Here is a 144179-nt window from a genome sequence, read left to right on the forward strand (position 1 = left end):
AACCATATGGTTACATCTGTTAAACTTACAGTAACTAGTTAGTAAGAAGTTCAATTCTCACACACAAATATTACACAGTTCAAAGTCCTTTGCCATATCATTAGTAAATGCACATTTAGATGCCCTCAGAGCCTCTAGCTTTAGTTTGAGATGTTCGTTGCATTTCTGCAATGATTTTTCAATGATCCCATGCCCAAAGAATTCTTACAAGAGGGTGTTTTTTTCCCCCTTTTCTGTCTTGAAATGTGTTATTCATTCATTCAGTCATTTGCATGATCAGACTGGGTGTTTACTCTGGCAGTTTTAGTTCTCTGTCATATTTATGCAGGCATCTAGCTGACATGTTTATGAGCTTTTTCTTTTTAGTTTGGCTATATTTCCAATGTTGTTTACAACGTATGACTAAGATGTGGTGATTGAAAAATCGGTATTGCCAATTCATGGAAGTAATGCATATTTTTGGTGTGGCCAAGCTCAAATATTCATCCATTGCTTTCATGTATGCAAGGACATCTAAAAGATATAAACTGCTACTGATGGAAAACTGAATTTCTTTTAACAAGATTCATACCCTAATGATAAATACTTATTAGGAATCCTGAAATAGCTTGATGCATTGGCTGCTAATGGCACAGCTTAGTTCTGCATGTACAATGAATCATATACCAAAATGAGCCACACTTCTAGGAGGAATGACATCTTGTTGTTTTAATTTTTTTATTATTGCCAGACAAATTACATTTAGTTATTTGCATTTGAATATTTGAATTTGGTGAAACTTTAATAACTGTGTTGTGTTCAGTGCTGTTCAGCCTTTTATTGTTTAGGCAATATTGTTTGGTGTTCACTGCTTGTGCCTTTCTTCCAAACCAACGTTCCTACCTTGACAGGATCCATGGCTATCCAATTATGCGAAACGTTGAGTTGTAAGAGGACTTGATGTACAACAAGGTTACTGCAGACAGGCAATAGGGATCCATCGTTAATACATCGCTTTACCTCTGGTCTTTGTACAGACAGATTGTGTGCTGTATTGCTGTTTGGAGTCTTGCTCTTTGTCAAGGCTAAGCACTCCCATGCAATAATAAATGAAACTTTGGACAGTTTTAAAGGGATAGTTCATCCAAAAATGTAAATTCAATCACCATTTATTCACGTTCATGTTGACTTTCTTATGTAAATTCACTTTTATTTTAAAGAAAAGACAAAAAGTTAGTGGTGACAGACTAACGTATTGCCTAACATTTCATTTTTTATTATTTTTGTTCCACAGAAGAAAGTCATACGGGTTTGGAATGACATGAGAGTTAGTAAATGATGCCTGAATTTTCATTTTTGTGAGAACTATCCCTTTTATATCAATAAGGGCAAACACTAAGCTGAATATTGGGTGTCGGTGCAGACATGGAGACTTTCCACACAGACGTACATGCACTCTCATGCCTCCACCTCTCTAAAACAGCCCAGTTCTACTCCATTAACCAGTGTCACTTCCCATTTCTGTGCTCTTGCTCCCCCGTTCCATATTCCATTATCTTACTCGCATGCTCTGCCTCCCTCCCCTCATGAGGAAATCGATAGCCTCACTAAATAGATTTCACAATCAATTTTTCTATTATCGTTCCACAAAGATGCTTCCTGGTTTTAATATTGGGAACACTTTAAAGGAAAGGAAAAATAGAGCACAGGATATTGAACGTGTGGAAATTCCTGCTGGCCTGGTCTCAAAAGGTTGAATAAGGTTTAGGTTAGGGTGTATTTTCACTGTATACTATATAATAATGTATACTATATAATACAATTATTATTTAATTATTTAATTTCTATACACATTTTACAATATTTTTTATACAAACTACACAATGATCACTGTTAGACATTATAGATATTAATTTCATTATCATTATTATTATTTTTTTTAAATGCATGAAAAAAAAAATAGAGATTCACAAGGCTAAATTACCCTTAGCAGGTAAATGATGTGTGAAACAGTCCTGAGCTTTAGTCCCATACTAACCCCATTATTTTAATTTGCGTGAGGTGTAGAATTATCTGGCAGAAATCATGGTGTGAACCATGCCATCTTTTGCTGGGCTCCCTGTTCTTTTATTTGCAAAATAAAAGTTTGGGAGTCAAATTTTAATTTAAATTTTTCCTATTGACACACTAAAGCTTAAAATATAAATAACCATCTTAAGACAAATGTTTTTGTGAAGCACCTTATGTGCCGAAGACGTTTGCACAGTACTGTGTATGTGTATATATATATATATGATATTGTCTTAATTTTAATGTGAGGAGGTCATGATTTCCTACTAATATTGCAAAATTTTACAATTCTTGTCTTGTTAAACTTTTTAATGAGGAAAAAATTACTGAGTGCACCTTTAATTTACATAATCGCAGTGCTTCATGGGATTGTAGTTCGTGCGCGGTAAGAATACAGTCTTGTACCTTTGTCGTTTTGTCCGAATTTCAAATATTTTTTGCTTCAAATCTAAGTTTTTTAATGTTGTTATTCACCTCAGAGCTGGTTGGAACTCTTTTATTAAGGATTTTATAAAAAAAACATTGGAAAAAATGAATGGGAAAAATACTTCTGGAACCCAGACGGCTGCTGAAAAAGTGGGTGACTCTGTTGCACTCTATTGACCTGGTGCCAACTGCTATTAATCATGGAGGAGTTGGGGAATAATGTGAAGGATGCCTCATGCAGCAGTAAACACCTGGATACCCGCACCTGACTTTTCGCAATGAAGATGAAGAAGGGTAATTGTGTTATCGTATCATGTCAGCTTTCCCTGCCTGAGCCAGTCGAGATGTCAGCATTCAAGAATTCTACCTCTAGAATTCTACCTCTGTACTTTTTAAGAAACATATCAAACTTCAGATATCTGCTTTCTAGATCATGAGTATCTCTAATGTAGCCTCTGATTTAGCTACACTGCCTGGCCAAAAAAAAGTTGCATATTTTGTTGGACCTTTAGCTTTGATTATTGTGCTTGTTAGTATTGTTTTGACAACCTTATGCAACAACCTTTTTTTCTGTCCAGAGTTGGATTCATTTTTGGCTGAGATCTTGTATTGATGACGGGAGAGTCAAGCCACTCTTTAAAGTATTCTCCAGCACATCCCAAAGACTTTCAATGGGGTTAAGGTCAGGACTCTGTGGTGACCAATTCATATGTGAAAATGATTCCGCATGCTCCCTGAACCACTATTTTACAATTTGTGCCCAACAAATTTTGGTATTGTTGTCCTGTAATATGCCCGAGCAATCAGGGAGGAAAAAATCCATTTGGATGGGATGACCTGTTCATTCAGTACATTCAGCTGACTTCAGTTTATTGCCGCCATAACGTTGACCAATTGAAGCAACCCCAGATCATAACACTGCCTCCAGAAACTTGTTCAGTTGGCATTATACGTTATGGGTGCATCGCTTCAAGCACTTCCCTTCTTACCCTGACGTGCCCATCACTTTGGAATAAGGTAAATCTGGACTCATTAGACCACATGACCCATTTTCATTGCTTCACAGTCCAATCTTTATGCTCCCTAGCAAATTGAAGTATTTTTTTCTGATTAGCCTCGCTAACAAGTGGCTTTCTTGTGGCCACACATCTGTTTAGTCCCAATCCTGTAAGTTCTCGTCGCATTGTGCGTGTGGAAAGGCTCTTACTTTCATTATTAAACACAGCCGTGAGTTCTACTGTCAAATTGTTTTCTTAAAGCATTTTAGTTATCTCTGATCATGATAATTTTACATTTTTTTTCCGACCACATTTCTTCTGCGAAGCTGACAGTTCACCACTATCCTTCCAGGTTTTAATGATGCGTTGGACAGTTCTTAACCCAATTCCAGTTATTTCAGCACTCCTTTGTTGTTTAATTTACTTGCAGGCCAACACTTTTCTCCTGAAACACAGTAACGTCTTTTCCAAGACCACGGGATACATATTTCGACATGGTTGTTTAAGAAATGAGAAGGTACACACTGCATCAGTTAGGGTTAAAAGAATTGTTGCCAGTTGAAACATTTTAATCACTGCAATAATGATCTAATCAAAGACACTTTAGTATCTGCTTATTTAAATCCAAACGGCAAATGTTTTTTTTGGCCAGGCAGTGTATATCTGATAATTTTAGGATGCTGTGTTAGATAGGTGACGTTTGCTATCTATATTATGGAACTGCAATATAACTAGCTTTAGCTCACTATGACTGCCTGCATCAGCACACCTCCATCAAAATTAAAGCAATTTAATGAATACATATTGAAAAGAAAGAGCTTCAAGGACAAAAATGCAAAAAGGGCCTTTGTATTTAAAAATTTGGCAGTGAAAAATAAAACTGTATTTTCATTCTTTCTGACAAACATTTGAAATATTACAGTGTTTATTAAAAGGGGGCATGGTATTTGCAACTCACTACTCTTGAGAACTTTTAAAAGAGCTACTTTTTTAGCACTTTCTTAAATAGTTTTTAGGACAGGTACTTTTAATTTTGGACCATCTGCTGCTGAGGGGCAGAGCATCACAAGCCCGAGGCTCTTCACTCAAAAGATTTTAAGAAGCCGAGGGCTGTTTTGCAAGTATCCAGAAACTGGAGAAACTCCTTGCTGTGGTAATTCCATTTCAATGGAATGAATGACTATTTGTTCTCATTATAATTGGAGGAAATGTTGCTCCAATTACCTCTAAGGCAGATCTGTGAAATTATGCCCCTTGTGCACCCACGGAAAATGGGCTCCATGAAACATAATAGCAGGAAAAAGCAACCCAAGGCCCTGATCATGAATAAGCTTGAATTTTAGAGTAGATGAAATGAGGGTGAAATATGATGTCTCAATCAGTGTCCTGCAATTGACCAAACGTTGAAATCAGTCTAAAATGTTTTAATAATAGCTCAAAATAGAATTTAACACAAAGTAATCTAAATTATTTCAGAAAGTGGTAAGTTGAATAGGAAATTCCGATTGATTTATGTACAGTGTTTGAGGTGGGAAAAGACCAATGGTCAACAAATTAAATTTAACAAAAGGAAATACATATGAGAGGACAAGACAGTCAAGTTAGATAGATGGGTAGAGAGAGAGAGAGAGCGAGAGAGCGCGAGTGTACCACTGAAACAGTAGGACACATCAATATTTGTGGTTGCAAATAATAATAAAAAATAATTAAACCAAAGTTTCCATAAAATGACAGACTTTTAAATAATGGACTTCCACATGTTTGAGAAATGTAATAGAACAGTTCACAATTCCCAATGCTGCTGTCGTTCCCTCACAGACAAAAGAGCAGCATATCTGTGGCCTCTGACCCCTACTTCACTGGGTATATCTCTCATTAATGTAGCTGTCCAATAGTCAGAGCTTTGTACATTGAAGTCACCCAGAAAAACTGTTTAAGAAAAAGCCCATTTTTAATTATTATAATTTTTTTTTTTTACACAAAGAATAAGACTATCTTTCCTTGAACGTATCCTATTAGTGGCCTGTCCGGACCAGTCATTTCCATCAGTACTGCAAGAGATGGAATCTCAAATATAAACATGCCTGCTTTGTGCAAAACATAATGTGCATGTAGAAGTGAATGTCATCATATGTTTGCCTTCTGCTGGTAGAGATGGAGGATAGAGCCAGTGCCCCAAAGACCATAAATGGGCTGCTCCATGCGATTTCTCCATTAACCTTCTCTTCTTCTTGACATGTTAAACAAAGAGGCAGACACATGTCATGTCTGTATGTCCATCAACATTGGAACATCTATTCACTTGGGGTTGTTTTCCTTTGCACAGGTCTGTGATTTTTCAGGATCGAGGGGACCGAAATAGGCAAATATCCAACACTGAGCAGAGTGGGTCATAGGTTTATGGCCCCTGTCAGATGTAGAGATTATTCAATTTCTGAAAAAAAAAAAAAAAGTTTTTTCTCTTTTGTGCAATAAAAAACTTCTCAGATTTCTATAGCTTTGGAGTGATCTCTGGGGCTCAAGAGAACAACACATTGTTAAAGAGAGTACATACAACATTAGTTTCACAACATTTAAGACTCTGTCCTCTTCAGAAGATGTGAATTGTGTCTTCTTAAGTTTAACATTAATAGGTGTGAATGTTTTGCTGAGATTTTTTGCCGTTTGTGTTCCTTGCTTTCCTGTGTCAGATCAGTCTCTTCAGTATAAAAAATATATAAGTGCTTCTTATCTTTCTAAAACCACTTGGCCTGTTGTGACAGACTCATAAAATTGGAAGGGTGCATATTAACAGACTGTATATGAACTGTTATTTATGATTGGGAGCACAGCTTTTGTGTCCTTTGCAGATATACTATATGTGAATACATGAACAAATGCTTTTAATATACATATATGTACTTGTATCTTCATTACAAAATAAATACAAATATTTTTTTCTTCGTTCTTTTTCACGTTTTACACTATACTTAAAACTCGTCGCTTTTTATGTGGCGCAGATCTGCCACAAATTTCTAGTATTGTTTGTTTCAGAAGATCAGTAGTTATGACTGTCAGAGCGGTAAAGTTAGTAGCTTTATGAAGCTTGTACTCTGGAGATATTTGTACATTCTTCTTGAACACACTATTCTGCTCAGCATCCCCTTTTTGTTTGCCCCCGAACGTCTTGCCCCAGCATAGTATTTCTGAGGTATTTGCCTCTGCCGTCTGATAGGGCTTGATCTGGGCCCTGCTGATTCAGGTCCTTTGCTGGTATTGGAGGAACCATGAAAGCCTTGGCCTCCTGGGTCAGAATTGTGGTGTGGGGCTTTTCAAACTCTGGCATATGGTCTTTCCAACTAAAAGGACCTCCCCCATGACATGCTCTGGCTGCCAATAAAAGAAGCAGAGCTGAAACCGCCAGTAGGACTGCTGGGGTCAGGTCTGGTAATGGATCTGGCATGGACACCTCCTTGGTCTTTAGCTGGACACAGGAGGTGTCATTTGGCCCCATATGGAGGCAAACTTTGTAGTGAGTCCCTGGTTGGAGATGGGTTAGGTTGAATCTTCTTGTGCCAGCTAGAATTCGAGTGCTGTGCCTGTGATGATTTTTCAGACTGCCATTGGTCACCCAAGAGAGATGTGCTGCAGGGACATTACGGCTGGCTTGCCAGGTCAATAGGGCATACCTTTCTTTGACATCCTGCACTCCAAAGCTATCCTCTGTCTTTTGGCTACTCGTATGAACCTTTCCACCTCCCTCTATCTGTAGAGTCAAGCTTCTAGTGTCAGCTCCCACTAGGTTCTGTGCAACACAAGTGTAAAAGCCAGCTTCTTTGGCAGTGACTCCAGAAATCTCTAATGTGCCCTCTGTTAGAACCCGATAACGCCCAAAGCTGCTGGATGGAGTCAATGTCATGCCCTGGGGAATGACCCAGTAGATGCTTGGCACTGGCTCTGCCAGTGCTCGGCAGTGCAAGGCTACATTGTCTCCGTGTTTGACTTCGATGTAAGAGGGGAATGTGCTTGGTGCAATCAAGGGCAGGCAGCTGTCTGCCATCTCTCTGAATGAGACTTCTTTAACTCTCCTAGCTTTAAGCTCAGGAGGCTCAGAGCAAAATGTGGATTGAGGCTCAATGAAACGAACTGGCTTTTCATTGTCGGCTCCCACCCAGCGGATCAGGCAGTCACAGTGAATGGGATTGCTGTGCAAGCTAATTTCTTGAAGGCTGGGAAGTGACCTGACTGTCTGTTGATGCAGGGCACTCAATGCATTACTGTTGAGCATTAGACTTTCCATGCTTGACAACATTTGGAAGGCTTGAGGGTGAATATATGACAGCCGAGGATTGTTTGTGATCTCCAGTTTGGTCAGTTCAGGCAGGTTTTCCATTGCAGAATGCTCAATAGAGATCAGCTCCTCCATGTTGTTTAAGCCAAGTTCCTTCAAATGTAGCATATTTTTGAAGTCTCCCCTCTGCAGTAGCTGAATGGGGTTCTTGTTTAAGTCGAGGAACTTAAGACCTGGCAGTTTTTGCAATGCCTCTTTTGGGACTTTTATTAGGTGGTTATCATAAAAGCTGATGCTCTCTAGGTTTTGAAGCCCCTCCAGCGCTCGCTCTGAGATCTCACGTAAGCCCATGCCTGCTAGGACCAGACTGCGCAAGGAGCCCAGCGGTTTAAAATTTAGGTCCTGGATAGTGTCCACAGGGTTTCCACCAATCATGAGCACTTCCAGTTGTGGCAAAGCATGGAACCAACGCCTATCAATTACAACCAGGCGGTTAGAGTTGAGATGAAGCCTTAACAGTTTATCCAGGCCCTTGAAAGCCCCAGGGGAGATGCTCCGTAGCCTGTTGTGATTGAGGTACAACTCCTGCAGGCTAGAAAGACCAAAGAACGCTGCTTCAGGAAGGTGCCTCAGCTGGTTTTCCTCCATGTGTAGGCTGAGAAGATCTGGCATGTCAGTTATCCGCAGGTTTCGGGTACTGGTAAAGCTGTTATGTGAGAGATCCAACTCTGTCAGATTGACAAGGCCCTGGAGTTCACTCTGGTCCACAGAACTGATGAGGTTACTTTGCATCCGGAGGGTTTGTGTCTCAGGAGGGAGGGAAGTAGGCAGCTGGATAAGTAGGAGGTCATTGCAGTCTACTGTAGGAGCCTCTCTGTACACAGATTGGGGAGAGTACCAAGGCTTGATTTGGCAGACACACTGGAGGGGGCAGGGTACCCTCCAAGGCATGGATTGAATAACCAGAGAGCTTGCAACTCCAAGCAGCAGATGCGCGTGCAAAAGAAACATTGTAATATGTCCCATTTTCATAATCAAACTGATTTAATTTGATGTAGATTCACTGTGAGCTGGACCCTTCAGTCTTTTTTAATACAAGCCCCTCTCACTTTTATCTCAAGTTTATGTGATAGGAGAACCCAGGGTTTGTTAAATTTAGCAAAATAAAGTTGTTTAAAGATGAAGTGCACTTTGTTCGTTTATTTCCAGTCTTGTGAAGTAGTCACATAAGTGTTTCAAAATCATCCTGTCTCTTTTGTGGTGTGACTGCAGTGTTTCAGATGGCGCTCCAGTCTCAGTCCATTGATCTTACATCCTAGCACGATTAGAGTAGGTTTTAGGATCGGTTCAGGGGCACACCTGGAAAAGACAAAAAAAGGACACTTAATCATGAGCTGTAATTACACTGGAATTATATGATGAGATTTTAATAATTCCATGTGTCAGAGCAGCACTTTTCATTTCATGAGGCAATTGTTCTATAATTGGTTGGGGTTCCTGTAGTTCAACTGGTAGAGCATGACGCTAGCAATGCCAAGATCATGGGTTAGATTCCCAGGGTACACACAAACTGATAAAATGTATATCTTGTATGCACTGCAAGTCACTTTTGATAAAACTGTTTGCCAAATGTTCAGTTATCCACTTATATAAAATTGGTATATGAGGTAGGTGTTTTTTCATTGTTGTGAAATTGTAATTGGAGAAACCATGCTATATCAGCTCAAATTTAATGTAAAATTATTTGTTGGTATGAACACATTTGGCATGCCTTGGCTTGTATATGTCTCTGTTAAAATGTCCTCTAAAGTAGTTCTGGGAAATTCCAGCTAAATTCCACTGCACGTCTTGTAGCTGCTAGAAAATGACTACTGTGAAAATATGAGAAAAATGCTGGCTGAAATTTTGTAAGCTAATTCATGGCTTAGGATTTAGCTCCACAAGGCCCTGGTGTAACTCATATAATGGAGGCTTGTTAGGAATAGGGAAAATGTGACATGCTTTTGTTAAAATGTACAAGATGCAAATCATCAGGTTCCTAAGAGGCACGAGGAGTTAAACTCCCCCAGGCTGCGCCTAGTTCCCTCATCCCATGTGTTATCAGGTGACTCAAACAGTTAAGTTCGGGTCAGCTGGCCGGGTGTATCACTTGTGCATAGCACCTTTCCCCTCCCTTGAGGCGAAGATGTGTGCTCTTCTCCAGTTGCGTTCGTAAGAAGTGTGAACCCTGGACATTCTTCCTCCCTAGCCTAGCGGCCGTCGAGTCTTCGGAGAGGCTTGCTGCCGCCCAAGTACGGGCGCCACCCAGACCCCCGTACTGTGGTAAATGCTCCACATAGGCTTGTTGTCCCCAAGGCAACCCCGTGTGATGTATATTCCGCAAAATGGTTTCCCTTCTGGTAAACCGTGTCTTCCTTGGGCAGAGGGCCCTCTGTCCTTGGTCGCCATGTTTGTAGTAACTCCTCCCCATTGGGTAGGACCTACCACAACGCTGCTCCACACAATGTGTTTCCACTCCTAACCAGTAAGACCATGTGTTGTATTCCACCTAAAATCCCCCACCCCCCTCTCGGGGCCGGGTGTGGTCTCTGCGGTGTCCTCCTCTTTGGAGGGACACTCCCCAGCTTGGACCATATATTTGGCCCCCAGCCGAACATATTTAGTTCCTTTTTGAGGAGAACAATAGAGAGAAGGCCACAGCTGGGCTAGCCAGTCCTTATACTTCTGAGCAGTTAGTCGTTCCCCTAGGTGCAGGGGACCACTTCATGCCTGCCAGTGTGTTGGGGTAGTTATGCGATGGCTTGCTGCGCTGGCTGACACAGAGGTCTGCCCATCTCGCACCGCCTGTCTGCGTAACTCGGTTCAGCTCTTGTGGCGTTTTCCATTGGGACCCCTAGTGTCAACTCATCGACACAACGTTGAGTGAGTGACAGATAGGGAACGTCTCGTTTACGTGTCTCTCCTGCCACAACACTGAACCAACCGCTGAAATGGCCGGGTCTTTGGCTCGGCTCCTCAGTGAGATACCTGATGTGTGTTTGCAGTGTCACTCCTTTTATACCCGTATGTCCGGGGGAGTGGCATGCAAATTCCACGCGGCAATTTCCATTGGCCTTTTCTCAAGATTAGAGATGTCTGGGCTCCGCAGGAGCGACTCCTAGTGTCATCTCATCGAAGCAACGTCTCGTTCCTTCCATCAGGGAACGGAGGTTACATCAGTAACCGAGACGTTTCTCTACATTTGGAGAGGAATTCACTTTTTTCATAGTTTATTTCAATAATATATATTTTTTAATTCACTCATAAAACCGTAATGGGAGTTAATTGCAATTTTTAAGGTTAACTGCAATAAGTTAATTACTTCAAGGTTTGATTAAGGTAAGGTAGATATAAGAGATTGTAGTTGTATGTTCTCACCTAAATATCCTCTAAATTAACCATAATGTATCTTTGACACAAAACACTCCATTGAGTTTCATTTAGACATTTCAGCTACATGGCAGAATGACAGAGGTCCTTTGCTTGCTCTGATTATAGCATCCACCCTTCTTCCTTTCTCAAAGCTCTGCCACAGTAATGCATTCTTCTCCTGAGTGCCCAATTAGTCCTAATGTTCTCTCTGTCTCTCTTGTACCCCAGGGATCTACCTGCCAGTTCGGAGACTATTTGTGCCTCCTCTTCCCTCTCTCTCATATATGCACAGCACGGAGGGATAGAGGGACTATCCATAGCTATCAACGGGCCAATGCAAGTAAAGCCCCAAATTCTCCCCGCCAGCTATCAGCATGCACACTTAACCTTAAAGCTAATTTACAAAGTGTCAACTTCACAGGCAGAAACATGGCCTTCAATGATGCACCCTGGCCCAGCTGGTCTTGGGACGTGTTGCATACCGTTGATTCCCAGCCTGCATCTCAATGAGTTGTCTTAAGCGCCCCTAATGTGAGGTGAATGGAGATGTTTGCATGTGGGCTTCTTGCCTGTGCATATTGAATAATGCATCTTCCGAGTTCGCCCACTAATCTTCTTTCTCACTGCTTTTTGCTCTCGCTTTGGCCATGATGAAACACACAAAACAAGACAAAGTAAGTGCAGGAGGCCAATGAGGAGTGCCTCCCTTTGTACTCATGAAGGAAATAGCTGTTGCCAACAATGATTCTATGCAACAGGTGGTCTATCTTTATAATTGCTAAATTAATTTTTTCACCCTTTACCTGCTATAATGCCATTAAGAAACAACTAAACCCAAAGTCAGTATGGTTGCATCACAGCAGCATAATATGGTTGTCAATCACATTTGTAGTGCAGTAAAATTCAGTGCATTAACATCTCCATATAATCAGATAACCAACCATAGTCTATAACCAAAGTGACTCACTTACATTTTCAAAACTGATATGTGCTGTTTGAACAGAACCACAGTAAAACTCTGTCTTGTTTTTAGAGAAATGTGACAAATAGGTTAGATTTCTGTTGTAAATTTTTTTATTTGTTTCCTCTTTGAATTAAGTTTATTTTTCTTAACCCATTGGGATACTTTTTTTCTTGTTTTAAGTATAAACTTTTCCAAATATCTTATGTATTTTTCTTCAAGTAAATGAATCTTGCTTCAAGGATCTTTAGATATCTTACTGGAGAACAAGACAAAAATATTGAGTAAGAAAACTAATTTTTGCAATGCATGTGTATGGCCAGAGGAATGTTATTCACACATTATTCTTTGCTGTCAATCACTAATGTTAGACCCGTCAACCTCTCTCAGTGTTAGGGTTCCCACACCTCAAAAATCCCAGTTTAACCCCTGGTTACAGGTATCATGTTAACATGTGTAATATTTACGTCTTTTAGCTATACTTTTGAAACTGTGTATATTTTAAGGTTCTATTAAAAACAAACAAACAAACAAAAACTCTCTCACACACACACATTGATTTGCTCCAGTTTAATCACAGTTTATGTAACATGTCAATCACATGTTAATGAGTCGCTTTTCAGATAGCAGAGATTAGAAGAATTTCCCGCCATCAGTTTCCTTAAAAGCCTAATGTTCATTCATGGCATGATCGCTGATCAGAAAGGTGGGTGCACCACCTCTGGCTGCATGCTGATGCCTGGATCTCTATGCCAAAGCTCCACCTCTCCTCTCTTTCAGCGACTAATTTCAGAGCTTAACAGTGAGTGGGGAAGAAAACAGGTCTGTTTGCACTCTGACAGTAATGCAGATTTTCCTTGCTCTATGAATAATTCTTTGTGGTCGCACACTTCTGGAAATGATTGCCTAGTCCTCAAGGTTAGGGTTGCACATTGTATTAAATACTTTTGGGTCTGACTGCATTTATGTTTGTTTATGCTGTGCCAAAGTGATAACTTTCAACCAGCTTTATTTATTTCCTTCGGTTTTGCTTTTTTAAATTTATTTAATAAAACACAGTACATAATCAATGTCATAATCACAAAATGAAAACTCTATAATGTCTTCACATTTTCATAGTTTTCTTCAACAAAATCTTTTTTCCTGTGTAAAATTGTGAATGCTAATCAACGTTTTATCAATGAGCTGAACTGACTAGTATTCATCATTCATGTAGTGTGCTTCAGTTTATGAAATAAAAAGGAATATCTAAATCAATGTAGAATACATAAATTGTTATGGGTTTGGAATGAAAGCATCTGAATGGTGCTCCTCTCTTTCTACTGAATACACAACACTCTACACTTAGTAATGACGTCAAGTAAAAGAACCAATGTGGAAGTGGCTTTAACTGTTATAGGTAATAGTGAACACATTTCTGTTTGATATGCCATTTTATGTCGTTGTCACCTGAAGCACTTGTTGTTAATCATGTTGCAAGAACATATAGAAGTGAATTAATGTTATCAACAACAAAACCGTTTGCGGGCTATGAGTGTTGACATAGAAACAAATAACTTCCGAGGTCAGAGAGCGTGAACAACTCTGAGAATCTCTGACTTGCCATCTTGTAATTACAGTAATTCCGACCTCACGTGAATGCATGAATGTGAATAGTCCCTAGAGCATTTTTTTTTTCATATGCCCTTGGAAAGACAATAACTAGCAATAGTAGCAGGAATCACCCTTTCACTTGCATTAGCAGCACTTTTATTTCGTAGATATCTTAAGGTGCCGATATACTTCCGTAGAAGTTCTTCTTTGTTCTTCAAACGTAGTTTGAAACAGCCAAGCAAAAGTATACTGTTTGAGAACATTCAGACATCCGCCACACTTTTATGGGAGGTGTTTAAATGTACATTGAAATATTAGGACACTGAGTCAAAGCTTAAATTATGTGACATTAAAATATGTTATCAATGACTTTATGCATCATTCAGTGAGTACAATTCACACGATATCAGTAAAAGATGCTTTTTTTAACCACTAGATGATGATTTTTAAAGTAATATACAGGTGAAACTCGAAAAATTAGAATATCGTGCAAAAGTTCATTAATTTCAGTAATTCAACTTAAAAGGTGAAACTAATATATTATATAGACTCATTACAAGCAAAGTAAGATATTTCAAGCCTTTATTTGATATAATTGTGATGATTATGCTTACAGCTTATGAAAACCCCAAATTCAGAATCTCAGAAAATTTGAATATTACATGAAATCAATAAAAAAAAGGATTTTAAATACAGAAATGTCGGCCCTCTGAAAAGTATAATCATGCATATGTACTCAGTACTTGGTTTGGGCCCCTTTTGCATTAATTACTGCCTCAATGCGGCGTGGCATGGATGCTATCAGCCTGTGGCACTGCTGAGGTGTTATGGAAGACCAAGATGCTTCAATAGCGGCCTTCAGCTCTTCTGCATTGTTTGGTCTCATGTCTCTCATCTTTCTCTTGGCAATGCCCCATAGATTCACTATGGGGTTCAGGTCAGGCGAGTTTGCTGGCCAATCAAGCACAGCAATACCATGGTCACTGAACCAGGTTTTGGTACTTTTGGCAGTGTGGACAGGTGCCAAGTCCTGCTGGAAAATGAAGTCAGCATCTCCATAAAGCTTGTCTGCTGAAGGAAGCATGAAGTGCTCTAAAATGTCCCGGTAGACGGCTGCGTTGACTCTGGACTTAATAAAGCACAGTGGACCAACACCAGCCGATGACATGGCTCCCCAAACCAACACAGACTGTGGAAACTTCACACTGGACTTCAAGCATCTTGGATTGTGTGCCTCTCCATTCTTCCTCCAGACTCTGGGACCTTGGTTTCCAAATGAGATGCAAAATTTGCTCTCATCAGAAAAGAGGACTTTGGACAACTGAGCAACAGACCAGTTCTTTTTTTCTTTAGCCCAGGTAAGACGTTTGACATTTGAAGCCCATGTCCAGGACCCGTCTGTGTGTGGTGGCTCTTGATGCAGTAACTACAGCCTCAGTCCACTCCTTGTGAAGCTCCCCACACATTTGAATGGCCTTTTCCTGACAATCCTCTCCAGGCTACGGTCATCCCTGCTGCTTGTGCACCTTTTTCTTCCACACTTTTCCCTTCCACTTAACTTTCTATTAATGTGCTTTGATACAGCACTTTGAGAACATCCAACTTCTTTTGCAATTACCTTTTGAGGCTTTCCCTCCTTGTGGAGGGTGTCAATGATGGTTTTCTGCACAACTGTCAGGTCAGCAGTCTTCCCCATGATTGTGAATTCAACTGAACCAGACTGAGAGACCATTTAAAGGCTCAGGAACCCTTTGCAGGTGTTTAGCTGATTAGAGTGTGACACTTTGAGCCTACAATACTGAACCTTTTCACAATATTCTAATTTTCTTGAGATTCTGAATTTGGGGTTTTCATAAGCTGTAAGCCATAATCATCAAAATTATATCAAATAAAGGCTTGAAATATCTTAATTTGCTTGTAATGAGTCTATATAATATATTAGTTTCACCTTTTAAGTTGAATTACTGAAATTAATGAACTTTTGCACGATATTCTAATTTTTCGAGTTTCACCTGTACATGCAGTAGAAAATGCACAATTTGTCATGTTTACATTCTGTATTCATATTGCTAATGCCTTAACATGCTATACAGCCATAATATACACCGATTACTCTCTGTTATTTCAATTTATGATTGCACTGATACTAACTCCAAAGATTGGTGTGTAAAAGAGTGTTAATGAGGACGCAAGAATGATGATGAGAGGCATATCTTACTTTGGGCAGATGTGTGAATGGTTTTCACTGCAAAGGTCACATGAGTGAAGCAGCATATAAAACAGACTGAATGGGCACTTAAGAATATTTAAGTATAATTGATTTAGCTCTAGGTCACACCTACCGATGACGTGGACCAATGGCAGTAAGAAGGTGTTTAGCAGCCCTGAGAATTTTTCCTAAATGTTTCGAACCATTGAAACACAAATGCAAAAAAGATTTTGTTCTAAATTACATCACACCTGTTTGTTCTTCAATTTTGTAAGAAGTACATTGGGGCCTTTAGCCTGTCTTCTTGTCTCTTTCTCCCTCCGTGTGTGTGTGTGTGTGTGTGTGTGTGTGTGTGTGTGTGTGTGTGTATAAAACATTGGAATTCAATGAATGGACTAACTGTCCATCTCCCTTTTGCATTCACCGTCACTGACCATGCCAAACTGTTTTCTGCCAACCCCAATATCAAGCTCCGATAGCACAACCTGACACTACTGCCACTCATACAGTCTTTCAAAAACTTTTATTTGACCCCCCTTACTTGTATTAATGTGGGTGCAACCTTTTTGAAAAGACCAGCCTAAGCCAGCTTGCTGATTCATAATGCTGTTTAGTGCTGATTTGTTGCTGGTCTAGCTGGTGCACCAGCACAGCCATTGCAAAACTTAGCTGGTGAAGCATGAACCAGCATCCAAAATACAACATAAGCTGGTAACCATCTATGCTTGTGTTTTTCAACTTGAAAGTAAACCTGATTTGTCCCAGTCTTTGCCAACTTTTGCACACACACATAACTTCTGCATATGCAAGCTTACTTTATGCCAAAAGTGAGATTCACACCTGGCTTCACGAACCCTTGAGACAAAGAAGAAAGCTTTTGGATTATAAGGAGAACAACACCTGAAGCTGCAACTGAACATGTAAATTGAATATTCCACTTTCTTTTTAAAAGAAGAACATTTGAAACATGGAGAAGATCCTTAAGCGTGCCAGTATTAGAGATTTACCCAAGGCTATGCAATGTTGGACGCTGACTCGTAAACACCAACATGGCGTCATGGTGACTCAAAGTCAGTCTAGTCCATCGAATCCCAACTTGGGGGTATGTAAGCAGGTTCCAGGGGGTACATGAAAATAATTGGATTGTGCTATGTTGAACCTAACAAAATTTATGGCTTTAAATAAAACTAATAAGGATTGGGTATAAATATCGATTTCAATTATTTGCAATCTTTATTTGAACTATATCAATATCTATCTTTTACTCTGTGAACTTTTTTCACATAGTAAGAAACATTTTTACTGTGTTGAGAGTAAAAGTTTGGTTTGACATGTTCTGTGTAACGTATCCAAAGATGAGATCCATGCAATCCAATAATTGAATAATGTCTCTTTTAATACACTTTCTGTACTTTACTGTCAGTTGATCAAAAACAACAAAAAAAAATATGAATTCGAATCACACATAGCGCGGTTACGCTAAAGAAACCGTACACATCCTTTCTTGTTTATATGTGCTCACTGGCCGACCTGCCGGTAGGCTTAAAGAGACAATACTGTTTTAGCTCTTGTATTACATGTCAATCTAAATACTTGTAAATATTGCAAATTAAACTTGTAAACAATAAACATGTATGTAACAGGGTGTAGTGTGGATCCGGGTCGTGATTCTACACACCCGGTCCCTTATCAGGCTAATCAAGCCTCCAAGAGGGATAAAGGCCGACTGCAGATGGTGGTGCGACAGAGAGAGAGAGAGAGAGCGTTTACGGGCAGCTGCCCCATATGTTTGTGTCTTTTTATTTAATTAAATGTTGTTTATATTGTCAAGCCGGTTCTTGGCTCCTCCTTTCCATTGAACTGCTTTACAATGTAAAAAATCAAACAGATGCAATCTATGCAATTTCAAAACATCATATTTAATGATGGAATACATGGAATTTGTACTTTTTTTATCCCCTTTTCTCCCAGTTTGGAATACCCAATTCCCACTACTTAGTCGGTCCTCATGGTTGCGCGGTTACTCGCCTCAATCCGAGTGGTGGAGGACAAGTCTCAGTTTCCTCCACTTCTGAGACAATCCATGCATCTTATCACGTGGCTCATTGTGCATGACACCGCGGAGACTCACAGTATGGGAGGCTCATGCTACTCTCCGCGATTCACGCACAACTTAACAGGTGCCCCATTGAGCGCGAGACCCACTAATCGCGACCACAAGGAGGTTACCCCATGCGACTCTACCTTCTCTAGCAACCAGGCCAATTTGGTTGCTTAGGAGACCTGGCTGGAGTCACTCAGCACACCCTGGATTTGAACTCGAGACACACCTGTACATTTTTAATGTGTGACCACGATTATGAAAAACTAAATAAAATTACATTGGTAAAATCAGTATTTCATAATGTATAAAGTTAAAAAGTCCCCTGTATAAAAAAAAACAGCATTAGTTAAGAGAGAATTTATTTCATATGTAATCAAATTGGCCATTATAACTGAAATATACCCAAATGAATCAGATTTGGATTGGAATCGAATTGAATCTGGAAATATTTACCGAGTCCTAATGGTATTGATAAAGTGACAGATCAATACTGATAGATAAGTTGATCAAACCAATGCATATTGATCAATACTAATCAACATTAATGAAAATGTTAAATTATATTTAGTATTTGGTATACGTCTTTGGTTTTATTTCGATCAAGGGGTACTTCAGCCTTACTGATGGAGCTGTGGGGGCATTTTCTACAGCACCTACTGTAATCCACCTTGGGCTCATATGGAACCTGATTTGGGATTTTTGTCTTGTTATCTTTGCCTTCATTTGAGTGAGTCTGCCTTATCAAGGCTCTGGGCAATTCCTCCAGGGGATGGAGCGGTGAACACTGTTGTATTATCATGACTTCAAAGAATCCCAGGTTCCTCTCTGCCTCCATTTCTAAAAACCCACTGATTAGACACATGGCTTGGGATGAGGCCCACGTTTGGTGCGCTCACGTGCATTTGAAAAAGAATGCAAGCAGGAAATATGCATAATGGTATTTCATAAGCCTCTTCGTGTAATTATGATACACTTTATGGAATGTGATTGAGTCATTTAGAGGGTGAATTAGAATTTCATGCTTAAAAGCTGGAAAGAATATTACACATTTTGCAGATAATAAGGATCTGCAGGATTTGCTCCTCTGTCCATCTTCAAACCATGGTGATGTAAATGTCAGAGTCATTACATGGTGATAAGTTATTTAGAATTGTTGTCTTCAAATAATTATCATCAAGGCGCCAATGCACCTCTTAACACTAACGTCAAGTGCTGCTTTACTCCACATGAGTAAAGATAGCAGCACATAGGGGCAATTTAATGAGTTTGCCAGGCAAGAAAGCAGGAGATGTGAACAGTAAACATTGAAAGTATTTATTCGGAGACAAGGAAATAGTCCTGTTAATTGCTTTGATAGATTCATTACAGAAAGTTATTGGAGGCCACTTTTACGTTAAGGTCTCTGGTTGTTCTTGGTGAATTAAAATGTGCTCATTAACTGCAGTATCTGGATGCGCTGAAACAAAGTAAATATTAATGAATACAAAGCATTAAATATCTCTTCATAATGTTTGACACTTTTTAAACATTACTTGTTGCTTTGTAATCTGAAACACCATTAATGAGGTAAAAAAAACATGTGTGAAAATCCAGTGTTACTTTATAAATGTAGTGGCAAAGATGGCGTGGATTTGGCTTGAACATTGGGGGGATTTCAGTGAGTGTATGCAAATTGTCTAGTTAAATACCTTAAAGTCCATCACGTAACTCTTTATTTGTTTTGAAAAGCACATTAGAAGTCTTATATGCTGGGGAGATGCAAACTAGGGAATGAAAAATAATTATTCCATTCTGACTGCAGCAACCCCACCCCCACCTTCCTGCATCTCAGGAGAGTGCTGTATATCCTCATTCACCTTCCAGAAGAATATTGACCTTTGTAATAATTAGATGAGTGCTGCGGCAGGAGTACAGTACACAGCAGGTTGATAGCAGCTTTTTTCAGAGTGGGAAAAGAGGCTGTTGATTACCTCCACCCTTTACACAGAGCAAATGAAAGTAGAATCCAGACCATGAAAAGTTTGCCTTTTGTGTATGTTTTGAATGCATTTTTTGTCCTTTTGCTTTTAAAAAGTTGAAATATTTCTTTTTCTCCCTCTCTCTGCCTGTTGTTACCCTTTGTAGGGCCACCATCATTTATTCCTTGGAAGGAGCTATTGCAGTGCTCGCTGCAGAGTTGCCATGGAGATCTGCCTCTGTGTTTCACAAGGTCAGAGTGAAAGTTGAAGGAGCTCTGCATAATAGGTTTGCTCTTCACATGCTGGCGGCTAACTTAAATCACAAATCATTTGAATTCCTGCTTGTGTGTGGTTTTATATATATATATATATATTGCACAATTGTTTTTGATTTATATCAAATCTATTTAAACTAGGGCTGTCAATCGATTACAATTTTTTATCAAATTAATTACATGGTGTCCCGATTAATTAATCGCGAATAATCGCATATACAAATATTTGCTGAGAAATACCCTCATATAAATATTAGGGCTTTTAATCGATTACATTTTTTAATCAAATTAATTACATGATGTCCCAATTAATTAATCACGATTAATCGCATATACAAATATTTGCTGAGAAAGCCCCTCAAATAACAATAATGCAATACATAATGATTAAATAATTATACATAGTTATCTTTAAATATACAAAAATGATATATATATAAAATAAAAATTATTCAGTTAATTAAAATGCATTACATTCTTGTGGCAGAAGAGTTAATCATTGATAAGACAATACAAAAAGTGGCTTTAGAATACAATGTATTGTTTACTACCCATATTATTGATCATAAGTCAATCATTGGCACACAGTTCACAGCAATCCATTTCACAAGTGAATTTGTCAGTCAGTTCAATATTTATTATGAGGGCTTGTTTAAGGACCCGTCAATTTACATCTGCATCAGACATGCTTGTGTAGTGTCTCGGGTGCGTTGTGTCATAAAAATAAAATGTTTAGGTCACTGTGTCAAGTTAAATATAGTTTAATACTTAGAACACATATTGAGATCCCTTAGTTTGGATTTGCGCTCCATCAAGTGTTTTGAACACAAGAACGTAACGCATGTTTGTGTTGTTCTGCTGCTCAAGGGGGTTTTTCTTCACTGTATAAACTGTGCATTGCCACACAGCTGAAATTTCACTAACTGCCCTCTGGAGTAAACAGGTGGTACTACAAGCTTGCATTTCTCAAGAATCTTCCATATTACGGTCCAGGGGCATGCGATTAATGGCGTTAATTATTTTAACAAGTTATTTTTAGTCAAATTAATCGCACTGAATTAACGCGTTAAATCGACAGCCCTAATTTAAACATAATCATATTTGCCTTTATTTTTTATTTTTTATTAGGTAAAGCTAACTTGCAGATAAGAATTAGTCAGATGTTTGCATCTCCATTGTAACTAAACAATAAAGCAGTTATTATAGTGGTTATCAAACAGCACATTTTAACTAAACTCAATATTCCATTAGCAACCCATTTTAATTCAATAATTAAAAAAAAAAAATGTTTTATTTGATTTTATCCATCAGGAGTTGTTTGGATTGTGAAATACCAGATACCAGAATGGAGCCAGATTAAGAAGTAAGAGGATTCGTGAAATCAGTCGAAAAGTAAAGTTGTTTTAGAAGAGGAGCAAGTTATTGCATTTTTATTTTAAGGCAGATTAAAGGCAAACAGTAACTCTATCCTTATGTAATCTTCTACGACGTTGAAACATTTAGGTCTTCTGTGTAGTCCAATGTGGATTTTATGCTCTGTTACATGGCTAAGAATATATAATAACAGAGAACTGACAACTGAAACTGGCATTTTTCATCAGAGTTACCACTAGTATCTAAGCATGAAAGAGGTAGAATCCTGGATGGAAATACAGAATGACAGCAGGGCCTATCAAACAGTTTCTCTCATCTATTGCCCATTCAAACTCCAGCCTCTTTGACTTATGAAGAATTTAAGGAGATATATTTTGACTTGGTTTTGCTGTTGCTCTTTCAGTAAAAAAAAAAAAGATTGCAAGCCAAAAAAATGGACATTTGATCTTTAAAAGAACTTGATATTGAAATTGATCATTAAAGAACTGTCAGTTAGAGTAGTAAAGCTAAAAATGTTCTTTCATTTTCTAATTGATGACCCATGGGTTTGATCTCTTCACAGCTCTTCGAGTTCATCGAGTCTTCTAAGTCTTTGTTTCAGTTACAAAAAAACTCTAGCCTGAGGTTTTTCATTAATGGCCAAGACTTTCACACTCAGCATAAACATCAGCACTTAAAGCATATCTCTTATTTCATCTTTTATATATTCCAGGAAAGCCCTGGAGTGATTCTTGAATCCTGTAGCTCTATATGTGTTCCTAATCAGCGTTTTCTTTTATAAATGTATTCATTTTTTATGCTGATTACTATATATTCCGCTGTTCGCCAAATCTAAATCCACAGTTGCCGCCTGATGCACTGTATCGTTGTTTTGCCTCTGGTAGTTTACAGCTGATCACACAGAGACAAGAATCACTCTTCGCATCTTTCCTCAGATGCATGCAACATTAAGATCTTAACCATCCCATTTTCATCAACTGTGATGTCTGTTTAGAGCTGCACTGTTACTGAGAGACAAATCGAGATGACACAAAAAAAGAGAAGGGATTCACAAAGAAAATAGCACAGAGATTTGTGAATAAAGCAGAATTTATAATGAGCCTAATTTACATAGAAAGGAAGCGCATTTGCTCAGAAAGGAATGACAATTAATTAATTCAAATACTCAAGACGCATCGCTATTTCAGCGCTGACTGCGTCTACTTAAACTAGATTGCAGGTGATTAGTGAATAAGACGCATGTTTTTGTGGTACAATACCGCACATAAACATAGTGCAACTGAATTAAATTGACTTAAATTACAGGTTGTTTCTACCTAAAACCTATGTATGCCTTTAAAATACTTGGAATATAATACTAGAATCGCATGTACTTATATGATACTTTTTAATTCTTTATTCAGCTTTTAAATTAATATTCAGGGTTCAAAACAAGTTAAGCTCAATCGACAGCATTTGTGGCATAATATTGATTACCACAAAAATGTATTTTGACTTGTCCCTCCTTTTCTTAAAAAAAAAAGCAAAAATCTGGGTTACAGTGAGACACTTACAAGTGAATAGGCCAATCTGTAAATGTTAAAATACTCACAGTATAGCCACAAGATAGGGGTATAACGATTCGCTCTGACATTGATTCGATTAGATTATGATTCTCTACTTAACAATTACGATACATTATATATCTATTTGTAGCATGTAAAGGCGGTATCACGGGATGTGGTAACCGTGAGTTCCCTATTCATTTTGGGATAGGGAAATAGGCTCCAGGCGGCTATATGGAGGTGCCTCCGATGTCAAGCTCATTCACGAGAATTCAATTCGGATTTCCATGCAGGACAGTTTGCGTCACACAGTGCAAAAGATAAATGTTTTCATCTTTTTACGGCTACCTTGTGTCATTTACCAATCACAGGTGACTGTAATCAAAAGTTTAGTTCCCATCAGAACAGTCTGAAATCGCCCTCTATTCTGTGACATTCACTATGAAAAGAATGCGTGGTGGGTGGCGCCAACATTGATTTTGCATACCCCTCAACCAATGTGTAGTTGTGCCCCTTATTTGCTCAATTCTCTTCCATTGTAAGTGCCTCACTTTAACATCGATTTTTGCTTTTTTAAAGAAAAGGAGTGAGGAGTTGAAATACATTTTTGTCGTAATCAAATATGCCACAAATGAACTTGTATTGGACCTTGAATATTCCTTTAAGTGACGCTGTCATTGTAATGGAAAGACCCAAAACATTTGCTTTTATGTTTCACATAAGAAAGAAAGTCATACGGTTTGGAACGATATGTAGGTAAGTAAAAAATGACAAACTTTTTAGGTGAACTGTTCATTTGTAAAGAATGGTTCAATTCATCTCTAGTGGAAAGAAGAAAATAATAATTAAATGTAAAACCCAAGAAAAACATTTTAATATAATAAGACTTGTTGTCAGATCATCTTATATTACGGTGACCATACGTCCTCTTTTTTTCCGGACATGTCCTCTTTTTCGGACCTTAAAAAAGCATCCAGCCAGTATTTCTAAATTTGCAAAAAATATCCGGGATTCGGCTTTAGTTGCATTATGATGTGCATCTGGTCTAAATACTTCTTTGTATTTTCACACATATTTGCATTGCTTTAACCCCTCATGGTAAGTGCTGCCTTCTCGCACAGCAATTAGTCGATTATAAGAGGCTTGCAGCAACTATTGGCCAAATTCCTGCCTGTCAATCTCTCCACGAGAAGGCAGTACTCTCCACGTGTTCGGCATCAAGCAGTTGATTGACAGTAGCAGCAAATGAAACAATGCCCATCAAAAGTGCAAATTTACAGAAGATTTGCACAAAAAATTCCCATGCTTTCGTCCAGGTCGAGATCCGTGGGAAGCAGAATGTATAACATGTAATGCTGGCACTTATGTGTCAGTTGCTAATAAAGGTGCAAGTTATTTAGAAGCACACATTAGCTCAGTGAAGCATAAAGGGTCAGCAAAAGGTGAAAGTTCATCTGGTAAATTTACGGACTACTTTTTTGCAAACAGGTAAAATTGTATAACGTTGCTTCATTTTCCATGGCAATTCAAAATAATAGTAATAGTAAATGAAGTTACACTCATGGCATCAAATATTTTATTTTAGGACATTCAAAAGAATGTCTATTATTTATTTATATATATTTATGTTTTGCTAATATAGTGTCTTTGTATCCACTGTATGAAAGTTTGCATTCATAGTAACACTGTTTTGAGTGTTTACCCCCCTCCCCCCCACCAGTGAAAAAAAAAGGTGTCCTCTTTTTGGATAACCAGAATATGGTCACCCTATCTTATAACCCATTGTCAATTTTTGCTTCTGAAGTAAAATGATCCTATGTTGTGTTTTTACTGAAAAAAAGACAAAAATTCAAGAAAAACAAAAAATTAAGAAAATGATATTTGGCATGTGACTGATATGGTCCAATATGCAGCCTTGATGGCCTTGCTAAAAACTGCCATTACCAAACCACACCAGTTGCAGACACTTTCTTTGCTTTAGAGGAAAAGATGGAAGGGGTGTCAGCTTGGGTTGCTTGCAGACTATTCATTACAGAGGGGAAGAGAGAAGAAAGAAAGGAGGCAAGAAGTAAGCGAGAGCATATCCAGCTGCCTGCTCAGCTCACATTAGCTCAAGCATCCTCTGAAGCTAGCTATGGTGGTTAAGTCTTCCATGCTGGTCCCCTGCTGGTGGGAGGATGACTCATGCTCAGAGTGACCTTCTGTCATACCACCCTCAATAATAGTGACAGGGGCTTGCCTGTGGTCCTTACATTCATCTTCATTAGCACTTGGCTTTAAGCATCAATGTCAGTATCTGCTCCTGGGAAGGCTCACTGCTATCTCTGCTTCTGTCTGCCTCTGTCGTTCCAATCTTTCATCTTCTGCCTGCCATTCCTCTTTGGCTTAGAGGAAGCTCAGTCAGACTATCATCCTTGTCAGATGTGCCTGAAATCTGGGTGTCCTTTATACTTGAGGAAACAAGGTCAAAGTGTAGGACAACACTGAAGGAAATCTATCAGGATGATTGCTTATGAGCAGTAAAGCTGTGCGGTATGGTGTACATATCATTGCAGATTCCAGGTGAAATTTACATTTACATTTATGCATTTGGCAGACGCTTTTATCAAAAGCGACTTACAGTGCACTTATTACAGGGACAATCCCCCGGAGCAATCTGGAGTTAAGAGCCTTGCTCAAGGACACAATGGTGGCGGTCGTGGGGATCGAACCAGCGACCTTCTGATTAACAGTTTAGTGCTTTAGCCCACTACACCACCACCACTTCAATTTAAACACTAGATGCGCTACAATAAGGACTTCACACAGATCCAGAGGAAAACAGCTGATTATCAGTTCATAAATATTTACTTTTTGCGCTCTTCCTAGCACAATGCTGTCTTATGACATCTAAATACTTACTCTTGTACATGAATTGTAAGTCAACACATTTTAACTAGCACTGTGAACCGATAAAAAAAGTTAGCGGTTTTTACCTTAATTTATCGTGGCGCATGGTACATTAAAATATAATCAGAAATATATTTACTTTATATTTTCTCAAAGAACCTGCAAGAAATTGGTTAGTCATTTATTTAAATTGTTAGATTAATCATTAATTTAAATTGTTTAAATATAAACCGTTTTGCACATTAAGTTAATATGACAAATTTTTACAGGTATTAATCTTTGATTCAAGTAGGCTATATGTATAGATACCATATAATTAGTTGACATGCTGTAATTAAAAGTTGGGCAAAATCTTCTGCCATTTTCCTGTGGATTCAATTCATATCAAGCCTTATTGGCAAGCTAAACGTAAGTGATACATTTACAATGCATTATTAGACACTATATATACAGATACAAAACAAATTGAATGCTGAAGTTGAATTTGATGGTTTAAATCTCAAAACTGTTATTTTCTCTGGCTGCCATTCAGTCTCTATTGCACACATGCTGGATCTCTGTCGCCCGGTTTCACTTTTGACACTGGTTTAGATGGAAGTGAGTGAGCGTTTTCAAGCGATGCGAAGAGATAAAGCAGCTTGACCGTATCGCTTCCACACGTGGTTCACCATTTGCAGGTCATACAGTGAACCTGCTCCCGTGTTTTTTATATCCAGGACAGGAGTTGTGCATAGTGAATAAAGTGCACTGTTCCACACAACACATTTCTGTGCTAGGCTGTGCAGTCGAGTCAAGCTCTTACCTCTTAGAAATGTATTCATGCCAATTTTAGTTACAGGAAGTGGGGAAAAAAACATTATTGAAGTTTTAGGAATTAAAAAAAAAAGGATACCACATTAATTGTGTTAATTATTTTTAACAATTTAAACAGTAAACTATTAATTAAAAAATGAACACGTTAAATTTCCCAGCCCTAATTTGAATGTTTACATAACGTTAACAATCAATTACATTTACAAGCTTTTTCCAGTGTGAAAAAATCATACGGTAGCTCAACTGATAGAGCAATGCACTTGCGATGCAAAGGCACAGCATGTGAGTCAACGCGTGAGACAAAAGTGTCAGAAGTAGTGTTCGACCAATATATCGCAGATACTATTTAATTATCGGCATCTGCGTAATTTTCCCAGTTTGGCTGATTCATTTCTTAAGGCCACATGGGTGCCTAGAATCACCTGCTTGCATGTGAGTGAGCCGTCTGAGACATGTAAATGACCAATCACGGTTCGCTTTGTTGTTATATACCATCATGATACTACAAAAATAGACCGGTGTGCAACACAGTCTCATTTAATCTGTCCACATATCAGAGCCGCGATAGACACTATTGAGCTTGAAATGTTAAAGTGCTCACCTGTTTCATTCTACCTCTCTCTCCTCAACAGTTCCCTGTTTGTCCCAACGGTACTGTCTAATGATTAAAAAGGCACATATCAATAAAACTGATGTTTTATACTGTCTGCGGATACCTCATTTAAATAGATGTAATACACAAACCGCACAAAAATGTAGCAAATCCAGCTTCCCGTGGAGCGTTCATATTTCTTCCTCTAAAGTGTATTTGATCAGCTTCTCCTCAGCAGTTCCCTGAAACTTTTAACTTTCATGATAAAAAGGCAAATATCAATAAAACTTCTATCATATACTGTCTGCAAATATGTGGATATCTCGATATAATTCACGAACCTCACGAAAATTCAGTGTTTTCTTGTCGAGCACTCATCATACTCTGAAGCGCAAATTCCATCATCCAGAACCAAACTTCTGGATCAGGATAATAAGTTCCTCTTGTAATTCACAAATCATGACCATAACAATCCAAGCAGGCGAACCACTGCATTTAAACTCGGGCTGTATGCGCATAAGCACGTGAGTAAATGTCATATTCACTGTGTACTGTATGTACAATTGGTTTGATTCCGTCTTATATGAGGAAATGCGTTTACTCATGGAGTGGTGGTGGCGTAGTGGGCTAAAGCACATAACTGGTTATCAGAAGGTCGCTGGTTCGATCCCCATAGCCACCACCATTGTGTCCTTGAGCAAGATACTTAACTCCAGGTTGCTCCAGGGGGATTGTCCCTGTAATAAGTGCACTGTAAGTCGCACTGTAAGTCGCGTCTGCCAAATGCATAAATGTGAATGTAAATGTTCTGCACATATGCCATCCGTGGTGGCTGCTGGACTACTGTGTGTTCTGTTATTTCCTTCTTCCTAATATATTAACAATTTCTTCATGCAGAAATAAATGACTAAAAGACAAAAAGAAGAAAATGCTATAATTTAAAATAATTTCTTTTTTTTTTACAAAGTTAATGTTTTCTGTGAGATTGAGTAAATATTGTGCTAAGTAAGAGTTTATAATTTTTAGGTTTACAGTATTTACTATATTAAATTGTGTGATATATTGGCATTTTATTGGCCACCTGCTTTCTTGATATCGGATTCGGCCATTAAAAAAACCCATATCGGTCAACCACTACATAAAAGCACCACAAAATCACTGTTGCTTCAGCAACTATGCTTTTCAAGTCACATTGGCTTTTTATGACACTTTCAGTTGGGTTTAGGGTTGAGGGTAGGGAGAAGGTTTTGTTGATTTAAAACTCGATAGAGCATTAATCTTCAAAACTTTTGGGAGAACATTTAACACAGCCACATAATTTTCATGAGATAAGGCTGCATGTATATTGTGATATATACCAGAGTTGATAGTTGCCGATAGTTTTTAGTTGCCTTTAAGAATATATTATTTTTTAAAGGAAAGCCAGGGCATTCAAAGAAAAATTTAACTATATGGAAACGTCCCTCGTCAGAAAACATTTTGTGACCAACTTCTTATATTATGAATAAAAATAATAATATATATGCTATAAAAATCTTAATTCGGTAAATATTAAATATAGTGCATTGTAATGGAACCAAGTCTCTGTCATTTCAAAATAAGAGTCCCTGATGTGCTTCAAGCTTGTTTAGTGTTAAAAATTCCACAAGAAAATGTTGTACTATTCTATTAATCGATTTTAAAACTATCGGCTGATTAATCGGTTATCAGCCTTTTCCACAACCTTTGTTATCGGTCGCCAAATCCACTATCGGTCGACCTCTAATATATACTGCCATCGTTAAAAAATATTGTGTAATATATTACTCCTTATGTGTAACAACTGTGCACTGTTGGTTAACAAGAACATTTTTCACAGTATTCCTTCCAATTTCATATTAGATTATAGCTCCATTTGCATGTGTGTTTACATGTTTCCTGTGTACTTGGTTTATAGCAGTTGCTATATCAGAGTCCTACTCTGTGTACATGCACATGCGATTTGTGATTGTTTACCGCACAGAAAGAATCATCCATCTCCTGCATTCAGTATGGTGACTAGAGTGACTAGCAGGGCACTGCAACACATCTGTGTATCCCTATCAGCTTCAGCAAGGTCAGAACGGAAAGGAGCGGGGTACGGATTATCTTTACTCCATGCTGGTAGACTTCTCTTCCTCTTTACCTGTGATCTCCTTCCCACTGCTGCTGTCAGACCCAAGAGGACGAGACAGAAGCGCTCTCCTCTGGTACTTTAAATGAGAGCTGTGTGTACAGCCGGGAAATGTGCACACTACCACTTGCCGTGGTAACATCACCCTGCTGTGAGTTTAAACGCAGCTTTCTGATGGCTGCTGGCCTTCACAGTGAAGGCGCCTTCAACTATATCTGTCTTCCCAGCTTGATAACCTTTTTTTATCCTGCGTCTACAAGTTGCCAGTTTTTCATTGATACTTCTTCATGATTTTGTTAGTATGTCCAGCTGCGAAGTTTTATAAATATCTTTACCACAAATAGCCAAAACATTCCACAAACAATGTTATTTGGTCTGGTACGACTTTGGCAAAACAAACCAAACAAACAAACAAACAAAAAAAGTATCTATAAACAAAAGTACATTTAAATGTACAAATTATGTTATCTATTATATTTCCACAAATGCTGCAGTTTGTTGTGGTTTTGTTTTCATTTTTAAGATAATATCAATGCTTATTATTAAAATGGTAACACATTACAACAAGTTTCCATTCGTTAACGTTATTTCATGCCTTAGGTGTCATGTACAAACAAAGTAACAATATATTGTTTACAGCATTTATTAATCTTTGTTAATGTTTGTTAATAAAAATACAACTGTTCATTGTTAGCTCATTGTGCATTATTGTTAACAAACACAACTTTTGATTTAAATAAAATGTACAAGTATACAATATATTGAAATTAACATTAACTAAAGTTAATAAATGCTGTAAAAGTATTGTTCATTGTTAGTTCGTGATAACTAATGTTGTTAACTAATGTTAACAAATGGTACCATATTTTATTTACTCTAAATTCAAAGGGAGATGTTAGGCATTATGTTTGTCTCAGTCACCATTTACTTTCTTTGCATCTTTTTTCCATACAATGAAAGTGAATGGTGACTGAGTCTATTTTGCCTAGCATCTCCTTTTGTGTTCCTGAAAAATTAGAAAGTCGTTAAGGATTGGACCAACATCAGGGTGAGTAAATGGTGACAACATTTTCATGTTTAGGCGCACATTTTTCTCTCAGACAAAACATCCTTTCATTTTGGTCAAGCTCACAAGCAACTGTTTAAGTCAAAAACAGAAAGATCGGACATTTTCTAATATTCAAGTTCAGCAGTTTTTGCCTGTGTTTTCTTATTCTCTGTTTCTACTGCATTAAGGTTGAGTTCTTGCCAGATCTCAAAGTGTTTTTTTCCTCCCTCTCCAATAAAGTAAACTCTTGATCTGCCTTCCTGTCTGACGTTATTAAATCAGAAAAATCAGTGTCATTGTACCAGAGGCAATACATAGATCAAATATGCAGAATAATATTAACATGCTGGAGTGTGAGGGTCAGCAGTAAGTGAGACTGATCGATGTTTTGTCTAAGTTGCCTGGTAAGTATTTATTTTGCCTTTCAAGCAAAGCAGCATTTTAGACAGATTCATTTTAAGAGTGTTTCACTTCCATGTTTTTGTTTTGTTTGTTTTTGCAGCATTTTAAAACTTGACAGATTTATTGCTTTAGGGTCTCACCTTTATCACCTCCTATTTTGTGGGACAGATTTCGGAAAATGAGATTTACTGACAACTATGCAGTGATGAATATCCCTATGCCATACTCATCCCTCCATCCTCTCTCACTTGGCAGGGTTACCACTATCCCACTTTGCACTTTTTGTTTCCGTATTTATTTTCATTTTCGTAATAAGATCCGATGGTGCTTCCAAAAGTCAGGTCCATCGATTGGGGCTGGCACTGATGGATGACCCGATTTTCCATTGTGCTGATGAATTCACTAAAGCTCCTTATGGAGTTCAGTCTCAGCCCACCAAAACCAATGGTGTCGGTGCAGGGGTTTAAGTTTGATTAACTAAAACCTCCTGCAGGCCACAGTGAGCCAACCTTCCCCATTGCTAAACTGTTTAAGTCAGTCAGCAATTTACTGTCCTACAACGTTTCAAATCCCTCAAGATATGTATGAGATTGCAAGTGTGTATGTACTAGTATACTGTATGTGTTTGTATGCAACCATTACTAAAAAAGCACTGTAAAAATGTATATCATACAAAAGTAATCCTTCAAAAGAAACATTGAAATGTATCATAATTACTATTATTATATGTTTACCATAGCCAGTAATTCAGAGCAGAAAACACCCTGTGGTCAGCACAGTCCATGTTTATCCTTGTATGTGAACTAGGGCTGCCCCCTAATAGTCGATTAAAGGTTAGTTGATGAGAAGAGTTTTGGTCGACCAAGTTTTGATTGGTCGGTTGGTCGCAGAAAAAACTCCACATAAAAACTACAAACACCGGTATTACTGCTGGTTGGATGCTAGGTGGTACTATGGAGTAATTTTCATTGAGCAGGGTTAGGGGTTATCCTACACAATAAAGCAAGACACTTTGATTTCAAACGTAGAAGTTTATTTTTTATTTATTTTAACAAAAATTTCTAATGAAACTGGAAAAGAATTAAGTGCAATTAAAATGTGTGTTGTTCACAACAGTTGCAAAGGACAACATCTCTCTGGCAAAGAACCCAGTTCATCTGTTCATTAAAAAAGCAATTAAAATAATTAAAAGTGATAAAATAATATATATACATACACCTTTCCATTTACCGTCAGGCAAAAATCCGTCTTAACATGCAAGCAGAAAATTACTTACACAAATTAAGACATAAAAACAATTATAAATATACAAATAATAATTATAATGATGATAATAATCACTGAAATATAAATCATGGTTTGAGGTGAACGTGTTGTATTTGTATTATTTTATGTTTTAATCACATATGGATATGCGTATATTGTGGTCACAATGAACTGTTCTGTGGAAATAAAGCAAACTGAACTCGAATCTCCAGCACTCATAGATGATACTGTTCTTGCAAAAAAAAGAAATACAAAAAATCAGAAGACAGAAACAAAGAGTAAGAACCATTTACATGCTTATGTTCCACGAGACTGCACGCCTCGTATCAGCGTGTCATACACACGCATATACGGCTTTTCTGTCATCTGTTCTTAATAATATAATACAGTGTTTCTTCAAGCGCGTGTCTGTGTGCCGCGGGTCAAATTCTTTGTAATATTAATGATAATAATAGCATAATAATAATAATTTAATACATGGGAAAAATTAGCCAAATATCATCTTGACATCATTAAAGGCATCAGCTATTGGCGATCACTCTGACCATCATCGATCCCCAAGATCATCGGCTGTCGGCACAACCCTAATGTGTATTACTCTCTATAAATTAACAAAATGTCAGGCAGTCTCCTTGCTGGTTTTTCTGACACATTCAGGATCATTACCGCTTTTGCCAGTGTCGCTGCAGCTGCTTTGTGTGTGCGCTTGTAAATTTTGTATTTTAAAGGCTCATTATTACGGTTTAGTATTTCCCTGTAATGGTAGAACAGTGTAGGCAATGTTACTTATAACATCCTTTCTTAGTCCTGGAACACTGATGCCCCCCCAAAAATATATTCAAGTAATTAAATTAATATCATAAACGTGCGACTAGTCGACTAATGGCTTAAATTAACTCCTACTAGTCGACTAGGAAAATCTTTGGTTGGGGCAGCCCTAATGTGAACCCGTATTGAATATAGTTTGGGTCATCTATTCTGTTACCTTGTGTAGTTTTATACATGGTTTTCAAGGCAACATGATCGCTTGAGAAATTGGCATCTTGCTTCCGAAAGTTGTACCCTGAAATCGAGCCCATTCACTGGAATTACTGACAAGCACCATGCCCCGTCAGACATTTTTCATCAGTTTAAGTGTGAACACATTTCCCTCTAACGCTCTTGTGAACACATTTCCTCAACCTCCAAGACATGGATTTTGGTCCTGTAGGAATCAGGAACTAATCATGCTCACATAGGTAATGGTGAGCATCGTTCAGAGGTTATGTTCACTCTAAAATGAACTTTTTACTCCACTGATGGATAGATTTTTAAGGTTGGGGATTGGGTTAGGGGTTAGGATTAGGGTTAATAAAATATGCTTACCTGTTTTGAATTGCATGATGTATTATATAATTTATGTCTAAAATAACAACTCACTTTTGAGGCCACTCTGTGGACGTTTCACCCAGAAACTTCTTAAACGTGTCATTACATTCAACAACACTTACAGCTCTGGCCACTGGGGGCAGGGATTTTAATTTCAGTAAGCACAGACCAATTTAATCAGCAGAACTTTCAACCTACTGTCACTAAATTCACTGAGCTATAGTGTCATTGAATAAACTTTACTAAATTTTTGCAAATTGAGGTTTACGTGTCACATTCTACATTTCACTGGAGCTTCCTGGAGATTTTAACACTAGAGGTGCTACAACAACTGTGAGTACAACGGCTAATTATGACTTTGTAAACACATATTTTTCCGCTCTGTTACTCGCTCATTGTTTTGTTATCGAAACAGTTTTACTCAAATGCATCATTTAAAAAACTATAAATTTTATGGCTTCCTTGACAGACACACTACATTTAGACACTTCTTGAAGTGTGGTTCACTTCCGAGGTAGCTCACCTACCTCATTGTTGAACTTTGGTTTCGAAACCAGTCAAGCACGACAGCTGACACGTGAGGTGCAAGTATTAAGCGACATGTAATGGTGTGGTTGCTTCAGTAAATGTGCCTTTTTATGATGGATTTGCAAAAAGAACACTATCGGTTAGGTTTAAGTGCTGATTTAGGGTAAGGATGTCCATTTTGTTTATCTGTTAGGACACTATTGGTTAGGTTTAACGTTTTAGGTTAGGGAGGTGTGTTTTAATCAGTAATAAAACTTACAATTATTTCATAAATCCTCTAAAATTAATCTTAAAAACGTTATTTCACTAGCTTTTGGTGCCCCCTGCTGGACATTTCACTAGGAAACTGCAGGTCATTTTGGTTTGCAGTTTTGGTTTCCATTGATTGATTGTAGATCCACTGCAACCAGCGTTATCTGTATTTGTAGTGTTATAAAATATTCTGTGAGCTAGTTTACAAGTTAGAGCGCGCGCTGGGAGGTTGTCACTGACCTTCTGGCCCCACTTGCCGGCTGACTTTTCCCCACCTATTCCCTTGCTCCCTATTTAGTGAATACTGTAACTTAACCTCCAGCGTGTTGTCTGTCTGCACTTTTCTCAGAATATTGTGAAATTCACCTTATTTTCATCCTAAATCCATTTAAAGCCTCTGAAAGCAACATTTTCCAGTTTATGGATGCATTCATTAATTCTCAATGTGATAATGCACTGTGAATATAGGATATTTTAACTGAAGCTTAGCATATAGTCCACAAATTGTGTTTAACAGCATGCCATTTCATGATAAATCGCTCAAATAAAAAAAGACATATCGGATGAAACTAGAGAGTCTATTCTTTTGACTCAAACATGTTTCAATGTGAACACTTTATAAGGTTTCTTTCCAGATGTAGTTTTGTTGGGGTTTCAACCAAGCAAACTCCTCTGCCATTGCTGCCATGTTGTTTTGACACATGACTCTGTGCGTTGAAAGTTTAACACTTTACTGCTATACTAGAGTCTCCTGAACTGAGAACAGTCAGTTTAAATGAAATTAAAGGATGCATTATGTATAGCAAAGCAAAAACAGAACGTCCATGTATGTGGACAAGGAGTCGCATGAGTCTTCATACTGCCATTGTATCTAAAAATGCAAAATGTGACATTAATTAAAACGTCTCCTTTTGTGTTCTGCATGATATAGAAAGTCACAAGGGTTTGGAAGAACTTTGGGGGTGAGTTAATTATGACAGAATTTAATTTTTTCATTGAACAATCCATTTTAAGCAACCTATGTATGCCTGTAGAATACCCTGTTTCGAGATGAAATGTTTCTCTTGCTAAGAGGCTGGTGACCCCCTCCTAACCCTCTGTACTTTCCCTCCAGTAAATGGCACCCTTTCCATTCCAGTTCCCAACTGAGTAATACTATGCAGTGTTCTAGCAAATATTCTTGCATGCAATATGGTCCTACCTCTGGGCAATGAAGCATGGCAGACAACTGCTAACACAAATACACTTTAAATTTGTTTCAGAGGAGACGATTTCATTTACAACAAGGGATAGAATGAAATCTCTGAGGTTATTGTGAGATGAGCATTGCGACTCTTCTCAAATTCCCATTCATTTATCGCTCTTTATTTTCTCTGAATATATAGTACTTGTTTCAATAGAGCTTTAAGCAGAGATCCCCTATTAAGTTGCTCACTTTCATACTATTAGGCTGGCAATCTATTACTCCGGCATCCATCAACGGCAATTGGCACTTGTCTTCTGCTCTTGGCCTAATTAAAGAAAAATTTACCACAATGTAGTTTCCTGAAAGATATCACATATTTACAAACCTTTTTTCCCCACATAAACATATTATTGAGCAACAGTTTCATATTTAATGTGGTGTTGTATTTGAGTTCTCCTTTATGCACAAATATTAAATATGCCGAGAACCCTTACATATGTTGTCTTCTATAATTGAATAGTTAGTGCTCTGTTTCTGTTGGCCAGGGTTGAGTTTTTCTCTCGCATCAATGTGAAATCACTGTGAACTGAAAAACGATTCTTCCTTGTGTCTTGGAGAAAAAAAAAACTTTTCAAGAGCTGCTTTTCTAGCCCCTGTCTTTGCTTGCTGCCCTTCTGACATTTGGTTTCAATGCCTCCTCTGAGACCAGGGGTGTGTGTTATCCCATCACCTAAGATAATTGCAACAAAGCCATCTATCAGCCTTCTTCAGTAATGCTTAAAGACTCCATTCTCTCTGGGCTAACCTGATGGGAAAACACCGCTAGATTGAAGAATCGACTCACATTTAAGACAGGGAACCATATTGTCATTTGTCAAGCAGTTGATATATGATCATTGACTATAACAAAATAATGCTGTTCAAATAGCTATTTTGAATAAGTCCCAATTTGCATACTTTCCATCCTATATAGAGTAGAATTTGTGATTAGGATTATTACATCCCAAATGCTGACTGTCAAAGTGAACATTGTGTTTTTTCTGTGTGCAATTTACTATGGAAAAACATCCAGAAAATGTCCCTACTGTCTGCCTACTCGCAATAATAGGTATCCTGAGGCATCTCTGTGATAGCCGTAGGCTCTGTAAACAGCAAAATGTTCTACACTATCAGCATTTGGACATTAAATTTGTCCAGATGCCCCCCCCTACCAACTCAGGTGACATACTCACATAGGGGCGTCGGACTGCGGCTAATGATGGACCTGAGTAACATTGGCCCTCACTGGTAGGGGCAACACAGAAAGGCTTGTATGTGTGTGTATATATATATATATATATATAAATTATAATAACCTTCTGTTATTTGGAATAAAATGTCGTAAGACTCCACCAATAAAAATGGCGAGTTCCCCTATAATCTGCCTTGTCTCCTCCCATCCATGTTAGTGACCTCCAACCCCCTAAACAGAAATGAAAGTGTGTGGACGAGTCTGGTCCATCAATGGCATGCGGTCCAAATTGAGTACACATCATGATGTAATTTGCTTAGTCTGTTAATGTATCTACAGAAATGAATCCAAAATTGGACATTCAAAAGAAAAAGGAGCGGAGAAAGAGCGGGAGGTAGCAGACAATTTATTAGTTTTTTACAGAAGAAAAGTAAGCCATACATGTCAATGTAGCTACTTAGGTTAATATTTGTTTGGTATTCATGTTAACCTGGTTCAAAATCAGTGATGGGCAGTAGCTTTGCTACAAATAGCGAAGCAGTTAGCTTAACTACATTTCTGAGTACCGAGATGGTAGTTTCACAAGTTTTTAAATCAAGTAGCTTTTCAGTAGCGAAGCTATATTTTTGACAATGTAGCGGCATAGTGTTGAAAATAGCTACAGCGCTACATCATGCCTTGTACCCGGTATTTACTAATGCCAGTTTTGAATCAGAACTAAAGATGTCCAATCACAAATGAATTGCTCATTTGAGTCAGTTCTTTACAATGATTTGTCAAACGTGATAGGAAAGCGGTCTGAATCGGTTAATGATTCAATCTGATTGAATCTGAAAGTTTACGCTCAAACTGCTGAATCATTTGGTGTACGCTCTCCCTTGTCAACAAGCTCACAGAATATTTTATAACATGGCAAATACAGATAATGCTGGTTGCAGGGACAACATTCATAACAGTATTGAAACATATAAACGTATATAGGCACAGCAGCCCCTCAGTACACTAGGGCAGAACGGAAAGAAGCATTTACTTTTTATGCGCTGAAACTTCACTTGGTGCAGAACAATCTGGAATAATATGAAACACTGCAACAGTCCCCTCTATGCAGCCTGAACTTGTTTGAATCTAATGGATCTTTCAATGATGAATCTTTGTGACAACTGCTCTGAAAGCAATCTAGATGCAGCGCAAAGAATGAAACAGAGAGCAGGTGTCACAACATGTGTAAAAGGTCCTGCACGAGACGCTGAAGAAAAAGTGAGACGTGGTGCAAATGTCAAAGACATTTGTTCTGCATGGTTTAGACAATGGGAAAACAGAACAGACGCATGTAAAAAAACGTTCGGTGTAAATGGCCCCTAGCTCGTCCGTGCATATGTGCACGAAACAAGTTCGGTAAGCCTATTTATTTTTTCATTAATTACAAACCCGAACTTGAAGTCTTGAAATTACCTGGACCCGGCCCGAAACCCATTTCTCAGGTCTTGTCAGGCCCGGGTCGGATTGCAGACCTCTAGTTCAGATGATGTCTATATAAAGAAACAGTACCAATTTAGCATGTGTTCTGAGTATCAGTGTAAATAATTGTAAATGGAACAGTTTATGCATGTAAACAATAACAAATATATATGCAAAATCATAAATGCAGTTTCAATTTATTGTTGAAATATAAGAAATTTGACATTTTTTCAAAAGCTAAAATGCAACAAATATGAAGAAAAACGGGCAAAATATTATTTTGTACAAGTAATATTTTCAAATTGCACCTGGAAGGGTTACCTAGAAGGTTAGAAGGTCCCTTCATAATTAACAGCATGAGTTGAGAAAAAAATTATTTTATATTTAAGTTAAATGGAAATTGCAACCAAATATATACCTAGAATCTGGAAAGCTGCAACCATACCCAGGCCAGCCCTAATTTTAAGTTAATTTTGGAACCTGTGTAAATATCAGTTAGCACGTTAAAACATTCTAAATCTTACTGAGAGCAGAAATATCTCAGGATAGACCGAACAACCTGGCACTCTTCTCATTTCAGAAATGTTATTGTGACTTTGCCAACAAGAAAACCCATAATTTATACATGTATAATTTATTTTGTTAGAAGGCTTTTTTTATTATTATATTTTGCTTGATTCAAACAACATTTGCATTTGAAAATAAAAAGTTTTGAATTAGCACGGTTAAATTTTCATTTAAAATGTTTATACTGGATATTATCCCCACCACAAACCCAGATTGTTAAGGGGGCCCTAAAATTGTTTGGCCCAGGGCCAAATATTTGGTGTTACGCCCCTGCACTAACACACCCATCCATGCACTTTTACATTTTCCCTTATATCTTGGCAATCATATGGGATAGAATTAAATAATTTTTTTCATCTGATTCCTAGAGTCAAGCAAACAAAACCTTAAATTTTATCTTCAATTTTATCTGTTTATTAAATCCTTCCACCAATTTGAGTTTTTTGAAAACCATACTTTTTCAGGCTCCCCCTTGATCACTGGTCTGATTCACACCAAATTTTGCACATATCGAAATATATTTCGAAAATATATTAAAAGCATTTTAATTTGTAAAATCATTCAGAAGGTATAGGCTGTAAATGAATTGGCCAAAAATGTATCTACTTAATAATTCAGAATATTTTTTATTAATGTTTTTCATGAGGGTCTATTTATGATGTATGCAAAATTAGGTGTGAATCGGACAAACGTCTAAACGTTTTTTTTTTTTGGAAACTCAAAATGGCTAACTGAATACTAGTGTACTTTGTAATGACAAAATCATTTTCTCCACTTTTTCAAACTGCTTGGACCCAAAAATGCACAGTATAGCTGCAAGCGACACGGTACCTACATACTAAGCATGTTCACTTAGTATGCATTAAGAATGCAAATCAGGATTTAGACTGTAAGATTCATTCTTTGAGGCTGTAGATATAAAGGATTCAGCATAAAGATAGGGGAAAAGGCTAGACTTAATGACTTTAATGCTTTTGTCTGTCTGTTGTATTTCCTGTTTGCCAGCAGTGGAGATGTGCCTTTGTTAATTAGATTGGCTTTTGGAGCTCTCCAGTAAATAACCTTCGCTTAGCTCACACTGCAGAGTGATCTGCAAATTGGTCATCGAATGAGAAGCCTGACAGATAGCAGGCCAAACCCCCTGGCAGAGACCAGGGGGGTCAGTGAGGAAGCAGAAGATCTGACAACCCTTTTCCCCAGCCAGGGATTAATTAAGTTAGTGTGCTGAAGCTACTCTTTTAGTCCACGGCTCTCATGTTAGTAGCCTATGTGCTATAATGTTAATTAGAGTTAGCATATAAAAGCAGTGTCAACCCAGGTGGGTCGATCTGTTAACAGATTGTTTGAAAATCAGTGGTATTACTGGAGTGTGGGACCAGGTTTTTTTACTTTTTCTGTTTTTTCTGTTTTTAGCTGGTATTTGTGCAGTAGCGGTGCTAGCGAAACATGCTTCGGAAACCCCCCATACTTGTTGACAAGACAGGCTGCCCTTGTTACCATACCTAAATCTACCACTGTATTTGTGTGTAGAAGGCTAACAATGCACCTTGGTCAATTGAACAGTTTGAAGTAAAACACAGTGGTGATTTTTAGACACAATGTAATAGAAAATGCATTTTGTCTTATAAAACATAAAAACAAAACACAACGTGCATGGAACACTTCTTTAATATGTTTGGAGCTTAACAGAACCAGTCTTCCTTCATTTTCACACGCTCCGCATGTAATTCAGAAACTCTCCTTTTGTGTTCCTTAGAGGAAATAATGTCATACAGCTTTGGAACAATATGAGGGCAAGTAAATGATGATATAATCTAATTTTGTGTGAATTATATCTTTAATGTATTCTGCATTGTGTATACTAACAAAAGTATGCTCATTATAACAAGAAGTGTGACTTCTGAGTGTAAGCACATATATTTAATTTTAAACCATTGGTTGATTTTCATTATGCATAAGGTGTTTGTGATTCTGATGTTTTTGAAAATGTTTGGTATTTCAAGGTGTCTGCTTTAAGTAACTTAATTTCAGCGACTTGCAGCTAAAAGGTGACAAATGCCTAAGCTAGCCTTGAGGTGGCTAACGTTGATAAACAAGTGCATTAACTACTCATGTTGCTAATGAGCAGTTTTCTATTCTTTGTTCTTAGTATTCTGTGGTGTAGATGATAATGGCTCATAAAAGGTCTCAAACAATATTCTGTTCTTTGAAAATCTCCTTGTTCTGTCCTCTTTTATTTGAGTGTTGTTTAATTAAATACATAAAAAGTAAAAACACAAAAACAACAGAATCTAAGCTGTAAATCCAGAATGTTCATTTGTATTGCTTTTGTTGTATTTATCAAGCTATGTTCCAATATCATAAATAATTAAAACAAATGCTCACTCAGAAACCTTCATAAATGACTTGCCATCATTCCATGAGCTTGTTGACAAGTGAGAGCGTGCGCCAAATGATGCAAGCTTTCTGAGACATACAGATTGAATCGCAAACCGATTCAGACCGCTTCCCTATCTCGTGTGCCCAAATCATTGTAAAGATCCAACTCAAATGAGCGATTCATTTGTGATCGGACATCTTTAGTTCTGATTCGAAACTGGCATTAGTAAACACACATGACTTTCTATCTTATAATTTCATGACTATACTTGTCTTTTTTCAATGCAATTGCAGTTGATAGTGACTCACTTTACCGTTTAAAAAAGGACCCAAAATCATAAAAGTTGTATGTTGGGCATTCATGAGCAGTATGAGAGAAGCTCGTTCACAATGGCTTGTGTGTTTTCATGAGCTTTGCACGCAACTTACATCTAACTTTGGCTGAATAATGACTTTCATATTTTCATATGCCTTCAGAAGACTTGTAATATGATGTATGAGCCACATGAACTACTTTTATGATGCTTTGGTCCTTTTTAACCTCCTCAGACCTGATTTTTTTTTTTAAATAAAATTATTTATTATGTTTTCAGGAGTGTTGGTTATTAATGTTTTTCAGACATTACAGCTGTTTTCTGTGAAGCATCTTTGGAACAATGTGTATTGGGAAAAGCACAATAACTATACAAAATAAAAATGTATTGACTTGATTTGACTTTTATGTTACAATTTTTTTTTCTAATTTAGCAACAAAATCATCTTGGTTACTATTGTAACCTCCGTTCCCTGATGGAGGGAACGAGACGTTGTGTCGATGTAGTGACACTAGCAGAGGTGGGTAGAGTAGCCAAAAACTGTACTTAAGTAAAAGTACAATTACTTCAAAAACATAATTACTCAAGTAGAAGTAAAAGTACTAACATAAATAATTACTTGAGTAAGAAAGTATCAAATTAAAAGAGTACTCAAATAACTCGTTACTTTCACAAATTACATAATAGACATTTACTCTCCTAATTTCCATTACATAATACACATTTAACATGTACTACAGAATTATTATTATTAATGGAAATTCTGTCATCATTCACCATCATGTTGTTCCAAACCTGTATGACTTTCTTTCTTCCATGAAACACAATAAGGAGATATTAGACAGAATGTTTGCCTGAATCACTATTTACTTCAAGTGAATTTAAAAAATAAATAAATATATATATATATATATATATATATATATATATATATATATATATATATATATATATATATATTAGGGCTGTCGATTTAATGTGTTAATTCAGTGTGATTAATTTTACAAATAATAATGCGTTAAAAAAATTAACGCAATTAATTGCATGCCCCCAGACCATAATAAGGAAGATTCCAGAGAAATGCAAGCTTGTAGTACCGCCTGTTTTCTCAGAGGGCAGTAAGTGAAATTTCAGCTGTATGAAAACGCACAGTTTATACAGTGAAGAAAACAAACTTCAGCAGCAACAACATAGACATGCGTTACGTTCTTGCGTTCAAAACACTTGAAGGAGTACAAATCCGATCAAAGGGATCTCAAGATGTGTTTAAAGATTGAGTATTAAACTATATTTAACTTGACACAGTGACCTAAACATTTTATTTTTATGACACAACGCAAAAAAAGCATGTCTGACATAGGTTTAAATTGACCTTAAACAAGCCCTCATAATAAATATCGAACTGACTGACAAATTCACTTGTGAAATGGATTGCTGTGAACTGTGTGCCAATGATTGACTTATGATCAATAATATGGTAGTAAACAATACATTGTATTCTAAAACCACTTTTTGTATTGTCTTATCAATGATTAACTCTTCTGCCACAAGAATGTATTGCATTTTAATTATCTGAATATTTTTTTATTATATATATATATATATATATATATATATATATATATATATATATATATATATATATATATATATATATATATAATTTTTAAATAGTTAAAGATAACTATGTATAATTATATATTGATATAAATATGTATAATTATTATATATAAAATAATTGTTATATGATGGGCTTTCTCAGCAAATATTTGTATATGCGATTAATTAATCGGACACCATGTAATTAATTTGATTAAAAACTGTAATCGATTGACAGCCCTAATATATATATATATATATATATATATATATATATATATATATATATATATATATATATATATTTATATATTGAAAGTGAATGTTGACTGAGACTGTCAGTCCCTAACATTCTGTCTAACATATTTTGTGTTCCACATAGTACAAAACCTAACACTGGTTTGGAACATCATGAGGGTAGAGAAAAGATGACAGAATATTAAATAATGGCTGAGCTATCACTTTAAAGAGATAGTTTACCCAAAAATGAAAATTCTCTCATCATTTACTCACCTTCATGCCATCCTAGATGTGACTTCCTTTCTGCTGCAGAACACAAATTCATATTATTCAAATATTATTTTTAGCTCTGTAGGCCAAATTTGTGATGCTCCAAAAAGCACATAAAGGCAGTATAAAAGTAATCCATAAGACTCCAGTGGTTTAATCTGTGTCTTCAGAAGTGATATGATAGGTGTGGGTGAGAAACAGATCAATATTTGTAATTTTTTGCTAGACAGCAGTGGGCAATATGCAGAGAAATATGTGAATCACCAAAAACATAAGAAGAATGTGAAAGTAATCTGTTTCTATGTTGCTCGTCCACCTATCACATCACTTCTGAAGATACTGATTTAACCACTGGAGTATTATGGATTATTTTTATGCTGATTTATGTTTGTTTGTTTAGCTTTAAAATGTTGCCACCCATTCACTTGCATTGTCTGGACCTACAGAGCTGAGAAATTCTTCTAAATATCTTCATTTTACTTCAGCAAAAGAAAGAAAGTCATACACATCTGGGGTTGCATGAGGGTGAGTAAATAATGAGAATTGTAATTCTTGGGTGAACTATCCCTTTAAGGGCTCTTGTCAGCGAACTTACAATTGGAATAGGCCACACCAGCTGTTTTGACATTTTCCTTTTTTAATTTTTTTTTTTTAATTCACTTAGCAGGGACCAAGCATTCACTCTGGGGAAAGTGTTCTTTTCCATGGAGAAAAGACACCACGGAGACCACATCATCCCATGTTAACATCACATGGACTTACCAAACAGGAAGTACTACATATGGAAGGGAGTTCCTGCGGTAGGTCCTATCTGGAAGGGAGGAGCTCTACAGACTGGTGGCAGATCAGAACTCTGCCCAAGGAAAGATTTACCATCAGGGAAACCGTACCGTGGAATACAACTCATATGGGGTTACCGACAGGGAACCACCACATATGGAGCACCTATCCCAAGTACAAGGGCTGACCTAACATGGCATACTTCACGAGTACTGGGCCTGGCATTGAATTCCTCCACAGAATTAATCTGCTGCAGGGTACTGGGGTAGGAAGGACATCCAGAGTTCGCTGACCCAGGGAACTCATGTGGATGAAAAAAAAGTGCACATTATCCCCTCGGGGAGGGGAAAGGCACTAAGTGCAAGCTGTACACCCGGCCAGCTGCCCGCATACTTACCTCAGTCATCCATACCTGTCCGTACCCGCTAACACATGGGATTAAACTGGCTCAACCTGGAGATTGTAAAATCATGCAAAGGTATTGGGTGTCGCCCAGCCTGCTGCTTTACAGATATCTGTTAGAGAGGTGCTGTTCGCCAGATCCCAGGAGGATGCCACATACTCCCAGGGGGGACGGTGCGCCCTGGGCCTTTTATGCCAAAGCGATGGCATCCACAATCCAGTGGGCAATCCTCTGTTTGGAGACCGCCTTCCCCTTCTGCTGTTCCCCAAAACAGACAAAGTCAAGTCATTTTAATTTTTTTATAGCGTATATCTATGTCTTGTGTATTTTGACGAAAAACAATTGTGAATTGTGTTTAAAATAAGTAATTAAATAATTATTGTAATTGTATAAATAGTAATTGTACAAAGAGCTGCTCAGAGTATCTAAAGCTCTCTGTGCGGTCCAAGTAAACACGCAAAGCGCAAACTGGACACAGCAACGACAAGGCTGGGTCTGCCTCCTCCCGGGGCAGCGCTTGCAAATTCACTACTTGATCCCTGAAAGGTGGTAGTGGGAACCTTTGGCACATAGCCTGGCCGGGGTCTCTAGATCACGTGAGAGTATGCCGGACAGAACTCTATTCACGTATCGCAAGACTACAGAGAGGTCCCACAAGGGAACAAGGCGCCCCCAAGGAAGCTGATGCTGATGTTGTGCTTCCCCAAGGACATACCGTCTACCACGTAAAAACCTGTTCTGAGATGTTCTGAAAGATCGTGAAATTGATTAATTAAACTGGAAATGAGGGCAAGCAAATTGAAATATCAAGCAAATTGATGTGCTTTTTGCAATATTATAACAACATCAGGAGTTTCCTAAGTGTAAATTAGGCTGCTTGAGCATTCAGTGTCAGATAACATTTTAAAAAGTAACTGTGTACCCTGATGAAATTTGTTTTTATTGCAAGCAGAATTTAAATGGCAAATATTATTAGAGAGATTTTCTTGGTATTAGACCTCCTTGGTTCTGGCTTTCATGTGTGGATGTGTTTTTAAAATGTCAATTGGTATTATTAGTTTACTGCCACGTAATGTATGATAGGCATACGCTGTCTTTTTCATTGTGAAACTTTAGTACTTACTTTTCTACTTTTTTTACTTACTTTTTTAGTACTTTTCACTCCACTTTTTACTGACGTTTAACCCAAACAACAAAGATTCTCACTGTTATGTGTATAGCTACAATATAGAGCAATGTCTTTGTTGCCAATGTCTTTGCAGCATTCACACATAGATAAGTGTGTTAAGTTCTATGCCTCAGTAATACTGCATCTAGGACTTGATATCTATGTTTTTGTGCAGACACCTTACAAGTGAAATAGAGGTGCAGTTTTCTCCTTCACACACCTTCTTCCCTGACATCTGCATGACAAATGGTTTTTGTTTAGATCTTTTTTTGTTGTTATACACTATGCCTCCAAAAATCTGCTGAGGACAGCATAATTAGAACCTCTCTTTGTTACTTTTGCTGCGTTTTTGTTGCTGTTGGCCGTTTCTGTAAATTTCAGGAATGCTTATGAATTCATGTTCTTCTCTTCACTGTACATTGTTTGCTATGTGGTGAAGTGATGAACAGTATATTCTCTGAAATAGTGATGACTCTGCCTAAAGACGCTGACTGGCAGGTACATTGTGGCCGAAATTACTTTGCAATAAATCACACCATCAAAACCATTAATCTTAGGCTATGCTCTGAACACCCTGAGACGGGATTCCTGAGAAATGCTTGTCACAATCACAACAAGACATGCATTTACTTATATTTGGGGCTTTTAAATAGCTTGGCAGTACTTGGTAATTGCATTTAATCAATAAAATGATTTATAGGCCCCATTAGCTGCTGAATAAACACACCCTCTTTGTGTGTGAAACTAAAGCTATGGAACAGTGAACTAAGCAGAACTGAGAGGAACATTTATCTCCCAAAATATGAATGTATAGATGCCAGGCAGACATGAATACTGTTTTTTCCTCTCTCCCTCACACACACCCTTTCAAAAAAAATCTAAACTAGCCACAAAATTGCTGCAAATTTGCAGCTCATTATTTTCAAATTAGCTTTTGATTTGGCGCAAATGTTTGCCAGAAGTTTGCATCTCTTCGCCGGTCGTGGTGAGCCTCCGGTAAGCCTTTGGCAACAATGGGCAATTTGCTGCATGTTTGCCACAAAGCTCATTTGCATGTGAAAATTATCAGTGCTGTATTTGCAGCAGGTTTGTGACAAATTTGCCATGAACTTTCAATTTTCGTAAGAACACACACATACATTTTAAGTATAAAAGTATTTAAGTACAGTATAAGGAGGAGCTGGTATTCTGCAATATTTGTTTTAAATGGCTGAAAGGTGTTGTTTTGTGCATTCTATTAGGTGCCTGATTGGAAATACAACAATACTGTTGGAAGATTTATGAAGTCTTAAGCAGGAAAATATGGTGAAATGAAATTGATGGTAACACTTTAGAATACTGTTTCTTCATTAATGTGAAACTACACAGGAACAAATGAGTAACACAACATTAATATTTTAGTTACTACTATTAACTAACAAGAAACTGTGATTAAATAATTAGTAAGTTATAGCACACAGATGAATTCAGTAGTTCACTATTAGATAATCAATAATTACTATTTTTTTCATACCTCCTGAGAACTACTAATTAACTATACTGTTCAAGAACTAATGCAGGACAAATTACTAGTGCTACATTAACATCTTAATCACTGCTCTTAACAAATACATAAGATTGTTTACATAATCAGTAGTTAATAGCAGACTTATGATTGGGGTTAGCTATTAATAACTAGTAAATGTTGTTGAGCCTCCTATAGAGAACTATTTACTAAAGCGTAATTTTATATAAATGGCCTTCTTAACGCAAGTTTGGGAGGTAACCTCACTCATGTGTCAAGTCTTTCATACCTCCACTGAAGTTTACATTATTTCTATACTGGACCAAAAGGACTCATCGGACAACATTACCACAAATGCCATATAAAGCAGGACAGTGTCCCTCTTGTGCTCTTTAAACAGAAATTAACCTAAAGAAATAACCCCCAAATTACTATATTGACTGGTAGAATATCATTACTTGCCAACTTACCTCACAGAAATATATGGTTCTTCTGGATATCTCTCTTAACAATTACAAATGAGTATGCTTTTTCTGTGATTTGGGGTTATAGGTTTCTATTAATAGCTACTTTGAAAATCATGGTAACCCCATAGTAATGACTGAAATGTTACCACATCCTTCTGAAGGAATTACTAAATATCTTGAACAGTATTCTAAAGTGAAAACGCATTATAAACTATTAAAAGTAACTAAGGTGTTACTTGTCAGTTAATACTGAACACTCAAGTATTCAGTTCTACAATTTATTAATTTAATCAGATACATAAATCAGTTACATAAACATGTAAAAACATTCAAAACATCTTTCTATGACATTAAATAAATATAAAATGCATAATAAACACTTTACTGCTTTACAACATCTTTTGTCAAACCTATAGACAGATATAATACTTTAAAGGTTCTCACAGTTGCAGCCTACTACACAGGCTGTGAACAAATGCTGCAGGCCTACCACAAGTTTAAAACACGACGTGTAAACAGTAACTCCACAATCAGCTTTCAAAACATATAAAATAAAAAATCTAGATGAATATAAATATATAGTGTATAGTGGTGTAATGGTTCGAATTTCTCGCGGTTTGGTTTTTGTCACAGTTTTGGTACAGTTATGCTTTACAATATGCTTTTTTCAGAAACATATATTACTGCCAAATCCAAGAAATACTCTATTTGGTTAACATTTCAACAGATTTTCCCTTAATAGTTTTACAACTGTAACCATAGTTTAACCATGTTATTTGCAGTAAAATCATAGTAACCATAAAATCAACATGGTTTCTGTCATGGTTACAATATATAGTAAAATCATGTTTACAATATGGAAATAACATATATCACACAAGCAAGAGTGCGATATGGACCTACATCAGCACTGCTGTGATTACTTATGGAACTCGGCCTGCTGCCTCATGCCTGTGGCCGAATCACAGCAGTACAGATGTGGGCCATATCGCACTCTTGCTCGTGTAATATTGCTTAAATAACAAACCAAAAAATCCAGATATATTTGTGATAGCCTAGGACTGTGTCACTTATTAGAAAGTTCATATTCTTATTCTGCTGTTGAAAGTAATCGAGAGCATGTAATTGTATAATTCCTAAGCAATTTAAAAACAGCTGCACCCTGTTTGATTGACAGGCGCAGTATGTGTGAGTGCTGAAAATGATTGCGCTAATGCTCACCTGAACGGTCAAATACATTTCAAAATGCCAAAATGACTGTCTTGGTGAGGTATCCATTATTATTGTTATTTTATTACTGAGTACTAGTCTTGAATAATTAATAAGAGATAAAATTCCTCCATAACATAAAAGTTAGTGTTATTATTTTTATGGTTTTGAAGCTGGTATTAAGAATCATCAAATTCCACAACTGACTACTGATATTTTGGTATTGTGATAAGATTCTGTAACCATGACAAATTCCTTGTGTGTGGAAGCAAACTTGGCAATAAAGCTCATCCTGATACTGATAAGTTGATCCAGTGCTGTCCTGAAAAAACAGAGGCACAATCATGTTTCTCTGAAGATTCATTATAAATTTGAGAATAAAAATATAATACTTCACTGTATTTTAAAGAGTTGGTGTAGTGATGCGTAATCAATTAGTAGTTATTTTAATTTAGCCATAATTATTAGTTCTCAAAGATGCAAATCAAATTCAGTAATTAGCTAATAGTAAACTACCAGTCATCAGTTTGTAATTACTTACTGATTAGTTAATAGTGTTTTCATATTAGTTAATAGTAGTGACTGGAGTGTTTAATGAAGTACTACTCATTTGTCCTACATTAATTCCTGCATAGTTACCTGTTAATGAAGGAACGGTATTCAAAAAATGTTACAAAATGTATATTTGTTTTTAGTTAGCATGCCAACTGATTAGCATGCTAAGCTAACATTCCATCATGCATTCCCTACAGTTTGCAAGCTAATACATTATCATATGAAGCTAACATATTCAGCACAATTACTTCATGTAATTACATCAAAATGTTTCATTTTGGGCTATATGGTAAATATATTTGGAAATACTATATCAATTGACTGCATGATCAGCATGTAAAAAAGGTCTGTTGACTATATGATCAGCTACAATACGAAATAGTAACTGACACTTCAGATCAGGCATAACAAACAACTACCCAAGGGACACAGGATTACAGACTGAATATTACTTGTGGAATTATGAATGGGATAAATCATAACGCTCAATATGATGGCTTTAGGAATGGAAGTCCTGCCTTATAAAAAGGCTTATGGACTACACACTGTTGAAAATACCTGCCAGGGGTAGATGGACGAAGAGTGAGCTGACTTTGCTTAAAGGGACTTTGGTTTTATGTGCATATATAGTGTAGCTGATTTCTCATTTCCCGTTGTCTTCCCTACATTTTTTGCACAGGTTTTAAACCTTTGATGATGTCGACACAAATGGGTAGACATTTAACATTTAAATATATTCCTATAATTCCAAATAATTTAGAGACAGATGCTCATGGACACGAGACTTCGAAAGCCTCAGGGGTAGTGGAGGAGATGAATTAGCAAAGGTGTCGTTTCCTGTCTGTGCCGTTGCCAAGGCTGCAAGATCGCTCTCACTGTTAAGAGAAGGACTGCTGGCTGGAAGTAATGCCTCGTCTGCCTAACTGGACCAAAATTGAATTGGCATCAACTTGAAAGTCCAATGCTGGGCTTAGAGAGATGTCATCCCTCAAGGTGAAGAAGAGGTGAAGTGGGAAGGGAGGGTATGGGAAGCTGAAAGAGATGGCACCAAGCCACCGCTATCACCCTGTGGGTCACTCTGAGGTGTGTTTACAGCTCTTTTTGGACATAGATCCTCAGTGTGCGCGTGCATGTCCACTCGAAATTGGAATGGCATGAGGGTGAATTAATCATTAATTTGGGGTGAACTAACTCTTTGCAGCCTAGTTTCATAGAGTGAACGTTACTATAAGAAAGTTTTTCAACACTGACGACTGAACAAATTCTATAGAGGTGCTACAACAACTCTTCGTTTTATTTATTTTCACACAAATCTTGACTACAGTGGCTAATTATGATTTTATAAACATGTTTTCTTTGCTCTTTTACTCACTCACTGCTATGTTATGATATTGGAATACCATTACTTTGAAAAACGTAAAATTTTAATGCTTGTATAACAGACCCACCTACATTTGCAAACTTATTTTCAATATAATTAGCTTGCGCGGTAGCTCACCTGATGGAGTGTTGGACTTTTGACTCAGAAGACCGAGGCTCGAGACCAGTCAAGTATGCAAGCTGACATGTGAGACAAGCGTGCCATAGATGTGACACGAGATGAAGTTTATGCTTCAAAAATGTGCTTTTTATGTCGCATTTCATTTTACAACACTGTCGGTTAGGTTTAGGTGTTGGTTAAAGGTAAGTATGTCTGTTTTGTTCAACTCTCATTTGCTTTTTTAAAACACTATTGGTTAGGTACAGGATAAAGTTTATGGTTAGTGAGGTACGTTTACTCATTAAAACCCATGACTAATATTAACCTGAAAAACCTTGTATGATTACAACACCATTTCACTTGCTGTTTGCACCCCCTGCTGGACATTTCACTAGTAAACTGCAGCTAAACGTGAAATGAAGCACATAATTTGGTTTTGCAAAACTGTCGCAACAGTCACACAATGTTCATGAGACCAGGCTGCTCTTTAAGGTCAATATGTTACATTTTACAGTATGTGCAGTGTCGATACTCAGCCTGTTTATAGACTTAGACACGTACAAACGTGAGAGTGAAAGTAATCGCATGCAGTTAAGAAGGTGTGGTGGTGGTGGTGTAGTGGTCTAAACCACATAACTGGTAAACTTGTAATCAGAAGGTCACTGGTTCGATCCCCACAGCAAGGCACTTAACTCCAGGTTGCTCCGGGGGGATTGTCCCTGTAATAAGTGCACTGTAAGTCGCTTTGGATAAAAGCGTCTGCCAAATGCATAAATGCATAAATGTAAATGTAAGAAAGAAGAGAAAGAGAAGAGTGCAGCAGTAAAACCCACTGCTCAGCTGCAGTCATCTATCTACACAAGGACGAGGCTATTAGGGAGATGACAGAGCCATGGACTTGGGTGTAACCACTCACTCACTCTCAGTCTCAAGAAGTCTCTTCTGTAATGCTTATTCCTAACAGTAAACACTGTATAGGCTTGATATATTGATTTAAGATATCATTGAATAAGAACAGACGGCGACTGCAGTAATGCCAGCAGTCTATTCATTACCGCCGTCTCATCAAAATGCATCTGCTTCATCAGGAATGAGATGTCTTTGCTTATCATGTAACATCCATTAATCAGAGCTGAAACAGTAAATGAGATGACTTGCGCTCCATTTGTAAGTATGACCTTAGCATGCACAACCATATGAGTGTTGCACATTGTCATCTGGATCCCCTCTGACAAGCATGCAAAAATCTAACATGCAAGCCAACTATTGCCAACTGACCGCACAGCCCAATTAAGCTTGGAGTAACTAGAATTAACAGAGCACATGGACCCACTAGTCTTGCCCCAGAATTGGTGACTGTACTTTAACAAATCCCCTGCAGAAATGTTGTTATGATGATGCAGAGCTGATGCATAGCAACATGTGTGTAGTACTCATGTCAAGACCAGTTGTGATTCAGACACTTGAGCACTAACATAGACACATTTCTGTAGAACATGTCCAACATACAAACCAGCGTGTGCTGTAATTACATTTAATGATGTCTAAAGTGGTCTGTTACATCTTTGAATGAGCTTATCGTATTAGCAACCAATTGCTTTTCAGGAGATGGAATTGGTTTTCTGTTGCGCAAAATGTCTGAAGCAAACCTTCGGAAAGTTTGTGTTTTCTTAGAGGTTGTAATATTGATAAGTCTCTAAGGAATGCTGGCTAATATATTTGAATTAATGACGATGATTGAATTAATCTTTGAATGAAGTGCATTAATTCAATTTCATAAGAAGAAGATAGGGGTTGAGCGTATTTGGCAGCATTATGATTGGTTCTAGGGAGAAGAGCACATGTACTGCACTTCATTGATGTCCGGCATTGGTGCTTGTGTGATGTCAGCTATGGCTTTGTCTATGTGGAGGTAAAAGGGTGTAAGTGTTGATTTAAAAGCCTAAATCCAGCACTGACGTGCGGTCTGGGTAGGCAAACTAGGCACTGCCTACCCTGCCAAAATTCAAAAATAAAATGTTTATTAAATAATAAACTTGTATTTGTATTTTTACTTTTTATTCTTGTGATTTATATATGCAATATGTGTGTTATTCCAATTGTTTAGACGTTATGATGACAAATGTAGCAGTTACACATAATCAACTAAAAACAAATGGTAGCATAAGCAGTGCTTTTACGGTCCATTCATTGCAGAGGACAAGCGGAAAACCCATGTTGCGCATGCGCACTTCGATCCTGTATTCTTTAACATGTACGGCAAAAAGCACAAATCTGCTGTGCCTTTTGACGTAAATATGTTATGCCCGTAATCATCTCCGTTACGTATCAGACATGGACCAATTAAAATCGAGATATTCCTGGACATTTGCGTAGCTAACGTCATTACACCACAGCTAGCGTACATGCCTAATCCCGCCAAATTCAAAATCAAAATGACAGCACCGGCCGTAATCACGGAATTAAGAATTTTTTCCAAGCTCGATTTTAATTCCAAATATGAGTTAATTGCAAGAGGGAGGTCTACGCCAGCCTTAGATTGACTAGTACAGCAAAAGGGCACAAAAATTATCCGATCATTTCAAACTGATTGGTATGTAAGAAAAGATTGGCTATGTGGCTGTGCTAACAATCAGCGGCTTTACTGCTATCCCTGCCTGCTTTTTTCAACCAGCCAGACTGTTTGGACTTCAGCGGGATATTGTGATTTGAACAACCTGCCCGCAGCTTTAACCAAGCATGAAAAGTCGTCAGCTCACATCCAGTGTCAAATTACACTGAAAACCTTTGGAAAATCTCGGATCGACCTTGCACTTGACGAGCAAAGGAAGCTGTATATAACCTACCACAATGAAAAGGTAAAGGATTGTTGTATTGTATCTTCTGTTATAAAGATGAAGATTGCACATAAAAAATAAGCACATAATGTTGTAAAAAATAAACAACTTATGTTCTGTTATATGTTCTGTGTTTTGACTACTGAATTTTGTATAATAATATCTAATGAAGATATATTAACAAAATCGTATATATTATAACACATATATAAAATACATACATTTCTTGATATGCCAGCTATGTGCGTAACGTTCACTGTGTGTGTGTGTGTGTGTGTGTGTGTGTGTGTGTCTGTGATAGAGAGAGAGAGAGAGAGAGAGAGAGAGAGTACACGATATACATCCTGATTTTTTTTATTGACAAATAATTCATCCTGATTTTTACATTTCTTGATATGCCGCGCTTGTGCATAACGTTCACTGTTATTACGTATTATTAGCTTAAACAATAAATCAGGTAATCTGGCTTTCATAACTCAGTGCCTAGCCTCTTTAAGACATCACCGCACGTCACTGAAATCCAGCCTCTGCAGACACGGACATGAATAAGAAAGGCCTTGTTCATGCTGACGTACTTCTGACGTGCTGCAGAAACAAAATATATTATTCTGTTGAATAAAGGTCATCTTATTTGGATTGCAAAATGCCTATGTAGCATGTAATTTAAAGGGATAGTATGCAACTCATGCCTTGTTCTGAAGGCATACAATAAGGTTTGGTGAATAACCAACTAAAATATAATTCATTATTTAGTGAAAATCTTGACTGACTGTTGCTCTCCTGCGCACGTTCATGAGAATGCACGAGAGCAGCAGAAAACACAGGGGTGAGTAAGCAATGACTGAATTTTCATTTGTGGGACAACTATCCCTTCAAAGCTGCATTACGGCATGTAATTGGCCAAAAGACTTTAGTATTTTAAAACAGAACAAGAGTTAGCTGGAAGTTTCTGAAATGTTTTCTTTAATCAAATGTACTGTATTCTGGTGATCGCCAGCAGTTGGTCCACCAACTAGACCATCACCAAATCAGTGTTTACCAGCATGGAAATTCATGCTGGCCTAAGCTGGTCTTCTTAGCAGGGTTAAAGATGCTGCAAAATGTCTCGACAGATCTCAATAAAATAGTGTAGACAAACCAAACTTATCTCTGTGACAGTGCTAAGCTTTTTAACAACAAACAAATCAGTCATGTGAGCGTACAGCTCTTTTGTTTTTAGCCAATCAGAAAACTAGCCAGTCAGAAATGATCTTTGTACTAAAACAGTGAAATTTCCTAATGAAAATAATTTACTAAGTTCATAATTGTTTTTTGCAACAAAATAGGCAAAATATCAGATTATGAAATCTGCAGTGCTTATTATTTAGTGTGGGGGACAAACAATCACTTAATCAATTATTTGACCGATCTTTGAATCATTGACAAATAATTCCAAATTCTGTCACAGATGTGCTTCTCATGTTACACTATATGTTCACATCAGGGACTATGAAGTTCTGTGAACTTGTGCAATTGTGTAAGCGCTTAAACCGGCACAGTTTTAAATTCTCATTATAGAACATTTGATTGATTGAGGTAGACGTTTCACACCAGAACTCATTGGTTTCACTGGATTCAAACAAGGGGAGTCAAAAAAATCTATCATAAAAGCCTATCTACTGTCATTTATGTAGTTAGTGAAGACTTTTTTCTAGCACAACCTCTGAACATGATGCCACACAAACATTCATTATGATTTAATCTCAGCACAAAACACCACTAGGATATACACATCCACATCAAAAAGCTCAAGTAAACGTGAAAGTAATCCACAAATAGGCAAATTGTCAAAGGGTGTGCATATTAATTCACTAACTTGAATGAACAGCATAAAAAAACGAATCAAAACGACGCAGTCATTGTAATCTAATACATCCCAATGCATCAACAACACAGCACCTCAAGGCAGTGGTATACAATTCATTTAAATAATTCAACCAGCAGCACATTATAATAAAATTAGCTTTTAAAACTTACAAAGCAAAGTAAACACACGTTTACATTGCAGCCAGGAACTTCTGATGCTCATGTCAACACCTTGACATAAATATGATCTAAGCTTTTGATTGGCTCAGGGGCAAATGCAAACTATCCCCTCAGACCTTCGTTGAACGCTCGTTGCACATGCGCATGACATTCACCAGATCTCCGTTGATTAACATTGAGGATGAAGGGCTAGCCCCACACATGGCAAATGAGAATGATAAAATGGCTTTTACAGAACTTACCTTTATAATAATAGAAATTCTCAAAATATATATACCTTTTTCTTGTATAATGGACATAAAACACGTTTAAGTTGCAGAAAAAATATTATTTCTTAAAATAAATGGATGACGATGCCATGCAATTTGCACAACAGCGCCACCTCTGGTGGGGCTTAGCTCCACTTGCCCATAATGTATAGACGTGGCTGGAAAGCTGAAATAAATGTGTTATGTGAGATTTTAAATTATTGTGCGTATCTCTCCGAGCTTCCAATCACTGTGCTAGAGAGCAGTGCTTTTATATTTCAACCGCTGTCAATCACACACATAGCCATTTTAAATATTGGCCATTTCTTGCAAAGAGCTGCCAGTTTCAAACAATCATCATATAGAGAAGCTGGGCTACCAGTCAGTACAAAAATACATTGATTAAATACCCAATATCCAATTGGCAATCAGATGCTGATCCAATTCAAATAATGCTCACAAAGCTCCCATATACTCCCAGAAAAGTGTTTTCCAGGCATTATCCAGAATTATGTATTTAGAGCCTCTTGTCTAACAAACATCGATCTTTACTCCACTGAAATCTTGTGGTACAGGTATCTGCCATAGACAACCATTGAAGCACAGCTTCTATAGTGCTTTTTGGGCACTGACTTCTATGGACATATAAATGTAGAAAAAAACGGATTGAATTTATCAATCTGAGTTGAGTTTATAATAATCAGGGTTGGGGAGTAACAGAATACATTTAAGTATTTAAAATACAAAATATAAGTAACTGTATTCCACTACAGTTACAATTTAAATAATTGGTAATTAGAATACAGTTACATTCAAAAAGTATTTTGATTACTGAATAGATTATTTTGCATTCTATTGTCATTTGTTTCATTTAATATTTAGTCCTTTCAGATGGAAAAATGTATACATATAAATGATGCGATCCAAAGTGCATTTGAACAGCGGTGAAAAACTTTCTTATGATGTGTTACATTCATACGAGCAGTGAAGTAATTTTGAAGTATGTTTGAAGCACATTTGAAGCAGATATAAAAAATAATAGAAATAAATCTTGTGTAAATTGTCAGTTCCCCTTCTGTCGCTCTCTCCACATTGTGTCGGAGAAGCGACACTAGGGGTCTCTCTTGAGCGCCGATATCCACCTCTGATCTATGAAAAAAGGCCAATGAGAGTTGGCAGCCAGTATTTGCATGTCCCACCCCTGGACATACGGGTATTTAAGCAGCGCAAATACGGGAGTTCATTCAGAAAATTTCTTCGGAGCCGATGGTCTGTCTGCAGTTTGCTGCGAGTTTACACACCACTATTACGTTCCTGTTTCCTCTGACGATCTGCATGCTGTTGGATTTGACGGTGCACAACAGCGGCTTTCTCCTACTTTGCACGGCGTGCATTGTTGCCCCTGAGCGCTTCGACAGCGCAGACACACACACATACTGTGTATTAAAAGAGTTATTTCCCTTAAAAGAGTGAATTTCTCTAAATTTCTCTTTTCAGGACGCGTCTTTTTCAAGATGCCCTTCTGCCCCTGTGTTGTTCCTGGATGCGGTAGATTGCTCTCCGCTTCAGACGGCCACAGGCGCTGTCTCATGTGTTTGGGCCGCGATCACACCAAGGCGGCGTTTGTGGATGGCTCATGTTCTCACTGCGAGAACATGACCATGACCACGTTGCAGTCGCAGCTTTCAACAGAGAGCAAGCCACCCCAGCTGCACCCCGCATTGCTCCTTCTTCCCACGGGATTGAGGACGATGCGGTTGGCGCTGGGGGCGATTTGGGGGCAGCAGCGGGTGCAGTTCCGCCGGGTAGCCCCCCGCGAACCTCCCGTTCCCCGACACACTCGCTGGTCCCCGTCCACGCTCGCAGCGATAGCGGCTCGCCTCACGGCCTGGCTGTCTATCCTCCCGAGCCCGAAGCAGATGAGCTCGCCGCTGCATCGGAGAGTGTGATGTCTGATGCCGAGGACTCCCCTGGACTGCCGCCTTCGGACCAGCAGGCCCAGGCTGAGGCCGACGCTCAGATGTCTGACATGCTTTCCCGGGCCGCTGTGAGCGTGGGGTTGGATTGGAACCCGCCATCCTCCCCACAGCCTTCACGGTTGGACGACTGGTTCATGGGGGCAGCGCGCCGTTCGCGGCCACGCATCCCCCCGGTCCCGTTTTTCCCGGAGGTGCATGACGAGCTGACGTCTACGTGGAGAGCCCCGCTCTCCGCTCGTCTAGGTGCCACCCGCTCCACTCTCACCACCCTCGACGGTGGAGAGCACCACGGATACGGGGCGATTCCCCAGGTCGATAGGGCAGTTGCGTACCATCTATGCCCCGGTAGCCCTACCTCCTGGCGTGGCCGCCCCGTACTCCCATCCAAGCCCTATAGGACAACATCCTCGCTCAACGCGAAGGCCTACAGTGCGGCTGGACGCGCTGCCTCCACCTTGCATGCGATGGCCCTCCTGCAAGTCCACCAGGCCAAAGCACACAGAAACATGCACGGGGGTGGACCTGATCCTGATGTGCTGCAGGAACTGCGCTCAGTGACCAACCTTGCCCTGAGAGCGACAAAGGCCACAGCGCAGGCACTCGGACAGGCGATGGCCACCCTAGTGGTCCAGGAACGCCATCTCTGGCTCAACCTGGTCGAGATGCGTGAGGCCGACAAGAACCACTTCCTGGATGCACCTGTCTCCCAGATTGGCCTTTTCGGCGACACCGTCGAGGACTTCGCCCAACAGTTCTCCGCGGTGAAGAAGCAGACGGAGGCCATATCTCACATCATGCCCCGCCGCACACCTGCCGCTACGGGCCCTGCCCCGTCTGCTCGCCGAGGGCGTCCCCTTGTGGCGAAGAAACCAGCTCCTGCTCCGCCTCAACCCGGGCCCAGCTCTCAGCCCCAGTGTCGAGCACCCCGCAGGCGGCGCACGCCCCCTGTCTCACGAACCCCCACTAGGACCCGGAAGGCTCCCAAGTGTTCCTGAGACAGTCGACCCAGAGCCGAAGACGTTAGCTCCGGAGGTGGTAAGACCGCTCCGTCCCCCGGTGGAAGGCCGGGAGGAGAATCCTTTGTTTTTTCATTTGCCACACCCCCTGACGGGGGCTGTGGTACCCACATTCTCAATAAAAGAGCTATTTCCTTTGCCTCTGGGTCACCTGGCCCGCAAATGCCGTTCTCACGGCAATCTGCTTTCAGATTACGACAGTCCCGGTACACCGGATGCGTCGATCCCGCCTTCCGCCTGCCCACGACTGTCCCCCGGCCGGCCGGTTCAGACGAGTCTAGAGGACGCCAACATCAGACCTCCTCCTCAGTCATGAACCCGCCCCCTGCCGGGCGCGCGGAGCAAGGTAAGTGCTTTGAGTTTATTCTCAGCACCTCAGCCTCAGGCCGCAACGAAGCCGCCCGAAGCTGCATTACCGGTTCTGCCCCGCTGCGAGGCCCCGCCGGGTACGTCCAAAATACTCATCCCTTTGTTGCCCCTAGTGCAGAGCTGGGAAGCGTGGTTTTCGCTTCCCAATGCATCACGCTGGCTGCACCGGGCCATTCGACTCGGTTACGCAATTCAGTTTGCCCGGCTCCCGCCCCCCTTCAGGGGCGTCCGCTTTTCCGCAGTACACGGCGAGCATGCCAGTTCCCTGCGCATGGAAATCGCGACCCTCTTAGCCAAGGGCGCGGTAGAGCCCGTCCCTCCAACCGAAATGAGGAAGAGTTTCTACAGCCCTTACTTCATTGTACCCAAGAAAGGTGGCGGCTTACGACCAATCATGGACCTGCGAGTTTTCAATCGGGCCTTGTTAAAACTCCCGTTCAGAATGCTCACGCAGAGAAATATTCTGACTGGTGTTCAGCATCTAGATTGGTTCGCAGCGGTAGACCTGAAGGACGCGTACTTCCACGTCTCAATTCTGCCGCGACACCGACCCTTCTTACGGTTCGTGTTCGCCGGCCAGGCGTTTCAGTACAAAGTCCTCCCCTTCGGCCTGTCTCTGTCCCCTCGCGCCTTCACGAAGTTCGCAGAGGCGGCCCTTGCCCCGCTACGAGTAGCCGGCATCCGCATTCTCAACTACCTCGACGACTGGCTCATCCTAGCACACTCTCGAGAGTTACTATGCACACACAGAGACCAGGTGCTCCGGCACCTCAGCTGCTTGGGGCTTCAGGTCAACTGGGAAAAGAGCAAGCTCACTCCGGTTCAGAGCATCTCTTTTCTCGGGTTGGAGTTAGACTCAGTCTCAATGACAGCACGTCTCATGAGCGAGCGTGCTCAGTCGGTGCTGTACTGCCTAGCTTCCTTCAAGCCAGGCACAGTGGTCCCTCTAAAACTTTTCCAGAGGCTCCTGGGGCATATGGCATCCTCCGCGGCAGTCGCGCCGCTGGGGTTGATGCATATGAGACCACTCCAGCACTAGCTCCAGACTCGAGTCCCGAGACAAGCATGGCACCACGGCATGCATCGGGTAAGGATCACCCCCGCCTGCCTCAAAACACTCCGACCCTGGACAGACCTCTGCTTTTTACGGGCAGGAGTGCCCCTGCAGCAGGTGTCCTGACGCGTTTTGGTCACAACCGACGCCTCCCGGTCCGGGTGGGGTGCCGTGTGCAGCGGGCATGCAGCGGGCATGCAGCAGCGGGCCGTTGGAAAGGGGCCCCGCTGCGTTGGCACATCAACTGCCTGGAGTTGCTGACCGTCCTTCTTGCCCTCAAGTCACTGCGTGCCACTCACATCCCCGCAAGCTCAACGTTGTAGCGGACGCGCTATCACGACAACGCCTGCCCGGCGGGGAGTGGAGGCTTCACCCCCAGTCGGTCCAGCTGATTTGGGAACGGTTTGGAAAGGCCCAGGTAGACCTGTTTGCCTCCCAGGAAACCTCCCACTGCCCGCTCTGGTACGCCCTAACAGAGGCTCCCCTCGGGACAGACGCGCTGGCACACAGCTGGCCCTCGGGACTGCGCAAGTACGCATTTCCCCCAGTGAGCCTTCTTGCACCGGTGCTGTGCAAGGTCAGGGAGGATGAGGAGCAAGTCACGTTAGTGGCCCCCTACTGGCCCACTCGGTTCTCGGAACTCAGACTTCTCGCGACAGCTCCTCCCTGGAAAATTCCCCTGAGAAAGGACCTCCTCTCTCAGGGATGGGGCACGCTCTGGCGCCCGCGCCCAGACCTCTGGAACCTCCAGGTCTGGTCCCTGGATGGGATGCGGAAGAGCTAGCCGGCTTACCGGCGACTGTTGTGAACACAATCAACCAAGCCAGAGCCCCCTCCACCAGGCACCTTTACACCCTAAAGTGGCGCTCGTTCGCAGATTGGTGTTCTTCCCGAACCGAAGACCCGCAGAGATGCGCGATCAAGTCAGTGCTCCTGTTCCTATAGGAGAGGCTGGACAGGAGGCTGTCCCCGTCCACCCTCAAGTTGTATGTTGCCGCCATTGCCGCCCACCACGATCCTGTAGATGGCATGTCTTTGGGTAAGCACGACCTAATCCTCAGGTTCCTGAGAGGCGCCCGGAGGTTGAATCCCTCCCGGCCAGGCCTAGTTCCCTCCTGGGATCTCTCGGTAGTCTTGGCAGGACTCCAGAGACCCCCCTTCGAGCCGCTTGAATCAATTTGACTCAGGGCCCTCTCTCTTAAGACGGCCCTGCTGATTGCGCTCGCCTCTATCAAGAGGGTCAGGGACCTGCAAGCGTTCTCTGTCAGCGACACTTGCCTGGAGTTTGGTCTGGCGGATACGTCTGTGATCCTAAGGCCGCGACCGGGCTATGTGCCCAAGGTTCCTACCACACCCTTCCGAGATCAGGTAGTGAACCTGCAAGCGCTGCCCCGGGAGGAGGCAGACCCAGCCCTTTCGTTGCTATGTCCAGTGCGCGCCCTGCGCATTTACCTGGACTGCACACAGAGCACCAGACGCTCTGAGCAGCTCTTTGTCTGCTTTGGGGGACGGCAGAAAGGGAATGCCATCTCCAAACAGAGGCTCACCCACTGGGTTGTCGATGCCATCACACTGGCTTATCACACCCAGGCCGTGCCCCTACCCTTGTGGGTCCGAGCTCACTCAACAAGGGGTGTTGCGTCCTCGTGGGCACTGGCCAAGGGCACCTCCCTAGCAGACATCTGTAGAGCCGCGGGTAGGGCAACACCCAACACCTTCGCGAGGTTTTACAACCTCCGCGTTGAGTCGGTTGCGTCTCGTGTTTTCTCAGGTCCGAGCCCGTAGAACTCGGTAACACGTAGACCGACCGGCTGGGTGGATCGCTTGCGCCCAGCGCCCTTTTCCTGACGTCAAGGTAAAGTAGTGCGCCTTTTTTCCCAAGGCGCCCCACTCCGAGTCGGGACCCTGGTCGATTCCTCCCCAGCCCTCCGGGTCCGCGGTTCAGCAGAGGAACTCGCCAACCCAAGCCACTGCGGGTACCCTGTTGGCTACCCTGTACTGGTATAGGTGCTCCACAGGTAAGGCCTCCTGCTCGGACTCCCCCTGTGTGAAATTCCACGGTTCTGTCCCCTTACGAGCGGACCCCCGTGTCTCCCTTAGGCAGTTACAGCTGCCCCGGTCGCCGTGCTGTAGAAACTCCCCCCTTTCGAGGCTGGATCTACCACCGCACCATACTTTCCACACGAGCCCTAAGACGGCTGTGTGATGTGTCTACCACTTTTCCTCCCCAAGAAAAAGGGCAGGTGTGTTCTCCGCAGGGTCTGGGTAAGACCCCCTTCCCTATATGCATGTAAGGGCCCCGGCTGTGATTGCTCTATGCGAGAAACATAGAGAGAAAAGAGGCCCAGCCAGGCTGGCCCGTTCCCATGTTGGCAAACATCACCTTGTTCCCCTCCCAGGGTAACTAGAAGGATATCGATGTTCTTATGGGGCATTGGGGAAGGGTACGTGCAGCCAGGTACAGATGATGCGCGGCACTGGATGAAATCCCTGCCCGCCTCTGTATCGGCGGTTCACATACACGGTTCAGCGCATGGCAAGATTGGAATGGGTCCCCTAGTGTCGCTTCTCTGACACAACGTGGAGAGAGCGACAGAAGGGGAACGTTTGGTTACGTATGTAACCTCCGTTCCCCGAGGGAGGGAATGACACGTTGTGTCTTTCCTCCGCCACGTCTCTGAACCGAGCCACTGTTGTGGCCAGACCATTTCCGGCTCCTCAGAAAAATCCTGAATGAACTCCCGTATTTGCGCCGTTTAAATACCCGTATGTCCAGGGGCGGGACATGCAAATACTGGCTGCCAACTCTCATTGGCCTTTTTTCATAGATCAGAGGTGGATATCGGCGCTCAAGAGAGACCCCTAGTGTCGCTTCTCCGACACAACGTGTCGTTCCCTCCCTCGGGGAACGGAGGTTACATACGTAACCAAACGTTTTATGCTAAGCTAAAATGCTATTTCAATGCTATGACACGATCATATTTTTTTTATCAAGAAAATTAATTTACGATTATAATTTTTTTTACTAGTAAGTCCTTTGATATTAGGGCAAAAATCGTATTCTTGATAATAATTTCTTTATTTTTTTCCTGTAAAATTTTATTTATCTTGTTTAAGAAACAACACAGCATACGATATTTAGGTTTTTCAGAGAATGTATTTTTAACATGTGTATTTTGTCATAGTCAAAACAAGTGAAAAAATCTACAAGTGCTGAAGAAGTCATTCAAAGTATTTAGAAAACTTTACTGACCTTGAGTACATACAAATTACATTTTACAGCATGTGTTCTGTAATCTGTAGTGGAATACATTTCAAAACTAACCCTCCCAACCCTGGTAATAATAATCTGTGATATTTTACACTTTTATTCACTGAAGTATTGAAATGCACAAAGAGTAAAAATAAATTATGCTGATTATTTGTATATACTGTATATTAAACTTGTCAATGGCACTTTTCTAATGAAATTTAGGGGAAACTGTGCTTCCCTTGTAGTCTTAAAGCAATCACCACTGCTTCACGGACAATGTTGCAAGCATATTAATATGGTAACTCATTGCTCTTTAATCAAGGATGACAGGAATAATGTGAAGGTGAATGTCAAGGTGTTTGGAACTATTGCTTAAGTAAATGGGAGTAAAGCAGCTTTCTGGCATGGTAGTAGGCCACATACGATGTCATAACACAAGGTTTTGAAAATGTCATATATAAAAAAAGACTGATATTTTATGACATCAATGAGCTCATGTTTTGCATGACAGGCTTCAATCCTTTGGACATACAGTATGATGTTGACATTTACACTGTGTTTACATTTACATTTAAGAGAGAGAAAAATAAAACTTAAGCAGCTCTTCAGCATGAAACCGATCTAACTGTGTCACCAAATGCCAAGTTTCAACATATTCAAAATATATATATAGAATATTAAAATGAATAAATGGCTATTTTTTACAACCCCTTATTTATTTTAGATACAGTTCATATATAATGTTATTTACACAGGGCAAATATACTATTTATCAAATGTACTTTTATTACATATTGTATTTTAATGGGGATATAATTTATTACTGCTGACTTTTACATGAGCGAACGAGGTTAGAACATCAGCCGTAACAAGATCAAATTGAAATTCATGGCTTTTCAACACTTCTGTGCACAAATTTGAAGGCAGTTATTTGGATCAGTACAGGTAAGTTATATTATGCGACTATGTATTACATTTCGGAGAGCTTACAACCTACTTAAGTCTTGCCTTAAGAACAAGTGGTGCAACCAAATTAAGCACTTAGTTACAAACTAACTAGTAGTTACTAAGCCCTTAGTGTGAACTTTACGTCCCAATTTATGTGAGACCTTATGTAAAGCTGGTGCAACCCTAACCTGATCTCATCTTCAGTTCCTGTCTGCTCTGTTCAACAGTTTGTTTATGGACATTTGACTCTGTCACTTGTTTTGTGTATTTTCATCAACCTCATCACTTCAACCTCTGCAACTTGGGTCCTCGTCTAATTGCCTGACATAACGCTTATTAAACAATAATTAATCATTAGTGTATGTCGTTCATTGCGGCAGCAACTGCAGCAAAGGTTGACCTCAACAGGATGTATCTTATCCTCTGCAAAGTATGGAACAACATCCCTGATAAAAAGGCCAGCATTGCTGGTCTCAAGCAGTCTATTTATTTTACACCGTTTTTTGTTTTAGTCAGTTTTAGATGGAATTGTCCTTTAATTTTAAGTCAATATTTTGTCATGTCAAACTGATTCATTTTAGTCAGTTTTACTCTGACTGAAATGGCATATCATTTTAGTCAATGAAAAATATTATTTGATGTGCAAAATGACATAAATGTGTCAAATAGTAACAGACCAAACTTTAATCAAAATATTGAAACATTTTGAAAAACGTGTTTTTTAATTTACCATGTATAAAAGATACATACAAAATACAACTGTCCTTCTTATTAAAACCTGAGCTCCTGAAATAAAATCAGACAATTAATATAATGAATGATTTGCTACTAATATTAGATGTTATTGTATTCTGAATTATTCATGCTTTAGAGATGGTTATTGATTTTCTGTGTTTTAGCAAGTTTTTGATATAAAATATTTACCGGAACTTGGCATATTCACAATGCAAGTTACACATTCTGACTAACATGTAGACTAACTTGGTTCAAGTTCACCTGTTAATTTGCGTTATTGTCTTTGCATATGTAAATTGTACTATAACGTTTGTTATGGATATTCTGATGTATCTCATGTGTCAATAGGATTTGTTTGAGAGTTAATTAACCCGTTTGTAAAGCGGCCCATTTTGCCGGTGTTTAGCTCTTTCTGTTCATGCAAATCAAACAGGGAAATACCTAATATACTGGATTATTGGACAATTCTTTCTAGATATTTCTTCTAAAAACAGATATATCAATTAAAATGAAATTCATCATGATGCATCTTTTTCATCTTGAATTTTTTTTTTTATCATTGACAAAAAAAAACTTTTGTCAACGAACATTTTAGTCAGTAATTTTATTAACAAGATTAACACTGCACCAGCATATGTTGTGTTTTGGATGCTGGTGTCCGACATAGGTTTCTTAACTTGCTTAAAGAGGTCATTACATTTTATTATCTTCCCTTAGGCCCACTGATAATGTTTTTTCTTTTCTTCTTTTTTTGGCACCAAAATAGTTATTTAATAATATATTATAATTTTCCACCCTGTCTCTGGCCCTCTGTCTGAAACGCTTGGTTGTGCCTCCTTAAAACTTCAATGTAAACGGCCATTGTTATAATTGGCTTACATCATGCAGCCCTTCAAATACAGCCATATTTGAAACTCGGTTAGAAGAGTATGAACAAGCTCCAGATTATTATAAAACAAAATGGCATGGTTTACAAATAACACACATCCAACACATTGCATCTGAAGATATTACATTGTTCATCTCAAGCACAACTGACAAGCACCATCAGACAGTCATAACATGTGAAATATTCATTAATGTAACGGTTTATTAAAATTTTTGATTGGGTCAAAGTGTTTTTAAGTACCCCATCCTTCAATAACAGTTCCTTTGCTAATCTTGAATCGAATTATGAATGTTCTTTCATCTCAGCAGCTTATGAACCATACTATCCACACTTATATGAGTCGAAAAAAGGCACATACATGGCCCAATGCACGATGAATAGTGCGCACAAATACAGTATCACATAGCTGGAAATGCATTAAAATGGTCAAAGACGTCCATCTAGTGCATGTTTACATACACCAACCATTAAAAATAGCACAGATGAACAAAAGAACGTGTCCAAGACATGTTTGTGCTCAAAACAGCAAGACTCAGAGCAGCTGATGAAACGAATGTGCTCTCCTTTTCAGAATTTAACTTGACACCGCGTCTTTTAAAAGCCATGCCAGATACATGACGGCAGTAAAAGACTAGTGCATGTTTATATACAAAAAAATTAAAAATAAAAAAATTGTACCGATGGGCCCCCTTTGGTTTTCAGGAATAGTTAGGCCACAGCTCTCTCTATCTTTATAAACAAACTGAATGCCAGTGGGTGGGGCCAAGGATGCGATAACCCAAAGTAGGTGTTGATGCTTTTTCGCTGCAAAGGTGGCCATTCATTTTATGGGTATTTTATTCATGGAATAAGTCGCAGAAGTAGAGAACGTGTTTTTGCAGCTTGGTTTCAACAAATGCTTTTATTGCATTGGGGATTACATTTTGAGTTCTGAAATTCACAGTATGTTTTTAAAGTAGACCGCTTATATGTCAAAATATCAAGTAAAAATTGATTCCTCATGACATGACCCCTTTAACCAGCAAGATGTCCTTGGTCAACCAGCTTCACCAGAAAGACCAGTCTGATCCACCAGCTGGATCAGCCCAAAACTAGCCATAACATCATACTGGTCCTATTGAAACAGATTAGTATTTTAGGTATGGGACGCTAGACCTAGATCTGTGCAACAAGGTGAAAAAAGCACATATTTACAAGCTAAAAGGAACTGTGGATAACAAGGAAGATCTAATTGCAATTAGGCTGGTATCCCACCTGCAGATGTCTCACTTACGACTGACCTGCTGTCCAAACTCATGCTGGGTTATCTAGCTCAGTTCTTTTCCGCACATTGTAAAAGCTGTCAGGATCTGGGTCTCCATTTCCACACATACGCTTTCATTCAACAATGTGACTCGCTATGGCTAAGTTAATCAGACCTTGCTACAAGCCAGCCTCTAGTGAGTCAGCTTGCCTGTCCCCTCTCATCAGCTGTAAACCCTTCTATTGGATGGAAAAAGAAAAAACCAGTAGAGAAAAATCGATACCCATACAGAAGGGCCATCTTCATGACTTGTGCCTCAAAAGAGCCACAAGGATCAAAGGCAGTTGTGTAATTGGCTGGCCAATGGGCAAAGAAACTCCTCACAATGTAATTTATGTTCTATATTTTTTATTTTATCTTGGTCCAATTGTCACAGTGTCAGAATTCACCAGACAGATGGGTGCAATAGATGACACTTTGCTTTCAATGTGCTTCAGTCCTGTAATGCCTTCATTCTACACAGATGCTGATATTTGTAAGGTGGTGGTTTTAAAGAATGGGGCTCACACTATGATTTTTTATTTTTTTTTACTGGACTCTGCCTTCTGTGGATTCACCATCGATTAAAGCATGATTGCCGGCTCTCAGTAAAAATGACATGTTCCAGCTGGGGACATGTTTAACAGCAGCATCAAATTGGTCACGATGGCGAAATGTTTATAGATCGCATTTTATAAACCGGTTGGGCACATGAAATGGTTTTTACAGGTTTTCACGGCTTGACTGCATGTTTTCATAGTTTATACTGTAGAAATAATTGTAGCGTCACAGCTGTGGCTTAGTGATTAGTGCATATGCTTAGACAAATTAAGCTGATGGACTCGGAACTTGGAATCCACCTTGCAACATTTGAAGCAAAAGCTAAAATGAACGTAATCTAACCCAGTAACCCAGATTTGTGATACCTAACCAAGCAAAATTGGTTTCTGGGTCATTAAACCTTCTTTATCGCAATTTTGATTGCTGTCATTTGGTGCCAGTGCCCATGGAAATGTTAGCTCAACCCCAGGCCCCACACTCACCTTCAGTCAAAATGATCATCTGTTGTGCTAAGACACTCGTGCTTATAGCTTTCAATGCCACCTGCACGCGTTAACCAATGGAAATTTTTATGCAGTGTAAATTGAGTGAGACTCCACATAGAAATGTAGATAGCAAGGAAAAATGGGGAGGTGAATTATGGTGAGGCCACTGTACGTCTGTAGCATTCAATTAAATGCAAATGTTTCTCTCAAGTGCTCAGAGAGAGGGGGCACCTGAGGGCTCTCTCTCTCAGTCAATCGGCATCACTTTCGCTCTCAGCGCTCTGTTGACATGTCAGTGCTGTCACTCAGATGCTTTTTCATCCTCTGATCAGCTATTATGAGAAGGGATATTAGACTACTTTTCATTGACTTTAGTACAAAACATGCCAAAGGGATGGTTTATGGCAGTGTTTCCCAACCACTGTGCCAGACAGAATATCAGGTGTGCAGTGGAAAATTATTAAATTCCACAAAATAAATGATTGAATAAGTAAAAAATATTATTTCAAGGATGCAAACCTTGAAACCATAATCGGTCACTTTTGTGATTGAGAAGAGCTATGATTATTGTGCAAAATTGACTGATATTTATTCATGTTAAGGGGCTTTCACATGACTTATGTCAGCACTGCAAAATACATTAAAGTCTATGAAGTGATGCCAATTTACACAAGTGTTTTTACACACGTCTTTGCTTCACAAATAATGTGAGTACAAAGCAACAAGAAATATTTAAAAACTGTCCAAATTTGTGAAGAGACATTGGATGCCTCATTACTTTTAATTACATATTACCTTAATTACATATTACCTTATCATTTCCGAGTCTAAGGGAGAAACCCCAGTTATTGAACTAATTTAAATTCACCAAGAAAATGACCTAAACATCCACAAGTCCTTTAATTACTTTCTGCTTTCAGAACAAATGCCAGTTTTTTCTCTCTCTTCCAAATACATGTTTTCAATGTTTATTGTGCACACCTCCCACTTTCTTGCATGGCAAACTCATAAAATCTCCAACACAGACTCACGTTGAAATCGTCAGGACTCGTACGGACGTTTCAAAAATTTGCTAATTTGTATAATATCAAATTCTAAATTGGGAGAAAAGGGATAAACAAATAAAAAGGTTATAATGTTAATGTAAAAATGAAAAAATCAGAGCGTATTGTTTTCTGTGCCTACTGCTTCCTCCACATATGTTGTAGTACATTACTGATAAAGAGCACTTCTGGTATTCTGACCTTGTGCAAACTTTATCTGACACCGAGATTCAACTCACTAACTCAGATAAGTATTTCAGCCTCATGGGAATTCTTAATTAGGTGAAGCTTTTGACAGTGGCTTTCTTTTTTGGAATTTTTGATCTGTGCTAAATTAGAGACATGGATTTATTCAATACATGACATAAAAAGTAACCCAGAGTGTGTGTTCTCACATTAGAAAATGTTTAATGTTAAAAACCATTTAGGGTGTGGAAAAAGTCAAATAAATTGTCCAAAAAAATAAATAAAATGAGATAGTGGCTCTTTCTTATAGGACTGCAGTGTTATGAAAATACATAGGAGCATCCCTGTATGAAGTTCTCTTCACTTTTGCGACTGGTTTAATTCTTAAAACCACTTCTGTAAATAAGAGCCAAACTACAGAGAAAGGTGTTGAAATAGCACATGCTAAGTGGGAAAGAAAAATGCATGCGATGCAGGAGTTGCTTTTTCATTGTGTTTGCTTACAGAGCTATGTATGTGTGTGCACTGCCAGACTCCGGGTAAAGAAGGCAATAGCAGACCAAAATACCCATTCATGTGTTAAACTTGAGGAAGCTGCTTGTAAATATGCGGTGAGAAAAAGCCTCATACAGCACAAAACACAAATGACGGAGACCATTGGCATCACCAAGGAGACAGGTTTTGTGACCATATTTCAAATTTATACAATACTGGCAGCAATTTTTAGCTAGCCTCATAATCCAACAAATTATGGGATAATATACATTTTTGGGTGAACTTAGCCTTTAAGGAAAACTTCTTACCAGCTGCTAAACACCTTATTATTTTCAATATATATATATAGTCAGCAAATTTGCCAATAGTTATTTTCACAAGCAAGTTTGCAGCTCTTCTTCGGAAGTCGAGATCCTCGGGTAAACCTTTGGCAACAATAGACAATTTGCTGCAAAGCTCATTTGCATGTGAAAATTATCAGTGACGAATTTGAGGCAAATTTGCCATGAACTCTCAATTTTCGTATGGGTGAATGAGGCATGAAGTCATTGATAACACATTTGAATATCCCATTAGTAAATGTTTTACATGTAGTCCACATATTTAAATGCCTCCCCCAGCGATGTGGCCGGTGTATTGTTTGCAATCAGTATGTTGTCGCTCAGTTGTTTCGAACATATTTTTACCTCTGAACTAAGAACTAAGAAGAAATTCTCCATAAGTCAGGTGGGTCCGTTAGTATTTCTACCGTTACAGCAGTAGGATGGTAATATACCATTTCGAATTTTTCCATAGTCCAAGATGGCGACTATCAGGACACATTCCTGCGAGGCTGCATGTGCCAGCCCAGCAACTGTAATTGAGATCTTGGTTTAAATAATGTCTGTTTTTGTGTTTTTATTTTTCCACTTAGGTGTCACATTTCAAAAGACTACCCGTGAGTATGTCTTTTATTTTACACAACAGCTGCTTGTCTTGTACACGACAGGTCATGCAAGTGGACTTCTCACTCCTTTTACATGTCTGGATTTAAAGAGGGCAGTAACATGCTCTGGCCCTGACCCTACTTGTATTTGTATTCACACAATAATAAGAGCTGGGTAGACCCCTGCCTACAGCCACATGGTACTAGTATTCAGTGATATTTGTGAGCCATGCTCCCTGCACATAAATCGTTGACCCATAGGCTTACTGCACAAGCTTGCATGCAGAGTCCTTCCTTTCTTCAATCTGACTGTTTATCACTTTCACTAATTGCAGAAAGGTGTTTGGGAAAATATCTTGGCACAATCCCCAAATGACAAATTAGTTTGCATTAGTGTGTGGATCCATCCCGATCCTACCAATTATTTCCTGTATGTAATAAGACTTATTAAAGAAACCGGCTGTGTTTTGAGGGGTTTCTCTATCATCAAAACATTCATGGAGAATATTAAGGTTTTGTAAACTGAGGGAAGATGCTTTTTTACTTTTTATTGGCTATTGGTCTCTTTAAATCAGAGTAAGTTTAAGAAGGCAGCTGTCTGCTTTTAATAAATGGTCTGGCCATTATTAAAAGTAAATAATAATGGCCAGACCATAATAATTTATTATTTATTTATTATAATAAATAATAATTTATTATTTATTTATTGAAGAATATAATTTAATTTCTCGTTTAAATGGCTCAATGAATCAGATAAGGATAGCACGCTCGCAGGCAAAGGATGGCACATTAAATTAAATGGAAGCGAAGGAAGGTGGGAGTGTAAAATGTGAGGACGTCAGCATCAGGCGTGTCTTTTAAATAGATGTGTTACCTATCAGCACAACTAAGCCTGTGATGTATGACCGTTTTTAGTGTAAGACTGCTCGTTTTTCAATTTTGGAGAATTGCAGAAAGAATGCAATTTAATTAAAAGTTCAGCCAACAACCTGAACAGGTGTTATTTTAGTGTTCTTACGTTTCATATTCTTATTTAGACACTATACTTTGACAATTAATTGACACAAACGTCTGTTCAACATGTCAGAATTCAAACTGTTGCCTACCTAGGTGTTGACAAAGTCCCTTTAAAGCAAATTAAATCTCAATAATGCTCCTGGACAGCTATTTCCTGTATAGGCAATAGGCATACAAATACAGCTCTTATGCTTAAATGGGGAAAGTCTGAAATCGGAGCACAGCACATCGAATGTTGGAACGTTATTTCCCGTCATATATGGTGCTGTTGAAGTCGGCGATATAGCAATACTTTGGGTATTTAAAAATAATAATTATTGTTACCCAGTTTGCAAATTGTGATGGACAAACGTGCTGTCATATGCAGGAAACACTCCAAGCCTGATGGAGGGGAGAGCTGTGTCTATATGTAGGCTATTCATTGCCATGTGTAAAACTGACTGATATATTATACATATTATATTATTTGTCATGTATATTATATTATACATGACAAATTTAGTAAATTACTTTTATTGACAAAATATTTTTAGTTTATCTTCTATTTATTTTAATTAGATAAGATACAGTTGTTGGATGGGGATTTACGTTGTGTGGTCATGTTACAATGTGCCCCGTATCGGTTTCAAAGGGGAACGTAGCTGGATCACTTTGTAACAATTTACTTTCTTTTTTCCAGGTAGACAGTGAAAAAAGTACAAGCTGTATTCATAAAACAAGACCACATATTTGTACCAGACATGTGTAAAATGATTGTGAAAATAGAAAATTCTTTGAACCCTAAGTGCATTTACACAAACTTAAGAAAACCAATAAGTGTTAGTTTGTGTCCCACTCTCCCCAACAAAGATTGATTTGTGAAGATGAATGTAGGCTATGAGAAAATATGTTACATAGGCTTCCTTACATAAGAAAAACAACCAGATACAGTGCACTTTTACGAGTTTTGTAATGACTCAATACAGCTTTTTAGGTGACTAGTTTGCCACAGTGCTTGCAGCCTTATGACAGGCCAACTGTTCATACATTTATTGTCTTAACCCTATAAAGGGCAAGAACATAATTATACAGAAAATACATTTATTGCTATTTTCCTACACATTAGGTTCCAAATAATACATTTCTGTTTTTCTCCAAATATAGCTTTTAATTTAAATTTTACAGCTTGTAGAAATCATGATCAAAAAGATAACATTTGCCTCGATGCTTCTCAATGCTTAATCGCAGTGCAATGCATACAATGTATATATTACTTACATGTTTTATTTTAAAAAGTGCTTGAGGCACACTGAAAAAAATGGCAGTGCTAGTCCCAAAAAAAGAAAAGAAACACCAACAACTAAACGCAAATGAATAGCCATTTTGATTGTAATGTTAATATCTGAAGAAAAAAAGGATAGTTTTACCTTGTCTTTATTTTTAGCCTGTTTATAATCAAACTAAATTACAAACGCTATGAGTGAATCGACTGCACAATTAACTCTTGCATTGAAAATGTATCTTTTTCTTTTTTTATATAATGTTTCTATTATTTAATATTAATAATATTGCAGTGCACCGTAATACCATGAAATTAGTTTTTACAGTAAGTAAGCACTTTCAATTTAAATCTTTATTGTCCTTGGGAACAAGGGATTAGCCAGTAAATTACTTTTGGGTGGGCCTCAATAAAAATGGATGGGACAAATTGTCATTTTTTTTTTTAAACAAAATGTTCTTAACAACAGAAAGGCGGAGAATTCAAACCGCTCTTACAGAAATCAGAATTTATGCATTTTTAAACTATTTAAGAAATATAGATTTGAAGTAAAAAAGAATATCTTTAATATTTTGGGAGGGCCTGGCCCACCCTTGGCTATGCCACTGCTTGGGAGGCATTTCAGTTGGTAGACAGCAGCCAATAACACAAAAACAATTAACATAAATAAAACAAAAATGATCTTATGAGCCATTTATAAATATAGGCCTAAATGCCGGAATATAATCAATCTCCCCACAAGGGAGCTACTCGATATCCATGCAGACTATTAAATCAACCGTAGTTTCACTGTACGCAATGTATTTGTTTACAAGAGGATGAAAGAGCGGGCTTCTCGAGAGAAAAGATGCAGTTATCAGCAAGGCCGTAAACATGTCTTGAACATTGGAAGGGACAAAACCATTTTGGAGGTGGGGGGTCTTGGGTGTCCTTGGTCCTTTAAAATAGTAAATTTTGGGCCAGGGTGGGCCAGGCCCTCCCAAAATATTAAAGATATTCTTTTTTACTTCAAATCTATATTTCTTAAATAATAAATGGAATAATTTCCTGAATAAAGGCTTTAAATGCATTTAAAGTTTTTTAAATGTGACCAAAATATTATAATTTCTAAATTACATGTTAGTTTCAAGTTCACACAGTACAAGACAAACACTGTGTCTGCATTGCTAGCAATTTGCCTGTTTCAGTCATCTTTCTTTTTTGTGCTTTCTCATAGAAAAGGCGAATATACTTTGAATTTCTTGTATCTGTAAAATGACATGACATCAGCTGGCTAGCAAAAAGAAAATACACAAAATAATTTAATGTCCTCAAGTTGTCCTTCACTGTCCTTGTCACAACCTAAAAACTCAATTGAAGCCACAAGTCACAGGTCTAATGTTCTAATTCTAATCTGTGGGTGAAAACGCTATACTTTGTGTTTTATTGATAATATTTTTATGAGATTGACGAGCAGTTTAAGATTTTTTTTTTTTTTAAACCTTTATATTATTCCTGAAACAACTTAATAACAATTATACAGCAGCACATTATGGACTGCAGCAGAACAGCAAAAAAAAAGTGGCCATATCAAATTATTTGACTTCTCCCCCTCAAAGTATTTTGTGGTCACAATGTGAATGAGGAAATTTTTCCCGGGATTAATGATGGAATCTCTGTGTGAAAGGGGCATTATACCCTTTACCACTTGACTTGACTTGACTTATATTCCAAGGTAAGATGTCTAGTTGAAGGAGAAAATTGTCCAAGGTGAGTGCTAAATCAAACTGGGCTGGATAGAATGTTAGCATCACTTAAAAAACCTTTGTAAATTAACGAGAGCTTTGAACATCTCTTTAAGTTGACTAAGTGAAACTTAAACATATCTTTCTGGCATCTTTCACAGTTTAGACAATGGTACATTTATTTAATTGTATTGATATATTTTCATCATGTGAAAGCCACTGTAAACTTTTTCAGTTATATTATATATATTAACGTTATATTAGCCTTCATTGATAAACATAATTGTAATTGCAATAGATAGACGACATGTTCTTATTAAACAAATTATTTAAGACATATGTGAGTAATGTGACCACACAGTTTAAAACTTAAATATGCCTTAATAAATAATACAAATATGGTTAACAGGATATTAGAATTCCTGTAGAGATTCACGCTCTTTCTCTTCATCCTCCTCCTCCTCTTCTTTCGTCCTCCAATGGCTGGTTCAAATCAGTTCACCTATAGTCTTTTTACAAGGCAGTTACAAATTGCATGATGTATAACGGCTGTAAGGCTACACGTACACAGACCTTGAACTCTAACCAGATGATCAATTAATATTTAGATAGGTCTATGAGTAGTTCAATACTGTCATTTTAATCCTGTTCTGTGTATTTTATCAGTTTCTAGCCAAAACAATTTAGGTGAGAGCCCCTTATGATTTACATATACATTCACGTTGCATGCATTTATTGCACTTTCATTAATCTCTATGATTGAGCTTCAATACATCTGAAACTCCATCTTACTAAAGCAATAATTATTTCTTTAATTAAATTAAAGTAATACATTTCGGCGCCTCAACAAGGTTCCATGTTTGTCAGTATTTCCACCTTATTTTCATTTTGAGAAGACAAACACCTGGGCATACTGGCCTAGTGATCTTGGACTGGACAGCTCCCGTAACTAAGCACTTCATTTTATAAATGGCTTTGTGCTGGCTTGGAAAACAGTATTAGTTAAGATGATCGTTAAAGCTTAAGTTGCAATGTTATCGGGATACCCAGCCATGTTCTCGTCTTTGGAGCAATCTTAAAAGACAGATAATTATATTAAAGTTGGTTCATTCACCTAAATATTTGATGAAAAATGAATTGCAGATGTTTGCATCTCCTTTTCCTTGTAAAGCACATATCTGCATTTGTTCAATCATGCAAAAACAGGGTTACGTAAGTTTGTTTACACATTTGGCCCAGATACTTAATGGACGTGTGTTTGATGGTCTGTTGGGACATAAACATGCATTCGGATAACAAGCAAGTGCTACTGCTCTTTCAGTGTGCAAGGGCACATTCTTTCAATTTTGTCCATGGTCTTTGGCAACAGGGGGATTGGGGGTTGTATGAGTGCATGAGCGTAGGCATGCAATGATGCTGATGATCATGATTAAAGGTATCCATTCCTTTGGGAGATAGAGAAGAGGAGGAAGGGGTGCAACTTAGTCTCTCACTGGGTGCAGATGGCCCATGGCAGGCTAGATCAAGTCACATGGTGCCCGGCAAAACAGAAGCAAGGTGTCCCCTCCCTACTCTTCTCCACTCGCCATGCGACCTGTCACCATCCATCGATGTCAGGTGTCGCTGCGGGAAATGGACTGCTCATTAGGTTTGCCTCAATTGCCTCCACCTTCCCGGGCTGAGAGGAACAACATTCAATTTGTGTCACTCATTAAGCTTTTTATTCACACTGACACTCTGCAGAGGGTCACACTGTGCTCTTGCTCAAAATAATGGGAATTACTCATCTTTATAAGAAAGATTTGTATTGCTCTCAGAAAGAAATGTCATCCTCTACCCAAAGCAAAAGGAAGGCATGAATGTATGCAAAGGTGACCGTGCGCATGTGAGATAATTTGAGCATGTGTCCTGAACGTCATGGTTACTGTTGTAACCTCCATTCCCCAAGGGAGGGAACGAGATGTTGTGTCGAATGAAGTGACACAAGGGGTCCCATCTAAAAAGGCCACGCAATGACCGTGTTACGTGAACTGTCGAGACGGGTGCAAGCAGGCTACTGAGTGCTAGAGGCAACTGTGTTGGCTGCACATAGCCCTCCCCAACACCCCAAAGAGATGTCACATACAGACCTTAGGTTCCCCACACCCCTGAGGGGGGGAACAGGCGCTACATGACTTGCATGGGAGCAAGCCCGTAGATCCAACAGCAGTGCTTATCGCCAGTAGAGGTGAGTGAATCAGTGGGGAACTCAGCTTGCTGTTGCACAACCGTTCGGCACCGAAGAAAAATTCTGACTGGCACTTGCTGCCCCGTTTTCCTTTATACCCGTATGTCCGGGGTGGGGCATGCAAATTATGTCTGCCAACTTGACATTGGCCTTTTCTCAGGTTCAGTGCTACGTTTGGCGTCCCAAGAAGACCCCTTGTGTCACTTCATTCGACACAATATTGAGTGAGTGATAGAAGGGGAACATGTTAATATTGTGTTTATTAAAGTTGCCAGTGTCCACTTGGTTATAATATTAGTGTGAACATTTTTGCAGCATATAAATTTAGCAGGCTGGCTGCCTTGGGGCCGTCTATGCAGCTACAATCCTCTCACACTGTATTCATGCATCTTAAATATGTCCTTTGGCAAACCTCTGTTTTCTAATTAGTATGCAGTTACGCCTTGATTGGGTACATAGGGCTGATGTTTTATGGCTCTATAGCAATAGATGCTGGTGTTGTGCTTTTAATACATTTTCAGGCACTGTGGGATATGATTTTAAAGATGTGTTTATGTATACACTGGAAAAAATAGTTTTTCTATGTACATTTAATGGTATAACATTTTATAAAATTTACTTGACTTCATGAAATAATATTGATTCAAGTGAATAGATTTACTGTAAAAATTTCAGTTAATACATTTGAGTAACTTTTACTTACAAATCTGATGTACATGTTACTTAAATGTATCGGAATATTTTACTTTTAAAGTTTTCTTATAAACACGTTTAATCATGTACCACATGACATATGGAAGCCTTCCACAGGCAAGCCTACTGCATTTTTGATAACATCACCTTGCATTACTGGCAACAGAAACAAGATAGAGGGTTGTGTACACATAACTCAACACTTGTTGCGTGAAACACTATGACGGTAACAATAAAAAGGTAGATTTTTTGATCATGAACAAGTAATTTTGAGTAGAAAATGAACTTCAGACTTCACAAAATATGAAGTTACCAAATGCTACAACAAAATCAACAATAAATATGATGTAAATAAACTTGCAAATAATGAAACCCTGCAAGTTTGTTAATTATTCAAGCCCAGTGCATGCTGGGAACCCCAGCTTTGAAAAGTTAAGTCAAATGTACTTATTTTATGTACCTGTGAAATGTAATCAAATTAGGGAATAAATATAACAAAGTGTTCTACTTCATGATTTATAAATGATAATGCATTTTAAACAATCATGATAACAATCATGAATAATGTTTTCTTATAAGCTAGAGCATTCATTTTTTTCATGTTTGAATTTAAGTACACATGTTTAATTTAATTAATATTTTAAAGTTCATGCTTAAACTAACATATTTCATCTAGAAAGTACTTTCTAGATGAAATATGAAAAAAATAAAAATTATAATAATTTTGTTAATATGTACACTTCGCATTTTACTTTGTGGGTTTACCTCTCCTGTTCCAATCATTATGAAATATCCAGTTTTGTAGTATTTTGCAATTATTTTTCCTATGGACAAATCTTTCTCCTGCTGAATGTTGCCCAGAAAGCTCTTATTATGGAGGAACTCTTATTAAATGCTAATATTATGTTGCTTATCAGGAAATTAGGAGGAGCAATGGTTCACAAAGGAAAAAATGCATATATCATAATAAGGATGGCAACCTTGAAATGTGACTAACAGGGTAATGGAAATTGTGCCGAAGTGGGACTGGCCATCCAATTTATGGATATCAGTGTGACCATTATAACTTAAACGGCCTTGGCTTGTGGGAATAATTGCATTTCAATGGCTGGGCAGGGGCACATCTGAATGAGGTAATAAACATGCATGCTTTCCTCTTTGACTTTAAAATGGGAGGAGATGTGAACGTTCCGCTTGAGTAAGACGTGGACTAAATGCGCAGCTCAGAAAATTCTTGCACATGGCAGAATGCCATGTAAGAATACTGTAAATAATATGCACTTTACATATATAAGCAGGTAGAAGAATTTTCCAGTATGTAACATTTCATACTTTCACATTTTACTATACCTATAAGATTCTCAGTGCTGAAATATTTTGGAGATGCAACTAAATGGGTAGTTCACATGTCCTGAAATATAATATGCGAATGTCCATCTAAAAGCATTTAGCTAATTCTTATATAATTATATTATGCATAACTTATATGAGCTAATTTTGTGGGACTACATTCAATATTTGTAGCTTTAAAAATTCCTTTGTCATACCATGGGACATAAAATGCAAAGAAGGCAACCCTTTCTTGGTGTTGCTTATCTTTTGGACCTATTTAATACAACCAACACCACAGAAGGGTTAAATTGTGATTTTTTAAAAAAAAATAAAAACATTGGCATTCTCTCTTATAGAAGTTTATTAAATATGCTTTCCATGGAGGCCTTCACTGCCTTGATGAAAAAGCCTTGATCTGCTACGGAATCGTGTCGACCCTTGTTTATGAGTCACTTCCTTCTAATTGATTGTACTGGGGTTCCTTATAAATATTTCAGCTGTGTACCATCTGATATTACATAAAGGCTTTGATTTTGCAGCAGCCAGTCTGTTTCACTCTTCCCTGTTTGGCCATTCTACAAAGAAAACTGTTCATGATGTGGTCTGTTTCTGGAACTGGCACTTTAAATTTAAAATTTTTGAAAGTTGAAGACCAAAAAGTAGTGCTATTACAACATTCTGAATCAGGTTACCATAAACTCTCAGAGTCCCACTTCGCTCTTTCCTTTGTTAATGGATTTCTAAGATGATCAGTTGCACTGACAGTGCAATCTTCTGGCCCAGCCAGTATGATAGTGTGATTAGTATTAATTGGAATGAGTTGAAAATGCAGAGATGACCCCGGTTAAGCTGATTGTGTGAGCAATTAATGAGAAGAGATGGCTTAGTATTCATAACCAAGCTCGCTTGATAAGACAGGGATGAGAGTTTACAAGGCAAGGCCAGCTATTTTTTGTAGTTTCTAGTGGCAGGGCTCTTTTACGCTTTAATGAACTGTTCTCAATTTCTGTAGGCCATAGTACAAAGGATACTGTACATTCAAGATTACAGGGAAATGTACTGTGTATAGTGTGGTCATTAAAATTCTTTTGATTACTCTGTCAAAAAAACGTGCGTTTTAAGATATAAGATTTAAGATTTTGATTGCATCCCAAAATGATCTGCAGCTTTCTACTTTTTTCGTAACCAGTAAAATATGTTCACTCAAGTTATGGCAAAATTATTGATTTCTTTTTTTTTTACAGGGAAATGTTCAAATGCGTTCAGATGTAATGCTCACAAGTAACAGAGTGACTCAGACAATAAGCATTGTTGAAAAAACAGGAGTCATAAAGATTTGATTCAAAAACTGTCATCCAACCCCATGTGCCAATGGCAAACAAATCATATTTGGCTTGATGCTGTAGCAAAATATTTAGGCTTATTAGCAATGCTAATCTCTGACATTATCAAAACACACAGATTAAGATTAAAAACTAATTTAAGTTTTTTTTAAACTAGAGTGAAGTCTTATAAAAACAATTACAAAAAATGTCATTTTGTCACTTTTGCTCCCTGCTCCACATCCATGTCTTTTTAGTCAATGGGATGCAGTAGAAATTTAGGGGGTCTCGAGGACAAAATGCGACCAAAAGGACATGTGAACAGGCTTTGCTCATAAACGGAGGAGAGCTGGGCACAAGTGAAGATTTAAATAAGGACTGAATTTTTGCTTTGTTTATCATCCATATCTATTATATCACTTAAGAAGATATGAAATTAACCGCTCGAGTCGTAAGGGGGAATTTAGGGGGGCTCTGGGAAGAAATGCCACCAAAAATTATATCTATAAAAAAAATACCCTTGCAATGAATTCTTCTGTTTTTGTTTGTAACACCTGATATTTTTCTTAACATTCTATTATAGTACTAGTTATACATATTATAGCATAAAATATGAATTCATGTTGATTTAATTCTTAGGGTAAGAGGCAATAAATTCTCAATCTTGAGAATTTGAATTAAAGGTTCAATACAAGATAAGTTCAATCATCAGCATTTTTGGCATAATGTTGATTACCACAAAAATTATTTTGACTCTTTCCCCCTTTATTAAAAAGAAAGGTGTTTACAGTGTGGGCTACAGTCAGGCATTTACAATGGAAGTGAATGGGGCCTATATTTGGAGGGTTTATTGCTTTAAAGAATCAATAAAATTGAAGTATTTGACATAAACGGATGAGAAATATGTTATAAATTGTTAGAAATACATATCCCCACACAAAAGTAAAAAAATGCCCCTAATAATCTGCAAATACTGTCCCTTAATTTAAAAGTTAATTTCTGACACTGGTGGCATGGGTCTGTTAACATATTTTGGTGCCAACAATTAAAAAATTCCTCCCATTTCTCCCAATTTGGAATGCCCAATTCCCATTACTTAGTAGGTCCTCATGGGGGTGCAAGTCTCAGTTGCCTCCAATCCGCGCTTCCTATCACATGGCTCGCTGTGCATGACACCGCGGAGACTCACAGCACGGGAGGCTCATGCTACTCTCCTCGATCCACACACAACTTACCACACGTCACATTGAGAACGAGAACCCCTAATGCGACCACGAGGAGGTTACCCCATGTGTCTCAATCCTCCCTAGCAATCAGGCCAAATTGGTTGCTTAGGAGACCTGGCTGGAGTCACTCAGCACACCCTGAGTGACTCCAGCCAGGGTTTGAACTCACGAGTATTGTAGCAACTATTTGAAAAACCTTTCAAATTAAGAATTAGCTGAAGTAGCCAGAACTACTGCTCTTTGCAGTAAGTTTGTACAGTATAAAAACATGTTCTGCTGAGCTACACTGTTAATGGCCGCCTGTTTGATAAATCTATTTGAGTTGTTTCACAGTCATTGTTTGCGTTCATCACCAGGCTGCAAAATGGCAGACTGATGTGTTTGCTTATTCACAGATTTGCCCTTGAGGCTTGTGAGTGAGTTGCGTTCTGTCTTCATCGCCATCAGACATATCCATACCACTCTCAGCACAAAGCGTTTTCACTTTTGACAGCAGTGCATGCTGTGCCTTAGCAGATATGATGCGCAACATACTCAGCCGCATTCGTCTGAAAATGAGCTATCTGCTTCTTTATATAAAGTGCCTTAAGGCGATCGAAGCTATAGCGCCATATGTACCCACAACATGGAGACATCACATCCCAATCCTGTCAGCTTTGATTCACTTTTATTTTAGAGCTCCTTTAGTTGATTTGTTTGCATTTGCACTTAAAGAAATGCGCAATAGAGAGGACAGTGTGAATGCGTGTGCATGCATTGATGGGTAGTGTTGTGACAGTACAATCTTTTTCTTTCTCTAGCAGATGTCTGTGATCTCTCTTGCCCTCAGATCATCTGCCCTCTTCAACGAGGATGAGAGGTAATGTTCAACAGCCCTTTTGACCCATTTATGCACACACTAGCACACATGCATACACTTCCTTACACAGCTCATTTGCTGTATTGCTGTTTACTTGCATCCAGGAGTCAGCCCTTGCCCGTGGATGTCTGAGCCAAGCCTGACTTTATAGAGAGAGAGAGTGAAAGGTGTGTGCATGGTTGACCATCCAGACTGCTGTCCATAGCAGTGTATAATGTTAAATTAATTAATACTGGCAAGATGAACTAAACCCATCAGCCATTTTTAATCAACTTGAATATGAACAGACCTTGTATGTTTTTATTAGGGTTGGGAATCATAAGGAATTTAACAAGTTTGGGGCTAGATTCATGAAACATTCTCAAAGGGATAGTTCAACCAAAATGATAATTCTCTCATCATTTACTCAAACTCATTCCATCACAAACTCATTTCAATGAGTTTTAATGAGGAACACAAACAAAGATTTTGTTTAAGGATGTTTGATGTGTTTTTGGGAGAACTGACGCCGTGCGCCATATAACCGGAAGTTCTCGTTTGAACATGCAAACTCGCACGTGTCAAGCGCAAGGACGCATGAACAAGCTTCTCTCATGAATATGCATAGGAGAGCGGGGTAAAAGTGTAGATTTTTGGTAAAAAAATGGACTGAATTCTTGCTTTTTTATCAACCAAAACTATCATATCGCTTTAGAAGACATGGATTAAACCATTCGAGTCATATCGATTGCTTTTATGCTGTTTTCATGTCCTTTTTGATGCATAAATGTTTTGATCCCAATTGACTGACTCTGTATGGCCAAAAACACATCAAACATCCTTTTAAATATCTTGTTTTGTGTTCGCCACAAGAAAGTTATATGAGTTTGAGATGGCATGAGGATTAGTAAATGATGAGTGAATTACAGTATAATTTTGAGGTGAACTATCACTTTTTTTTTTAGAATAAAAATATTATTAACTACATTTTATTATTATTTTCTTACTCTAGATGTTTTTTGTATTTATATACATATATACGATATATATATATATATATATATGTATTTTTATTATTGTATTCCAAATAGATATCTTAAGAATGTTCTTAACTTCTTTTTTTAAAGCGTCAATGTTTATAGCTAGATACCCTCTTACAGAGTTCCATTATTTAGTTAAAAACTGGAACTGGTTCTGAATAAGAATTAATTATTTAATAAGAACTGGTTATTGATTCCCAACACTATACAGTATGTCATCATATCATTCTTCCACTGAACCACATATCAATGTTCTCATTCCTTTTAAGGACTCTCTCCTCCAAATCTCTTTACTGTACTTCTGCCTGCATATCTAGTCCTGTTGTTGCTCTACATTTTTAATAAGGTCAGTTTATTGGAGATTATCTAGAGTTGTTCAAGGGCCAATAGAAGATAATAAATAAGGATTACAACAGCTAGATGTCAATGACATTGCTTGAATGATGATAAGTTAAACAAAACATCACATGCACATGTCTTAATGTGGTTTGAGGCTATGCATGTTGTTGTCAACCATACAGAAGGAGAGAGCTGTTCACATGTGGTAAATAACATGAAGATGCCATTTCATCCTTTGCAGATCAATAAACACAATCGATCCTGCTGATGTAGTTAAATGAGTATGTCTGCAACAACAGATATCTCTGCTATGCAGCACCTAGCCTTTCTCATCTTCTTAATCATTGAAACATCTGGCATCAGTGAAGAATCATCTGTGGGAGGATGGAGTGGTGTGCTGCATATATCGTCTCCCTTCACTCACCCTTTCATTCTCTCCATTTCTTTCACTGTCTCGCCTCTCTATCTCCTTTTCTTTCTTTTTCGCACCTGGAGGCATCTGCTTCGTCACATTCTCCGCCTCATTAGCATTGCTAACATGGGGAGAAATTAACAGATGTTTATGTGACAAACCAACTTACACATTCACACACATACACACCAGCACTTACCTGCAGCATGAAGACATTGTTACAATATAAGCCTTCCAAAAAATCTTTATCCATCTTACTTTTGCTACACATGCCTCAGAGACAGCAACGAACTGTGACATTAGTTTTGCCCCATTTCTCATACGTCTGCACTATTCAAAGCCATTCTAAATTATATGGGTGTTTCTTCAATTTCAGGCCATTTCATGTCCCAGGGGTCGATTTTCATCCAACTGAGAAGATTTCAACTTTTGTTCTTTTTCTTATATGAGAGCCTCATTAAAACTGAATTGGAAACTTTGTACCATGCCTTTATTAATTTATTTTTGGTACTGTTCTAATGCCTTTTATTCATAGATCTTAGTGTTTTTGCTTTGTTCCAGACTCAGACTTCAATACTAACTATAAAAATCCATGATAAAGAGTGAAATAAACATAAACCATTTCAAAATGTATTGTGTGAAAATTATTTATATAAATACTTCAAAAATTACGACTGTCCCACAGGTGTGGTGTCATATCCACCCCACCAAACAATTTTGCCCCTAATAATTGTAGCTTACTTTAACCAAGTCAATAAAAGTCTCAAAGAAGAGCATGCTTGAAATGAAATATGGGATGAGTGAAATTTGATGAAAACTCAACATAAGTATCACCTTTGAAAATAATATTTTTAAGTGACATCATTTCCAATCAAGCTATAACTGCCAAAATATGCAAAAAGTGTGAAAGTAAAATAAAAATGTGTGTATTTAGGATACATAAAATGTTAGCAATGTAATTTTGTCAGCCTTAGCAAGACAAAGGAGTTTTATTTCAAATACTTTCAAAATTTTATTTCCATCACCATAATTTCTAAAGTTCTACACACATACACAATACACAATACAGAATTTGAGATGTGCTGGATATGACACTCTGGTGGGCATTTTATGACTTTTACAAAAAAATAGAAAAATTACATAAATCTAATGTGATGCATGTACATACACTGTTGGACACTGAGCACTTTTAGTCCAGTCTTTTTTTTTAATTTTTTATTTTTTATTTTTTTTATACATTTGTCTAGCAACAAAGTGCCCAAAGTTAAAAAAACACTCATGTTTTGTGAATAGGGTGTTCACACTGAAAATATTTATGTAGTATACTACCAGTGCCCTGATAGTATAGTTTAACGGTATAGAATGTTGGACACTTCATGCACTCAACAGTTGCAGCTTTCCTTATGTAGCAAACAGAGGAGTGCTGACAATGCTACTCTAACAAAAATTTGTCATGATGGCAGGTTTGGGAACTACCAAAACATCTGTGGAGAAAACTGCACCTTACAAATGTGAGTTGAATGTTTTACCATCACCCCACTTTGTGTGAATGTGTATTTTGTGCCATTCGAGACATTATATGGTCTCAGGTTAGCTAACATGCTAAAGTTAGCAGAAACACATAACATATTTGAAACGTACATTTTTCAACTGAAAATTGGCAAATGTTTCAGTGGAGCTTTAGAGTTCCATTTAAAACGAGATCCTTTAAAGATTCATACATTAGTTGGCAGAGTACACTGTAGTAAATATAAGCAGTTTTGGGTTTAATGCATTACTGAGTAATTAATTACTGTAATTAAATTACTTTTTCATTGAAAACAGTAAAGCAACTAATTTAATTACAGTTACTTATGATGTAATTGTGTTAAATACTGTATAGACTATATAAAAATTCTATATTACACAATGGTTAATTTAAAATAAAAATGTAACGTCTAATGTTAAAATGTATGTTTTCTAATTTAATGCAGCCCCCTTAAATTCTTTGGCTTATTAATTATTAATAAGTAATGGAATTACTTTTCAGACAGAGTAAATAGTACAGTCATCTAAATGCACTGTAGAAGATGTAATTAGTAGTTCGTAATTAATTACTTTTTAGAGTAACTTACCCAACACTGAGTATAAGTATGAAGTAGTGCATCATGTGAGACACACCTATAGATTGCAAAGTAGCTGCATTTTTGTATTTGTATTTGAAAGATAACCCCTAGTAATTGTTTGCAGCTGTACCGTCCACCCCCGGTGTTTGTATTTTTTAGAAGGCAGAGCCGTGGCAGTGTTTTGCCCTTCAGTGTGGGTTCTTGTCTCAGAGCTCAATGTGAAGTACCTGTTGACAGTGTAGCGTGGGCCTGGGCAAGCGCTGCTATCACCTTTGCAATGCACTGGAATAGGCTCTTTTAATGCAATTATAAGTGGACTTCAGTGGTTAAGTGTGTTATTCTATTAGGGGAAATGGAAGGGGAGCATGTAAAGTAACTGTCAGTGACACCGCAACTAAACGCACATTTTTACACCCAAAACGGGAGGTATATTTTCTTCAGCTGGGAATCTAAAACTAATGGTTATTTCTTTCTGGTGCTTTGAAGGACAACCTTTACATTTTCTGTTGGTCTTATTACTTAGCAGAGGTTTTTGTCTCCATAATATATTTGTTTTAATTTATTTTCTTATCTCATAGAAAAAGATCAATTGAAAATAATTCCGCTCATGTAAATTGCCTCTCATTTAAACTGCCTTTCCCTTTAAAAGATCTAATTTAGATGAGAAGCATGAAAAGGGTTTACAGCTGAGCACAAAAGCTGTGTACATCATGGAATCAAGACATTAATGGGGTCATGACATGAGAAACCAAATTTGCCTTGATCTTTTGGTATATAAGAGGTCTTTGTATCATTAAAACGTCCTGCAAGTTTAATATTTTAAGACGTCCTCCCCATTCTAAACGAATCATTTATTTAATCAAACTCAAAATACAGCTCGTTCTGGATTCATGGTTAGAAGTGACGTGTCGGTTAGAAGTGACGTACCAGCGTTTGCATATGACCGCCTCCAGCACAAGATAACTACGCTTTAAGCGCTAAGACAACTACGCTCATTTCAGTATCGCCGTCGCCTCACAAGTGTTCAGTCGATGGACAGCGAGTGCTGAGAGATGGACTTGTGCACAGGAAAATTACGATGCCACACAGATGTGCTGTTCCTGGCTGTGGTCAAACAAAACCTCTGAATAAGCTGCCGAAAGATCCAGACGTCAGGGAAAAATGGATGCAGTTTATTTTTTGCGGACGCTCCAGTCACGGCAGTGTTAACTTAAGCGTTTGTTCTGTACATTTTAAGGATGACTGTTTTGAGAACAAATCTCAATATGATGCTGGCTTTGCCAGAAAACTGTTGCTCAAAGATAAGTCCGTGCCGACTATTCTGGGAACAACGACGACGCTAAACTGTAAGTAATCTATTTTAAACTTTAAACTACTTTTTAAAGCGCAATTTCATTCATTATGAATAATCACAGTGTTTTTACTTAGTTTACTTGCATATTGTTCTGGCTGGGGGCGTCAATAATTGGTACATAGGCACTGACGTTAGCCAATCATAACAGTGGGCGTTAACACTGAAGTCTTAAATGGAAAACGCCCCCAAAACAGACTGTTTGAATCAGAGGATGAGAAACAGGGTGGGAAAAGGTCATAAATCACAAGATTTTAAAAGTTTTTCTTAAAAAAAAATATATTAATACTATAATTGCACCTAAGGGAACATAATAATACAATAAAAAAAACCATGTCATGACCCCTTTAAAGGTTTCAAAGTTTTTGGAACAAATTCGAAATACAACTCATTGGAACATAACTGTCAAACATCATAAAATATCCAACCAAACATTGAATTTATAGGTGAAGTGAGTTATTTTTTTGGCCACCTATTGGAATTCCAAAAACAATGACAGGTAACCACTCCTGAACACTTCCTCTGTCTTTCATTGGTCGATCAAAAAGCAGTCCTACCCCAAACTCTATTATTGGTTGAGCCAATGTTGCTATATTGGGCACTTTCGGGGAATCAACGTACAAATATACCTAAAGTTGTCTCTTCATGTTAAGTTTAGATAGGAGAGAGTAGGTAAACATAAAAAATGACACATATCATCTTTAATCCTGCTTTTGTAAATAGTCAAAGAAAGAGGAGGAACCCATTGAGTGATATAGTATAGAGGTGAACTAGGCACTAAATGACCATAAATATATTGTTGTTAAAATAATAATAATAATTTAGTTAGATAAAGTTTGCCTTGTAAAAAGGACATCTAGATTACTTAAGTAATATAATGTTCTAAACAATGAGCAACAGTAACGATAATAATATTTACAGTGATGCACTGTCAGAGACCTTTAGAACTTCCTCATGCAAGAAATACGTGTTTATTTGCATTTAGTAATCATGCCCATACATAACACTGAGAGCTAATCAACATTGCGATAAACAAACTATGCAATTATCTTTCCAGTCTAGTTGGCAGGACAAGTCATGTGTTTAATTTCTTGGTATGACTTATTAAGAATTTTTTAATTGATGTCTGTGTGAATGTGTAATGAGCTGTCAGAACACTTTCCACCACAAAATGGAATGTTTGATTCTATGACATCAGCATCCTTATGTCCATAACTCAATTTTTGGGGGAAAAAAATAATGGACCTGTCTTTCAAAAACTGCTTGATAGCTTTAAAGGTTTTTTTTTAAAGCTATCAAGCTCGTTTACTCGCTAAAACGAGCACAATAATAGATGTTGGGCAGAATGTTAGGGACTGATGACAACCTTAGTCCCTATTAACATTCAGTGTATTCAGTATATTTTCCTTTAGGAAAAGGTGTATCTGAATATTCCGGGTTCAATACAAGTTAAGCTCAATCAACAGCATTTGTAGCATGATGTTGATTAACACAAACAATTATTTTGACTTTTCTTTAAATAAATCTGTATTGCAGAGGCAACCAAAATGGAAATGAATGGGACAGTCTGTAGACATTAAAATACTCACAGTTTCAAAAGTATAGCCACAAGATGTAAGCAATATGCGTGTTAACGTGATTTTAGTGTGATCAAATCGCTTACTTACCTTTTTTGTGAAAAGTTTTATCCAATTTTACAGCTTTGTTGCCATGACAATGCAAAACCATAAACCCTAAAACCCTAAAATGACAGTGAAAACAACTAATTAACTTTACAGCTCAAATAATACACCAGTTTTAACAGAACAATTCATGTAAGTGCTTTTAGAACATTCTAAGCTTCACATTTATGCTTTTAAACTCTCCAAAAAATGGCCCAGTGTGTGTTGTAATGCACATTAGGCCACAAATACTGTCAATTGAGCTTGTTCTTGACACAGAATATTCCTTTAATCCAGAGAAATTCCATCCTTCTAGTAATTTCAACCACACATGCAAATTTATGAAATATATGAGCACTCCTGCATTTCTGTATTTATCACACACAATCTGGCCAAATTGCACACTCACACACTCTCTCTCATGGAGCTGCATAACGCATTGGACACCTGCCAACACTCTCACGTGTATTGGTCCAATCTTCCATCATGACACCCACACACGCACGCTTCCTCCCCACACATAAAGAGGCAGAGAGGGATTAGCACTGGGCGCTGACTGGGAGATAGAAGTAGAGAGTGCACGCTTCTGCAAATTCAACTGCGACAGAGGAACAGCTGAGCGACACAGGCAGCTAGATAGCAACAGCGGGGAGGAGGTAGAGGAGGGGAGAGGAAGAGAGAGAGGGAGTTGCTGGATGCTGATCACATCAATGAAATGACAGATGCGTCTCCACTCCCATACCCCCCCCCACCCCAACACATCCAGAATACTCACACACGTACAAAGTGTTCACTTGCACACTGCATCATCCTTATTTTCGCAAAGCTCTGGCTGTGGAATTTCAATGCGACATAAAACATTCCCTGTCTCACTCTTTGAGCTAATGTGTGAGTCAGTGCTACTCTATTCCTATGTGCTCTGCATGCTGACCACAACTGGCACGCAGTGTGAAAAGTCTCAACCTGTCATGGCACAACCTGAGCTCAAACTTAAGTTTCAAACTGCATACACTTCAGTGGAAAAGATTTTGTGATGCAAAACCAAAAAGCATTTGGATTGATACTTTAATGTTAAAATAACTGTAGTTTGATTTCTGACTGGTTGCTAGGTAACATTGTTATGTCATTACATCTCTATTTCGATAATTATCTGCCCTTTTTCAGTGAAAATACACATCTGCACTGTGCATGATAATGCAATGCTCAAATTTTTTAGTCTAGAGAGAAAATGATAAACTTACCTATCGTGATAAGATAGGTCATTTCAGCATACATCTCGGTCAGTTCTTGTCTTGTTTCCCTTTCTGATGTTAGTCAGTCAATCTGTATCCTCTCTCAGGATGATATATTAGCACACCTTTGTAAGACCCTTTGTAAGCACCTGCCTTTAAAACTCAGCTCTATTTCTGACACTGTGTAGGCGATCTACGGAGGACGGATCTATGTGCATCCTCTGCTCTCTCTTTTTCTCTCTTTCTTTCTTTCTCTCTCTCTCTCTCTCTCTGTGTGTGTGTGGTTGTTTCTGTCAGTGGCTTGTGTACGAGAGACGATGTGGAGACAGACTCTGCTCAGATTTCTCTCTCTCTCTCTTTCGCTCTCTCTTTCTCAGACTCTCTCTACTGTGTAGCCCCACCTCCTCCTTTTTCATAAGTCTCCCTTTCTTGCCCCCAACCCCTTTGCAGTCTGCTCTATTTTTCCTCCTCTCCTTCATCTTTCTCACACTCAGAAAGGCATATGAAACCACTTATTTCCTTGTCACTTGCCCCTTTGCCATGCATGTAACAGGGCTGCAATAGTTACTTGCTTCCATGGAATAGCAGCTAAGATGGTCTACCATCTTCCAGCTGGCTCACAGCAGCTTTTGCATATGATGTGCACAACAAAGACTTTGATTCAATTTAGTTAATAGTATGCTTTTTAAAGCCTTGTAGACATGTCTCAAATAGGGATGGGTATTGAAAGGACTTTGATGATTCTGGTTCTGATTCCGATTCCTCTGAATGATTAGATTATATTACTTATAACTATTCTTACTTTTTAGGAGAAAATATTTGGAGTTAAGTTTAAGTATAATAATATAATTATTATTTTAATGATAATTCAAAGCGTTTTTAGAGGTATAAATACAATCCAATTATTGGTTCCGCTGTAACTATATAATAACCTCCTGAGACCCAAGCGTGACTGCTGTGTGCATTCTCCATTTCCTCTGTTTGATTTGTAACTAGTAGTACCTAAGATATGTGCAAAAAAAAAAAAAAACTATTCTAGAGCAAATAGTTTTCCTAAAAATGTCCACATATTTGGACAGCAGACTCAATTGTGAAGTTTTAAATAATACCAAACTATAGAAAGTCTGATTTTTTATTAAAAAAAATATTATGTTGGCTATTCAGGTTTTTGAAACGTTACAGACATTACTTTTCTGTCAAGCTGTATTATAATAATCATATGGTTCCCAACCTAATACCTTAATAGTCAATATCAGAGCTTTACTGTTTCCCCTGGACAAGTGATGATGTTCAAAGTCTAATGGCCAGTGAAGTTACCAATTACACTGAAGACCATACAAGTGATAGCCAGTGCTGAAGCATTTTAACAATCAGAAAAGTAATGGCCAGCATCATCCAATCACTGCCAACCATGTTCAAATAAAATTATACGGTATGAATTCTGAATCTAAGTACTGAAAACCAGTTTCCTGTCAAAATGCCTGCCAAACATATTTAGTGGTCCAAACATCTGCAGCCTGAAACTGAACTTTTGGTTGGATTTCAGAAGCGAATGCACTTAGCTCCATAGGAAATATATAGGATGCTCCCGTGCTCACTATTTAATAAATGACTTAACCTCCAGTGTGCTGTCTGTCTGCAACTGCATCCTGGCAAATAAGGTGTATTTATTTGCACTGGCTCCAGACTCGAGTCCCGAGATGGGCATGGCACTGCGGGACACATCGCGTGGCCATGTCTGTCGCCGCCTCTTCAGCCCTTGGACCGACCTCACATTTCTACAGGCAGGTGTTCCCCTAGAGCAGGTCTCCAGGCGCATCGTGGTTATGATGGACGCCTCCAAGATGGGCTGGGGCGCTGTATACAATGGGCACGCAGCCGCCGGCTCCTTGACGGGCCCGTGGCTATGTTGGCACATCAACTGCCCCGAGTTGTTGGCAATACTGCTCGCCCTGCGGAGGTTCCGGCCATTGATCCAGGGCAAGCACGCGTTGGTTTGAACAGACAATGTACTATGTAGAGGCCAGCTATATGATAAAGTTACAAATTCAAATACTGCGTTGAAGTTTATGTAAGCTAGGAATAGTCAGTGGTGCACCCTATTTTCACCAGGCATGGTGTATTAAATTTCAATAAGACAGCGATAGAGTGGAGTTTTTTCTCAATTTAGCAATTTCTCAATTTCTACATTTTACAACTTTGCCTGTGATAATGCATTTTTTATTGCCTTCCCCGACATGATGAATGGATCTGTCTATGGCATGTCTGCCGGAATATCCATTATGCACTGCCATGACAAGATGCCTGAAACTGTGCTGTAGAAAATGTTTAAAACAGCCATCTTTGACATAAATTAAACAGCCTTACAGCTCAGGGGCACAAGGAGCAGCCAAACTCTCTTTTCTGCAGGGACACATCACACTGGGGGGCTGTATCAGAGTGCAGGAGGGATCACAGTTCACTAAGCCCCTGATTTGTCCTGTGCCAGTTTTAGCGTGAGTGTTTGATCGATAACCCGTGTCTTCCCATCATTATTCTGATGTCTATTTGAATGAATGAGAGGAAGCAGGCTTGGGAGAGAGAGAGAGAGAGAGAGAGAGAGAGAGAGAGAGAGAGAGAGAGAGAGAGAGAGAAAGGCTCTTGATATGGCTAAGCTTTAACTCAGGGCTCTCCTAAAACCATGTCTTCTGCTTGCTTGTGCAGGGTTGGTCAAACCTGTTGACCAACCCTGTTGACCAATATTTTACAAGTGCTGCCTGTCAAAACTGACCGCCTGGCCTTTTAGCCTTTGCATTTTAGATCTAGTCAAGGGGCTGATCATGACTTTGTACTGGATGAAATTATTTATGTGGCCCAATGACGTTAAGAGCCGACACTGCTCTCTACATTACTTACGGCTTCCATTTTCCATTGCATCATCTCAAGCATGTAATTTCAGAACATGTAACAATGCAGTAGACTTAATCAAAGCTGTTACGAACATAGCACAAACAGCAGATGAGGTTTCGAACTGTGCCCAAAAGTGTCTTATAACCACAAGCTAAGATGACAATGACAGGGCAGACACTATGGCAAATATTAAATGTGATGAGAGTGGTTCCCCAAGGAAACAAATCAGGCTGTTTTTAGTCAGGCAATTATAAAGGGGACAGAGCATGTCTTTGAAGTGCTGTTTTTCTTAATAGTCAAGTTGACCTTTGGCTCATATGAGAACATTTAGAAATAGCTGACATGACAGAGGAAATAACGTGGGTTGTGACAAGCTCTCTTTGTAAAAACCTTTTTCAATATGGACTGATATGTATGCATGTTATACTGTATATCAGGGGTGACCAAACCTGCTCCTGGAGAGCTACCTTCCTGCAGAGTTTTGCTCCAACACACCTGCCTGTCATTTTCAAGTAATCCTAAAGACCTTGATAAGCTGGTTCAGGTGTGTTTGATTAGGGTTGGATCTAAACTCTGCAGGAATGTAGCTCTCCAGGAGCAGGGTTGGTCACCCCTGCTGTATACAGTATGTATGGTGATAACAATGCCAAGGTTTGTGGGTTTGATTTCCAGGAACACAAGTCTTATGAAACTTGAATGCACTGTAAAGTCCCAGATATACTTCTTCTCAGATTTAGAACAAAATCTGTCCTAAAAGAAGGTGTTCCCTATCTGTCACTCACTTGATGTTGTGTCGATTTAGTGACACTAGGGTTCACTCTAGGGAGCCCGAGACACCTTTGTTCTTTGATAAAAGGCCAATGGAATTTGGCGAGTTGTATTTGCATGCCCCTCCCCTGGACATATGGGTATAAAGGAGGGGGCGTGCATACCGCTCATTCAGATTGAGAAATAAGCGAGCTGAATTCCCACAGGTTCCATTCAGCCATAATCGCTGTCTTTCATGCCTGGGGGCTGCCCACGCCAAGACATCTTTCGTGGATGCGTAAATTCCTCATTGAAAGGACATGACCATGGCAACGTTGCGGTCGTTTCTCGCCTTCATAAGAAAGCAAGCCACCCCAGTGGCTCCCTGCCTCGGTCCTTCTACCCACGGGTATGAGGCCAGCCCAGCGAGCTCGGGGGGGCAATTCGGGGACCACAATGGGACCACCTCTGCCGGGTGAATCCCAGCAGACCTCCCAATCCCCGGCACACTCTTTTGTCTGGTTAGGCTTCTGGATGAGTGCGCCGGCTCGTCTCAGGGCGAGCTATACCGGGTCAAGCTAGAGTGGAACTGGGGTGCGGTGTGGCTCCCATAGGAAGCAGATGCCACCCGTCTCATGGCCGGCTGCCAAGAAGAAGGCTTCGAAGCGCCCAGGAGATGGGCAACCCAGTGACCAGGAGACCCACTATTCCGGAGCTGGTGAACAGACCACTCCATCCCCGGTGGAGGGCCAGTAGGAGAATCTTTTGTTCCTTTCTTATTTAATTTTGCTGCATGCTCAAGTAGCTGTGGAACCCAAGGAACAGTTTCCTCAGTTCCTGGGTCACATAACCTGTGTGTACAGCCATCACCCTGACCACTGTCTTCTATCACTCTTTGGCATGTCCAACACCCCGGCGGAAGTTTCCCCGCCCCTGCATGCAGAATTTGACACCCTTCTACGGAAGCATACGATAGAACCTGTCCCTCCAGCCGAGATGAAGAGCAAGTTCTACAGCCCATACTTCATCACACAGAAAAAAGGCTTTACACAGACTCTCGTTCAAGATGCTGACGCTAAGGCGCATTCAAGCAAGCGTCCAGCATCAAGAATGGTTCATGGCGGCAGACCTGAAGGACGCATACTTCCACGTCTCGATTGTACCCCAACACAGACCCTTTCTGCGGTTTGCATTCGAGGGTCAGGCACACCAGTACAAAGTCATCCCTTTCTCACTGTCCTTGCCCCATTAAGAGAAGTGGGCCTCTGCAATCTCAACTACCTCGACGACTGGCTAACCTTAGCTCACTCTTGGGACGTGTTGTGTGCACACAGGGACCTGGTGCTCATGCTCCTTAGCTGGCTAGGGCTTCAGGCTCAACTGGGAAAAGAGCAAGCTCTGCCCGGTTCTGAGCATCTCTTTTCTCGGTTTGGAGTTGGACTCAGTATCGATGACGGCACGCCTCACAAACGAGCGCGCCCAGTCGGTGCTGACCTGTCTAAAGACAGCAGACGTGGTCCCTCTGAAACTATTTCAGAGGCTCCTGGGGCATATTGCATCCTCGGTGGTGGCCACACCGCTTGGGCTGATGCATATGAGACTGCTTCAGCACTGGCTCCGGACTCGAGTCCCGAGATGGGCATGGCATCATGGGACACATCATGTGGCCATCACGCCAGTCTGTCGCCGCTTTTCAGCCCTTGGAATGACCTCATATTTCTACGGGCAGGGATTCCCCTAGAACAGGTCTCCAGGCGCGTTATGGTTACGACCAACACCTCCAAAACGGGCTGGGGCGCTGTATACACCATACAGCATACAGTGCCCCAGCCCGTCTTGGAGGTGTCGGTTGTAACCACGGCTAGGTTGGCACATTAACTGCCTCAAGTTGTTGGCAATACTACTCACCCTGCGGAGGTTCCGGCCGTTGATGCAGGGCAAGCAGGCATTGGTTTGAACAGGCAACATGGTGACGGTAGCATATATCAACCGCCAAGGTGGGTTACGATCCCCTCGCGTGTCACAACTCGCCCACCGTCTCCTACTCTGGAATCAGCATCACCTCAAGTCGATGCGAGCCACTCACATCTATAGACGCGTTGGCACACAGCTGGCCGCCTGAACTATGCAAGGTCAGGGAGGACGAGGAGCAGGTCACCCTAGTGGCTCCCTACTGACTTGGTTCTCGGACCTCACGCTCCTCACGTCAACCCTGAGGAAGGACTTGCAAATTCCCCTGAGGAAGGACTTTCTTTCTCAGGGACGGAGCACCATCTGGCACCCGTGACCAGACCTCTGGAAGCTCCATGTCTGTTCCCTGGACGGGACGTGGAAGACCTCAGTGGCCTTCCACCTACCGTGGTAGACACCATCACTCAGGGAGGCACCTGTATGCCTTGAAGTGGCATCTGTTCGCTAAGTGGTGTTCACTGTGCTCACCTCCATCAAGAGTGTTGGGGACCTGCAAGCGGTCTCTGTCAGTGAAACGTGCCTGGAGTTTGGTCTGGGCAACTCTCACGTGATTCTGAGACCCCGACCGGGCTATGTACCCAAGGTTTCCACAACCCTGTATGGGGACCAAGTGGTGAACCTGCAAGCGCTACCCCAGGAGGAGGCAGACCCAGCCTTAGCATTGCTGTTTCCAGTGCATGTTTTATGCATCTATCTGGATTGCACGCAGGGCTTTAGGAACTCTGAGCAGCTCTTTGTCTGCTTTGGTGGACAGTGGAAAGGAAGCGCTGTCTCCAAATAGAGGATCGCCCACTGGATCATTGACGCTATAGCTGTCGCCTACCAGGCTCCGTATGTGCCACCCCCTGCAGGGCTACGAGCCCATTCCACCAGGACTGTGGTGGCCTCCTGGTCTCTGACCAGTGATGCCTCTCTAGCTGACATTTACAGAGCAACTGGCTGTGCTACACCCAACACCTTTGCGAGATTCTACAATCTCCGGGTTGAGCCGGTCTCGTCCCGTGTCTTAGCAGGAACGAAAGGGTAAGTCCGGGTTGACCGGCCGGGTATATCGCTTGCGCCTAGCACCTTTCACCTCCCTTGAGCTGAAGATGTGCATTGTTGATTCCCAGTAGCATTCACAAGGGTGTTCCCTGCTTGATTTCCTCCTAGCCCTGCAGCAGATGAGTTTGCGGAGAAACTCACTGTCAGTCCAGTATTTGTGCTAACTAAGCCCCATACTGGGACAGGTGCTCCGCATGCACTGGTTCCCCATAGGCAACCCCTTTCGATGTATATTCCGCTGAAAAACGTTTCCCTGTTGGCAAACTGCATCTTCCATTGGCAGAGGCCTTAATGTTCGCAAACAGTATACCGTTGCATGGCTGTTTAGAACATCTTTTTACCCCTGAACGAAGAATGAAGAAGAACTTCTCCAGAAGTATATCAGGCCTTAAGTCTCTTTGGATAAAAGCGTATACTAAAAGACTGTATAAATAATAACTCACTGAAGACATAAAATGCACTGTGCCCGATTTCAGTTTGGTATTGTATTTTGTAGATCTCTCTCTGTTTTTCTTTCTTATACATTACTACATTCTCAGATTTACATATGAGATGAGTTAGTCAATTTAGCTTTGTTGGCATGATTGTTTACATTTTCAGTAAACAATTGCCATAGCATATAGAGCTATTCTGTTGTTACATCAATTTGTAGGCAAACCCAAAAGTCTAATTTGCCATGATTTCCCTCTGGATTTTCCTATGGGTTTTTATAATGGGGTTTTAGAACATGTGTAAAATAAGGTCTGTGCTAAATATAACTTGACTATATGTGGAAGTTTCTACAATATAAATTACACACAGTAATACCTCATAAGTTGAAAAAAAATATATATTATATAAACCCATAGGAAAATCCAGAGGGAACCCATGGAAAATTCTCTTCAGGGTTTGTGGACTACAACCTGAACAGCTCTACACGGCACTCATGGTACCGAAAAAGGCAATACAGAAACCAATAAGGCAAGTATAGGAATTCAATGGAAAAATAAAAGAAATGGATGTGGTCAAAATAGAAAATAAGGAATACAATGAGGATGAATTTACATTCAAAATATGATACAAAATATAATCTCTTGTCAGAGTAATAAATAACCCTTTACAATAAATAATAATAAATGTTCATCACACACACACAAACTCTCTCTCTCTCTCTCTCTCTCTCTGAGTGCATGCTGGGAATAAGTGGGCAGAGCATGGTGAGTGTGAGTACGAGTGGTAGTCGTCTGTGGCTTGAACGAGTGCTTAAAACCTTCTTTTTTTGTGTTTTATATATGTTTATTTATTATGTGTCTCCTCGAGCCCTTCCAAAAAGATCATATTGTCTAACATCCCTCACTTTGTTAAAGATTAAGTTCTTGCTCAAGAACTGTCATGCAATGGGTGATCAGTTTCTACTATCAAAAAAGCCCCTCAGGGGTATAAAGTAAAACCTCTAGTGTCTTTTAGACAAGTGTTTATGGTTCTGAAGAATGGAGATAATTAAATTAACTTGGTTTTCAAGACAAAAATGTATGGCTTTGATTATAAAGTGTTTGCTACTACTGATACTGCAATTAAATGTTTTAGTTGTGGTAAAATTGGTCATCTTGTTCATGCTTGTCCTGACAAAATGGAGGGAGCAAGTGCAGAACAATCCAAACCTGATCTGCCTCCGGCTGAAATTGCGGTTGTCGTGGCTGGAGAAAGGGTTGCTACTGATTGCACATCTGCTGTTGAAGCCATTGAGGATGTGCCGATGACAGTCACAGTTGCTGCTAGTGATTGTTGGGGAAACTGTGGTAGAGATTGTAACTGAATCTGGGATAGCTAATGTGCTTTCAGAATCAAATGAGCCAAATGACAAGTCAGAAAAATTGCTGGTGAAATAGAAAATATGATCTCAGATATTGATGAAAGTTCACAAAATGAAAATTCAGTGAGATATCTGATGAAGGAGGAGGCTTTTCAGAATGTGGAGGTTTACCGTTTCAGAACAATTGTGAACAAACTAAGGAAAATAATTCTAAAAGATGATGATAATGTTCAATCTAAAAACGAAAAATAAATCTAAAATTGATTGTATCGTTAACTGTTTTTAATATCATTTTTATGGTCTCTAAAACCTATATGAATGAGTTTAAAATTGGGACTTTTAATCTAAATGGGCTATAAAAGAATGATGTTATATGAAATTATTTTTCGAAAGCATATCGATGTAATGTTCCTACAAGAAACACACAATGATGTTAAAAATGAGGTAGACTGGGGTAGACAGATATTTAATTTATTTAAATATTTAAGTAATAAGTCTTCCATGAGTGGAGGTGTAACTGTTCCCTTTACAAAAAGCTTCACTATGATGCTGCGCTGCTAAGCGCTACGGGGAACAACCCTAATTGTGACCGAGCTGAAATAGTGTGTGTAACACCTCAATGAACATTGACCGGAATTTATAGCCTTGGCTGATGTAATCATTAGATGCACCTGCGGCCAGGCTATAAATGGATACGTCACCAGGTGTTGTCAGAAACTCTTTTTTCAGAGCGATTCTGTTTGTGGGTGCTTTACAAACGATGTCAAAACTTTCTTTCCACTGTTAGGAGTTAGAATTGGTTAGACAGTGTGCAGTGAATATTTTCCTCTTTTCTCTTCTGTTTAGAAAATATAATATATATATATATATATATATATATATATATATATATATATATATATATATATATTTCTAAAAAAGAATATAAAAAAAGAGGGAATGACTGAAAGCCGCAAACACTGCATACGTTTTTGCTGTTTGTTTGGGGGTAAGAGCACACTGCTCTCGCGTTGCAGCAGGGCGGGTGCGAGCACTGCGATTTGCTTTAACAGGCAAAGTGCTTCGTGCTCACCTCACTTGCTTCCGGGAGTCAGCACTCACGAAAAAAAAAAAAAAGATTGTTCGTGGGGCTCTTGCATGGATTTGGCTGAGGAGCAAGATCACTTTCTCTCACTCTCTCCCCAAACCCAGCTGGTCCTTCACAAGATCTCGAAGTTGTTCATTCCTGTTTCAGAACTCTCTGAATTCAGGCACTTAATGACATGCACATAGATTTTTGTAAATATGCACATAGTTTTTTTTTGTTGTTGTAAAAATGCACATAGTGGTTTGTTATGGCTGAACGCTGTGTGAGAGAAAAGTTACCATCGCTTCTAACTTTCTCTCTGAGTGATTGATAGATATAGGGAATTAATAGGGTATTACAGTCTGTACGGTAAGCACAGAGAAGCAAACACATGTAAGTTGCGGACACTATGCAAAATGCAAATGAGACGCTGTGACGTCACAAATATGTTAATTAGTGTTTGATGTCATCGAGTGACATTTAGTGACTTTTCGAGCAGGCTCTAGCTACTTTCCATTGAAACTAGCTGGCAAAACTGGGTGGGATTGCGGGAAGGTTTTAATTTTAATAATTGACTTTTGTCAAAAATACACTCTAAATGTTACAAGGGATATAGCTCAGTAAATAAAGAGATTAAAGACTGATATAGTGGATTTACAGGATTTAATAGGATCCTCAAAAATAAGAAAAACTTTGATGTGATTAAAAAAAACATTTTGGCTGACCTGTTGGTTTTCAAAGCGCAAGGAGCATTAGTTTGTTCTCGTTTACAAACAAAATACATGTACATTTATCCACTCATTATATTCTGCTACAGGGCAAGAGCCTGCAGATATATTTAACCGTGCTGTTGGTGTTTATTCCGATCTTTATAAATGCCAGTTGGTGGAACGGAGTACAGTTCAGTCACGAATTAGATTTTTTGATGGCTTGCTGAAGGTGGATGAGGAGTCTAATACGTTTTTAGAACAAAGTTTATCTTTACAAGAGCTTTATACTTCCTTAATGAAAATAGAGAATGGTAAATCTCCTGGAATCGATGGGTTACCTGTTAAGTGTTATAAAACTCTGCAGCCGCGGCTGTTACTTTGACCGGCCATTCGGGAAATCTCCCGAATCTCCCTACGGCCAGTCCGACACTGTCTACTGCACATCATAGGAGTGGATCTAATAACAGTTCTCAATGATAGTTTGAAAAACGGACTCCTGCCACTCAGTTGTAGATGGGCAGTCATCACTTATTACCAAAAAAGGGTGATCTTCAAAATCTTAGTAACTGGCACTCTGTGTCACATTTGTGTTCCGAGTATAACAGTTTACCAAAGGCTCTGGCCATAAGATTAGGCAATATTATGGGCCGTTTTATTGTATTTCTGAGAGGTCTGTTTGATAATGTTGCGTTGATTAGAGATGTCTTAGATGCTTCAAAATTCTTGGGTATTAACACAGGTCTAAATTCTCTTGATCAAAACAAATCTTTTGACAGAGTTGAACTTCTACTGTATATTTGTGGAATACCGTAGAAGATTTTGGCATCAGTCCTGAATTTATATTGTAACAGAACTCCAGGTTCGGGTATGGAAGAGGAGGAGACGGGGAGCAGTGACACGTTTAGGTAAGGCTTTTATTTCTCTTGTCTTTCTGTGCAGCTGATGCACTCTTTTCAAGGCTTTTTTCAATCTCAAAAATAAACAAACTTCTTCACAAACACTCAATAGCTTCAAGATGAAATGTCAATAGTTGGCAACGCTGCACACTTGTTCTGTCTCTCTCTCTTCTGGCATGTTCAGCAGTTTTTTGGTGTCTCTCCACTATCAATTTAATGACAAACAGCTGTTAGAAATCATGTCAACCAGCTTGACAAGCCACACCACTCCCTCTCTCCCACAGACAGACACATGACCACGCCCCCATCACCACATATATCAAAGGTTATGGCTATGTACTTTAGCATTGAGATTAATGGCTGTTTAAGTGCTCCCTTTAGAGTTCAGAGGGGAGTCAGGCAAGGATGTGCCATGTCTGGCATGTTGTATTCTCAAGCCATAGAAACTTTGCTTCATAAACTTTGTGCTCAATAACTTTATCAATTACGTTAACAAGGGTTAACTTTACCTGGTTGTAATGATTCCTTGTATCTCTCAGCCTATGCTGATGATGTAATTGTTTTTATGAATGAAACTAATGATGTAAAGAAGTTATTGAAAAAATTGTACAAGACTTTAAAAATGTTTCTTCAGCTTAAGTTAATTGGGGGACAAATGAAGCCTTAGTGGTGGGGAACTGGAACGGTGATCTTCCGAGTCTACCTGGAGGACTGTCTTGGAAAAGTGGTGGACTAAACTATCTTGGAGTTTATTTAGGAAATGAAGAATTAAAAAAAAGAATTGGGAAGGACTGTTTGAAAAAGTTAAAGGACGTTTAGAAAAATGGAAATGCCTTCTCCCTCAAGTCATATAGGGGGTGTGTTCTTATAATTAATAATCTTGTGGCATCTTCTATATGGCATAGACTTGCTTGTATAGACCCCACAACCGCACTTCTCAAGAATATTCAGAGAGAATTGGTGGACTTTTTGGAGGATAAACATCACTGGATTCCCCAAAGCATTCTTATTTGTCTAAAGAAGAAGGAGGCCAAGGTCTAGATAATCTTGTTAGCAGAGGAGATACCTACCGACTCCAATACATACAGACATTTTTAAAGGACCTCATACACTTGTATGGAGACCACTGACACAAAGTATTTTTTAAAGAAGTTAGCAACATGAGACTGGAACATGTTTTTTGCTTTGTTTTTAGACTATAAGAAGTTGGATTATACTTGAATTCTGTCCTTTTATATAGGTTTATTTAAAGTGTGGGGTCTTTTTAAACATTATGCAGTGCAACTTCTCTTTATTGGCTTCTTGAAGAACCAATTGTGTTTGGAGCTCGGTTTGATGTCTCTGGAGATTATATTTTTGGCTTGACAGATTTATTATGTGCTAAGAAACTTTTTCATTTGAAATGTACTATAAGTGAATCAGGTTATAATTTACAAATTTAAAAAGTTGCTGCCCTTTTGGGAATTAGATCAATAAGCTTTGCTAAGAAGTTTCTTGATAAACTTACTGTGATTTTAACCACTGAAGAGAAAGCACTCTTAGAAGAGTTTGGTACAGGGATTAGAATCCCTGATAATGGAGATTTGTTTTCTGACACTGAGATTGCACCTGTTTTAGAAGAGTTTAGTCCTCTTTTAAATCTGGGTGCTTCAAGACAAATGGATTTTTGTTCAATAGAAGGAAAAGTATTTTACTATTTATAATATAAATAGTTTACACAATAAAACCGTTGTGAAGGCAGACGAGGGGTGAGGATCTAAATGCAGTTTATTGGCAAAATAACTAAACAAACAACACTGGAACAAATAAAACGTCCACAATGGGAAAATAAAACAAAAACACGAAAGACATCCAAGGGGTACACAGGCCGGAGAAACATCCACAGAGGGCAAAGGTAACATGACACATAAACAAACACATCCAAACATCTACTTTCACACATCCACATTCAACAACCAACAGGGACTGAACAAACAACGGGGCTTAAGTACACAGGGAGAGTGAGGACTAAACGACATACAGGTGAGAACAATGACTGAGTGCTGGCAATGATGAGGGCAGGGAATTATGGGAAGTGTAGTTTTATGACAGTTGACAAGTGAAACACGGGGCAGACAACAGGGAATCATGACAAAAACAGACACAGTATGGAGAGATAAATTGGGGATTGATAATGAAATTAAACCAGTGTGGAGAGTAGTCTATAAACCACCTTTAAAGGAAAAGATTGTTGATTTTCAATGGAGAATTTTTCATTTTGCTGTCTGCTTTTGTATCAATTTTAAATCCCACTGTAAGTGACAAATGTCCTTTCTGCTTAGAAAGAGAAACAGTTTTTTCATTGTTTCTTGTGTTGTAACCAGCTCAACCCTTTGTTTGATCTTTTATGTGTTTTATTTTATTTATTGATTTTTGTTTTAGAAAGATTTTATATTAGGGTTTGGTAATAGTCAAAAACAAAAATGGAAAAATCAACTAAGTAATTATTTTTGTGAGACAAGCAAAATATGCTGTTTATATCACCAGAAGAAATAGGATGGAACAGAAAGCAGGACAAGAGGTTGTACCAGTGTTTAAAAACATGGTGAAATCAAGCCTTTTTATTGATTTTAATTTGTATAATTTAATGGGTGCAAATGATAATTCTGAAATCCAGTGGTGTTGTGAATATGCTCTGTGTACTGTTGTGAAAGGAAAACTTGTTTATGTACTTTGTGTATATATATTACTTTATAGAATAATGTAAATTGAATTGAGGCAATCTTTGTTATAAAGTAATTGTAAAATCAAAATCAAATCTCTCTCTCTCTCTCTCTCTCTCTCTCTCTCTCTCTCTCTCTCTCTTTCTTCTACTTTTGTCAAGCATGACACTATACTGAATGTGTCTAGATTTGAATCCGCTCCCTCTGTTGACATTTGATATTACATTTCCTTCTGGGTTGGAAGGACAAGCATGGCAGAAACAGTACATATGCATCAGAGATGAGAGACTTGAGATCCTGAAACTTCTACATGATGGATAATGCCTCTTTTTTCCTATCATCCTCCTTGACTGGTTGCTGGGTTGAGTGATATTGGGTCTGGGTATAAGTTCAGTTCTGTGACTAAGATAAAATAGCTGTCTCATCTTACTCTTGGCCCAGTTGAGATTGCTTTTCTTTCTCTGGGTGGTGTTACATCCTGGATTATAGCCACTGACACATACAGGAAGGAAGGAGCTCTCTGTTATTAAAAGAGACTTTTCTTATTGAGCTGAATGCAGCAATATCCTTTTTACATTGCATAGGTTTTATTTTGAGCCTGGCAAAGTAGAGCTAATCCACTTTTTATTTTGCCGCCTATTTATTTTTGTACATAGACACTGACTGATGTTTGAAACTGAAAATCATTCTAACTATTTCCACATTTCAGCTTTTTTTATGTTTCACAATGTCTGTGAAGAGTCTCAGTTATCCAGGCCAATGTAGAATGTCAAGTAAAGTGAGACATTTACAATAGAAGTAAAAGGGACCAATCCATAAACTTTATAATCCTTGTTTCAAAAGTGTAGCCACAAGATATAAAAAATATACATGTTAACATGATTGTAGTGTTAAAATGAGGGGCAAGTCTAAATGAATTTGAGGTGGAATCAGTATTATGCCACAAGTGCTGTCGATTGAGCTTAAAATGCGTTGAACCCGGAATATTCCTTCAACTAGTCAACTAGATTTGTTTCTTTGATGTATCACTTTCTTAATAGGCTGTTACCATTTAATTAGAGTATAATTGAGGCTTGAATAGAAATCAATTATTGTATTACTCATTTGCTGATATGTGATGATTTGGTGTACCCCTAATCAAACTACTGTATATTTTGATGCAGTCTACAGTGATACTATTCATGCCATCATTTCATACACAGTCATTATACAGGGCTCAATATACATTGCTTAAGGCATGTCAAAGGGTCACAGCCTCTTTACCAGACAGCATTTCGGCATCCTTCAAAAAGTAGCTTCCCCATATGTGTTGCATGCAAAATCATGCATTCTGTTGTGTGGTCTATTCTGTGAGGTCTGAACTCTATAACATTACATTAAGTGCAATGAATGTGAAATTTAAAATTTGCATTTCAAAAAATTCATCTCGGACACCTATACTGTGTCTAGCTTTATTTTTTTTTTTTTTTACATTCTGAACCAGGGCCATCCCAATCCTGGGTGGGGTCCAGGGCAAATTAGAATGTGGGGCCCCTTGGTAGTGATTTAATTTCATCATTCTTTGGGATGGAGGGGTGTTGCACAGCCAAAATGATGGCCCTGTTCTTAACAGGCCCTAACAGTAATATGAAGAATATCTGACTTCAATAGTAGGTCAAAAGTTTTGTTATTGTGAAACAGAGACATTAGGCAACAGAGATTCGATCTGTATTTTTTCACCTTTGCAAATCAGCACATGGAAATAATAGCATCAGTACCTCTTATAAATGTGCTCCAGAGCCTGCCCATCACAGTACACACGAGGGCTTGACATTTTGCGGAAATCAACGTTGGCAGCTTTTTGAACAGGGGTTGATCTTTTTATCTATAAACACAATTTTGTCTATGCATTTTACGGCCATGTGTCCAGTCAAAATGTGCACACATTAAAGTCAGTATATGTATCTCAGCTTTCTTAGTCAGCTCAGGCTTTCACACATTGTGCTTCTCATGCTGTGCTATAGTAGCCCAAGTGTTGTTTTTGTCAGCCGTACATAAAAATGTGACTAAATTTGCTCCTTTGAATACACTGAGGAGTTCTCAGTAAGGTTCTCAGTAGAGCTCGCCTACACAGAGCATTACACAACGAAGAGCTGAGCATGAGCAGTAAACATTGACTGTTGAACTTTCATCCAAATCTCTAACACAAACACTTGACCTTGCTTACTAACACTGCATATACACATTTGTGATACACTTGTGTAATAATCATGCAGCAGATATGTCGGAATTCATCAAGGAATTCTTAGAAAATGTTCTTAAAAGACTATATTAATGTTTTTTTCTATCTGAGGAAAGTCAATTTTCGATTTCTAAAAATAACATATATAGTTAAGATGATTAATTCAATAGATTTTGTAGCCTTTTTTAACCACATTGTGTGAATGCATTTGAAAACAACATAGTTTATCAGTTGTTGCTGTCTGAATCTAAGCCTAATTTGAGAAAAAAAATTAAATACTTTAAAGACTTTTTTTTAATCATTTTTTTAAGAATGTCGACTGCTTCACAGATTACGTATTTGCTGCCATTAATTTTGCAAGCACAATAAATACAGTACATTGATGTCCAATCCATAAATAAACACATATAATTTAACATTTCATGTAAACAGTTGTCTGGGTTTTTGAATGAGCTGATTCTTATCAGCAGATTCTTGCATGTAAACGCAGTGTTTGCATAGAAGAACGAAGTTGGCTGATGCACATTTCATGAATCCCAGTGGTACAAAGTGTGATTGTCTCAACATCCTTGAGTAAATAAGTGTCATGATCCTTAAATTATTTGCATGTTTACAGTGCTTGATTGCTGAAATGACATAAAGGCCGATCCATAAATGGAGCTAAGAGAGAGAACAGCCTCAAGGGTGCAGTTTGCCTCCCCAAGGCATGATGGTTTCTTGATATCAGACTAATGCCTTGTAAAATTGCTTTGGTTTAGTTAAGGTCAAGACATGTCAAGAGGATCCTTGAGTAAATGAGTCTTTGGCACATCAGGAGGTAATCTCCACAGAAGGTCAACAGCAAACTTCTGGCAGTATATAATGACCATAATGCATTATTAATTTAGGTTTAGCTAAAGGTTTTCAACGAGCAAGTTGTTGTGATTGTTTGAGATTAGAAATGCTATTTATCGGTTCCTAAAGACAAAATCCTAATTTTGCTTTGTTTCAAAGGTAATCTCTACAGACGGGCAACAGCAAATTTATGGCAGTATATTATGACCTTAAGGCATTATTAATGGCAGGTTCAGCAAAAGGTTTTCGACCATGGTTGTACATAATGAAAGTTGTTGTCATGGTATGGGAGTAGCTGTGCTGTTAATTTGTACCCTTATGGCAAAATAAAATTTTGCTTTGTTCTACAGTCTTAACAGAATTCTGGATAACACTGTATTTCATATTTTTAAAGGTGAAGTGTGCATTAGTGTTCCCCATCTGTCGCTCACTTCGACGTTGTGTCGAGTGAAGCGACACTAGGAGACTTTCTTGAAGGCCTTGGTTACTTCTGAACATGAGAAAAGTCCAATAAGAATTTGGCAGACAGAATTTGCATGTCCCTCCCCCGGACATACGGGAATAAAGGGAGGGAATCATGCATCTGTTCATTCAGATTTCTTCTTCGAAGCCGAGCGGTTGTGCGATCAGTGAGCTGAGATCACTTACTGTTCCACTCACCTCTGCAGAGCATATGCTGTTGGATCTATGGCACATATCAGCGGCTTTCTCCTTCTCTGCATGGCAGTGCAGCTTCGACAGCGCTGCTAAAAGAGTATTCATAAAAGAGTTTATTTTCTCTAAAAGAGCAATACACCGCTGGCGTTGAACGTCCTTTTCAGGGCACGTCTTTGTAAAGATGCCCTTCCGCCCCTGTGTAGTTCCTGGATACGGGCGATTTCGCTCCGCTCCTGACGGTCATAGACGCTGCCTCGTGTGTCTGAGCCGGGATCACACTCAGGCGGCGTTTGTGGATGGTTCATGTTATCACTGTGAGAACTTAACCATGGCAACATTGTGGTCACGTCTTTCACTCTTAAAGAAGAATGCCACTGCAGCTGCCTGTCATCCTTCTACCCACGGGACTGAGGATGACCCGGCTGGCGATGGAGGCGATATGGGAATGACAGCATGTTCGGCACCTCGCTCATCCGCTCTCACTACTCTCGACGGCGGGGCAGCCCACGGGTACTCGGTGGTCCCCTAGATGGACAGAGCGGTTGCGATCCACCTGTGTCCCGAAAATGCCGCCACCTGGCGGGATCGCCCGGTGCTCCCCTCCAAGGCCTGTAGGATGACATCGTCATTGACCGCCAAAACCTACAGTGCCACTGGACAGGACGCCTCCGCCCTGCATGCCATGGGCCTCCAGCAGGTTCACCTGACCAAGTCACTCAAAGATCTGCACTTGGGTGTCCTGACCCCGGTATGTTGCAGGAACTATGCTCGAAGGTCACATCACGGACACTCGGGCAGGTTATGGCCACCCTCATGATCCAGGAACGTCAGCTATGGCTGTACCTGCTCAAGATGCAGGAGGTAGACAAAGCTCACTTTCTCAGTGCTCCCGTCTCCCAGTTCGGTCTATTTGGCGACACGTCGACAACTTCACCTAGCAGTTCTCGGTGGTGAAGAAACAGACGGAGGCCATTTCCCACTTCATGCCCCATCACCGTTCTAGCGAGGGCCGTGCTCCATCTGCTTGCTGAGGGCATCCTCCTGCGGCTTCCAAACACCAGGCAGCTCTGCCTCAACCTGGGCCCAGCTCTCAGCCCCAGCATCGACCACCCTGCAGGAAGCACACACCCCCCGTCTTTCGAACACCCTCAAGGACCCGGAAGGCTCCCAAGCATTCCTGAGATGGACGAGCCAGGGAACGAGACTTTTTCAACGGAGCTGGTAAGCAGACCAATCTGTCCCCCGGTGGAGGGCCGGGAAGAGAATCCTTATTTGAAATTATTTCCTTTGCTGGACCCTCTTCGGGCTGCGGTACCCACATTCTCAATAAAAGAGTGATTTCCTCGTTCCCTGGGTCATCTGGCCCACAAATGCTGTTCTCACAGCAGCCTGCTGCCACACTCCAGCAGTCCCAGGACCCCGGACGCAGACCCCTTGCCTCCAGACCCACGACTGCTGTCCCCTGCCTGGCCGCTTCAGATGAGTCTAGAGGACGCCTACACTGGACCTCCTCCTCAGTCACTAACACGCCCCCTGCCAGGTGAGCAGAGCAAGGTATGTTTTTTTTCTCTCAGCACCAGAGCCTCGGGACGCGCTTTTGCCTCCCGACGCCACACTACCTGATCCGACATGCTGCGAAGCCTCGTCAGGTACATAAAAATTATCATCCCTTTAGTGCCCCTTGCACGGAGCTTGGACACGTGGCTCTCACTTCCCAACACATCGCGCTTGCTGGCATGCACCATCCGACTCGGCTACGCGATTCAGTTCACCATGCCCCCACCCCCTTTCGGCAATGTCCGCTTTACCTCTGTGCATGGTGAAGACGCCAACACCTTACGTGCGGAGATCGCGACCCTTTTACTCAAAGACGCGATAGAGCCTGTCCCTCCAGATGAGAAGAAGAAGGGTTTCTACAGCCCTTACTTCATCGTATCCAAGAAAGGTGGCAGCTTACGACCGATCTTGGACCTGCAAGTATTCAACCGGGCCTTGCACAAACTCCTGTTGAAAATGCTCACGCAAAGACATATTCTAATTTGCGTTCGGCATAAAAATTGGTTTGCGGCAGTAGACCTGATGGACACGTAATTCCATGTCTCTATCTTGCCTCGACATGACTCTTCAAACGGTTCGCATTCGACGGCCAGGCGTATCAGTACAATGTCCTCCCCTTCGGCAGGTCCCTGTCGCCTCACATCTTCACGAAGGTCGCAGAGGTAGCCCTTGCCCCGGTAAGGGAAGTGGCCATCTGCATACTCAATTACCTCGATGACTAGCTCATCCTAGCCCACTCTCGAGAGTCACTGTGCACCCATAGGGACCAGGTGCTCAGGCACCTCAGCCATCTAGGCCTTCAGGTCAACTGGGTAAAGCGGTTCAGAGCATCTCTTTTCTCGGCATGGAGTTAGCGCCTCACCAACGAATGCACGCAGTTGGTGCTGAAATGCCTCACCTTATTCAAGCCAGGCACAGAAGTTCCTCTAAAACAATTCCAGAGGCTCCTGGGGCATATGGCATCCTCTGCGGAGGTTGCGCCACTGGGGTTGATGCATATGAGATTGCTTCAGCACTGGCTTCAGACTCGAGTCCCGAGATGGGCATGGGGCCGCAGCACATACCGTGTGTTCATCACCCCTGCCTGCCACCAGATTTTCAACCCCTGGACAGACCTCGTTTTTCTGCGGACAGGAGTCCCTCTACAGCAGGTGTCCCAACGCGTTCTGGTCACCGCAGATGCCTCCAAACAGGGTCGGAGCACCATGTGCAATGGGCATGCAGCCGGTGGCTCCTGGAAAGGGCCCTGGATGGGTTGGCACATCAACTGCCTAGAGTTGCTGGCTGTAATCCTTGCCCTGCGGAGGTTTCTCCCACTAATATGGAGCAAGCACATCTTGATTCACTCAGACAGCACCACTACGAGAGGGTACATAAATCACCAAGGCAGCGTGCGCTCTTGTTATATGTCACAACTCACTTGGTTGATCTCAAGAAGATCAACCAAGCCAGAGCTCCCTCTACCAGGCAACTTTATGCCCTGAAGTGCTGCTTGATCGCGAATTGGTGTTCTTCCCGATCTGAAGACCCGCAGAGATGCGTAGTCGGGTCAGTAGTCTCATTTCTGCAGGAGAGGCTGGAGGGGAGGCTGTCCCTATCCACCTTGAAGGTTTATGTAGCTGCCATTTTGGCTCACCAGGACCCTAGGGAAGCAAGATCTGATTATCAGGTTCCTTAGAGGCACATGGAGCCTGAATACTCCCAGCCTATGCCTGTTCCCCTCATGGGATCTCTCCATGGTCCTTTCAGGCCATCAGAGACCCCCTTTGAGCCACTAGAATCAGTTGAGCTTAAAGCCCTCTCCTTGAAGACGGTCCTCCTGATCACGCTCACTTCCATCAAGAGGGTTGGGACCTGCAAGCATTCTCTGTCAGCGACACTTGCCTGGAGTTCAGTCCCAAGGTTCCAACGACCCCCTTAAGGGACCAGGTAGTGAACCTCCAATCCCCCAGTGTGTATTTTCCATGGTACGGTCCCCCTACTGGCGGACCCGCTTCTCCCTTGGGCAGTCCATGCAGCCCCCCGGTTGGCGTGTTAGTAGTAACACCTCCCTCGTATTTTGCCACTCTTTACCTCCCCCCAGCCTGGGCTGGTGGTGGTCTCCGCTGGGTATTTTCCCCCAGAAAGAATAAGAGTTTGAAAAGAATGCCTTCTGCAATGCGTGTGATAGCGTTAAGATGGCCCCAGCCACTTTAACTCTATGCGAGAAACATAGAGAGAGAAGGTGCTGCTGGCGTGGTCTGCTCCCATGCTTGGCACTTTTCTATACCCCCCCCCCGCCTCCCCTTTGGGATGCCGGGAACCTAAAAAGTTTATGACGATTTTTGTGGGGCATCAGGGAAGGGTATATGCAGTCTGATGCAGCGTGCATTAGCAGCGCACGTACACAGTTCAGCGCATGGCATGATTGAATAAGGACCCCTAGTGTTGCTTCACTAGACACAACGTCGAAGTGAGCGGCAGACGGGGAACATCTAGGTTACTGTTTTTACCTCATTCCCTGATGGAGGGAATGAGATGTCGTGTCCCCCTGGCCACGACGCTGAACCGAAGTTCAACCCAACAGAGGAATGTTTTGAGAAAGTTACACTTTTAGGTGAAATGGCTTACTTGACTTTGCATATTAATCAGTAGAAAGTATTTTAACTTTGAAAAAATTAAACCCTTTATCTTTAAGCATATGTAGAAACAATAACACAGCATCTTGCCATTCATTTCTTTTCTATTTATCCTTTATTTATATGACATTTCCCTGGTCTGACCTCTAGATTAAACACTTTAACGACTTTGAAACATCCTACACAGCAGGTTAATAGCATGAAATGAACTTACTTAGGCCTTTGGTGAGCAACTTTCTAACACATGGTCTAGCTATTTCCAACTTTATTGCCAACTAAGCCCCACATCCTAGTCCCCTAACCTTTTGCAGTTTTTTGGGAGGGCCTGTCATGTGAATTAATTGCCCAGTGACACACACTGTAGCTGGATCAGTCCCATGCCAGCCTAGCCCAGCACGCTCCATTAATTACATCAGTCCTCTCCGAACTGTAAGGTCTACCGCTCACCCACTCTTCAGACTGCTACTTCCAGAAAGAGCGTGTGCCAGTTGAAGTTTTTTCTGCATTAATGTGTATGAAAAAGAGAAAGACAAGAAGAGAGAGATAAGAGAAAAAAAACTCCAGTGTTGCACATAATAACCGAGAGACCATATATTTTGTCTATTTGACTATTTGTACTAGGTGAAAATAGTGTTAGATACTATTTGCACCTCTAATTAAATACCAATATACAGTATAGGGGCATCGCTACAGCATGTTTATTGTGTTTATTAAGAGTCCCACAGACCCAAACCCCTACCCCTAAACCTAACCTTAACATTCTCTTACAAAAATTAACCATGGTTTTGCTACAGTAACCATTGTATTTTGTAGTAAAATCATAGTAACCAAAAAATAAAACATGGTTGCTATAATAACACCATATTACTTTAGTAACGTCATGGTCTATTGCATTAAAACTATAGTTCAACCAAAAAACATGGTTAATACATTAGTAAAACCATGGTCAATTTTACCTGGATCAAACCTTCTTAATTCCCTGACCTTCACCATGACCATATCACTGCGAAGAAATCAATCTTTATATTAATGTATATTTATTATTATATGTACAATTAAAGGAAATATCAAGAGTGGAGATGGGATACAGGATGGAAAAAAGTGGAACAAAATGCTGATTAGAACCCATCCACACGAAAAGAAGCACAGCCTCACCATTATTACCCACTACACATCTGCAGTAACACAGAGGGTGCAGTTTGTCTTTAATCTCTATATTTCCATCAGACTATTGGAGTGCAAATTAGCCACACTGTATGGCAGATGCTATTTACACTTAGTGCAAAGAAGATGCTTTTTGTTGCTATTTATTTATACATAGTGTAAATAGTACCTATAAATCCTCTGGTATTTTATACACCCTACCAAGACCTGATGGTAAAAACATGATGTGTCAATGCCCTTGCATGATGGCTAAGAGGTTTTTACTTTAGTCTTAAAAATTGGCCATAGCTGTTCATTTTCAGAATACTGTAGTGTTTATTGAATCAACATAATCACATGGCAAGTCTGCATGTTGCTTCCAAATTTCCTACACCCTGGCATTGGCCATATCTAGCTAAGTTACTGACAAGCGCCATCTCCCATTAGATATTTTTGCATCGGTTCAACTGTGTTTACCTGCTCCTGTTGTGCAACCAGAAGTGTGTTTTGTCAGCAGCGTGGAAGACCTGGGTTCTCTTCACGCATTAAAACCAGGAAGTAATCTTGTTTGCATAAAGAGTGATGACCGCGAATCAGAGGTTCTATTTCCCTCTAAGATTACATTTTTCTCCACTGGTGGTCAGGTTAAGGTTTTCGGTTTGAGGGTTGCGTTTTTGGAAATATGCATTCTTGTTCACTGTTTTAATTTCTTTACAGCTCAAAACAGCTCACTTTACAATTTGCTTTTTGGTGAATTTCAATTGGAAACTGGAGCTCACACATGCCCTTACCTACAAAAACATTTCCTGTTTTTGGTAAGCACAGACCGAGTTTAGCTCATGAAAAGTCAACCTAATGTTTCCAAATTCATTGCGAGATTAGTCTAAATGAATTGTATTTGCCTCTTGAGACCTACTTTTTAAAGTAGTACAACTTTTTTGAAGCTAATCTTCAAAATATGACTTATAAAGCAACCTCATGAGATTCAGTACAAATAACAGGAACACTTTATAATAATGGTCCGTAATTATTAAGTAACTATACAGGAATTAATGCAGCACAAATACTACATTTACACTTTAGTTACTACTATGAATTAATATGGAAACATGATTAACTAATCAGAAAGTAATTTAAAACTGATCACTGTTAGGTAATCAATAATAACTGAATTTGATTTATCTAATTGAGAACTATTAACTAACTATGGCTAATTTAAAATATCTACTAATTAATTACAAATCAAAACATTAACATGTGTCTAAAATTTGAGCAATTATGTTTTTATTGTGAACATGATCATGATATGCGCCTTCAGAGAAACATACGCCACACGTGTGTCCTTTGTGGAAATTAGCATACTGTATGAGTGTAACAGCTTACTAAATCAAGGATTCAGAGTATCTGTTATGTTTAATGTATGTGTTCATGTATTTCATGTCTTTTCTTTTTAATAGTTTAGTTCCTGTTTCATGTCATGTGTTCCTAGTCATGTGATGTCCTGTTTTCCCTCCATGTTCATGGGTCTTGTTTTCATGGCAAGTCATGTTTATAATCAAGCCATGTCATTTTATGTGAAGTTATAGTCAAGTTCATGTTTGTTTATGTTTCATGTTTATAGTTAGGATTTCATGTTTATAGTTAGGATTTCATGTTTGCAAATAAACCGCACTTGGGTTTTTCATCTTCATGTCATCGTCTTCGCCATTGCCAGCAGCCACTCGTTACAGAAATACTTGACCGCCCATAATGAACTCAGCAGTTAGGCTTCTGCACCTACGTCAGGGGAATCATCCCCTGGAGGACTATGTGGAGGACTATGTGGAGGACATCTGCGATCTGGCCAGCCAGGTGGATTTTATTGTGGTCACTCTCAAGGACATTTTTCGGGTGGGATTGAGTGAGCCGATCTCTTCCTTGATGCCTGGTGGTCGCAGTCCCCTCAATCTGGCTCAATATATCGACCTCGCCCTGCAGATCATTGGTTCCACGTTCATTGTGGGGGAGGCGGGTGCCGAGCCAGAGTTCCACGACATGGCCGCCGAGCCAGATTTCCACGACATAGCCGCCGAGCTAGAGTTCCACAAAATGGCTGCCGAGCCGGAGTTCCACGTCATGGCCGCCGAGCCAGAGTTTTACGGCATGGCCGCTGAGCCAGAGTTTCACGTCATGGCTGCCGAGCCAGAGTTCTTCATCATGGTCGCTGAGCTAGCGCCATCTTTTGCTCCGGATCCTGAGCCTGCTCCATGCCATATCACAGCAACGCCTCAGCCTGCTACATGCCATGTCACAGCAATGCCTCAGCCTGCTCCATGCCATGTCACAGCAACACCTCAGCCTGCTCCATGCCACATCACAGCCACACCTGAGCCTGCTCCATGCAACGTCACCGCAACACCTGAGCCTGCTGCATGCCACATCACAGCTATGCCTGAGCCTGTTCCACGCCATTTTATGGCCACATCTAAGCAGTTTGACCTGGAGATGGTTCCTGTCCTTGTACCCACCCTTAGTTCCCTTGAGCAGGCAAGGGGAACTTTCAACCCTCCGACCCCACCTTCGCCTGTCGGTCCTTTGACATTGCATCGGTTCTGCATTCCCTCTACTCCACTGTGGTCCTTCAGCCTGTCGGCTTTGCCGGGGTCCCTCGTCCCTCCGGCTACGCCTTGGTCTGTTGGTCACCTGGCTCTGCCTTGGCTCTCTGATCCTCTGGCTGTGCCTCATCCCTCTGATCTGTCAGCTCCACTGAGGACCTCCCTCCCTGCGGCTTCACCTTGGTCCTCAGTCCCACTGGCTCCGCCTCAGTCTTCTGATCCCCCAGCTCTGCCTTGCTCCTCCAAGCCTCCAGCACCACCTTAGTCATCCCTGCATTCGGCTTCACCCAGGGCCTTCGAGTCTTCGGCTACTCTCTGGGTACCAAGTTCCGTGGTGTCGCCCTTCAAGTCTCTCACGGCTGTGCTTTCCATGGCTCCGCCCCTCAAGTCTCTCAGGGCCCCACCTTCCATTGACTTGGCCCTGGTCCCATACCCCACGCCCTGTCTTGCCAAGCCACATCCCATGCCTCAAGAGCCCCCCAGCTACAGAACTATATAATGTTTAATGTGTGGGGATGTGTGTGTGTGTGTGTGTGTGTGTCTTTTATTTTGAAAAGTTTAGTTCCTGTTGCATGTCATGAGTTCCTAGTCATGTGATGTCCTGTTTTCCTTGCGTGTTCATGTGTCTTGTTTTCATTGGTTTATTGTTTTATTATCATGTTATCATATCTGTCTGTTCATTGGTTCCCTTGTTATTGTTCTCCCATGTGCATGTATTTAAACCCTCATATTTTCCATTGTCCTTTGTCAAGTATTGAATGTGTTTGGTAATGTTGTTCAAGTCAAGTCATGTTTATAGTCAAGTCATGTCATGTTATGTCAAGTGATAGTCAAGTTCATGTTTATGTTTCACGTTTATTGTTAGGGTTTTTTGAATTTCATGTTTGTAAATAAACTGATCTTCTATAACTTATCTTTACGTCATCGTCTTCGTCATTGCCATTGCCAGCAGCCAATTGTTACAGTATCTGTCTGGTAGAGTATCATAGTCAGCTTACCTTACAGAAATATAAGGATGTATGTGCCCAACCTGCTTATTCCTTGGGATATCTCTTCTGTTCATTACAAATTAGTAACTTCGGCATGTTTGATATTGCAGGAATATTTGCAGTCTGCAATACTGCAGTCTTTCAAAATAATTTTGGTAACCTATAAGTAATGAGTCAAGTGTTACAACATAAACATGAAGGAATTGCGAATGATCTGGACCATTATTTTAAAGTGAGGGCCATGGTAACGCATTACTTACTGATTAGTTAATCGTGTTTCCATATTAGTTAAGAGTAGAAACTAAAGAGCAAATGTAGTACTAATCATTTGTCCTGAATTAATTCCTACATAGGTACCTATTAATGATGGACCATTATTATAATGTGTTACCCAAATAACAGAAGAAACTAAAATATAATCGTCAAGGTCATAGCTTATATTTTGAAAATATTGTGCAATTTGTATTTGCCTTAAGAACAGAAACTGCAGGGTTTTATGTTTATTATGGGAAAATATAACCAAGCAGCTCTTGAAGAGGTTTGACTTCTGCATGAAAAGCATGAAACCCATCCCCAAAAAGTATTTGGACATTTAAGCCAGTGTGTGTTGCACTAAAAATGTCTTAATATCATTTAATTAGATAACAAATATCAAAGCAAGCAGAATTTATTTAAAAAAAGAAGTATAGCATAAGCTTTTTTTTCTTTTTTTTTTTTTTAGCAAAATTGACTTTTTGGGGCCACTGCAGGTTTATTCTTGTTCAATTTGTTAAGGTTACTGTTATTTACTTGGTGTTTAGTGCTAAGGGTCTCCACCCTTTGTTACATGAAACCCCAGCCCACAAGGCTGCACGGGGAGGTAAGAACAAGCGAGAACATTTTTAATTTTGGACAAACTCAAGATCTGAGATGAGTGTGTGTGTGTGTGTGTTTTACTCTACATTACATGTTGGAAATGGGTTGCATAATATATTTAAGGCAAAGCCGAGGTATCTAAACTTTTGGGGACCAGATGTAAAAGGCACAAAACTCAACAGCTGAATGTTCCATAATTTGGCACTCATCACTGCCCTGCCTAAAATAGAACCCAAATCAGATTTTAAAATGAATCTCTCAGTGTCTGAAGATCAGTTATGTCCACACAGGATACATCCTCCTGTTCATTTTATCGTTTTCTCACATTTATTTCTCATCCACTTCCTCATTTAAAACAGGCAACTGAAAAATTAATGCAGTAATTTTTTCCCTGATTTATACTGCCTCATTCAATTTAGAAGGATATGCAACACCTCATAAAAAAAATCAAAATATTGAAAATACTACACAATAAATACCGGGGGCCAATTTTGCTTGGAGAGTAAAACAACATATTACAGAAACACAAATAGGCCATGGGGAAGATTACTCAGTTGTCTTGAGCAAAATTTCCCCATGAAAGATATTTATTTATTTATTTAAATGATGCATCCTCATGTCATGATCCTGTTCTGTCTGCCCTTCGGTCTCTGTCTGTTTTCTGTTTGTGTGAGTTTGTTGTGTATATTTTTAATTGGATGTGTCCTTGTTTTTATTAGCCGTGTGCTTCCCTGTCCCTACCCCCTTGTTTTGACCTCGGTATGGTAATTGCCTTCACCTGTTCCTCATGTGCCTTGCCTGTATATTGTGCCCTCTTCCCTCTAATATTTGTCAGATCATTTTGTGAGTTTTGTTACTAGTCAGTCTGTTCCTGTTCCTGTCTTGTTCCGGTTCCCAGTCGGTCTTAGTTATTATACTTTTTCAAGTTTATGTTTTGATTTGTTTTCTCTCCCCCTTGAGAGTTTTGTGTTACCTGTTCTATTTTTAAATGTTTTAATAAAATACATTTTATTTTCGCTCTGTAACAAAGTTCACAGTTAGGGAAAAGGAGGAAGTGGGAGATGGCTGTAATGATGAGTCAATGGAGTTGAGAACCATGAGCAGCTTTAATAACAATTAACGTAGTAATACAGACAGGCAGGGGTCAATCACCAGCAACAGTGATATCCAAGACAATCCAGAGAGGAAGTCAATAAACAGGCAAGTAGTCAGGGCAGGTGGCAGACAATCACAGGTTATATCCAGGTAAACAAAGCAGTATCAGTAGGCAGGCAGCAACGGGTCAAAACAGGGTAAACAGTCCAGGATAATACACAGGCAAGGCAGTAAACTCGGATAAATCTCAGAAATGTCAGCCAGGGCAAAACAAGACTTTGCAATGACAGAGAGTGAGAGTGAGTCTTAAATAGGTGTAACGGTGATATATTTTCACTAAGAGACTTTTATTTTGGTGGGTTACGCTTTCTATGTTGTGTACGAAAAGAGAAGAGGAAGATGGCAGTCATGCTGTGCGCTGTGATAGCTGTGCGAGAGGTCGAAATTTTCTCCGCTGAAAATGTAAAGGATGACATGTCAGTTTATGTTACGCGAGTTAAGTGTACATTGACTTGATCGTGTGAAGCTGAAGACGTAGTTGAAATGGAAGTTCAGTTGATTACGCCTTTTACATTTACATTTATTCATTTGGCAGATGCTTTTATCCAAAGCGACTTACAAAAAAGGAAAACCTAAGCGAATCATCTTAAGGAGACAATGGTACAAAACTTTTTTACAAAGTTTATTACAAAGTTTCACTAGCATCAGAATAGTATTCAAAACATATACAAGTGCAAAATTATTATTATTTTTTGTTGTTGTTGTTGTTATTAGTGACTAGATCAGTGCTCTTGTAAAAGATGTGTTTTAAGTCGTTTTTTTAAGACAGAGAGTGAGTCTGTTTCACAGATGGAGTTGGGGAGGTCATTCCACCAACGTGGTATGATGAAGCTGTAAGTCAGAGAAAGTGTTTTGGTGCCTCTTTGTGTTGGTACAAGGCGACGTTCCTTGGGGAGTGTATGAAAAAATGATTTTAGGTATGTTGGAGCAGACCCAGTTACTGTTGAGTATTCCAGCATCAGAGCCTTAAATTTGATACGTGCATCAACTGGTAGCCAGTGACAGAGAACGGTGTTAAGAGACTGGCCGAGAGCACAAAAGAAAGTTGCTAAAGCCGCGAGTTTCATTCAGAACATTGTTGTTTCTAGAACATTCAAGTTTTTTTGAATCATACTATGTTTTTGGAGTCATCTATGAACCGTGTCATAGTGCTAAATTTTTTTTCCCCGCAAATTGCTTTAGTGCACTTGTAAGTGTGCTAGAACGAGAGTTAGTTTTGCACGGAGTGATTTTTTCCCTTTTCCTGAGTATTTTTAGCATTTTGAAGAGTCTGACAATTGCCAATGATCAAGTATCGCTTTCAAGAAGTATTTAGCTTCTTTTTGTGGATCGACCCTATTCAAGTGGACCGTGTGTGTGTGTGACTGAGCATCGGCATTTTTTCAAGAAAGTTCCAGAGTTTTTCGGAACTGCGCTGAGCTTCTCTGGTGTTTTTGTGTTTGTTACCCTGCCAACCAGACGACATCTCTTCACTGTCCTGTCTCAGATGTTTTGTTTCATTGTTACAAATCATTTCAAGTTATCTTACATCATCAGTCATCGCAAGTCAATGCATCAAAGTCATCGTTGCAACAGTCTGGTACAAATGCTCTTTACACACACCTATACGAACATTTTACTGAGTTGAACTGAACTGAGTGATTATTTGAACTGTGTACATGAACTGTGATTTTGAACTATTTTTTGTGAAGCTGAGACCAATGTCATTTGAACGAAGTTGAAAGAGTCATTTGAGTTATTTGAAGTGAATAATTTGTACTACAAGAGTCTTTGACTTTATTCAGAGTTTTGTTAAGTGAGTTAATTTAGGTGTCCATATATTGGAATTCATTTTGAAGAATTCATATCTGAGGGGTGTAATATAAAGTGTCTGAAATGTATGTCTTGAAGATTTACAAAGGTTATAAGACAAATTCACAGAACCTGTTATTTTCTGTTTTATGATTTTATTACAAAGAATTGTGACAAATCTTTCCAGTTTCCTAAAAAAAATTTAAAAAATTAATTGTTAAAAGTAATGCAGCTGATGATTATTTGTTAAACTTACATTGGAGTAGGGGTGTCTCACTTGCACTATTAGGTTTAAGGGGGGTGGGAACGTGAGCTGGAGTTATCACTTTTTATTCTTCAGGAAGACACCGTGCTGACACTTAATTGCCTGAAGCCCACGTTTATTATTCATGTAGTATTTGCTACAATTGTTAAGCTAAAACATATACACACTTACTGTGTATACTGAGACTCAAAGCACCGGGGTGGGGACTAAGATCCTGTAACTTTTAGGTCTTCCAGGTTAACGTTGTAATATTCCCCTACTAGGCGGGACATAAGAGCCCGTTACATAGGAAACAGGTGAGCAGGTAATCCATGCCAGGTATGGGAATTATGGGAAATGGAGTTCAGAGAGTTAAGTCAATACACAGGGGAAAGCACCCTCTGGTGGTGAGTGGGAGGAACTACAGAGGCGGGATTCGCGACAATGGCGAATCCAACTCAAATGGTATGTTTATTTTAAACTCAAAATCATGCTTTTCAGTGACAACACTCAAAATCACTCTTTTCAGCAGAAACAGTTCAGCACAGTCTCTTCTGCTTGTGCATGGTAACTCTCTCGCCCCTCACTGGCATCCAGCTTGCTCTTAAAACCCGTCTCCGCTCTCACTGCAATGAAAAACAGCTGTTAGAGACAATCATTGCCAGGTGATGATCCTTACCAATCTCATCTCCTGATCTCACTCTCCATTCACAAGCCAGGGCTAAACCACGCCCCCCAACCCATTTCTGGAGAGAAAGTTTGCAACAGCCATCTGTATCCCTGGTCTTTGATGAAGTGATCCAAGCATTGGTAGCCTTCATGCAATGGATTCACTGGAGCGGTGTGTGGTCCGAACAGAGGGTGAAAGCCTGTCCCAGAGGATAGTACCGAAGCGTGAGGACTGCCCACTTGATGGCTAGACACTCCTTCTCAATGGTGCTGTGCCTCACATCTCTCGCCGAAAGCTTCTGGCTGGTGTACAGCACCGGGCGCTAATCCTCCTCCACCTCCTGGAACAACACTGCTCCCAAACCCCTGTCCGACATGTCGGTCTGTAAAACAAAAAGGAGAGAAAAATCAGGAGCATGTAACAATGGCCCACCACAAAGCATAGCTTTCACCTGCATAAAAGCCTGCTGGCACAGCTCTGACCACTGGACCGGGTCTGGGGCTCCCTTTTTAGTGAGATCGGTCAGCAGGTTGGTGATGTCCAAATAATTAGGCACAAACCTTTTAGGAAATCTCTCACCTAATTTTTGGTCTTGGGTCTCAGGCATATTGTATATATCAATTCAGTCTTATCAATTTGGGGGCACCCACCTGTGACCTAAGTGAAACCTCAGATACAGTACCTCCACCTGTCCTATTGCACACTTCTTGGGGTTTTCCATGAGTCCCACCCATTACAGTGACCTCAGAACCACCCTCAGATCCCGCATATGCTGCTGCCAATCATTTCTGTATATAATGATGTCATCCAGATAGGCAGCGATGCATGTAGAGTGCGGTCTGAGAAGCCAGTCCATAAGGCACTGAAATGTAGCTGGGGCCCCAAAAAAACTGAACAGAAGGGTGACAGATTGATGTAAGCCAAATGGTGTGGAGAAGGCTGTTTTCTCGCAGGACATTGGTGTTAAGGGGATCTGCCGATAACCCTTTGTTAAATCTAGTGTTGAACAAAAGCAAGCCACAAGCCACTGATCGAGCAGTTCGTCAATACGAGGCATTGGATACATGTCAAATTTAGATACCTCATTGAACTTTCTATAATCTACATTGAACTGGACCGAGCTATCGCTCTTCAGCACCAGCACCAGCACCACCAGGCTGGCCCAGTCACTGTGGGATTCTTCTTTTACCCCATATTGAGCATGGCCTTTTATTATTCTCAAACCACTTTTTTTTGTGCTCAGGTAATCAATAGCATACCACTACCCCTGGGGTTGTTTTGATATGGTGTTTAATGTCTGTGATTTGCGACTGTGAGCCACAAATGGCTTTTAAGTTCACCTCTGGCCCGAGCTCATCCTTCTCCAGTACCACCATCGCCAAAGCCAAGGGGACCAACTCCCTCACAGTTTTAAAAGCTTGAGGTGGTAAATTTGCCATGCTCCACCCCATCCATTCTTTTAACCTCATAATCGACTTCCCAACTCGCTGTGTGACCTCAAAGGGCTCTTGCCATTTTGCGAGGAATTTAGAGCTTGATGTGTGTAGTAGTACAAGGACTTTTTCTCCTTTGTTTAATTCCCATAGGCCAGCTCCTTTATTATACAGTTATACGTATCGGTTACCTAACGTAACCTCGGTTCTCTCTAGATGAGGGAACGAGTATTGCGTAAGCTAGCTTACGCTACGGGAAAGATTCATCTTTTCTGAGATATTGAAGCCAAAAAATTATCCTTAATTTTGTATCCATTGTCAACGCAGTGCGGCAGCTGCAGACCTTGAGCGGGCTAGCTAGCGAGCTAATCGGTTGCTCTGCGGCAACTGCTGCAGCCTATAGACGAGCTTGGGCGAACTCGCATCCAATGAGAGGCGTCCGCGCTCACTGCATCAAAGCCCGCCAAAAGGGCGTGACTAGAGTGCATATAAGCGTAGTTCAGTAGGCTGGAACCCTGGTTTTCATTGACTGAAGCGAAAAGTCGCTGCGTGGCGCTAAGCATGGCCGGCTACGCAATACTCGTTCCCTCATCTAGAGAACCGAGGTTACGTTAGGTAACCGATACGTTCTCTTACGAGAGGTTCTCTCGTATTGCGTAAGCTAGCTTACGCTCACGGGAACCCATTGTCAGCGCCGTCGTGCTCAAGCATCCACTGTATGAGCCCCAGGGAATTAAGGGGAACCGGTGGAGCCCTTATGAGTGGGGAAATAAGATTTGGCCGGCAAGAATGCGGGTCAGTGTTTGTGTAATATATAAGCACATAGTGGGAAGGGAACGACAGAGCGGCGGTGCCGGTCTGTGTGGAATGTGTCCCATCAGTGCAGCTCACCAGGGGAGCTGTAGCGTGATTAAACCGCTTGTAGTTTTGCCTGCAGAGCGGGCACTTCCATATTGTAAAATCTGACAAATGTGGAGGGAAGTCCATCCCGCTGCCACACATATGTCGTGAATGGGAATCCCGCTGGACCATGCCCACGAGGATGCCATGCCTCTAGTGGAGTGAGCCCTAATGCCCAACGGGCATGGCCGATCTTTTGACGCGTATGCAGCAGCAATAGCGTCCACTATCCATCTAGATAGTGTCTGTTTCGGCGGCGAGACCTTTGGTGCGCCCTCCGAGCGAAGCAAGCTGCTCAGAGCGTCTGAAGCGGCGGAGCGCGGTATACAATCTCAGTGCTCTGACTGGGCAAAGAAGATTGGCATCGCGTTCAGCTATCGGATGCTGGTAGCGCCGATAGGGAAATGACCTGTGCTCTGAAAGGAGTACCGATCACCTTGGGAACATAGCCGTGTCTAGGTTTTAAAATGACCTTGGAGTCACTTGGTCCAAACTCAAGACATGCAGCGCTGACAGACAGCGTGAAGGTCTCCCACACGTTTGACTGATGACAGGGCAGTCAGAAAAACGGTTTTGAGTGAAAGGTATTTCAAATCCACGGATTGAAGTGGTTCGAAAGGGGGCTTTCATAGTTTCGAGAACTATAGAAAGATCCCAGATAGGAACCGATGGAGGCGCGGGGGTTCATCCTTCTAGCTCCCCTAAGGAAGCGGATGACCAGCTCGTTTTTCCCCATGACTGGCCGTGCAGGGGTTCAGCGAACGCCGCAACGGCTGCCACATACACTTTGAGCGTGGATGGGGATCTGCCCTTATCCAGCAGCTCTTGTAGAAATCACGAGCAGTGACGACACCCCACATGTCCACGGGTCCAGGTCTCTGTCGGTGCACCATTTTGAGAACACAGACCATTTTGACACATAGAGTCTTCTTGTGGAAGGGGCTCTAGCGTGTATAATGGTATTTATTACTCCTTCTGGCAGAGCGGCGGGTAGTCGTTGATCACCACGCATGCAGCCCCAGTGCTCTGGGTGGGGATGCCAGATTGTGCCGTGAGCTTGAGAGAGGAGATCTGCTCTCACTGGGATGGGCCACGCGGCTGTCAGTGACAGCTGCGTAAGCTCCGGGAACCATGTCTGATTCTCCCAGCGGGGCTATGAGGAGCACCGAGTGGCGCGTTTCCCTGATCCTCTGCATTACCTGTGGCAATAGCGAGGCGGGGGAAGGCGTAAAGCGGCGCCTGGGCCAGTCCTGGGCCAGCGCGTCCTCGCTTCGAGAAAAATATCGGGCAGTGAGAGTTCTCTTCTGGCGCAAAGAGGTCTATCTCTGCTCTGCCGAATAGGTGCCATAGCGTCTGGACTGTTTGAGCGTGCAGGGACCATTCCCCTGGGGGAATATTGTCTCTGGACAGTCTGTCCGGGCCGTCGTTCAGGTGGCCTGGCACGTGCGTCGCCCTCAGTGAGCGCAGGTGGCACTGGGACAGATGGAAAAGGTTCCTGGATCTGACACCGCCCTGACGGTTTAGGTAGGATACCACAGATCTGTTGTCTGAACGGACCAGGACGTGGTGACCCTGAATGACCGGGAGAAAGCGCACGAGCGCGTACTCGACCGCTATCATTTCCAGACGATTTATGTGAAGGAGCTTTTCCTGAGAGAGCCCTCGCAGACCGCGCCCCAACCCGTGTTGGACGCGTCTGTCGAGATGACTTTTCAGCGAGATACAGCTCCCATTGTCACTCCTCGCTGATACCACTCGGCCACTGTCCAAGGCTGCAGAGCTGAAATACAGGTCTGAGTCACCTTGATGGGCTGGCGGCCTGTGGCCCAAGCCCGGCGAGATGCGCGGGTGCTTAGCCAATGCTGAAGCGGACGCATGTGCAGTAAACCCAGCTGAAGTACTGCTGCGGCTGAGGCCATGTAACCTAGCACTCTCTTGAATTTCTTCAGAGGCGTGAGGCTGTTCATCTGAAAAGATCCGACTAGTCAGCTGAACACGGCGCGCTATGTAGATAAGCGAGCCGTCATTGCCACGGAGTCTAGTTCTATCCCAAGGAAGGAAATTGTCTGACTGGGCTGTAGTGAGCTCTTGGTCCAATTGACTGCAAGACCCAAACTGTTCAGATGGCTGAGGAGAACTGCTCTGTGAGACAGAAGCTCCATATGTGACTGAGCCATAATCAGCCAGTCGTCCAAATAGTTCAGAATTCGCAAACCCTGACTCCGCAGGGAGTGCGGCGCCGCATCCATGCGCTCGTGAAAGTACGAGGTGCTAAGGACAGGCCGAACGGAAGGACGGTGTATTGATAAACCTGGCCGTCGAGGCGAATCTCAAGAATGGCCTGTGACGGGGATTTATCTGAATCTGAAAGTATGCATCTTTCAGATCGAGAGAAATAAACCAGTCCCCTGGCGCACATCGTGAGGAGTTTCCTGATTGTAAGCATTTTGAGCGGTCTTTTTGCAAGCACCTTGTTCAAAACCCTGAGATCTAATATGGGTCTGAGGCCGCCGTCTTTCTTGGGAACAAGAAAATAACGGCTGTAAAGCCCGACTCAGCTCAGAGAGGGTGGCACTTTCTCTATGGCCCTTTTGCACAGAAGGCTTGCTATTTCTGAGCGAAGCATGCACGCTGCTTCCGTGTTCACAGTGGTTTCGAGCGCGCTCTGAGGCGAGGAGGCGGCGATCGAACTGTAGCAAATAGCCCTGTTGTATTGTGCTTAACACCCACTTGGATATCCCTGGAATAGCTTCCCACGCTTTGAAGCGTAGCGCTAGAGGGTGAATGGCCAATTCAGCTCTGATTGCCGCACACAGAGCTGAACAAAATGTGTGGCGCGTTTAGTGTGTTTATGCATGATTGCTCGCAGACAGCATGAACAGGCTGTTTTGTGAGTGACTTCCGATTGGAATGAATGGGGAAAGAGTCACATCTGTTACGTGATCGCTAAGCATAGTCATGGGCACGGGACTTACACACAGAGGAATGTTTGCTGGCCGTGTAACAGAGCGGGCAGAGAATGGAGCGCCGCGTATTCGGTGAGCGCATGTATTGACTCTAGCGCTCGGCGGTTCAGTAACGCTTTATGTGAGCGTGCTCTGGTGGGGACCACGAGACATGCAGTGCTTGTGTGCAGAAGTGAACACTGGATTGTGGGCACGTTTTCTACACATAGGGCTGGTGGCGTGTGACAGAGCGGCCAGAGAATGGTGCGCGCATGCGCATTTGTGAGCGCCTTCATTGACTCTGGCCTTCGGCGGTTCAGTAACCGCTTTATGAGGCGTGCTCTGATAGGGAGCACGGGATGTGTTATGCTTGTGTGTAGGGGCGAACACAGGGTTGTGGGCACATTTTCTACACATAAGACATGTTTGCTCTTTACAAGATTTATTTGAGTCGCCGTGAAACGGCGTTTGAGTGCTGAGCAAGCGGGCAGTGTCACCGGCTTGTTGGCTGCTAAATTCACCACTGCAGTAGCCTGAGAGAAGGGGACTGACAGGGGCGAAGCTTTGACGGTGGTCCGGCCGCGGCGGACTGAGCCGTCGTTTGTTCAACAAAGCTAGGAGGACTTCGGTTGTTCAGGTTTCAGCGCAATCTTAGGCCGAGGCCCGCGAGGCGGTGGTCTCGGCGGCTGTCTGGCCGCGATCTGGGGCGGCCGCCCTGTCGGCGCTGGGAAGTCTGGCTTTGTTGAGCTGGGCGCTGTGAAGATGCTTCGTGCAGGAGGCTGGTTACGTGGGCGGCCTGCAGAGGAGCTAGCGCGGCAAGGCAGGAAGAGATTCATGGCTTGGGTGGCTTTCTGGACTTCCAAAAGCGGTCAACAATGCCACTTACCGCGGAACCGAAGAGACCGGACGGAGAGAGCGCGCGTTGAGGAACGTGGAGCGCTCAGTTTCTCCCATGTCGGCTAGCGTTAGCCACAGGTGTCTCTCGGTTACAGTCAGCGAGGCCATGCACTTCCCTATAGCTTGGGCTGCAGCTTTGGTGGCCTGAAGGGCGAGGTCCGTCAGCTCCTTAGATCTGTAACAGCCTCTGGGTGCCTGCCTCTCTCATCCCACTCCCGAAGAAGGTCCGCTTGGAGGATCTGCAAGACGGCCATGGAATGCAGAGCAGATGCGGCTTGGCCGGCGGCGGAATAAGTCGCGGCCAACACAGGCGGAAGTAGTTCTGCAGGCCTTAGGCGGGAGCACTGGTTTAGACCGCCATCTCGGCGGGCGGGCAAAGGTGTGCTGCTACCGAATCCTCGACCGGGGGATGGAAGAGTAGCCCTTCTCGGCGGCCGTCCACTGAAGCGAGGCGGTGGAGGCGTGGGATTGAGTCCTGGCCGAGAGGCGTTCCATGATTTAGAGAGCTCGGCGTGGAGTTCGGCAGGAAGGGAGCGGCCCGGCGCAGCGGTGGCGGCTTTGAAGAAAACAGCCGTCGAGTCTGTTGGTAGCCTGCTCAGGGGCGGTGACCACTCGAGCCGAGGCGGTCGGCGGCCTGTGTGAGGGCGTATCAGTTCCCCGCCGACTCGGCGCGGGTCCTGCTGGATTCCTGGGCGTTGAGGAGGCTTGTGACCACTCCTGGCTGTCCAAAGCCATGATGGAACAGCAGCATTTGTCCTCCGCCTCGCTCTCCGAGGTGGCAGCAGTGCAGCCACTCGGCGGCAACTGCGCTTCCGGGGCGGGGAGGGTGAACGCGATGCTTTCGAGGGAGGGGCTCGGCGAGACAGTCGCTTCTAAAACCGGTTCCGGCAGCCTTTGGGGCGGCGCTTCTTCGGCGGCGAAACAGAAGGCGGCGGCAGCTCGGTTTTGCATACTTCGAGTCGAGCCCGCAGGGGTCGACATCGAAGCTCCTCGCAGAGGTCGCATCCGCCCGTCAGCGGCGAGCTCTGCATGCCCCAGTCCCAGGCAGAGGCGCCAGATGATGTGTCGGTCTCCGGCGCTGAGAGGAGCGCGGCATGAGCCGCAGGAAGTGCGAGGCATCTTTAAAAAGACGCTCGATACTCTTTTGTGAAGTTCAGCTGAGGAACTTAGCTTGCTCTAAAAAGGATACGTCGCCGGATGGCGTAGCTCGCAGGATGGCTGAAGGTGGCGAAGGCGGCCGGCTTCTTCGGCGCTGTCCACGCTTGCTAGATGCCCCTCGAGCGGCGCGCGGCTTCCAGTTCAGAGATGCGAAGAGCTTCGCTGAAGAGATGAAAATCAGGGTTCCAGCCTACGAACTATGCTTATATGCACTCTAGTCACGCCCTTTTTGGCGGGCTTTGATGCAGTGAGCCGCGGGCGCCTCTCATTGGATCGCGAGTTAGCCCAAGCTCGTCTATAGGCTGCAGCAGTTGCCGCAGAGCAACCAATGAGCTCGCTAGCTAGCCCGCTCAAGGTCTGCAGCTGCCGCACTGCGTTGACAATGGATACAAAATTAAGGATAATTTTTTGGCTTCAGTATCTCAGAAAAGATGAATCTTTCCCGTAGCGTAAGCTAGCTTACGCAATACGAGAGAACCTCTCGTAAGAGAACAACAATGTTTTGAGCCAGTAGTAAATTCTCCTGTGATAGTTGCCACAATTTCTCTCAGGTCAAGAACTTATTGAATATAATTTTTGCTGTTTGAAGTTTCCTCCTACCAATTTTTCCTCACGACATCTAAGGCCCTGCAAGGCTTGCAGCCATACAATAATTCAAATGGGGAGAACCACGTGGAGGCTTGCTGGACCTCTCTAACTGCGAATAACGGGTTCAAGCCACTTATCCCAATTCTGAGCATCTTCGTGCACGATCTTACAAATCATGTTTTTCAGGGCTTTTTAAAACCATTCCATGTACTGTCTGAAACCCAACTGTCCATGTGTTCAGTCGCCGGATAGCAATTACAAGTATACTTCCCGTTGCCTTTGAAGGAATGCATTGTTAAGGTTGTACAAAGTAACATTTGTCTTTAACAACGCTATCAAAGTGAAAAGCTGAGGCACAACAATGCTGCTACAACATGTGCTGCCATCTTGATTGTTTTAGGTTGAATGGATCACATTACTGCTTCACATGACAACAAATACATCATCATTTTCAGATATCACCATTTCCCCTGTCCACACTACAATGCCAAGAAGGCATTTTCAAATTTATCAACTTGGGAGAGTGTTTTCGAAAAAGCTCAGTTTTCACTGTCAAAAACACCATCTCAGTGTGGACGAAAGGCCAAAATGTAGAGAAAAAGATGCATTTTCAAATGAAAAAAAAAAAAAACATATTAATCTGGATGTAGCCAAAGAAGTTTTAGTTTACACTGCACTTGGGTTCTTCATACAGATCCTTCAAGTTCAAGCAAATTGTGCAGTATTTTGGCATATTTGATCTGTCACCTTGTGGAAACTAGCCAAAATAGGCAGATATTCATGTGGGCTGGGTCTACGATGTGTCCATATCCTCAAAACTATATAAAGTTAAAGAAAATACAATCAAGACCACATGAATAAACATTGTTTTTGCCAACTTCAAAGTGTGTTGTGTAATAAATGTTGGTAATATGTTGGGTTGCTTCTGGATGTCCAATGTAAAATCTGTGTCTTGATGCAAAACCACTCATTTAGAATATGCAAGCTAGTTCTTGTTACCTTAAAGAAACCAGTTACAACATTTCATTTAATTGTAATATTCTTTTTGATTCATCTCATCAAGTCAGTTCTCATGATTCCTCTTGATTTACATCAAACCTTATGCTCTGATCTACAGTATAAAGGAAAGTTTTTATTTAAATTAAAATGCTAATTTAATTTTAAAGAATAAAACACTTGTACCGTGTAACAATGTGTTTAAAGATATGAATTTAAGAATCCAGGGTTAAAAGACATCAAAATGTTGCCAGTAGATAAACAGAAAATGCAGCCTTGTTTTTAACACTAGGGGAAAAGCAGAGGAAAATCAGCAGGTATAGTCCAGAAGGAGTGAAATGACAGAATAAAATATGAAATAGATGAAAAGGAGGAATAAGCCACTTGTACACTGAGGATCCCCATCCACATGAATTATGCATTCCTCCATGAATAGGTGAAATAATCCTCAATGTCATTTTTTTCAAGGTCTTACATTGATAATCCCTCTGCTTGCTTCTCTCTCTCTCTTTTCTGCCTGCACTTTTGGCCCTCTGATCATCAGTAAAGTTGTAGGGTTATAAAGGAATGAATGGAACTAGATTAGAAGGGAAATGCTCCTGGGATGTATTCTAGTAATGAGGGCAGTTGGACATGTGATAAAACTCAGACTGACATTTTCACAGTCTCTAAAATCTCTTGATTTGTTCAGAGCAGAATTTTGAATAGTGTGGAAAAAAGAATTGCAGTGTATAAAATGATGAGTAGTTTTTCCATGTTAAAATACTTTTTTATTTTTTATCTCAGCTTAATGTATATAAAAAACATCTTGGTTACTGTTGTAACCTCCATTCCCTGATTGAGGGAACGAGACGTTGTGTCGATGTAGTGACACTAGTGGTCGCTCTTGGGCGCCCCAAACACCTCTGATATTTGAGAAAAGGCCAATGTAATTGGCGTTTGGAATTTGCATGCCACTCCCCCAGACATATGGCATAAAAGGAGCTGGCTCCCAACCACTCATTCAGGTTTTGCGCTGAGGAGCCGAGACAGCGTCCCTGCCATTTCAGCGGGTAGTACAGCATTGTGGCAAGAGGGACACAATGTCTTGTTCCCTCCATCAGGGAACAGAGGTTTCAACAGTAACCAAGACATTTCCTATCTGTCACTCACTCGTCGTTGTGTCGATGTAGTGGCACTAGGGGTCCCAATACGACACGCCACAAACAAAAGAGCATACTGGGTAATGGGAGGTCTGTGGGGGATTACCAGGATGAACCACTCCCATTGGGGTCCTCAAATCGCCCCCAGTACTCATACCCATAGGTTGATAGCCCGAGGCAGGGAGAGGCTGGAGTGGCTTTCCCCCAGAAGAAGGAAAGCCGCGATCGCACCGTTGCCATGGTCATTCGTTTTCAAGCCTTTTTCCTTATATTTGAGTTATTTATTTATTTATTAGGACTCAGCCCCTTGCAAATATTGATTTGGTGTGCGTGTATTTATACAGACATTGTGTATTTGTTATCTCTTGAAAATACACTCCTTTCATTGTGCATCATAATCAACACATGGAATGTGTATTTGTGGGGGGATTGGGGAGTATATGGCACTCCAGGACACTGCTTGACTTCAATGTTTATTTGTCACCTGCTTAGTTGTGGTGGCAGTGCAATGACAGATTGTTGTTACTTCTTGTCACTAGCTATCATAGTGTGCTTTAGAATGTGCATTAATAAAACAAAGGCAGTGAAACACTAATATATACCTAATAAAACTATACAAGTATTTAGTGAGGCTTATTTGACTTAACGTTCAGCATAAAGTGGGGTATAGTAATCTGAGACCACATTGAAAATCTGTGATTAAAAATCTAACCTGGAAATAAACAAAGTTTAAGGATTTTGGAAAATGTAAAACAAAGAAAAGTTGAGGTAAAATGAATGTGAAATATTTCAGATCTGTGTCACTAATCAAATAAGAACATTTGTGGTCTCAGACTTTTATGCCCCAATGTACATCCATCAATGTCTAAGTACCTTTCAGTTCCCTGAAAAATATCTGGAATCTGCTTAACATAAAGCCTCTGTGTATGTGTTTGGTATTGCATGAAAGAGAGCAGTAGAAATCTTCCTAGTCCATTGTGCTGTACATTTTCCTTAGCAGATATTAGCGGATGATGACTTTTAAATACTGCATTTTGAATAAATACAAAATAACCAATGTTTGGTAGAATTTATCAAAATCAAGAAGCATATAATATTGGGAGGATTAGCCGCAAGCAGGGGAATGTTACGAAATTAACAGTGGAAAAGATTAGGAGTTGATACTTCTAACAGACGCATCTGACACATTTGAAAATCCTCATTTCAAATAGCTTTCAAACGTATTGTTATTGTGAGCGGTGGAGCTGAGCTCAGTGCAAATTGCAGTCATACAGCTCTCTGATGAGAAAAAAAAATAAACCCCAAAAGGAAGTTATTACAAAGCATTCCTGACTGACAAAATGCAAGAAAAAGAGTTTGGAAACTGAAAGGGCCACAGATTCACAGAGGTTCGGAGAACTGAAATCTTAATTGAAAGCCAGTTTTTTTGGCAAACATTTGCCTTCTCAGCATTCAGTTGGTCTTGCTGTGTAAATACTCTCCTCATTATTCACTCTATTTGAAATAGAAGGATATGTAAATATGTGTTGACACTGAAAACCCAGCTTGAATTGTTGAGGGGAGGGTTCACAAACGTGTCTGCAGAGGAATCTTTGTGTGTGACAAAGACTAGACAGAGAATTTGCTTGGGAACTCTGCAGCTTTTCTGCAGACAGAGGCTTCAAGGAAAGCACCTGGATAGTGAGTTAACAGTAAGCAGTTTGAAAAAGATAACAACAATCTTCACTATCACAATAAATTGCTGTGGAAGAAATATAAAAAAAAAAAACCTCTCCTGACCCTCAACTCGTATTTCAAACGTTCCTTTTTTTTTTTTTTTTTTTTTAACTGTTGTTTGTTTTTGTCTTTTTAAAAGTTATCTCTCAGATGCAGAAGGACATTGCCAATGTTCTTTCTGCTCCTTCTGTTGTTGCAAGACCTGGCACATTGGCAGAAGTCCTTGATGGTTTTTTTTGCATCCAAGGGAGTTTCGTGTTGGTGTAATTATGAGGAGTCCCAGTGTGCATCCCTGCCTAATTAAGATGCTTTGATGACACAGTAAGCACATACGTTGTGCTTTGATCTCTAATATGTACAAATGACGCGCCCACGTCTGGAACCAGACAGCATTCCGAATGCCATTAACTATCAGTGCCAGCCTCATTAGAGAGCCCTACATCTCATGCACCAGGCAACACACAAATTGTTAACTTTGAGGAATTAAGAGGAGAATTAAGACCATAGATAATCTCTAGCGGTTTAATCCAATTCTTCAGATTTTAGCCATCTGTCCACATCCACCCAGTCTAGTTTTTGCCTGGAGTCTGACTGAAAAGCTGCCAGCAAGAATGTAACTAACCTCTGCAGGCCTTTAAACATTCATATCTATACAGAAGGATTGCTTTAAAATGTTCTTCTCCATAATATTCCCCATTGTCCACATTAATTAGTTAATTTGACCACTACAAAATAACTAATTAGCCTCTTGGAAAAGTTTCCTATTTTTCCGCTTAACATTAATGAATTTAATATTAAGCCAGAACTTCAACAGCTGTGTTGCGTTTGACTGGGGTTACACAGATATTCGAGGTGGAATTAAAATGCTCTTTGGAATAGATTAGTTTACTATACATCAAACTAAGCTTTTCCTATGTTTTACTTGAACCTCAAATATCTTCATTTGAACCAGTTGCAGAAATTTCACATCTCATCCAAGAGGTTGTTTGAAATTCCTGGGAGTGTTATTATTCCTCAGGCAATCTGAATCAACAGCCAGGTTTGGAAACATAAATACACATGTGTATGTATAATTCTGTCACTAATTAATTGTGTCTAACTCCAGGCAATAACATGCTTCTAGCACCTGTTATATCCAGCATGCGCTGACTTAACAAGAAAAAGGCTCAATTTTAGCAATCTTATATTTATGCCACAGTAATGTAGTGAAATTCCCACTGGCCATCCTCATGCATTATCTGCGAAGTAGAAGATATGATTCACTTACATCAATTACATTCTACATTCTGTCTGATTCTAAGACATTAGATGTTTGTTAGCTCAACTCAGAACACCGAACACAAACTTATTGTCTTTGCATAAATCAAGCCAGTTAGCATATGGCTGCTCTCTTCTATGAGTATCTATATCTGTGGGTAGTGGTGAGGGTGGAACAGGCTTATAAGGTAAGAGGAAGCCCACTCAGTCAATGTTCTCCAGGGAAAAGATGGGCTTTTCATCTGATAGAACATATTCTGTTGGACTACAGCCTGTGACTTGAGGTTAAAGAGGTTGCCACGCACTTATTCTATACATGGATATTTATTAACTTTTTTCCCAACCTGGTCACATAGTCACGTTATTATTTCAACTTCTTTCTTTTTTTACATGGCTCGTTCTATTTATCGTGGCAGTTTCCTGGTTTGTACTTGCAATGTGAAAGATTGGGGTACGAGTGCAGCAAAGCATATGAGTTGGCACATGAGCTGAAAGTGTCATAGATGTACTGCAAAATGATTTGGTTGCTACAGCAATTGCATATTTCACCTCACATGCAGGTGCAGGGTATAGGGCAGGGATGTCGGCTTTGTTTATTTAAAACTTGATAGAGTATTAACCTTAAGAAAGCGTTTCTGTTTGTCATCTCACATTTGCTTTTTATGATACTTTTGGTTAGGGCTAAGTGTTAGGGAGGTAGTTTTTGTTTATTAAAAAATCGGCTGAACGGTAAAACATTCAAGGGTAACCCATGTTGTATGTTTACTTGGGGCCACAGAAATCATAACTCTGACCCTACATGATAGAGCATTCAATTAAAAGCAAAAAACGAAATCTCTTGTAGACATTACAACTTGAAACTGTCACGTTATATGCTTGTTTTTCCATATAAGGAGAGTGTGTGGTAATCATGGCTGTCATTGTTCAAAATTACCAAAAATGCAATAAAAGCATCATAGGTGGGCTTTAGTCAACATGACTTATTCCAAGTTGCAATTTTGCTGCCTTTTTAAATGTGTTTTGGACCTTCAAAGCTCTGGCCACCATCCGCTTGCATTGTATGGACCTATAGGTGTGTAAATGATGAGAGAATTCTTTTTTGGTTGTACTATTCCTTTAAGGGATTTGTACTTGTTGTCTAATTGTCATAGAAGTGTTCAAAAATCATGGCCCATATATATATACAGTTACATTTATTGTAGGTTAATGTTAATTATTAAAATCGGGAGCTTCCATGATTTTACAGAGTATATTACAATCTGTAAACCCGTAGTGCTGAAGTTGTATTCCATCAATACAGCAGATGGCTTTTTGCCCAGTTGTGTTTACCTGTACAGACAGAGCAGGTGATCCAGTACAGTTACTTACACCCAAGCTGCTCTTCTGGATTGGCATCCCCAGGGGCACTGAATTATTCAAAGTGTCTCCAAGAGGGAAAAATCTAATTTCAACTATTTTACATTTCATGTTTGCCACCATAGCAAACATTTCTCTGTTACTTCACCTTGAATGACGTACACCTGAATCTTCTCCACATGGAGGCTGCAGTATTCACTGTTCACAGAGATTCTCACTTCGGTGGCTCACCTTTTTGAAGTCAAGCTCTAACGACCCCTGGGATCGCCTCTGTGTGCTGTTATGTTTATGCTCTCAGCCATTCGCATGCCATTGTTGACAGTCTTTTGAACTACACAGTTGCACAAACTTTCTTTCTCCTATTTGTCTCACATTCAGAAGTCAAGCAGTGAACTCGACAGCACTTGGAAATGAACAGCAGCAAAATTTGAATAAAGACAAAAATCCCTGGGAAAGATGTGCTTCTACCTAAGTGCATATACCATCAATTAACAACCTCGGAGCTCAAGGTAAGTCTGTCTTTTTAGAGGTGTATAAGTTAGCATTAAAAAATTATTTGCCTATGGAAAAAACGAATGAGATTTTTACTTTTTGTTACTCGCCTGTTGCAATGTATTGAAGGGCTTGTCTTTTCTTTTCTTTTTTTTTAATTTCAGTAGGTTTTTACTTTCTAGATAGTTGCAGATAGTATTAGAGAGAGAGGCCTTCAATTTTTTTATCTGCTTAAGGTTAATTTAGTTAACTTTTAGGTGTACCCTAGCATATAAACTCAGCAAAAAAGAAACGTCCTCTCACTTTCAACTGCTTTTATTTTCAGCAACCATAACATGTGTAAATATTTGTATGACCATAAAAAGATTCAACAACTAAGACATAAATTGGACAAGTTTCACAGACATGTGACTAACAGAAATGTAATAATGTGTCCACCAGTATCTGGTGTGGCAACCAGCTGCATTAAGTACTGCAGTGCATCTCCTCCTCATGGACTGCACCACATTTGCCAGTTCTTGCTATGAGATGTTACCCCACGCTTCCACCAAAGCACTTGCAAGTTCCCAGACATTTCTGAGGGGGAATGGCCCTAGCCCTAACTCTCCGATCCAACAGGTCCCAGAAGGTGCTCAATGGGATTGAGAACCGGACTATTTGCTGGCCATGGCAGAACACCGACATTCCTGTCTTGCAGGAAATCAAGCACGGATCTAGCAGCATGGCTGGTGGTATTGTCTTGCTAGAGGGTCATGTCAGGATGAGCCTGCAGGAAGGGTACCACATGAGGGAGGAGGATGTCTTCCAGTGTTGAGATTGCCTGCAATGACAACAAGCTCAGTCCGATGATGCTATGACACACCGCCCCAGACCATGACGGACCCTCCACCTCCAAATCGATCCCGCTCCAGAATACAGGCCTTGGTGTAATGCTCATTCCTTCGATAAAAACTGTGACTCGTCAGTGAAGGACATTTTTTGCCAGTCCTGTCTTGTCCAGCGAAGGTGGGTTTGTGCCCATAGTCAACATTGTGTTGTCTCGTTAGGACCTGCCTTACAACAGAACAAGCCCTCAGTCCAGCCTCTCTCAGCCTATTGTGGACAGTCTGGGCACTGATGGAGGGATTGTGCTTTCCTAGTCAGTAGAAGGGTCTCTTTATGTTCATTATTTTTATCAAATTATCTTTAAAATACAGTGTCTTGAAAAAGGGATGTTTCTTTTTTGCTGAGTTTAGTTAGCTTCAAAGCAATATACAAATATATATATTGTATCATTGTCTTAATATTAATTTCAAATTGAATGAGATTTTTAACAAAACGCATGCTTGTTAAAAAGTCAAATGTAACCTGTAATGCTGATGACAGCTAGATGACTGTCATCATAGGATGCATATTTAGAATGGAAAACAACAGAGGCATGCAGAAATATTTTCATCTAAGTTTGAATTATAAACCAGTTTTAATAATTGCACATTCAAAGGTAAGCTCAGGCAAGGAAATGGGTGCATGTTTTTCCCAGAATGGAGAAGTCTTGCACAGGTATTGTGGAGATACAAGGCCATTTATATACTGTTAGTGAAGCCCTAAGCCATACATTTCCCTCATGTTTTTTCTTTCTTTCTTTTCTTCCTTTTTTGTGACTACAGGGAAAGCACATCAAGTGTGTCAAGAATGAAAACAGAAGGTAAAAGAAACAGCACCAGAGGAGATGGTTTCAGTGGCATGACAAGAAAGCGTATTGATTTCTCTTTTGGGTCACTGAACTTGGTGGGACTTTGCAGAGCAGGAAAAAGAGGGGCAGATGGAAAGAATGGGGAGTGCAGTGCATTAGCATAGGCAACAGAGAGTTAGTCTATTCAGGATGTTTTTACCCCCAGTTCTTCTGAATGCTTGAGTTCACAGATAAAAAGTGGTGGGCATCATTTGATGTGTCTTGAAATGACAGTTTGCTTTTATGTGGCCTGTGACCTAATAAGCAACAAGGATGAAATGACTTTGTATAAGAGGAATGGATTTGCAGCCCTATCTAGGTTACATGTGCCTAGTTATTCCGTATCCTTGATTATTCAGTGTGGCAGCTCTATGACGATTACACTGCCTCAAGCTTTTGAATAAGAAAAATGACTTTCAGTTTTTAAGCAAATGAGACTGGCCCACTGAGATTCTTTGTGGTCCTATTTCACAGGTCTCTCTGTCCTGCCTCTCTGTTTTGGAGCCGATTGCCATGGTGATGACACACAGGCTCTTCATGGCCATGGTTTGTATGGTGTGCCCTCATTTCCATGTGAAAGGTTTGTTCGCTCTTACAATTTCTCTGTTGAATCCACTTCAGCCAGAGATGCATATCTCTCTCTGTCTCCCCCCACCTCACACACACAATTTCAACATCCAGTTGTATATCGTACACCCTTAATGAAACAGGGAATGTCACTGGTTCCCATTTGTAAGGTGTCTGATCCCTATTGAAAGGTCTGCAGCCCCAGTCATTCAATTTGCCCTTTAGGAAATACAAAGCTGGTAGCACTCAAAAAATAGAGATTTGCAAAGATTGGCTTTCACTAAACTCTTTTAGTTTGCACTGATATCACTTAGCATCTAAACCAGGTCATGTGCAGAAAGCAGTTGGTCCAACTGTGGATTTGAAGAAGTCTGTACCTCCTGGCTCTTACTCAAGATTCTATTGTGAACCCTTTCTTGCTAGAAAATCTGTTGCTCTGGAGGCAATAAGGGCCAGGATACGGACTTCTGTTGTGCATTCTGTGTGATTCTTTTATGACTTTCTCTGTCATTAGCCTGATTCATTCAGGGTGGCAATACCCACACCCCCACCAACACTGATCCTGGAGGCTAGAAAGCACTGAGGCCGAGAACTAGCATGCCGACGAGGATGTGAGAGTACATGTTGCCATGGAAACACTAGGAGAGCGTTCCTTTTTCAAATGAGGAGTTATCTCCGTTTCCCCTCCATTTCCCTTTGGCTGTGCTGGCGCTTACTCCCCCCCCCCCTTTCTGCCTATGTTAAGCACGTTGTGTTCTAGACACATAATTGCAGTTTTTCCCTTCACTGGAAGTTCTTTAAAGAGATTTCTGCCTTTCGTAAATACACCCGACAAAGCATGTTCCTGACATCATCAACCCAAGTCATAAATCAACAAGTGTCCAGTTTCTATTTCCAAGTCTTTAATGAGCCTTTTAATAATGTTGTAAGATGTAATCTCTCTCATATCATTGTCTTTGATCAGATCAGTTTCAGAGTAATTCTGTCTGTGAAGCAATTGCATCTAAAATTCACTATCTTTGGACCATGTACCTTGTTTTTGGTATTGTTTTGCACTCTGATTTTAATTGAATCCCTGATTGAATCCCTGTATTTCAAAGAAAACCCCTTGTTGAAGTGGAACAGGATATTGCAGAGAAAATTGGATGTTTATCTTTGTTTTTCTATGGTGAGAGGAATTCATTTATAAGGCAAGCAGTGGCCTCTGTCTCTTTAAGTTGACAGGGCCAAAACATTTGTTTTGACCCACAAGAAAAGAAGGCTGAACTGAAGACCCAGGCTTCACAATACTAGTGTCATTATTCTGAAACTTGTCATCTGGTCTCCCTGCACTTGACTAGCTGATGGTTTTTCCCTGACCCAGAGAGCTTTTTTGAACTTCTCTCACAAAATGTCGCTTTGCCTCTTCAATGTGACACATAATGGCACATTTGCTTCCACACTGACAGTACCTCCAGTGAGAATCTATTTTGGAGCATAAGGTAGTGTCACCTCAAGTAGAGCACATAAGAATATTTGCAGTTGCACAGATTCTCATTTAAAAAGGAGAATGATCTAACTTTGTGGAAAGGAATTAATAATCATTCTATAGCTGTCAAGGAATATAGAGTTGAAGGAAAGCGACGAGATACCTTTGAAGAAGGCTACCTTTTTTATGGACTGAGATGCTGATGCTGGCAGACCGCACCACATGAAGCCCAGAATGGGGTAAGATCTGAGGCCCTCTGCCATCTTTTTGGGTAATATAGTATCACTATTCTTCACTACCATTATCCCATTATACACTCCCATAATACAAAGGCTCAGAGCACTTCCACTACAAAGGAAAGGGGTTAGGGGTGGTCAGGGTTGGGAGGGTTACTTTTGAAATGTATTCCACAGATTAGAGAATACATGCTGTAAAATGTCATTTGTAACATATTTCATTAGATTACTCAAGGTCAGTAATGTAATCTAAATACTTTGGATTACTTCTTCAGCACTGGTAGATTTTTTTTTTCACTTGTTTTGACTATAAAAACTTTGCCAGTACAGTAAGGCAAAATACACATGTTAAAAATACATTCTCTGAAAAACCTAAATATCTTTTGCAGTGTTGTTTCTAAAACAAAATAAATCAAAGTTATCTTGTTTTAATGATTTTCAGATATTTTTACAGGAAAAATAATACAAAAATGATTATCAAGAATATGATTTTTGCCCTAATATCAAAGGTCTGACTAGAAAAAAGAAATTATGACCTTACATTAATTTTCTTGATAAAAAAGATGATGGTGCCTGATAACCTGCATGTTAAATTGCTAGAAATAGCATTTTAGCTTAGCGTTAAGCTGACAATTTCACAAGGTTTATTTCTATTTCTTCTGCTCCAAACTTACTTCAAACATAGTTCTCTGTCTGCTTGTATGAATTTAACACATCATAAGAAAGTGTTTCACAGCTGTTTAAATGCACTTTGGATCACATTTTTCAATCTGAAAGGGCTAAATATTAAATGAAACAAATGACAATAAAATGCAAAGTAATCTCTTCAGTAATCAAAATACTTTTTGAATGTAACTATATTAAAATACCAATTATTTAAACTGTAACTGTAGTGGAATTCCTGTTACATGTATTTCGTATCCTGGGGATGGTGGAGTATGTTTAAATCCCTTCACATTAGGAAGGGACCATCCTCGGCTGGAAGCATTTTGCCCAAAAACTGTGCTTGGCATGCAGTCTATGTAAAAACTGAGAACATTTGTGTCAAAGTTGTACTTTTACTCTTTGTGTTGTGTCATGTGGGATTGCCCAGTGATGCCATAGACTTCCAAATGCATTTACTGTAGATGAAAAAACGTTGTTTTTTGAGAGGCATCTTAAATCCGTTGCTGTGTTTTGATCTAGTTTACAAGCCAGCCTACCTTGTAGTGCAAGCAAGCAGTTCTCTCAAACGTGACTTTGGTTCCATTTAACAGTGCTGCTGGGATTGGTGTCCTCAGTCAGGTAAACAGCGTGACAGCTTAATCCGTTTCTGAGATGATTTCAGGCAGATGAAGGCTAACACTCTCAGTCAGCCAGAGATGTTTTTGGAGAGAAGCTGGATGTTTCTGCTGCCAACCTTCCTTTAGAAAGCAATATCTCATGAATTATTTGTTTTCCTGACAGAGATAACAAACAGACAACACTCAAGGGTGAATTCACTAAACAGCTGCGCTACTTTTGCACACTGCTTTTCAGCACAAAACCTGCGTCTTATTCACTAACCATTTACAATCTGGCTTAACCAGGCACGAAATGCTCTGAAATAGCACTGAACCGTGACTATTTCAAATGCTTTGTATTTTTTTCTGTTTAATCACGCCTTACTATCTAAATATGGCTAATTATAATTTGCGTCTTAAAAATTTGCGCTATTTGCCTTTTGAAAGTAATGGTGCACCATTACCGCCTACGGAAAGCTGACGATAAACTGCATTTCTTTTAAAAAAGATGTTTGTGTACATTTTCTGTAGATCATAGCAGACGTCATCATCAGTGATGTTCAACTAATGGATAAGAGCGTATAAATGGGCATATGTTCAGATGAGTGGTGTAGTGGCACATTTTCTGCATTATAAAGAGCCAATTCGGGTGTCTGGATTACAGTGGTGGAGTAATGCTGTACAACCGGGTAAAATATGCCAGATCATGTCAGTTTGCTGCATACTCCACTCATCGACCTGCAGTATTGGGAATTTTACTTTACTGAGAAAATTACATTATTTTACACATTTTATATGTTACTTTATAATATTTATGTATGTTATTATTTATTTTATTTTAATATTTAATTATTTGTTATATATTTATTATTACACATTCGAATTCTAATTATTTTACTATTATTATTATTTTCCCATTTTCCTACTGAAAAGGAAACAGTAACAGGGAAAATGTTTGGTAAAAGAAAGACTAGGACCAGAAGTTTATCAATGATGCTTCTTTTAATTTGCTATCTTGAAAAGCCTCTGAGCAGAAAACCCCATAGAAATCAAACACTATAGGCTAGAAAATAATCTAAGAAGGTTCATTGCAATCTTAGAAATTGTAATTCCCCAACGAAAACAGAAGGAAGAAGAGAGAAGGAAACAAACTACAAAACTGCTCATCAGGGGACGTTAGCAGACTGGTAGATGAATGCGCCATTGCTTCATTGTGTTCCTTTTAGGAGAAGCCCAGATGTGCATTTGAGATGTAGTCAAAGGTTTGATGAGAGTGGCTATGTTCCAGAGGAGTTGTTTTCCAACAAGCACAGAGAACCAATCCAATTTGGGTGAAATTAGAAAGAAGATGAGTTCAATTCCTCCCCTGTGTCTTTCTACGCAGTGTAAGTGCAATAAAGATCTGCTTCCTCCATTGCTACCCATAAGGTTTAAACTTCTCTCACAAATTTTTTTTTTGTCCGATTTACAAGTGGAGTCCTGACAGAGAGCGATAGTGAGACAAACACACC

General features: G+C 40.1%; 1 protein-coding gene across 2 annotated transcripts; it reads right to left on the reverse strand.

The window, feature by feature from the left end:
- Nucleotides 1-4840: 4840 nt before the first annotated feature.
- Nucleotides 4841-91684, reverse strand: lrrn2 (leucine rich repeat neuronal 2). 2 transcript variants are annotated; one of them, XM_052100940.1, is made up of 3 exons: nucleotides 91409-91684; nucleotides 85063-85171; nucleotides 4841-9102 (listed from the first exon to the last, which is right to left on the reverse strand). In XM_052100940.1, the coding sequence occupies exon 3, from the start codon at nucleotides 8773-8775 to the stop codon at nucleotides 6607-6609; it is 2169 nt and encodes a 722-aa protein (XP_051956900.1). In that variant the 5' UTR covers nucleotides 8776-9102; nucleotides 85063-85171; nucleotides 91409-91684; the 3' UTR covers nucleotides 4841-6606. The 2 variants fall into 2 exon arrangements, with proteins under 2 accessions (XP_051956900.1, XP_051956899.1); XM_052100939.1 differs by lacking the exon at nucleotides 85063-85171.
- Between the last annotated feature and the right edge of the window lie 52495 nt (nucleotides 91685-144179).

This window comes from Xyrauchen texanus, chromosome 32 (assembly GCF_025860055.1).
Source record: "Xyrauchen texanus isolate HMW12.3.18 chromosome 32, RBS_HiC_50CHRs, whole genome shotgun sequence".
Taxonomy (NCBI): Eukaryota; Metazoa; Chordata; class Actinopteri; order Cypriniformes; family Catostomidae; genus Xyrauchen; species Xyrauchen texanus.

Coding starts and splice junctions, on each gene's coding strand:
- lrrn2 (XM_052100939.1), bottom strand. CDS start 8,775: ATGAAAATGGGACATATTACAATGTTTCTTTTGCACGCGCATCTGCTG.